The sequence below is a fragment of the Triticum urartu genome, chromosome 6, assembly GCF_003073215.2.
Source record: "Triticum urartu cultivar G1812 chromosome 6, Tu2.1, whole genome shotgun sequence".
Classification (NCBI taxonomy): domain Eukaryota; kingdom Viridiplantae; phylum Streptophyta; class Magnoliopsida; order Poales; family Poaceae; genus Triticum; species Triticum urartu.
The window spans coordinates 308,411,975-308,556,153 of NC_053027.1; positions in this window are offsets into that span (position 1 = coordinate 308,411,975).

A 144,179-nucleotide genomic window follows, 5' to 3' on the forward strand; every position below is an offset into this window, starting at 1 on the left:
AAGCTATACTCTAAAATAAACATGGTGTTCAACACATGTTTTGTTTTGAGGAGTTCAAGCATTCTTCATCTTACATTCAAGTGCAATTCTTTCTATCGTATCCTTCGAGGTGGTGTTATGTCATTCTTGACAATTTATTTTGTGTTTCATGATTCACAAGTTTTCAAGAGTGACATATTTTAAACCCATCATTTTTAATTCGTTCATGAGATATTTTCAACCCAACAATTTCTTTGTTGGTGTTATCTTGGTATAGATTTCACTTAAAGCCTTCCATTGGGAATGTTGCCATTATGGTGCTTATCTATGATCCAATTTCCGCTTCTCATATCGATGAAGGAGTTTTCATCTCTTTGTTGATCTTAATCAATCATTGTTTTGTTAGTGGTCGGTGGTCACCTCATAATTTTGAGATGTTTTCCATAAACCCACAACAAGTTTATCCCTTTCGTTGTGGATTATCCAACAACTCCGTTCAACCCTTCATAAGAGTGCTCTATCAAGTTCAGTTGTGAGAGATGTTGGTTCTCTCATCTCCGTTCTTTTCATTCTATTCTTCGTTCGTTCCGGTGGCATTGTGATGTTTCTCTCTTCGACCCATCTTCTTGTTTTGTCAAGATCATGTTCTTTTCATCTTATCAAGTCTTGCATCTCCTTTCTACTGGAGTGCTGTTCGAATTTGTTCTTCCTTGTTCCTTGCTTATCTCGTTTCAACCAGAGTGGTTTCAATTCCTTCTTGTCCATTGTGCTCGTCATTCATAGCTTTGCAACCTCCAAGGTTCACATGGTGTTCCTTGTTTCTCTTTCTACCAGAGTGCTCTCAACTTCATTCAACGCTGTTGTGTTCTCCTTTAATTTTTCAACCTCTTAAGGTTTGTGGTTTCACTCATTTGTCAAAGAAGCAACTCTGTTTTACCTCTTCCTCTTCAGCTTCTCTCCGGTGCCATCATTAGATCTCGGGTCGAGATCTCTTGTAAGTGGAGGAGTGTTGTGACGCCCCGAGACCGATGCTCTAGTTGCCTTCCATTTATTGTAGTTGCTGTCATGTGTTTATATTGTTTGTTGCATCATCATAATTGTTTTGCATATTTCATTCCTATATGTTTATGCCATGATCATGTTGAGTGCATTGTCATATTGTGCTTCTTGCATCATGTTCATTATTAATTATATTTTACCATCCTTGTCGTTTCCATGATCATCTTGCTTTGTTATATGTTTCATTGTGCCTCTTGCCATTTCATTGTATTGCATCATGGTCATCTTGTGGTTGCATTTCTATGTTCATGTGATATTGTGTGCATTCTAGCTCCCCTCTTGAACAAGTTTGTTTTCCTGGTCCCAATTCACCTGAACACCCAAACCTAGCCGTGCACCATCACCTTCTTCTTCCTCTTCTTTTACTTATTTATGCAAGTGAGTTCTTCCCTGCTTATCGGGGATATACCCCACAGAATGACCCGGCCGGAAGTATGACCCGGCCGGACTTGGCGACTCACTAGTGACCCGCCCTGACTTGGCGACTCACGAAGTGACCCCCCGGATCTCTCCACTCACTGATGACCCGGCTGGGCCTGGTGACTCATTGGTAACCCGGCAGGTGGGTCAAGAGGAACAACAAGACCCGATGGCCCGATAGACGGTTCATGAAAGACCGGCTCGTATTATGGTGGGCCGGCTTAAGATGAAAGGCATAAGGAATATTCTCCTACAAAGGAAGCAAGATTAGGACTCCACTTGTAATAGAGTAATCCTAATCCTAATAGGACTAGTCATGTAAGCCGCCCCTTCAATATATATAAAGAGGGGCAGGGCACCCAAAGAGGGAAGATTGGACAAGTTAGGTTTAGATAGACAAGTCAATACCTCTCGAAATAGAGCACCCCTGTAATCGTGATCATCATCATCAATATCAATGAAGCAGGATGTAGGCTTTTACCTCCACCGTGAGGGGCCGAACCTGGGTAAAAACTGCGCGTCTCACGTCCCACTCAACCCCTCTCAAGCTACCACATAAATGCGTTGGCCTCACGACTAAGTTCGTTCAACAAGGACATCTGCCGTGACAATTCCACGACAGTTGGCGCCCACCGCGGGGCTCGCGCACGGTGGTGTTGTGTTCTTCTTTCAATTTTTCAACCTCTTAAGGTTTGTGGTTTCACTCATTTGTCAAAGAAGCAAATCTATTTTACCTCTTCCTCTTCATCTTCTCTCCGGTGCCATCATTAGATCTTGGGTCGAGATCTCTTGTAAGTGGAGGAGTGTTGTGACGCCCCGAGACCGATGCTCCAGTTTCCTTCCATTTATTGTGGTTGCTGTCGTGTGTTTATATTGTTTGTTGCATCATCATAATTGTTTTGCATATTTGATTCCTACATGTTTAGGCCATCATCATGTTGAGTGCATTGTCATATTGTGCTTCGTGCATCATGTTCATTATTAATTGTATTTTACCATCCTTGTCGTTGCCATGATCATCTTGCTTTGTTATATGTTTCATTGTGCCTCTTGACATTTCATTGTATTACATCATGGTCATCTTGTGGTTGCATTTCTATGTTCATGTGATATTGTGTGCATTCCAACTCCCCTCTTTCACAAGTTTGTTTTCCTGGTCCCAATTCACCTGAACACCCAAACCTAGCCGTGCACCATCACCTTCTTCTTCCTCTTCTTTTACTTATTTATGCAAGTGAGTTCTTCCCTGCCTGTCGGGGATATACCCCACAGAATGACCCGGCCGGACTTGGCGACTCACTGGTGACCCGCCCTGACTTGGCGACTCACTGGTGACCCGCCCTGACTTGGCGACTCACGAAGTGACCCGCCCGGATCTCTCCACTCACTGATGACTCGGCTAGGCCTAGTGACCCCGGCAGGTGGGTCAAGAGGAACAACAAGACCCGATGGCCTGACAGGCGGTTCATGGAAGACCGGCTCGTATTATGGTCTGCCGGCTTAAGATGAAAGGCATAAGGAATATTCTCCTACAAAGGAAGAAAGATTAGGACTCCACTTGTAATAGAGTAATCCCAATCCTAATAGAACTAGTCATGTAAGCCGCCCCTTCAACATATATAAAGAGGGGCAGGGCACCCCAAGAGTGGAGATTGGACAAGTTAGGTTTAGAGAGGCAAGTCAATAGCTCTCGAAATAGAGCACCCGTGTAATCATGATCATCATCATCGATATCAATGAAGCATGATGTAGGATTTTACCTCCATCGTGAGGGGCCGAACCTGGGTAAAAACTGTGCGTCTCTCGTCCCACTCAACTCCTCTCAAGCTACAACATAGATGCGTTGGCCTCACGACTAAGTCCGTTCAACAAGGACATCTGCCGTGACAATTCCACGACAGTTGGCGCCCGCCGTGGGGATCGCGCACGGTGGTGTTGAGTTCTTGGAGGGATCTCTCTTAGGGATCGAGAGATTCACAATTGTTCGGATAAGAAAGACTCAGCTCGGAAGGATCTGCATCAACTTTGAGTTCATCAGTTCAGATTTTACGATCCGTGTGATTCAAGATAAAGAAGAGAAATTTGGGTTGCCTCTATGGGCACCGTCACACGCGACCGTGCGTTCCATCGTAGCCGGATCACTTTCGGCTGCACCGCCGCTAGAAGCCAACTGAAAAAGGGGTTCCATCTGTATGTACAGAGTCGCCGAAACCGTCAACTTGACGTTTTTATCTGAGTCGGCGAGTTGACGCCGCCGTGCACAGAGTCGCCGATACCGTCAAGTGGTCCAAAACCTTTTTTGCTGATTAGACACAGTTTAAATTCCCGAAGGCATCAACTGGTACTGTCATTACTACTCCCCAGCGCAAAAACCAAAAGTGACAAACGGTCATGTGGCGTCTTACCTGCCAAACAAGGGGGAGGCATCGGCTTATGATGGCGCTCCCCGACCCACCCCCGCCCCACTGCAGCGCGTCCGCGCCGGCGCCGGGCGTCGCGGCCATCCACACCTCCCTCGCCTCCGCGGAGTGGTTTATGCCACCCCCACCGCCGCCTGCTAGCGGCCCCGCAGGCGCTGTACTCTCGGCTCAGCCGGTGCTTCTCCTGCGGCCACCCCCTGCTGCTCCGATCCCGGATCCAGATCCAGTTTCGCCGTCGCGCTGACGGGCCTCTGCCGGCGCCTCGCCTGGTTTCATCCCTGACATGCCACAGGAGGAGCTGCGCGCGCCACCACCGCCCGCTGCCTCTGCTGACCCAGTGTAGCCGTTGGTGTCCTTGGGCATTCATGAGGGGGCGCTTCCTTCCGCTGCTGCAGGCATTCAAGTGCGGGAGCATCCTGCTGCCTCTTCGAGCATTCAAGACGTCGCGCCTGGGAGGCTCGCGCTCATCTGCCCTCCAGCTGCTCCCGAGCCTTCATTGCTGGCAGCGGGTACGGGCGCGGGGCGCGTGGAGGAAGTGGCCGGCGGCTGGCAACAGGTTAAATCGCGTCATGGCTCGCGCCGCCCGGCTGTCGCCGACCAAGCTTTCAAGCCGCCCCCCTTCCGGCCTGGCTTAAAGGCCGATGCTGCCGATGCCTTGCTCCAGGCCACAAAGCTGCTTTCTGCCGCGACCCATTCCGGTGCTCCCGTTGCCTGGAAAACGGCCATCGCGCCCGGGGCTGCCGCAACAAGTGGAAACCACTCAGTGCGCTCGCTTGCCTCGTCGTGCCTCTGCCGCTGCCTCGACCCACCCCCGACAACAACCAAGCCGCGTCTCCACGGTTCGGCCCGGGCAGAGGCTGGCCACTCCCCCAAACCGCTCCACCACCGCTGCGGGTCGACCGCAACGCCATGCCCCATTTGGGTGACGCCTCTGCCAGTCCGGCAGAGGACTTTGTCGTTGTGCCGGCGACTCCGGAGATGCAGGCGGAGGTCGAACTGCTGTCGTCCAACGCAGCTGTGGTGTGGCTCGAGGGCGCCAGGGATGATGTCCCTTGCCACACCATTGCCGCTGCGCTCGCCAAGGCCGTCGGCGCTCGCCAAGTAGACGTCACCATCGTCCGGCACTATCCAGAGCAGTACCTCGCCAAGTTCATGCATCAGCATCACTGCACTGAAGCAGTCACCCAAGGCAATTTCCCCCACGGCAGCTTCCAAGTCTTCGTACGTGCCTGGCACCTTGAGGCTCATGCCGACAACGAGGACATGTTGTACCATGTCCGGCTTTGCATCGAGGGCATCCCGCTTCATGGCTGGAACAACTACATCGCTACCTTCATCATCGGCCGTGGATGCTCGCTGGACTACATCGAGCAGCCCTCCCCGCGCAAGGATGACACGCGCTATCTGGCGCTCTGGGCGTGGACGGCGAGCCCAAACGCCATCCCCAAAGTGAAGTGGCTGACTTTGCCCGCTCGTGGTCGCCGTCGCCGGGGCCGCCGTGGGCTGCGCCATCGCGCCCTGATCCACCTGGACCTGCTCAAAGACCACACCAAGGCGCATGACGATGACGACAACCCCCCTCCTCCGGACGTCTCCAAGTTCACCTGGTACCGCCATGTGGTGGACGGGGCGCCAGCTCCTCGTGACCGCCGGGGTGGCCAGGGTGGCCAGAGGCATGACGCGCGCCGCCCTGGCAGACGCGACGACGACGACGACAATGGTGGCCGCCGCGGACGTGGCGATGACCGTCCTCGGGATGGGTGGCGCGACAGGGTGCGGCGCTCGCTCTCACGCAACCCACGTGACCGTCAAAGAGATGACGGACAGGACCGCACCAGGGAGCGCTCTGGTGGTCGCCGACATGCCGGCAACTCCCCTACACCGGTGATGGCGCCGCTGCAAATCGTGGCTGCAGGGGTAGATGCCTCCAACCCTGGCTCGAGGGGACGGAGCCCGGCGCGGTCTCCTCACCCGCACACCAGCCGCCGTCTCTCGCGCGACAATCTCATGCCAACATCGTTGCCAACTTCAGTGCTCCTGCACACCCCCGGCTCCAAGCGCAGCTCTTCGTCTTCGTCTATCGCCGCCAACCTCGGTGCTGCTGCTCGAGCGGCAGTGGCCTTGTGCTCCATGCCTCGACTCGTCGCTCCCCTACCGTCCATGACGCCTGAGCGCCCCCCGGCTTCGATGAGCTGCAGGTCCAGGACAGTTCCTTCCAGGCAAATGAGGGGACCTCGGTGCTGGCTGCTATTCCTGCTTTGTCTTCGGTGGCTGCGGAGGACGACATGGTGGCTACGGAGGACGTGGTGCCTGCACCTCTTGCGCCTCTGTTCCAGCTGTGCGCGCAGGCCATCCTGCCATCGCCTACTCCACGGCTACCAGTGACACGCCGCAAGACCATGGCAGGACTGGACATCTCCAGCAGCGGTGGTGGTCTGACTCTCAGGCGCACCAGTGCTCGGCTTAGGAAGGGGGCACGCAAAGCTGCTCCTGTGGCCAAATCAGTGGAGACCCTTGTGTGCCGAAACTTAGGGATCGTCGAGGATGGACAAGATGTGACTGTGGAGGTTCTCGACAAGCTCGCAAAAACCTTCAAGCATCAGCTCCCAGTGGATGTTTTAGCTGCGCTGCGTGCCCTGTTCAAAGTGGATGATGCCCAGGCGATTGCTGTGGAGAATGCCTTGCTGGATCACGGTGGTGAGGATGCCCTGGACCATGACATGGCTTCATCTGAGGCTGCTGAGGAGGCCTCTCCAGCCTGATGCATCTGACTGATCAGACACCTTGGGTCCTGCCTGTTCTTATGTTAGTTCGTAGTAGCATTTGGGTTGTGCTTTGTAAGCCTTGTATCGCTATTTTGCAAGGCTCGTGTGTGGGAGTGTCATGCATGGTGTTTGTACCATGGTGTAGTGCGTGTGTGTCCCACTTGGTGTTTGTACCAGGGATTTGCGGCTCCAGTGGCTTGCCTGAAGCTAGTTGGATGGCTGGACTACCTATTGTCATCTTACTGTTGCCATTGCTTACTACCTGGGTGCCCCATGTTGCATTAAGCTAGAACAACAGATCAACGTGCTCAGCTGGAATGTGAGGGGTCTAAACAACCCAGACCGAAAAGCCACTGTCCATGAAACGATCGCAACATCGTCATGCCAAATTGCCTGCTTGCAAGAGTCCAAACTCGGCAATGTTGATCAATTCACCGCTGCCTTCCTTGGGGGGAATAGACTTCGCGGTTTCGCGCAACGCCCGGCAGCTGGGACAAGAGGTGGGATCCTCTTGCTCTGGGACGACCTTATCGTTGATGTGCATGACATTGCGATTTCCACTTACTGCCTCTCGGCCATGATCCACAATCAGGGACACCGAGGTCCACTTTAAAATCACAACCGTCTACGGCCCTACTGATTCCTCTTGCAAAGATGTGTTCTTTGCGGAGCTCATCGATCAAAAACCACCATGTGGGGTGAAATGGTTGGCGCTTGGTGACTTCAATCAAATTTACCGGGCACGTGACAAAAACAAGAGAAATGTTAACTGTAGCCGCATAAACCGTTTCCGGGCAACTCTTCAAAATTGTGAGCTGCAAGAGATTCACCTACAGAATAGGCGTTTCATATGGAGTAACGAGAGGATGAACCCGACGTTGTGCAAGTTGGACTCCTTCTTTTGCAACGCCGAGTGGGATCTCCAATTCAGCACTCACATCCTCCATGCCCTGTCATCCTCGCTTTCGGACCATTGCCCTCTACTCCTTGCCGATGTGAGGGGGCCTAGAAGGCCCCGTGCTTTTAAGTTTGAAATTTTTTGGGCATCTATGCTGGGCTTCACTGAGATTGTTCACAATGCTTGGAACGAGCAAACGGACCACGTCGAGCCATGCCAAGTGCTCCACCATAAACTCAAGGCGACTGGCCTTCGGCTCGCTGCATGGAGTAGGGGCCTTTTTTCAAAGGCTAAGATTCATCTTCATGCAGCCCTGCTTGTCGTTCTCCATCTTGACTTGGCTCAAGAAGAGCGGACACTCTCCCCTGATGAGAGAGACCTCAGAGCAAAACTTAAAAGAAGGGTCATATGTCTTTCGGTGCTCGAGAGATCACGGAAGAAACAATGTGCGAGAATGTCAAACCTGAAGGAGGGAGATGCAAATACAAAATTCTTTCACCGCCGTATTAACGCTAGGAGAAGAAAGAACCACATCTACAGGATCCACCACAATCAGGGGTGGGTCACTGACCACAATGCAAAGGAGGAAGTAATATTTGAGCACTTCTCTGAGGTGATGGGAAGAGGGCCCCCAAGAGCAAGGGACCAAAATTGGGAGGAACTACAGTTAGAGACCCACGAGTTGGGTGATCTTGCAGACCCAATCTCCGAGGAGGAGGTTAAGGCGGCTATCAATGATATGCACAACGACAAGGCTCCTGGCCCCGATGGCTTCACCGGTATCTTCTTCAAGAAATGTTGGAATATCATCAAGGGTGATATCATGCGGGTTATTCATCTCTTCGAGAACCTTCACGATTCCAATCTCCATTGGCTAAATTCTGCAAATGTCGTGCTGCTGCCCAAAAAAGAAGGTGCGGAGGGGATCTCGGACTACCGACCTATTAGCCTCATCCATGCGATTGCGAAGATCATTGCCAAAATTCTCGCAAACCACCTTCGTCCACTCATGGTCTCTATTGTCTCCAACGCCCAAAGTGCCTTCATAAAAGGGAGAAGTATCCATGACAACTTTATGCATGTTAGGAACCTTGCGTGCCGGTTGCACAAAAACAAAACACCCTCGCTTCTCTTCAAGTTGGACATCCGCAAGGCTTTTGATTCCGTGAAATGGGAGTACCTAATTGAACTCCTACAAAGAAATGGTTTTCCCAGCAAGTTCAGAAACTGGATCGTCGCGCTTCTTGTCACATCTTCATCCCGTATCCTCCTGAATGGGGTGCTTGGCACTCCTATCCACCATGGAAAGGGGTTGCGACAAGGGGACCCGATGTCGCCCCTCCGATAACCTTGCTGGCATTTTGGACTGTTTTGGAGATGCCACCGGTCTGTCCACCAACTTCCACAAAAGCTCGGTCGTTCCGATTCGATGTCGCCACCTCAACCTTGAGCCCATCCTTCAAAATCTACCTGCAAAAAGAGCATCCTTTCCCATGAAATATTTGGGTCTTTCGCTTTCGGTTTGGAAATTAAAGAAAGTAGACTTCCAGTTCCTCGAAGATAAGGTGGCGGCCAAACTTATTCCATGGGACGGCAACAACATCACCGCTATTGGTCGCACCACCTTGGTAAAGTCTGTGCTATCCTCCTTGTTGGTTTACTTCATCACATCTATCCACGTCCCGCTGAGCACCCTTCATAACACAAGCAAGTTACAACGCGCTTTTCTATGGTCTGGCTAAGACAAAACCTCTGGAGCAAAATGCAAGGTCAATTGGGACTTAGTTTGCCGCCCTTACGAGCGTGGAGGCCTCGGCGTGCTAAACACCATCAAATTCGCGCGCGCACTGCGCTTGCGTTGGATATGGTTTGAGTGGACGGTGCCATCCAAAATGTGGGTGGGCTTGGGAAACCCATGTGATGAAGAGGATTACAATTTTTTCTATGCCTCCACCGTTATCACCGTTGGGAATGGGGCTAAAACACCCTTCTAGGATGCGCCTTGGGTTCATGGCCGCAAACCGAAGGATATTGCGCCACTCATCCATGATGCATCCACAAGGAAAAACTGGAAGGTCAAGGAAGCACTCAACGAGGGCGCATGGATCTCCAAAATCAAGATGTCTATCACCTTCACGATGGCTCACATCCACCAATTTGTGGAGCTTTGGATGCTCATTTCAGAATTCCACCTAGAGGAGCATGCGGAGGACGAGATCTCTTGGAAGCACACTACGGATGGTCAATACTCGGCGGCGTCTGCTTACTCAGCGCAATTCTTCGGAACCTTCTACTCTTCCATGGATCACACGGTGTGGAAAGCCTGGGCACCGCCTAAGGTGAAGTTCTTCGCGTGGCTTGCCATCCAGGACCGGATTTGGACCGCTGATCGCCTAGCACGCCGGGGATGGCCGAATTGCCATCTTTGCCCCCTCTGCAAACGGGAGCCGGAGTCTGGACTACACCTCTTCGTCAAGTGTCGTTTCACCCTTCGCCTTTGGAATTTGGTCAACGGGTGGCTAAACCTCGACAACCTTGACACTTCGACATGGCACCTTCAGGACTCCATTAAGGATTGGTGGGTGAGCCAATCGAGTTTGTGCACTCCCAACAGGAAAGCCATGGCATCCCTCACCATGCTCATTGGATGGACCATTTGGAATGAGAGGAACGCACGCATTTTCCGCAACAAGAGCATGCCACCCCCAATTCTGCTAAGCAACATCAAGAGTGAAGCCCTCACCTGGGTCACCGCCGGGGCTAAGAAGCTAGGTACTATAATACCGGGAGAGTAACACCACTTTGTATTTGTTGGGCTCGTGTAAAAACTCTATTCTCTCTTAATTAATATATGAGGCAAATCTTTTGCCTTGGTTCGAAAAAAAAGTGACAAACAGCGGGGGCTATTCCACCACATCAAGCATCAAACCCCATGGTTTCAATACTGGTGTACCTTTGACTAGTACATCACCTGAAGCAAAATAAGTTTTTTCTTTTGTCAAACTCTGATTGCTACATGCATGCAAGGAGTCTACCAGGAAGTTAATTCAAGAATTAAAGATGGAAAGGCTACTACGTGGGTTCACACGTGATCCGAGGCAAGCTATCAGCACGCAAGTCCTGTAGACCTTGGTTGATGTGGATCCAATAAAAAAATACAGAGCGATCGACACACGATCTAGAGGAAAAAGCGGACGTGGACTCTTCCAAACCAACCACGACTCGGAAGTGGCAGCGGTCTCCGCCGCTATGCAACTACCTCATGCTGCTCTGTTTTGGCCTTGGCCCATCCTGCCGGTGTCCTCCAGGCCACTGCTCCGCCTTGAGCCACCGCACCACTCTTGAGCCGCCCGGACTCGCGGCCCCGGACCGTTTCACTCGCCACACCCGGCCTCTTGACCTGCCTCCGTTGTCCGTGCCTGGAACCGCCTCCGCTGTTACCAGGACACCGCCCTCCGTGGCTGTAACCGCGCCTCACTAGCTGTCCGCCTCCGACGTACGGCCTTGCAGCCGCTGCTCACCTCCGCGGGTGCGGTCTCAAGACGCCGTCGCCGAGTCACCATCACGGCCGAATTGAATCGCCGCCTCTCAAATCACCTCTGCTGGCTCTGGCCACTACTGCTGCAAAAGCCTCGACCATGACCCGGCTACCTACAACACTTGCCGGTCTTCATGTTTTCCACCAAGTTTCTCAACAACCTTTGGTCGGGTTTGCTACGACCGCATCTTGGCGTTTGATATCATATCCAAATTTTTGGAGTGGCAGTGTTAGCTGAAGATTGCCGGTGTTGCTGTGTTGTGGGTTTAGGTACCCGTTGCTGATATCTAGCCCGCCTAACTCCGTGAATCGTCACTTTCGCCGCGGCTGAGCGCCGACCCGGCTACCTACCCACCTGCAGGATGCTCCCTTGCTGCGAACTGGCCCTATTTCCTCCCATGCGCTTGTACAAATTGGAGAACAGAAAATAAAAGTAGCACTGGCAGTGATGACAACCCGATGGCAGTTTTCCCCTGTAGATTACAAAGGTTCGACAGTTTATAGTCCAGCATATATGGACACGGGTGGTGGTGCAAACAATGATACTGTGCCAGGCTATAGCCAAAATTGTCAGGGCTTATGCTCGACGAAAAGGGACGTCATACAGATGTATGGTCACATGGAAATCATCTAGCATCTAAATATATCAGGTGATATCTATCTAAATTTATTTTATTAATACATATTGTTTTCATCAAAGAACAATTACTTGGTCGATGATATTTTTTTTCAGGACTATTATCCCTTACAAAAAGGTGTCGCAAAAGGGGCATGAGAAAATATTATTTTTGCACCAGTGCTCATCCTGCGCAAGTTGCCACCCCCGTTACATCAACACACACAATTGACTCATTGTCCATGCCCATGGCCGACTTGCCTACGTCCGTGCCGTTTGCAACACCGCGACCGATTTTCGCAGCCACACTGGTTTACAACACCGCAGACAACTCACTCGTCCGCCCCCGCGGCCGATTCTCGCCCGCGCCGGCTTACAACGCCGCGGCCGACTCATCTGTCCGTGCCGCCTCTGATATTACGGTCGTCTTTACCGTCCATCTCTCGCGGCCTGGTCTACATCAACACACCGGGCCGCGCCTGTCTGCATGAGCTGTTTATTGAGTATAAAGCCAGTCACTGCTCGGGTAGCCCGGTTTTCTTCCAGCAACTCTGGAGCAAATTATCAGATATTATCAGCCCCCGTCTGCACTGGATGGCTCAAAAGTCGTTGCTACTGAAGTTTGTTTAACACCAACAACTAGCTGGCATGAACCGCTGGCCTGATTACTCACACAAATCATACGGGATCGGTTATAACCCGCCATGGACGACCTCAACCTTCCGTGGACTCACATCGCGTTATCAACGCTAAAGATATACAATGAGTGTTGAGAAGATCATCAACCCACCACTTTGCATCCATCTTCAACATATTACAGCGTTCCGCTGTTCAGCTATATACCGGTTTATATCACGATCAAATATGAAGAATCTCAAGCCAACTCTTTGACTCGTCTTAAGACTCGGGGGCTAATGATGACATGACTCAACAAATGTTGCCAATTTTCAGCAAAATTCAAGAACTCCGGGTCATTGGAGGGAAAAATAACCCGGCCCTGGAGGCTACTATCCTATTGGTGAAAAATTTGAAGGCTATCAGAAAATTTCCGCCTTAAAAAAAGTGATTGGCAATCATAAAGTTCTGGCTCAATAGAAGAATTCCGGGTTATCAGGAAAGATTCCGGTTCAAAATCCGGTTCAAGGGAAAATCTGTCTCCCACAAAGTTCCGAAGCTCTCAATATCCGGTTTAAAATTCCGGCTCAAGAAGAATATTATCTCTCACAAAGTTCGAGTTCTCAGAAGAAATTAAAGGGACCAAAGAGAGTCTGTTGCAAAAGCACAACTCAAACATAGGTGCCCCTTGAGCACAGCTCAAAATATCACCAGGGGGATTTTTTGTTCTAAAGAACAATGAGTTCATAACCTTGTGATAGGCTATTAAAGCTAGGCTTGGAAGCCAGGTGTCTTCACCTAAAAACCCGGGTTATCCTGCCTGTATGCTAGCTACTTCTCCATCAGGTAATCCTGATTGACCCATCAAACTCTTAACAGTCATATTTGAACTTGTTAAGGTTAAAATGATGGATATCATGAGAGAGCACGGTTTTACGGATAGCAAGGAGAAGCTCAGGCTATAAAGCCGCCTTCCTTGGAACTTGGATAAATCGGCCTGTGATGTCTGATAGCAACTCTGACCCCACGTACTCCTGACAAGTCTATCTTTCAATAAGAACTGAACTTGTCCGGATTAAAATGTCGATTGGGTATTGTGAGTGCCCACTCATGGAAAGCACGTACCTTCCAGTGGCTAATGTTTGTTTCATTGAAGAAGATATTTTGGCTTGGCGGCCTATGAAAGCCTTGGATTTTTTCTGTTGTTGTTTGATTTGAATATATTTTTGAAAATTTTCTCTCTTGATGAAACCTGGCTGAGAGCCATTAAGGTTTATAAAGCCTTCTGAGTTGTATATGATAATATCCGGTGTTTATTAACCCCTTCTGGTTTTGACTATAAGTCGCCAGTATGAGTGAAAAATCCGATGTTTATTAACCCGGCCTGGCTTTGGACTATAAGTCACCAATATATGATGATAAATTATCTGGTGTTTATTAACCCGGCCTGGCTTTGGACTATAAGTCGCTAGTATATATTTGGATTGCACCATTGGAATCATGCGCTTATAAATCATTGGGTATATTATTCAAATCTTTAATAGCCAACATGGCTGGATTTTTATTATGGTTATCAATAACCAGTATTATGATTGAGGTTTTCAAAGTCGCTTCAGCGCAATGGATATTATTTTATCAATGGATATGATTTATTCTACAATGAAAGGAATAGTCCCGAGTCGTTGCAAGCTTACGACCCGACACTTGGGGGCTACATTATTCAAGTTGAGATTACATCAAATATGCAAGTCCCATGTCACTGCCAACATGCACCATGGCACTTGGGGGATAATGCAAAGTCATTTTTGCTCATCTTATTGAAGACCCGACTCATCACATTGTAATGAGCCGGCCCTTGGGGACTACCAATTGCTCTTGTCAACAATTCAAGGTACACAAATCTTAAATTCATTCTATTGAAAGGTTTACTACTCAGTTGGAAGAGTACAAACCTCTTAACCTTATGGACATGCGTTCGAGCCCCATGGAGAGGATTACATCATATGATATTATTTTCTATGAAGTATATATAAAGTCCCAACTTAGTATTATCTTACTGAGCCGACCCTTGGGGGCTACACATTGCTGCTCAAGTCTACATCTACAAAGTCCCTCCTCATTATTGCATAATGACCCGGCCCTTGGGGGCTACACCGGTTGAAGTTTTTGTGAGCATAAGACAATTACAAATCCCAGGTTGCTGCAAGCATGACAACCCGACACTTGGGGGCTACATATGTGGAATATTTAGTTTTTACTAGTGACTGAGATGAACAACATGAATTTCTTCAAAGTGGTAATATTTATATTGAAGCAAGTCTTAAGTGATCACTTTGTTATGCTCAAGACTTGGGGGCTACATGTAATCTGGATATAAGGGAGGAATACCTTCCAATTTTCAGTTTTAAGCAAACTAGATTGACCTGGCGTCACCAACAATCATGACTCGGTGTCACCAATAACTATGACCCGGCGTCGGCAACAATTATGACCCGGTGCTATCAATATTTACAAACCGGATATTTTGGCAATGATAAACTGGCAAGTTCTACATCTTCAAGCCGGCTGAAAATCAGCAATGACAGCAAATTGATTATGAAGGTTGCCTATTGACCCAGACTTTCTAGAAGAAGGAAATGACAAGGACTTCGGGATAATCAGGTGGCGGTTTACGAGAATTTTTAACCCGGAGCACAACCTGTCAAATTTGTTGTTATGTTTATTTTGCAGGATAAGTTTAACATGGATAAATCCAAATTAAACTAGGGGCTAATGTTAGGGATATACCCCGCAGATTGACCCGACCGGAAGTATGACCCGGCCGGACTTGGCGACTCACTGGTGACCCGCCCTGACTTGGCGACTCACGAAGTGACCCGCCCGAATCTCTCCACTCACTGATGACCCGGATGGGCCTGGTGACTCATTGGCAACCCGACAGGTGGGTCAAAAGGAACAACAAGATCCAATGGCCTGACAGGCGGATCATGGAAGACCGGCTCATATTATGGTGGGCCGGCTTAAGATGAAAGGCATAAGGAATATTCTCCTACAAAGGAACCAAGATTAGGACTCCACTTGTAATAGAGTAATCCTAATCCTAATAGGACTAGTCATGTAAGCTGCCCCTTCAACATATATAAGGAGGGGACGGGCACCCCAAGAGGGGAGATTGGACAAGTTAGGTTTAGACAGACAAGTCAGTAGCTCTCGAAATAGAGCACCCCTGTGATCGTGATCATCATCATCAATATCAATGAAGCAGGATGTAGGCTTTTACCTCCACCGCGAGGGGCCGAACCTGGGTAAAAACTGCGCGTCTCTCGTCCCACTCAACCCCTCTCAAGCTACCACATAGATGCGTTGGCCTCACGACTAAGTCCGTTCAACAAGGACATCTGCCATGACAATTCCACGACACTACCCCCATTAATGTTCATTCTTTTTCCTGATGTTAGTGCTCCATGCCTACACCCTCTCTGCCAATTTTCAAATCATTTGGAAATGTTTTGGTTGGACTTTCAATTTATTCAAGTATGAATTATTTTCAAACTTGCTTGAATTTTCAGTCTCTAAAAATTCCCAAAGCATTTTATTTAAAATTTGCATAAATCAAGTATCTCAGATATATATGCATCTCATCCTACTTTGCCAAACTCTCTATGCTTTTCTCTTTGTTTTTCGGCCTGAAGAAATAAGAAAGAGAAAAGAAATATGAGAGAGAGAAGCCCAGCGCAGCCTACTTGGCAAGTCCAAGCCCACAATGCCACACCCTACCTCACTTACCCATTCAGGCAGCTCACCAAATAGTAGCCACGTCGACCATGCCCTTGATTTGACGGACGGGACAACCCCACTTACGCCTTATATAGCACCCCAAGCCTAGCACTAGGTCTCCCCTCTCCATTCTGTCCTTCTCCCCTCCTTGCCGCCGCCAGGTGAGGCCTCTCCATGCCAAGCCATCGCCTTCTTCTTCCTCTTCTTTTACTTATTTATGCAAGTGAGTTCTTCCCTGCTTATCGGGGATATACCCCACAGAATGACCCGGCCGGAAGTATGACCCGGCCAGACTTGGCGACTCACTAGTGACCCGCCCTGACTTGGCGACTCACGAAGTGACCCCCCGGATCTCTCCACTCACTGATGACCCGGCTGGGCCTGGTGACTCATTGGTAACCCGGCAGGTGGGTCAAGAGGAACAACAAGACCCGATGGCCCGATAGACGGTTCATGAAAGACCGGCTCGTATTATGGTGGGCCGGCTTAAGATGAAAGGCATAAGGAATATTCTCCTACAAAGAAAGCAAGATTAGGACTCCACTTGTAATAGAGTAATCCTAATCCTAATAGGACTAGTCATGTAAGCCACCCCTTCAACATATATAAAGAGGGGCAGGGCGCCCCAAGAGGGGAGATTGGACAAGTTAGGTTTAGATAGACAAGTCAATAGCTCTCGAAATAGAGCACCCCTGTAATCGTGATCATCATCAATATCAATGAAGCAGGATGTAGGCTTTTACCTCCACCGTGAGGGGCCGAACCTGGGTAAAAACTGCGCGTCTCACGTCCCACTCAACCCCTCTCAAGCTACCACATAGATGCGTTGGCCTCATGACTAAGTCCGTTCAACAAGGACATCTGCCGTGACAATTCCACGACAGTTGGAGCCCATTGAGGGGCTCGCGCACGGTGGTGTTGAGTTCTTGGAGGGATCTCTCTTAGGGATCGAGATATTCACAATTGTTCGGATAAGAAAGATTCAGCTCGGAAGGATCTGCATCAACTTTGAGTTCATCAGTTCAGATTTTGCGATCCGTGTGGTTCAAGATAAAGAAGAGAAATTTGGGTTGCCTCTATGGGCACCATCACACGCGACCTGCGATCCATCATAGCCAGATCACTTACGGATGCACCGCCGCTAGAAGCCAACTGAAAAAGGGGCTCCATCTGTATGTACAGAGTCGCCGAAACCGTCAACTTGACGTTTTCGTCTGAGTCGGCGAGTTGACGTCGCCGCGTACAGAGTGGCTGAAACCGTCAAGTGGTCCAAAACCTTTTTTGCTGATTAGAAACAGTTTAAATTCCCGAAGCCATCAACTGGTACTATCATTACTACTCCCCAGCGCAAAAACTAAAAGCGACAAACGGCGGGGCTATTCCACCACATCAAGCATCAAACCCCATGGTTTCAATACTGGTGTACCTTTGACTAGTACATCACCTGAAGCAAAAATCAGTTTATTCTCTTGTCATACTCTGATTGCTACATGCATGCAAGGAGTTTACCAGGAAGTTAATTCAAGAATTAAAGATGGAAAGGCTACTACGTGGGTTTACACGTGATCCGAGGCAAGCTATCAGCACGCAAGTCCTGCGGACCTTGGTTGATGCGGATCCAATAAAAAAATACAAAGCGATCGACACACGTTCCAGAGGAAAAAGCGGATGTGGACTCTTCCAAACCAACCATGACTCGAAAGTGGCAGCGGTCCCCGCCGCTACGGAACTGCCTCATGCTGCTCCGTTTGGCCTTGGCCCATCCTGCCGGTGTCCTCCAGGCCACTGCTCCGCCTTGAGCCGCCGCGCCGCTCTCGAGCCGCCCAGACTCGCGGCCCCGGACCGTCTCATTCGCCACAGCCGACCTCCTGACCCGCCTCCGTCATCCGCGCCTGGAACCGCCTCCGCTGTCACCAGGACACCGCCCTCCGTGCCTGTAACTGCGCCTCACTAGCTGTCCTCCTCCGACATACGGCCTTGCAGCCGCTGCTCACCTCCGCGGGTGCGGTCTCAAGACGCCGTCGCCGAGTCACCATCACGGCCGAATTGAATCACCGCCTCTCAAATCACCTCTGCCGGCTCTGGCACTACTGCTGCAAAAGCCTCGACCATGACCCGGCTACCTACACCACTTGCCGGTCTTCACGTTTTCCACCAAGTTTCTCAACAACCTTTGGTCGAGTCTGCTACGACCGCATCTTGGCGTTTGATATCATATCCAAATTTTTGGAGTGGCAGTGTTAGCTGAAGATTGCCGGTGTTGCAGTGTTCTGGGTTTAGGTACCCGTTGCTGATGTCTAGGCCGCCTAACTCCGTGAGGCGTCAGTTCCGCCGCGGCTGAGCGCCGACCCGGCTACCTACCCACCTGCAGGATGCTCCCTTGCTACGAACTGGCCCTGTTTCCTCTCGTGCGCTTGTACTAATTGGAGAACAATGAAGAAAAGCCACACTGGCAGTGGTGACAACCCGGTGGCAGTTTTCCCCTGTAGATTACAAAGGTTTGACAGTTTATAGTCCAACATATATGGACACGGGTGGTGGTGCAAACAATGATACTATGCCAGGCTACCAGCCAAAATTGTCAGGGCTTATGCTTGACGAAAAGGGACGTCATACAGATGTATGGTCACATGGAAATCATCTAGCATCTAAATATATCAGGTGATATCTATTTAAATTTATTTTATTAATACATATTGTTTTCATCAAAGAACAATTACTTCGTCGATGATATTTTTTTGCAGGACCATTATCCCTTACAAAAAAGTGTCGCAAAAGGGGCATGAGAAAATATTATTTTTGCACCAGCGCTCATCCTGCGCAAGTTGCCACCCCCGTTGCATCAACACACACAATTGACTCATTGTCCGTGCCCATGGCCGACTTACCTGCGTCCGTGCCATTTCCAACACCGCGGCCGATTTTCGCAGCCACACCGGTTTACAACACCGCACACAACTCACCCGTCCGCCCCCGCGGCCGATTCTCGCCCACGCCGGCTTACAACACCGCGCTCGACTCATCTATCCGTGCCGCCTCTGATATTACGATCATCCTTACCATCCGTCTCTCGCGGCCTGGTCTACATCAACACACCGGGCCGCACCTGTCTACATGAGCTGTTTATTGAGTATAAAGCTAGTCACTGCTCGGGTAGCCCGGTTTTCTTCCAACAACTCTGGAGCAAATTATCATATATTATTAGCTGCCATCTCCACTGGATGGCTCAAAAGTCACTGCTACTGAAGTTTGTTTAACATCAACAACTAGCTGGCATGAACCGCTGGCCGGATTACTGACACAAATCATACAGGATCAGTTATAACCCGCCATGGACGACCTGAACCTTCCCTGGACTCACATCGCGTTATCAACGCTAAAGATATACAATGAGTGTTGCGAAGATCATCAACTCGCCACTTTGCATCCATCTTCAACATATTACAGCGTTCCGCTGTTCAGCTATATGCCGGTTTATATCACGATCAAATATGAAGAATCTCAAGCGAACTCTTTGACTCATTTTAAGACTCGGGGGCTAATGATGACATGACTCAACAAATGTTGGCAGTTTTCAACAAAATTCAAGAACTCCGGGCCATTGGATGGAAAAATAACTCGGCCCTGGAGGCTACTGCCCTATTGGTGAAAATTTGAAGGCCGTCTGATATGGCCAGTCCTAGCTCCAGTCATATTAACGTTGCACTTGTTCAAGAGATTGTTGCTGTGCATGAAGAAATAGTGCATGCTTCCTATCATATGTTTGACATGGACCAGGAGGCGCATGCATATGATGGTAGCACATACACGTGCAAGTATGAGGGCAAAGAATTATCTGGTACAGTACATACATCAGATTTAGGTCTTGTTTGGAATTCCATTAAAATAGGAGATGAGATGGATTCGTTTGAGTTGCCGAGGCCGCCGGAGTTAAAACTTGATTTGGTTAGGAGAAGTAATAATTTCAAAAGGGATTTACTTTCCTGCTACCAAGTACGCATGCATGCATTATTACGTGGGAAGAGTTACATGTGCGTGCATGCAAGGAAGGATTCACATGTTTGGTCAAGGTGTGCATCAATTTCATTGTCTCTTCTGGTTGCCACGCTCAAAACAAATCCATGTTGTACACGTACAAGTGTCAAGTTTCCTTGGGATCTACTACTTCTCACGTTCAAGGCCACCAGAACCGGAGGTGCACACCGGTATGTTTGGATGGTGGAGATTATTTTCCCTGAGACAAATCGGATGGGGGCCACCAGAGATATTTGTTTTATTTATTTTGTAATGATTACCTGCTAAAATAAAGTACGTAATTAGTTTTGCTCTTTTAGATGTTTGGTCCAGAGTTAGAGATAGCGTGAGATTTTCTTCGGTAAACTTATTACGCAAGTTTAAGTCAGCTAGCTATACTATAAATAGTTATGCTACGGTCATAGTAAAAGCAGGTTATTTTGAGATGAATTAGACACGTGTGTGTTTTTTCGGCCGCCGGCCATTATCGAGTTTTGAGAAATCTTGTCAAAAGTCTCTACTGGCGTGTGAGTTCCTGTGACGCGACGCATAGGAGATTACAAGCTGAACCTATACGGTTCGTCCACATTATTCCTTCAGATCAAGGGGTTGGCGTGTTGTTTTCGTGGGATTTGCGAACATCTTCCTAAACCCGCGACTTGTTCTTGCTGCGATGGATGTTTGTGCCGTGAAAGATCGGTCCAACAACGGATCGACCCTCGCCTCGTGGTTCACTCCACATCACCATCAGAAAATTTCCGGCTTAAAAAAAGGTGATTGGCAATCATAAAGTTCCGGCTCAACAGAAGAATTCTGGGTTATCAGGAAAGATTCTGGTTCAAAATCCGGTTCAAGGGAAAATCTGTCTCCCACAAAGTTCTGAAGCTCTCAATATCCGGTTTAAAATTCTGGCTCAAGAAGAATATTATCTCTCGCAAAGTTTGAGTTCTCAGAAGAAATTAAAGGGACCAAAGAGAGTCTGTTGCAAAATCACAACTCAAACATAGGTGCCCCTTGAGCACAGCTCAAAATATCACCAGGGGGCTTTTTTGTTCTAAAGAACAATGAGTTCATAACCTTGTGATAGGCTATAAAAGCCAGGCTTGGAAGCCAGGTGTCTTCACCTAAATACCCGGGTTATCCTGCCTGTATGCCAGCTACTTCTCCATCAGGTAATCCTGATTGACCCCTCGAACTCTTAACAATCATATTTGAACTTGTTAAGGTTAAAACGATGGATATCATGAGAGAGCACGGTTTTACGGATATCAAGGAGAAGCTCAGGCTATAATGCCGCCTTCCTTGGAACTTGGATAAATCGTCCTGTGATGTTTGATAGCGACTCTGACCTCGCGTACTCCTGACAAGTCTATCTTTCAATAAGAACCGAACTTGTTTGGGTTAAAATGTCGATTGGGTATTGTGAGTGCCGGCTCACGGAAAGCGCGTACCTTCCAGTGGCTAATGCTTGTTTCATTGAAGAAGATATTTTGGCTTGGCGGCCTATGAAAGCCTTGGATTTTTTCTGTTGTTGTTTGATTTGAATATCTTTTTGAAAATTTTCTCTCTTGATAAAACTTGGCTGAGAGCCATTAAGGTTTATAAAGCCTTCTGAGTTTTATATGATAATATCCGGTGTTTATTAACACCGTCTGGTTTTGACTATAAGTCGCCAGTATGAGTGAAAAATCTGGTGTTTATTAACCCGGCCTGGCTTTGGACTATAAGTCGCCAGTATATGATCATAAATTATTCGGTGTTTATTAACCCGACCTGGCTTTGGACTATAAGTCGCTAGTATATATTTGGATTGCACCATTGGAATCATGCGCTTGTAAATCATTGGGTATATTATTCAAATCTTTAATAGCCAACATGGCTGGATTTTTATTATGGTTATCAATAACCAGTATTATGATTGAGGTTTTCAAAGTCGCTTCAGCGCAATGGATATTATTTTATCAATGGATATGCTTTATTCTACAATGGAAGGAATAGTCTCGAGTCGCTGCAGGCTTACGACCCGACACTTGGGGGCTACATTATTCAAGTTGAGATTACATCAAATATGCAAGTCCCATGTCACTGCCAGCATGCACCATGACACTTGGGGGCTAATGCAAAGTCATTTTTGCTCATCTTATTGAAGACCCGACTCATCACATTGTAATGAGCCAGCCCTTGGGAACTACCAATTGCTCCTGTCAACAATTCAAGGTACACAAATCTTAAATTCATTATATTGAAAGGTTTACTACTCAGTTGGAAGAGTACAAACCTCAATGGACATGGGTTCGAGCCCCATGGAGAGGATTACATCATATGATATTATTTTCAATGAAGTATATATAAAGTCCCAGCTCAGTATTATCTTACTAAGCCGGCCCTTGGGGGCTACACATTGCCGCTCAAGTCTACATCTACAAAGTCCCTCCTCATTATTGCATAATGACCCGGCCCTTGGGGGCTACACCGGTTGAAGTTTTTGTGAGCATAAGACAATTACAACTCCCAGGTTGCTGTAAGCATGACAACTCGGCACTTGGGGGCTACATATGTGGAATATTCAGTTTTTACTAGTGACTGACATGAACAACATGAATTTCTTCAAAGTGGCTATATTTATATTGAAGCAAGTCTTAAGTCATCACTTTGTTCTGCTCAAGACTTGGGGGCTACATGTAATATGGATATAAGGGAGGAATATCTTCCAATTTTTAGTTTTAAGCAAACCAGATTGACCTAGCGTCACCAACAATCATGACTCGGTGTCACCAATAACTATGACCCGACGTCGGTAACAATTATGACCCGGTGCTATCAATATTTACAAACCGGATATTTTGGCAATGATAAACCGGCAAGTTCTAGAACTTCAAGCCGGCTGAAAATCAGCAATGACAGCAGATTGATTATGAAGCTTGCCTATTGACCCGGACTTTCTTGAAGATGGAACTGACAAGGACTTCGGGATGATCAGGTGGCGGTTTACGAGAATTTTTAACCCGGAGCACAACCTGTCAAATTTGTTCTTATGTTTATTTTGCAGGATAAGTTTAACATGGATAAATCCAAATTAAACTAGGGGCTAATGTCGGGGATATACCCCGCAGAATGACCCAACCGGAAGTATGACCCGGTCGGACTTGGTGACTCACTGGTGACCCGCCCTGACTTGGCGACTCACGAAGTGACCCGCCCGGATCTCTCCACTCACTGATGACCCGGATGGGCCTGGTGACTCATTGGTAACCCGGCAGGTGGGTCAATAGGAACAACAAGACCCGATGGCCCGACAGGCGGTTCATGGAAGACCGGCTCGTATTATGGTGGGCCGGCTTAAGATGAAAGGCATAAGGAATATTCTCCTACAAAGGAAGCAAGATTAGGACTCCACTTGTAATAGAGTAATCCTAATCCTAATAGGACTAGTCATGTAAGCCGCCCCTTCAACATATATAAGGAGGGGAAGGGCACCCCAAGAGAGGAGATTGGACAAGTTAGGTTTAGACAGACAAGTCAATAGCTCTCGAAATAGAGCACCCCTGTAATCATGATCATCATCATCAATATCAATGAAGCAGGATGTAGGCTTTTACCTCCACCGTGAGGGGCCGAACCTGGGTAAAAACTGCGTGTCTCTCGTCCCACTCAACCTGTCGGAGTAATGGGCCACGGGTAGGCCAACCCGGGTCCCATAACCTTTCAAGACATCGGGGCAGGCTGCGCCCCTCAAGACCCCAGGACAAAAAGCCACCTCCTGAGGAGTCGACGGCAAGGCGGCCGACTGCCCGCTCACGGCCGAGTCCCAGGGACGACTTCCAGAGAAGCCGGCTTTGGGGAGTCGGCCTGTGACTCCAACAAACCCCATGACCTCATCAAAGGGGACGAGGCAGGGGCGTGGCTACAGCAAAGCCCACCCCACCCCTCACCAAGGGCAGGCATGGCCACGACACGCCGTACCTCGGAAGATCTCCGTGCGGCGTGGCACTGTTGCCATGCCGGCCCTGATATCAGCACCGCAGGGCCGAATCCTGCACCCACGACGGCTGGTCTGTACGGCCTGGAGGCAGCAGGCCCCACCAGTCAGTGAGACCTCGGGAGACGGCAGGAGAACCACCAGTCGGACCTGTCGGGAGTCGGCCCGGGGGAGTCGGCCGAGCCCTCCCCCCGGGCCCACGCGCCATTAATCCAGATGTGATGGGGAGAGGCAACAGTGATCGCCCGCCGGGCGGCGGGGCTGTTGCCATGACCTCATAATCAAGCCCGCGTCATCAGAAGCACGACTACAGTAAGCAGCAGCCGGCAAGACCCGCCAGCGGCGGACGCGGGCTGTCGGCTCCGTACCCGGCCAGTCGGCGGGCCCTAGCGGTCAGCAGAGAAGACGGAGGCTAGAGACACTGACGGCTGGGCCCGCGCCCAGCCGGATTACCATTGTACCCCTGGGGGGTAGGCCTATATAAACCCCCAGGGCACCCATGCAAAGGGTTGGGATCCATTAGCTCTAGACCAGATCATATAGAAGGGAGAGAGCTAGCCTTGCCCTCTCCTACCACCAGAAAACAGCTCAAGGAGCAACCGTGTAAACACTTTGGCCATAGTGATCATGGGGAGACCCCGCAGAGCAGCAGTAGGGGTATTATCTCCCCGGAGAGCCCCGAAGCTGGGTAAGATTCACCGGCGTGCATGTCTTTGCCTCATCCCATTTCTAGGCACCGGCGACGTTCTACTCGCCCCCACCATGATAAGCCATCCGTTGGCATATGTCGCACCAAACCCCCGACATTTGGCGCCCACCGATAATTCTTACACTATGGACTTAGATGATTTTACCACTGCATGCAAACTTCCATAATGGGGTAGTATAAGGGATCCTCGCAAATCTGAATTTAGAGATTTTCTTGCTAGCATAACTGTGGAAGAATCTAGATATATTACACAAGCTACCATAGGGAGCATTCACTTTCCTGCTATACATTATTTTGCTCTCTTCATAGGTATATGCATCAATGGTAAAGATGAGGCATGTCACATGTGTGTCCCCGATCTCAGTATTCTTAGGAGTGCTGTGTTAGGAGACCAATCTTATAATTTGGGAGTCATTGTTGCACGTAGGTTGCATCTTAATAGATTTAATGGAGATTTCTTTGGAGGAATTTATGCAACCCGCATAGATAATTTTCTTGGTGTAGCCATACGCGAAGATGATATTGAATTACCACCTGCTTACCTAGACTTTAATGCTATGGTTCACCACCAGTTTGTTGAGAGGAATGAATCACCTCTCCAGTATCGACTAATCTTTGACAGACGCTATGCTGTCCATATTACTCTCCCAGCTCCTGCCTTCTTTGATCACCAGGCAAAAGGAAGATATACTATTACCAGAGAGGAGGTAGATGAGTATGAGAGGAGAGCGAGGCCGCTCGTCGCCACACTGCAGCTCAGCTGGCGATAGCCGCTGCATCTCAGTACGGCCCCAACTATTATTATGGATATCCGCCAGGCCAGCCGTGGCCATAGACCAACTTAGGCCAAAAGCCTAAGCTTGGGGGAGTACATATTTCCCACCGACATTACATTTATGTTCACACACTCATTGCTAGATGTCGGTGCTCATAATTTTTCATTGTATCATCCATGCTAGTTTATTTTCCTTTTTATGCTTTCTTCTTGTGTGTTTTATAAACCTAAAGAAAAACCAAAAAAATAGTTGTAGCTTTTATTTAGTTTAATTTCCATGCTTGTAGTAGTAATTAAAAAGAAAATCCAAAAATATTTCATGTTCTTCTTTTGCTTGTTGGGAGCTTTCCCGTGTAAATAGTTTTATTTCTTTTCTTTGGGGGTCGATAGGAGAAGACCATGATTAAATTGTTGAAGTGGCTCTTATATGCATAAATGTTGATCTGACAAAAGAGCCCATATTGCGTTGTCTTCTCCTGTTTATTGAATGCTTGCAGATTCTAGCTTAGTCCAATGCACGTGCACTATTATTATTCACACTATTCGGTCGTGCAAGTGAAAGGAAATTATGATGATATATGATGGACTGGCTGAGATGAGAAAAGCTGGTATGAACTCGACCTCTTTTGTTTTTGTAAATATAATTAGTTCATCATTCCTGATTCAGCCTATTATGAATAAACATGTTTGCAATGACAACTGGAGATCATAGTTTCTTGTGCCATGCTTGATTAGTTATGAGTTATAATGGTTTACCTTGCGTGCCAACATGCTATTGAAATGGTTATGATGTGGTATGATAAGGTGGTATCCTCCTCTGAATGATTTAAGTGACTTGACTTGGCGCATGTTCACGCATGTAGTTGAAACAAAATCAACATAGCCTTCACGATATTTATGTTCATGGTGGATTATATCCTACTCATGCTTGCATTCGGTGTTGATTAATTTTAATGCATGTTCATGACGGTTGTCGCTCTCTAGCTGGTCGCTTCCCAGTCTTTTGCTAGCCTTCACCTGTACTAAGCGGGAATACTGCTTATGCATCCAATCACTTAAACCCCAAAGTTATTCCACATGAGTCCACCATACCTACCTATATACACATGAGTCCACCATACCTACCTATATACAGTATCTACTTGCCCTTCCATGTAAATTTGTATGTGCCAAGCTCTAAACCTTCAAATAAATATCCTATTTTGTATGCTCGAATAGCTCATGTATCAACTAGGGCTGTCTGTATCTTCCATGTTAGGCGGGTTATTCTCAAGAGGAGTGGACTCCGCTCGTCACTCACGAGATAAATGGCTGGTCACCGGGATGCCCAGTCCCATGCTTTATGCAAACTAAATCAAAATAATTGCAAACAAAACTCCCCCTGGGACTCTTGTTAGTTGGAGGCACTCGTTGTTTCGAGCAAGCCATGGATTGATGCTTGTTGGTGGAAGGGGGAGTATAAACTTTACCATTCTGTTTCGGAACCACCTATAATGTGTGTAGCATGGAAGATATCGCCATCTCTTGGTTGTTATGTTGACAATGAAAGTATACCGCTCGAAATATTATTCACCTCTATTTCAAAACTGAGCTCTGGCACCTCTACAAATCCCTGCTTCCCTCTGCGAAGGGCCTATTTATTTACTTTTATGCTGAGTCATCATCATCTTATTAAAAAGCACCAGCTGGAGAGCACCGCTGTCATTTGCATTCATTATTGTTAGTTTACATTGAGTATGACTTGACTGGATCTCTTTTACCATGAATTACAATGTATAGTCAGTCCTTGGTCTTTAAAGGTGCTCTGCATTTATGTTTTGCGGTCTTAGAAAGGGCTAGCGAGATGCCACCTTGTTATAATCATATTATGCTTGTTTTGAGAAAGTGTTGTCATCTGAGATTTATTATTGTGGCTCGCTAGTTGATTATGCTATTGATATGAGTAAACTTGAGACCTATGCATTATTGTGAATGTGGTTAGTTATAATCTTTGCTGAAAACTTGAATGCGGGCTTTACATATTTACAACAACAAGAGCAAACAAAGTTCGTAAAAGTTTTTCTTTATCACTTTCAGTTTGTCAACTGAATTTCTTGAGGACAAGAAAAGGTTTAAGCTTGTGGGAGGTGATACGTCTCCAACGTATCTACTTTTCCAAACACTTTTGCCCTTGTTTTGGACTCTAACTTGCATGATTTGAATGGAACAAACCCGGACTGACACTGTTTTCAGCAGAATTACCATGGTGTTATTTATGTGCAGAAACAAATGTTCTCGGAATGACATGAAACTTCATGGAGCCACTTTTCAGAAAATAAGAAAAATACCTGCAAAAGATGAAGGCCAGGGGGCCCACAACCTCTCCACGAGGGTGGGGGGCGCACCCCTACCTCATGGGCCCCCTGTTGCCTCTCCGACTCCAACTCCATATATTGTGTTTCGGGGATAAAAAAATCAGAGAGAAGAAATCATCGCATTTTACGATACGGAGCCGCCGCCAAGCCCTAAAACCTCTCGGGAGGGCTGATCTGGAGTCCGTTCGGGGCTCCGGAGAGGGGAATTCGTCACCATCATCATCATCAACTATCCTCCATCACCAATTTCATGATGCTCACCATCGCGCGTGAGTAATTTCATCGTAGGCTTGCTGGACGGTAATGGGTTGGATGGGATCTATCATGTAATCGAGTTAATTTTGTTAGGGTTTGATCCCTAGTATCCATTATGTTCTGAGATTGATGTTGCTATGACTGTGCTATTCTTAATGCTTGTCACTAGGGCCCAAGTGCCATGATTTCAGATCTGAACCTATTATGTTTTCATCAATATATGAGCGTTCTTGATCCTATCTTGCAAGTCCATAGTCACCTATTATGTGTTATGATCCGTTAACCCCGTAGTGACAATAATCGGGATACTTACCGGTGATGACCATGGTTTGAGGAGTTCATGTATTCACTATGTGTTAATGCTTTGTTCCGGTTCTCTATTAAAAGGAGGCCTTAATATCCCTTAGTTTCCATAAGGACCCCGCTGCCACGGGAGGGTAGGACAAAAGATGTCATGCAAGTTCTTTTCCATAAGCACGTATGACTATATTCGGAATACATGCCTACGTTATATCAATGAACTAGAGCTAGTTGTGTTTCACCCTAGGTTATGACTGTTACATGATGAACCGCATCCGGCATAATTCTCCATCACTGATCCATTGCCTACGAGCTTTCCATACATTGTTCTTCGCTTATTTACTTTCACGTTGCTATTGCTATCATCACTACAAAAGACCAAAAACATTGCTTTTACTACTGTTACCTTTTGCTACTATTACCACTACTATCATATTACTTTGCTACTAAATACTTTGCTGCAGATATTAAGTTTCTAGGTGTGGTTGAATTGACAACTCAGCTGCTAATACTTGTGTCGGCGTTCTGGGAACGGGGGTCCCCAGACTTGCCTGCCCGCGGCCTGCGGCGTGGCTCAAACGGGGCCCGGCACGGCCCATCTTCACCAACACAAGACTCAAGACCCTCGCGAGGGGCCAAGCCTCGCGGGGCGGACGACGTGTTGCTTCCTTAGGCGCGACCTCGTCAGACTGGCTCACGAGGAGGCAGAGAAATCAAGGCGGGATACCTCGCGAGGTGCCCGTGACGCAAGCCATGACGACTCAGGGCGCCAGGCGGGTGCCAGCCCACGCAGCGTCCTCCTTTCCTCTTTGGTGCAAAGGGAGCAAGCGCAGCCACGGAGTACCGAGGTATCAGGCAAAGGTTGCCATTTCGGTGCAACGAGACCAAGACCAGGAGGACTACGAGACGGAGGTCACCGTGGAGCCCAAGACGGCGTCATCACGAGAGCTTTGCGTAGGCGAAGACTACTTTTGTCAGGATAGCTGATACTTGCTGTCCCCCTTCAAATTAGCCCGCCATTGTTGGCTCCCTTCTCGCTCAATATTTGGGAAGAGGACCAGGGCCTCTATAAATAGGACCAGCCGCCCACAGAGCAAGGGGTTGGAAAAAAGGAAGGGGAGGCTCGATAGAGAGGTTGGAAGCATATATATATATATATATATATATATAGAGAGAGAGAGAGAGAGAGAGAGAGAAAGGTGGCTGAACTCCTCCCAGCAGTTCATTGCCCCAGCCAAGAGCAGACCCTCGTGAGGCTATTTTTCCTTGTATTGTTCATCATCATCAGCCCCAAGAGGCAATCCACCCACCACACACTGGAATAGGGTATTACACCACAACGGTGGCCCGAACCAGTATAAACCTTGTGTCTCTTGCGTAGTTCTTTCAGTAGTTAGGGTCCTTGTGAGACGGAGAGGTAGAAGACGTAATCTTCGCGCGCACCCCAGAGTTTGAACCTTAAGGGTCTGTCGGAACCCGAAATCCGACATTTGGCGCGCCAGGTAGGGGTGCGTCGGTATTCGTCTTCCACCGCTCCGTTCTCCTCCGACCATCGCGCTCATGTCTGACGCTCGACGAGCCCGCGCGGAGCACCGGGCCGCCCCCGAGCTCGTCCGCGCCGCAGGGGGCTCTCCTGCGCTGTCCCATCGCGCTACACCAACACCCCCGGTTGTCGCGGCCCTCCTGGGCGGCTCGCAGGCGCCGCCCACAAGTCACCACGTCAAGCCGTTCGTCCGCCGGGTCAGCGCCGCTTCCACGCGGCAGGGGGCTCCCCTGGATCAGGCGGTGCCCGAGACCGGCCTGACCTTCAGCTCGGAGGACCACCCCTCCAACTCGGCCTGCTCGGGCGCGCTCCCCATGTTGTGCACCCCCACCATCTTCCAGGTGGCCGTCACCAGAACCCTGGTTGACGGCGGCGCGGGCCTCAGCGTGCTCTCGGTCGAGGCCTTCAACCTCCTCCGCATACCCGTGGAACGGCTGCAACCCAGCCGGCCCTTCTCGGGCGTTGGGGGCAAGTCCTCCAGTTCCTTGGGGCAGATCCGGCTCCCAGTGACCTTCGGCACCTACGACAACTTCTGCACGGAGCTGGTTGACTTCGACATCGCCCCCATCGGCCTCCCCTACAACGCCATCCTCGGCTACCCAGCGCTGGCCCAATTCATGGTCGCGACGCACCCGGTGTACAACCTCATGAAGATGCCCGGGAGCAGCGGTGTCCTCACTATGCACGGAGACACCGGGGATGCGCTGCGGGCGCTCAAGCTCGCCTTCAAGACGGCGGCGTCGGCACAGCCCACCGACTTGGAGACCCCCGGGCCCAAGGGGGCTGCACCCGCCAAGAAGAAGCAGTTGTTCACCCAAGACAAGGCAGAAACCAAGCAGATACCCGTCGATGAGGACGGATCCACCGACGCCACTTTCACCATAGGCGCCCACCTCAAACCCAAGCAGGAGCAGGCCCTGGTCGGGTTCCTGCGCGCAAACAAGAAGGTATTCGCTTAGGAGCCGGACTAGTTGGCAGGGATCCCCAGGAGTGTAATCGAGCATCACCTCAACGTGTGCCCCAACGTGCGCCCTGTGAAGCAGAAGGCCAGGCGGCAGTCCACAGAAAAGCAGGCCTTCGTCGTCCAAGAGACCCGCAAATTAGAAGCCGCTGGGGTCATCCGCGAGGTCTGATACCCAGATTGGTTGGCAAACCCTGTCGTTGTGCCAAAGAAGGGAGGGAAGGAGTGTATGTGTGTCGACTTCACCAACCTCAACAAAGCATGCCCGCAAGATCCGTTCCCGCTCCCCCACATCGACCAGATCGTCGATTCCACTGCGGATGCGACCTGTTATGCTTCCTGGATGCCTTCTCCGGGTATCACCAGATCAAGATGGCGGTAGAAGACGTCGAGAAGACAGCCTTCCTAACCCCGTGTGGGGTATACTGCTACACGTGCATGCCATTCGGGCTGCGTTACGCAGGGGCGACCTTTCAGCGGCTGATGCACATCACCTTGGGCCCGCAGCTCAGGAAGAATGTTGAAGCTTACGTCGATGACATTGTGGTAAAGTCTCGGGAGGCCGGGACCTTGATACAGGACTTGGAGGAAACCTTCGCGAGCCTCAACACAGTGAACCTACGGCTCAACCTAGAGAAGTGTGTGTTCGGAGTCCCCTCGGGCAAGCTCTTGGGTTTCCTCGTGTCGCACCGTGGCATCGAGGCTAACCCAGAGAAGGTCAAGGCGGTGGAAGACATGAGCCCGCCAAAGACTTTCAAAGAAATGCAGAAGCTCACGGGGCGCGTGACCGTGCTAGGGCACTTCATCTCCAAGTTGGGAGAACGAGCCCTGCCCTTCTTCCAGCTAATGAAGAAAAAGGGGCCCTTCGAGTGGACTGAAGAGGCCGACCAAGCATTCCAGGATCTCAAGAGATACCTGACCAGCCCATCGGTCATGGTGGCTCCGCGCCCTCAGGAGCCCCTGGTGCTTTACCTCGCCGCCACTCCCTACTCCGCCAACGCAGCCTTGGTGGCAGTCAGAGAGGAGCGCCGAATCAAAACCACGGCAGCAGCCCGGGACAAGGCAGAGTAGAGACAAGGAAGGTCAATAGAAACTGCCACCATGGCTGAGGAGGATCAGCCGCCGTAGAGGGGCGCACCAGAGGCGGAAGAGGCCCCTCTTCCAGATGGCCAGTCTCAGGAGGCCTCATTGCCTCAAGAGGCGCCACGGTCTCCGGAAGGAGCCACCAGCACTGACGCACTGCGCCTCATTGAGCACCCAGTGTACTTCATCAGCACAGTGCTGCGGGATGCAAGAGCACGGTACCCCATGCCTCAGAAACTCCTCTTCGCGCTACTGGTGGCTTCGCGCAAGCTGCGGCACTATTTTCAGGGTCACCCCATCAAGGTCGTCTCGTCATACCCCCTGGAGAGAGTGCTCAGGAGCCCTAATTCAGCTGGAAGGGTCGCTGAGTGGAACATAGAACTGCAAGCATTTCAGCTCGAATTCAGCACGACCAGGGTCATCAAGGGAGCAGCGTTGGCGGATTTTGTGGCAGAGTGGACGGAGGCGCCAGGCATCAAGGCCGATGAGGATCGGTCCCTATCCCCGGGAAGCGAGGCGCCAGAAGGCTGGGTCACGTACTTCGATGGGGCATTCTCCAGGCATGGCGCTGGAGCTGGGGCGGTGCTTATATCACCCACACAGGACAAGCTCAATTATGCCGTGCAACTCTGCTTCCAGCAAGGCGAAAAGGTCTCCAACAACATAGCGGAGTATGAAGGTTTAATAGCGGGCTTGAAGGCCGCGGCCGCCCTGGGAGTGAAATGCCTCACCATCAAGAGCGATTCGCAGCTCCTTGTCAATTTCTCCAACAAGGTGTACGAGCCGAAGGATGAGCACATGGAAGCCTATCTTGCGGAAGTCCCCAGGATGGAGAGGCAATTCTGGGGGTTGGAGTTGCAGCATGTGCCCCGTGGCACCAATCAGGAGGCCGACGACATCGCCAAACATGCGTCCAGACGGTTACCCCAGGAGCCTGGCGTTTTCGAGGAGCGGCTCTTCAAGCCCTCAGCTCTGCCGTCATTATCAAACACGGCTCAGCCCTGGGAGGAGCTCCCCCAACCACCTGCCTCGGGAGCTCCGACCTGTGGCCCGGCCTCAGGAGCGCGCCTGCTCCTGACGATGGAGCCTCAGGAGGGATGTTGGATCACGGAGCTCCGGAGCTACTTAACGCAAGGGACCTTGTCGGAGAAGGAGGAGGAAGCGGAGCAAGTGGCATGCCAGGCCACGACATACTGCATCAAAGACGGAGAGCTCTACCGGAAGTGACCAAACGGTGTATCCCTGCGCTACATCTCCAGGGAGCAAGGGAAGGAACTACTGGAAGATATACATGGCGGGGACTGCGGACATCATTCATCATCGCGGACCCTCATCGGCAAGGCGTTCCGCAGTGGGTTTTATTGGCCCACCGTGCTCAACAACGCCATGGAACTAGTGAAAGCTTGTGAAGCCTGCCAGTTCCACGCCAAGCAGATCCACCAGCCAGCAGTAGGCTTGCAGACTATCCCCCTTTCGTGGCCATTCGCAGTCTGGGGGCTGGACATCTTGGGCCCATTTCCTCGGGCGCCAGGGGGCTACCGCTACCTCTACGTCGCCGTGGATAAATTCACCAAGTGGGCTGAAGTAGAGGCTGTCCGCACCATTCCCGCGGGTTCCGCGATCAAGTTCATCAAGGGCATCGTGAGCCAGTTTGGGGTGCCGAATCGCATCATCACGGACAACGGTTCGCAGTTCACCAGTAACCTCTTCAAAACATACTGTGCTAACCTTGGAATGCAGATATGCTACGCCTCAGTGGCGCACCCCCGAAGCAACGGCTAGGCCGAGCGAGCCAATGCGGAGGTCCTGAGGGGCCTCAAGACCAGGACGTTCAAGAAGAAGCTGGAGGCCTGTGGCAGAGGTTGGTACGACGAGCTTCAGTCCGTGCTGTGGTCCATCCGCACCACCGTGACCAAACCGACTGGAGAGACCCCGTTCTTCCTGGTCTACGGAGCGGAAGCGGTCCTCCCTCACGAGGTCAGACGTCGCTCCGTGCGGGTCCTGGTGTTCGACGAGGCGCAGCAGGACGCCATGCGGGGGATGGACCTCGTGCTGGGGGAGGAACGTCGCCGAGAAGCCGCGCTGCGAGCGGTGAGGTACCAGCAAGCGCTGCGGCGATATCACTTCCGCAACATCCGTCACAGGACTCTCGAGGTAGGAGACCTCGTGCTCAGGCGGGTTCTCTCCAGGGAGGGACTGCACAAGCTCTCTCCCATGTGGGAGGGCCCGTTCAAGGTTGTTCATGTTTCCAGGCCCGGCTCCGCGCACTTGGAGACTCAGGAGGGAGTGCCGGTCCAGAATGCATGGAACATCCAGCACCTCCGGAGGTTCTACCCTTGAAAAGGCCCAGGGCCTGTGAAGCAAGGCGAGTGCCTGTGAAGCTATCGCGTTTTGGAAAAGGCCCAGAGCCTGTGAAGAAGGCGAACACCTGTGAAGATCATCCTCTTTGGAAAAGGCCCAGAGCCTGTGAAGAAGGAGAACGCCTGTGAAGATCATCCTTTTTGGAAAAGGCCCGGAGCCTGTGAAGAAGGCGAATGCCTGTGAAGCTCGTTTCCCCTAAGAAGAAAGGCCCGGAGCCTGTGAAGAAGGCCAACGCCTGTGAAGCTCGCCGCCCGTGACACTCTCACGTAATAATGAGTGGGGCTGTACACGCCCCGGAGTCTCAGGAGCGCCGGCCTCAGGCCCTGGGGCTCCCTCCCACGCCCAGTGGCAGCACTTAGCTCCGCGCTGGTGAGAAGACGTCGAAGACTAGATTAGGTGCCGGACGCGGCTTTTTCATTTGCTTTCCGTAGTTGGATTGTTTGTTCGCATTTGAAGTTTTATTGAAGTTGTTGCCATGTTTGGCTTGCGATTCTTCGGCTTTTCACTCTCCTGCCTCGATTTCTTTTGCGCAAGGCCTCGCGTGGGGGGGGGCAGTTGAGCGCCCTCGCGAGCGTTCCTATCCTAGTCATTCAAAGAGTTCGCGACCTGGGCCCCTTACAGGAGCACCCCTCCAGTCCGTGCCCCACGGGCACCACGACACAAACAAAGGGCCTGGGTCGGTCGCCCCCCTCACGGCCGGGGTCGGGAACTATCCACGCTCGGGCACATAGCCGGAAGGAACGGTAATGAAAGCAAAACGATGATTAATAGCGATAACCCAAACACGCCCCCGCGAGGCTCCGCACTATTGTCTTTGTTACACAGGAAAAAGGGAAAAGGAAGAACAAATCCGGCGTGACTCGCCTCACACCGGCCCGCGGGGAAGGCCCGGGCTGCCTCCGGAGCTCAGGCGGACTCCCTCTCGCGCTTCACCAGGGCGCGGCGGCGTGCGGACACGTTGCCACCCCCCAAGCAGACACGACGGCGTGGAGGCTGATCGCGGCAACCGCTAGAGGAGTCGCCGCCTGAAGAAGAACCGGAGAAGCTTGAGGAACCCCGAACGCCGCCAGCCGCGCGAGCGCTGCTCCCTCCATCATCACCGGAGATGGGTTCCCGGCCGCGGTCGTCACCCTCGGGGCAACACCCTGCGCGGCGACCATCTTCCCCGAACACCCTGACGTAGAGGGTGGCGTCGCCGTCGAACTTGAAGTGTAGGGTGCACCGACGGCTCAGGCCACGCGCACGGGCAAACGTCTGCCAACCTCGGGCCAGGGACAGGCTCCCGGCCACGGAGACCTCCAGGGAGACCCATGAGGCCCAGCTGCAGCAGCCGTCGGCCTAGAGCCAGAGGCCGCCCAGGAGCTCGTCGAGGAGGAAGCGAGGAAGCGGTAGACGGGTGTTAGTCGGCTCCGCCGACCACACGACGAACTCCGACAGCGCTTCAGAAGCACGAACGCACGGCCTGGGGGGACGCGCAGCCGAAGTGCGCCCCCCGGCTGCAACAATCCGCCCGTCGCCGTGCTAAAGATCGCCTCCACGGCCGCGGGGAGCCACCATGGTGGCCACAGGATGCTTGCGAGGGCGCCCTCGGCCGTGCTTGGGTGGGGGAGAGGCAGGCTCAACCCGGCAAGCCTTCCCCTTCTCGGCGGCCGGGAACCTCCTCGACGGGGCCATGAAGAAAAGGAGAAGCAAGGGGGGGATGAATTGAAAGGGCGCGCGCCGGCCCGTACTTATGGCTGGCGATGGCCAACCAACGGCCCCCACGATCGCAGGTAATTATGACCCGCTTTGCATGCAGGGACTTGTCCAATCCGTGCAGTTACCAAGGCGCCATGGGGAAGTGGAGACGCCCACGTCCAATCAACCGCCACGCGACGCCCAAGGCCGCAGGCTATTAGGGCCTGCGGCGCTTCGCCCTTGCCCTTTCGCCTCTTAGCACGGCCAAGTCCGGACGCGCCTTGGGCCCGGGGCTACTGTCGGCGTTCTGGGAACGGGGGTCCCCAGACTTGCCTGCCCGCGCAGCGTCCTCCTTTCCTCTTTGGTGCAAAGGGAGCAAGCGCAGCCGCGGAGTACCGAGGCATCAGGCAAAGGTTGCCATTTCGGTGCAACGAGACCAAGACCAGGAGGACTACGAGATGGAGGTCACCGTGGAGCCCAAGACGGCGTCATCACCAGAGCTTTGCGCAGGCGAAGACTACTTTTGTCAGGATAGCTGATACTTGTTGTCCCCCTTCAAATTAGCCCGCCATTGTTGGCTCCCTTCCCGCTCAATATTTGGGAAGAGGACCAGGGCCTCTATAAATAGGACCAGCCGCCCACAGAGCAAGGGGTTGGAAAAAAGGAAGGGGAGGCTCGATAGAGAGGTTGGAAGCATATATATATATATATATATATATATATAGAGAGAGAGAGAGAGAGAGAGAGAGAGAGAGAAAGGTGGCTGAACTCCTCTCAGCAGTTCATTGCCCCAGCCAAGAGCAGACCCTCGCGAGGCTGTTCTTCCTTGTATTGTTCATCATCATCAGCCCCAAGAGGCAATCCACCCACCACACACTGGAGTAGGGTATTACACCACAACGGTGGCCCGAACCAGTATAAACCTTGTGTCTCTTGCGCAGTTCTTTCAGTAGTTAGGGTCCTTGTGAGACGGAGAGGTAGAAGACGTAATCTTCACGCGCACCCAAGAGTTTGAACCTTAAGGGTCTGCCAGAACCCGAAATCCGACAACTTGAGAGTATTCTTTGGCTCCCCTTGTGTCGAATCAATAAATTTGGGTTGAATACTTTACCCTCGAAAACTGTTGCGATCCCCTATACTTGTGGGTTACCATGGAGCGGGAGGCTAAAGAGAAAACGGTTTGAAGAATTGACCGGGCAGGGACGTGATGTCGTGCTACAAAATTTGTCAGCAGATTGGACTCGTGAAATATTATACTCTCTGTGCTTGTGTGTGGTATTTGTTTTGCAGAGCCGTACACATTTTCTGTGGATTGCTACCTCTTGAGCATGCATTGGTTTTCCCTTGAAGAGGAAAGGGTGATGCAGCAAAGTAGGGTAACTATTTCCCTCAGTTTTTGAGAACCGAGGTATCAATCCAGTAGGAGACTACATGCAAGTCTCCTAGTACCTGCACAACCAAACAAGAACCTTGCAACCAACGCGATAAAGGGGTTCTCAATCCCTTCACGGCCACTTACGAGAGTGAGATCTGATAGAGATAATATTATAATTTTTTTGGTATTTTTGTGATATAGATTGGAAAATAAAGATTGCAAAATAAACGGTGACAAAATGGCTAGTTCATGGGAAACTAATATGATGTAAAGTTGACCCGGGGGCCATAGGTTTCACTAGTGGCTTCTCTCAAGATAGCATGTATTACGGTGGGTGAACAAATTACTGCCGAGCAATTGATAGAAAAGCGCATAGTTATGATAATCTAAGGCAATGATCATGAATATAGGCATGATGTCCATGACAAGTAGACCGAAACGATTCTGCATCTACTACTATTACTCCACACATCGACCGCTATCCAGCATGCATCTAGAGTATTAAGTTCATATATAAGGAACAACAAGTGGTCCCCTTCAACATATATAAGGAGGGGAAGGGCATCCCAAGAGGGGAGATTGGACAAGTTAGGTTTAGACAGACAAGTCAATAGCTCTCGAAATAGAGCACCCCTGTAATCATGATCATCATCATCAATATCAATGAAGCAGGATGTAGGCTTTTACCTCCACCGTGAGGGGCCGAACCTGGGTAAAAACAGCGCGTCTCTCGTCCCACTCAACCCATGTCAAGCTACCACATAGATGCGTTGGCCTCACGATGAAGTCCATTCAACAAGGACATCTGCCGTGACAATTCCACGACACTGCCCCCATTAATGTCCATTCTTTTCCTGATGCTAGTGCTCCATGCCTACACCCTCTCTGCCAATTTTCAAATCATTTGGAAATGTTTTGGTTGGACTTTCAATTTATTCAAGTATGAATTATTTTCAAACTTGCTTGAATTTTCAGTCTCTAAAAATTCCCATAGCATTTTATTTAAAATTTGCATAAATCAAGGATCTCAGATATATATGTATCTCATCCTACTTTGCCAAACTCTCTGTGCTTTTCTCTTTGTTTTTCTGCCTGAAGAAATAAGAAAGAGAAAAGAAATATGAGAGAGAGAAGCCCAGCGCAGCCTACTTGGCAAGTCCAAGCCCACAGCGCCACAGCCTACTTCACTTACCCATTCAGGAAGCTCACCAACGCCGATCCTCCTCTGTTCTTCTTCTTCCTGTTGTACAGCATCGCATCAACAGTAGCCACGTCGACCATGCCCTTGCTTTGGCGGCCGGGACAACCCCACTTCTGCCTTATATAGCACCCCAAGCCTAGCCCTGGGTCTCCCCTCTCCATTCTGTCCTTCTCCCCTCCTTGCCGCCGCCAAGTGAGGCCTCTCCATGCCAAGCCGTCGCCATGGCCGAGGAAAGCTTAAGCTCGTTCCCGGCCTGTACACCTCCGTCATCTACGTTGCTGCCACGGGGAGAGAACCGCCGCCCTCTTCTTCGTCTCCTTCATCCACACTTGCATCCACGAGCCCCGGATCAACCTCCCCGACGACCTCTTCTTCCCCTACGTCTTCTTATGCTTCACAGACTAAGCACCACTGCCAAGATCAGCGCATCTTCCCGCCGTCTCCGGTCGCTGTCGACCTTGTACAACTCCAGCAGCACCCCCACAGTGATGCTCCGCTCATTCTCCCATTTTTCCTACTCCGTTCCATACGCAGTAGACTCCGCCCTTCGCGAACAGGAGCTCCGGCCACCATGACCTGCCATGGTAGCGAGCGGAAGCTCGTGCCTTTAGCTCCTCTGATCGGAACCTTGCGCACGACAGCCGCAACCTCACCAGTTTCCGAATGCACGCACACCAGCAGCTCTCGCGCGCAATCAGAACCTCGCCCGTCGCCTTGCAGCCGTCCTATGCATCGCCATGGTCGCCGCCATGGCCACAAGGTCGACCTCCCGCAAGCCCCACCTGTCCATCCACACACACAGCAAGCGTGCGCCCCAACCAAGTTCCCCTTGCCTTTCCGCACCCCGCCATCGCTTTGCATCCACTGTCCCCGCTGCCTCACTTGCCAGCGTCAACACCAAGCTTCAGCGTGCAACCATGCCTCTAGTTCACATCATCAGCAGCAGCGCATTGGCTGTGGCCACAGAGCTGTACCCAGGCGACCAGGGATCAAATCCCCACAGGCACAACCTTTTTACACAAATTTTGGTTCACCCAGATCCCTTGTTCTTGTTCATGTTGAGCCTAGCCCCTCTTTTATCACCAACACGCCTTGTCCTAGTGGTCTCGAGAGTTGGCTTCGATACAGCAAGTCCCTTTTTCAAGTCCCAGGCACCCCTATTTTTGCTTTGTTTCCTTTCATTTTGCACACTCACACACAACCACTTGGGCCTGGTCATCTCATGGGCCGCTGCACTGTGCTACAATCCGGTCCGTGCATATTTTTCCCAAGTCTGTGTATTTTAGCATTCTTCCAATGCATTCTTATTTACTGAAATGCCACTGTTTTGCATTGTTAATAACTAAATATGCATGCATCCAAATTAAACAAACTATATATCCAAAATGCTTAGAATTTGGAATAGTCTCACAATCTGCAACTTTCATCCATGTTTAAAATATTTAAACTGGCTGTTTGCATTATTTTGCATGAATGACATGTTAAAATGGTTTATTTCATAACTTAATAACCATAGCTCCGAATTGAATAAACTATATATGTAACTTGTCTAGAAAAATGCATAGATTAACTTGGTTGTTTACCATGTTGTTTGCTTTTTTCCGGATATGCCTTATTAAACCGGACATGCATCATACTTGATTGTGCATCATGCCATGTTCATGTGATGGTTGTTTACCATGTTGTTTGCTTCTTTCCGGTGTTGCTTCTTCTTGTTAGTTCTGGTAACGTTGCGATTGTGAGGATCCATTCAACTACGATGGTTCGTCTACTTCATGGATTCGATCTTCTTCCTAGCGGGATTTCAGGCAAGATGACTGTCACCTTAGATCTCACTACTATCTTTGCTATGCTAGTTGTATCGATACTATCGCTATGTCGCGCTACCTACCACTTGTTTCTCAAGCCTCCCAAATTGCCATGATAGCCTCTAACCTTTTCACCCTTCCTAGCAAACAGTTGTTTGGCTATGTTACCGCTTTTCTCAGCCCCTCTTATAACATTTCTAGTTGTAGGTGCAGTTGCAGGTTGTTCCATGTTGGGACATAGATATCACGGGATATCACAATATCTCCTATTTAATTAATGCATATATATACTTGGTAAAGGGTGAAAGGCTCGGCCTTATGCCTGGTGCTTTGTTCCACTCTTGCCGCCCTAGTTTCCGTCATACCGATGTTATGTCCCTTGATTTTGCGTCCCTAACACAGTGAGGGTTTATGGGCTCCTCTTGACAGTTCGCTTTGAATAAAACTCTTCCAGCAAGGCCCAACATTGGTTTTAACATTTGCCATAATAATACTTGAACCTAATAATTAATTTGCATAGGGCGTCATGAACCCGAGGATTTTCTACATACAGGGGGCCAGTGCTGATGGTGTTGGTCCCAAACTAGAGCACTGTGCGGGGCCGCCCCTTGGCAACTTGGGGTATGTTCGCACTTGTACGCGTAGCTCATCCGTCGTGGCCTGTGTAACACCCAGGATGTAACTTGCCACATTTGTAACTCCGACTCTTACCATTTTCGTCTTTTTGTTATGAGATTCCCTTGGTGGTTTGGTTTTGTCTTTCGTTTTGCATTTTGTTCATGTCATGCATTTCATATTGTGACGCCCCCGATTCAATCGTACACTAATCATACACGCAAACGTGTACGATCAAGATCAGGGACTCACGGGAAGATATCACAACACAACTCTACAAATAAAATAAGTCATACGATCATCATATTACAAGCCAGGGGTCTCGAGGGCTCGAATACAAGAGCTCGATCATGGACGAGTCAGCGGAAGCAACAATATCTGTGTACAGACATAAGTTAAACAAGTTTGCCTTAAGAAGGCTAGCACAAACAGGGATACAAATCGAAAGAGGCGCATGCCTCCTGCCTGGGATCCTCCTAAACTACTCCTGGTCGTCGTCAGCGGCCTACACGTAGTAGTAGGCACCTCCTGAGTAGTAGTAGTCGTCATCGACAGTGGCGTCTGGCTCCTGGACTCCAACGTCTGGTCGCAACAATCGGGTATAGGAAGGGGGAAAAGGTGGAGCAAAGCAACCGTGAATACTCATCCAAAGTACTCGCAAGCAAGGAGCTACACTACATATGTATGCATTGGTATCAAATGGAAAAAGAGGTAACATATGTGGACTGAACTGTAGAATGCCGGAATAAGAGGGGGATAGCTAGTCCTATCGAAAACTACGCTTCTGGCAGCCTGCATCTTGTAGCATGTAGAAGAGAGTAGATGGTAAGTTAACCAAGTATCATCGCATAACATAATCCTAACAGATGGTCCTCCCCTCGTCGCCCTGTGAGAGAGCGATCACCGGTTGTATCTGGCACTTGGAAGGGTGTGTTTTATTAAGTATCCGGTTCTAGTTGTCATAAGGTCAAGGTACAACTCCAAGTCATCCTGTTACCGAAGATCACGGCTATTCGAATAGATTAACGCCCCTGCAGGGGTGCACCACATTTCCCAACACGCTCGATCCCCTTTGTCCGGACACACTTTCCTGGGTCATGCCCGGCCTCGGAAGATCAACACGTCGCAACCCTACCTAGACACAACAGAGAGGTCAGCACGTCGGTCTAAATCCTATGGCGCAGGGGTCTGGGCCCATCGCCCATTGCACACCTAGACATTGCGAGGGCGGCTGGAGAGCAGACCTAGCAACCTCCATTACAAAGGAAGTTGCGTTACACAGTCCAACCCGGCGCGCGCCGCTTAGTCGCTGACGTCATGAAGGCTTCGGTTGATACCACGACGTCGAGTGCCCATAACTGTTCCCGCGCATTTGGTTTGTGCGTATAGGCTAGTGGCCAGACTCAGATCAAATACCAAGATCTCGTCAAGCGTGTTATGTTGCACGGACGCCGACCAGGGCCAGGCCCACCTCTCTCCTAGGTGGTCTCAACCTGCCCTGTCGCTCCGCCTCAAAGTAACAGTCGGGGGCCGTCGGGAACCCAGGCCGACCACTACCTGGGTGGAACCACCTGGCCCTTCAACCCCGATCATCGGAATAATTTGCGGGTACTCAACGAGCCGACCCGACTTTAGTCACCACCTGAATAGTATGTATATATGTAAGTATATACCCATGATCACCTCCCGAGTGAACACGGCCCGATAGTATAGCATGGCAGACGGACTAGAATGTAGGGCCACTGATGAAGTACTAGCAACCTATGCTAAGCATTTACGATTGCAGGTAAGGTATCAATAACTGTAGCAACAAGGGCAGGCTATGCATCAGGATAGGATTAACAGAAAGCAGTAACATGCTACATTACTCTAATGGAAGCAAGGGCGGGGGGGGGGGGGTTTGCCAGGTTGCTCTGGCAAGAGAGAGGGGTCGTCAACACCGTAGTCATACTGGGTAGCAGCGACATCGGTCTCGGTGTCTAGCGAGAGAAGAGGGGGAAGAAACAATAAATATAATGCAAACAAATGCATGACGATGCATGACATGACAAAGCGTGATGCTAGGTGTGCCCTAACGCGGTATGAGGTGATACCGGTGAAGGAGGGAAACATCCGGGAAAATATCCCAGGTGTTTTGCGTTTTTGGACAAATGAATCGGAGGGGAAAGTTGCATGTTCGCTATGCTAGGGATGCATGGCGGACGAAGGGCTGCGTATCCAGATTCGTCTCATCGTTCTGAGCAACTTTCATGTAGAAAACATTTTCATCCGAGCTACGGTTAATTTTCTATGCTTTTCTAAAGTTTTAATCATTTTCTGGAATTAATATTATTTCGAAATAAAAGAATAAAATGCTATGGGTACACATAGAGTGTCCCCAGAGAGGTGCATATGTGGCTGACAGCGGGACCAGTTGATTGGGTCAACTGCCTAGTCAGCAGAGGCTGACTCGTGGGCCAGTCAAAGTCAACAACCCAGTCAGCGTTGACTGTTGACCTGGTCAACCTGTCAAGTGGGTCCCACATGTCATAGGCCGGACATTTAATTAACCGTCTAACAGTTGATTAGCAGGTTAATTAAGTTTAATTAACCTAGATTAATTAAGGTAATTAATTAATTAATTTGTTTTTTAATCCTTTTTTCGTTTTGGGGCTGGGCCCGTTCGGTTAGTGGCCCAAGGCCATTGCGGGCATGCGGGCGCCAGCGGTGTGGGGCCAAACCTGACCGGGGAGGCGAGGCGAGGCCACCGGGGCACTGTGCCGCTTGGCCGGCGCGTGGCCGCGGCGGGCGCGGCAGCGGGGCGGCGCCAGCGCCGGTGTGACGGAGCGGGCACTATGGAGGGAAGGACGCAGTCGACGCGCGTAGGTATAGGGGAGCAGAGGGCGAGTAGCAGCTGCTGCAGTAGGCGGGACGAGGCCATGGGCGGCTGCGGGTGCGTGCGGTGGGGCTGTGGGCGTGGTGGTCGAGGCGACGAGCGAGCGGGCACGCGCGACCTTGGGCACGGCGAGCGCCAGTAGAGGCGGGTCACGGTGGATGCGGCGAGCAGGGGTGAGGGCACGGCAGTGCCGGCACGGGGCGGCGATGGTGCTGGGTAACAACGGTGGAGGTGGTGGCGGGGGCCGCACGGGCGGAGCCAGTTGCTGGCTTGCGCGTGCTGGGCGGTAGTGAGCTCCACGGGAGGAGCCGGGAGCAGGGCCGGCCGGTCGACATGTGGGCGCGGTGTGTAGCGATGCGCGCGCGGCAGTGTAGTGCACAACGAGGAGGGGAAAGAGGAGGTTGGAGCTCACGACGGAGCTGTAGGGGTCTGGCAACAGGCTCGTGGAGGAGTCGGGGAGGTCCGACGATGCGGCACCGGCGATGAAGAGGACGACGCGCAAGGAAGGTGGCAACGGTGAGCGCCGGCGGTGTCAGGGACGGCACCGACGACAGGGACGTGCGGCAAGGGCGGAACGCGCGAAGGATGGCGGGGCGCCGGTGGTAGGAGGCGGGGGCGCAGAGGGGGGGGAGAAGGAAGAGACGAGGGGGGATCGTGGTGGGGTGGGGGTGGGTAGTGGGAGTCGTGGGCTAGGGTTACGGGGGGGTGGTGGTTAGTAGGCAGCGGTGGTTCGGCCGGCCTAGCGGCCAGATGGGCCAAGAGGCCCTGGGGATTTCTCTTTTTACTATTTTTGTGTGTTTTCTTTTTTATTTCAACTCTATGCTACTTTTAAATGGACCACCAAATGACTTCTGTAAAATAAGCAACCTGCCACATAATCTAAATTGCATTAATTGGCACTGCCACAAAAGTTTTGAACCTCATTTGAAAAATATGATTTTTGGTTTGAAATTAATTGTGACGGAAGGGGGCTGTTAAGTCATTCAAAAATAGCTATGGCCATTTTGGAGTCCTAAATAATGTTGGTTTTATTTTTACAATAGTTTTGGGAATTCTTGTAATATTATGAACATTTTGTTCTACTGCTAGAAGAAATAATTTATTTGCCTTTATTTTAAAATTTGAATTTGGCTTTGATTTATTAAGGGGCAACTAGGCTTAGTCAAACCTGATTACATGGCACAATTAGTGGGAGATGACTGTAGCTTAATTATCCGGGCGTCACAATTCTCCTCCACCACAAGAAATCTCGTCCTGAGATTTAGGAGGTGGAGTAAGGGGAAAGATTTAGTTACGAAATTTTGATGAATCTTTTCGATCTTGGCTGCTCTTCTTGAAGAGGCCGACCCATAGCGTTGATGTCTTCATTCCTATGCATCAATGCATCATGATGAAGTTGTCATCCTTTCTTTGGGGCCTTCATCGTACTTACGAATAGGTAAGGGCAGCTTGGCAACGATAGAATGCTAAGGGGGATGCGATAGAATGCTAAGAGGGTATTCATCCAGGGTTAACCCATGAATGAACATACGAGTAACCCTCGAGTTGGAACTCAGAAAAAGCATCGAGAGAAATAATAATAAGCATGAGAATTTTCAAGCGGGTAGGCAAACGTTCGATGCCTATAACGGAGTGTGAGAGGGGTTCAGAGCAATGGAATATGTATGACGGCTAAAACTAGAATAGATCATCTCAAGGAAGGTGGCTCGTGAACTACTTATGAAGCCAAACGCGAGGAGTATCTTTGGCAACAGGGGTATACATAAGAGTCAGGTTTCGATCCTGTGTAACTGTGGGTTATGGGCCCACCATGTGGGTTAAAAGTAGGAAGGGCGATGACGTCTTGCCCGATCATGTAAGCAAGGCAGGTCATAGGATGGCCTATCATTTATGTCGGCAACAACATCGGTACCAAGGGCGAGGGACGAAGAGAACCATTTTCCTGTTCGTTGACGAGGCAGACCAATAGGTAAAGTTCTCGTCCATCGGTGGTTACCGGAATGTCATCAACAATAGTAACAGGGTCTTACTAACAAAGTTGTACACCGAGGTGTTTACATAAGCAGGACAATATTACTGCTTAGATCATATAGATCACAAGAAGGTTTAAACAAACCAATGGAAAGGAAAAGTGATTATCATGTTTAAACAGAACAATGGAAAGGAAAATGTGTTTAAACACATATTTCAAGGGTATATCCTTCCCAAGGACAAGCAGAGCATGATATCCATGACATGATATAATGTAGAAAACTCTTTAGTTAAGGTGAGAGAAATTTCATGACATTACCCATACAATGGTGTTTGGATAATTGAGCAAGAAACATTTAGCATTGGGCTTCAAACGTTCTTGTTAAAAATTGGAGTACCACCGACATGCTTCAATATAGCATATGGTTTCAATCAAAGGTTGGACTCTGGATACACAAGGATTCATCAGGGATAACTTATAGAGTAAGTCTTACAATGTCCTCATGGAAGAATGGATAACTTTGCTAAAAAGGAAACTATAACAATAGGCCCTTCGGCTAGGTGTGCTAGGCATGACATCAGCTTACCGGTATATAAGGACCAATGTTATAACTCTTGGAAATATGTCCCAACCATCATATCTGACTGAGATTCAGATCTAATTGGTGTCGGGATACCTCAGACTCATGATGCCTGAGAAGGAAGTGGTGCAACACAATTTGACGGGATGGAGTTGCAAGATTCTCGGGAAATGAACTATGGAAGCAAGTTTCGAATCATGAGTTCATCATTTAACCAAGGAGAGGACGAGGAGATGGCTGATGAACTCAGCAACAATTCATTGGGATTTCCAAAAGATGGATTTCCACAATTATGTGAACAAGGAGATAACATTAGTCGGATCAAATGATATAATGAGGTATGCTCGAGGAAAACACACACTATTAAACATTGGTTGAAAAGCACACCTGAGATATGGGCTTAGGTAGTACGATCAATGTTAGAACGGTGATTCGATAACCGATGGTCTAAGAGTGAAATATCGACCATTAGCTTCAAAGCAATAGGGTTGCTAGAAGTTTTGAAGTCACACATCATAGTTCAATTGTTGGTTTTCCGGTTAAAACAACACGGGGACCAAGGAATGAACGGATATGGCAAGAGGTATCACCTGTATCAAGAACTCTCAAGAGGTGGTGAAATTCCGATAAAATTCTTGACCTGGTAATATTCCAAGGTAAAGAAGAACAAACGCTGGATAGCAAGGAACTCAAGGTATAACAGAAAACATGAACAAATTTGTGTTGGAGGGGGGGGCAATAAAGTTGCAGATGATAACACAAATCATCGAGGGGCAAGGAGAGTATTTCTCATCAAGAATTCGATAGATATCTCGGAAGAACCCATAATGTTGATGGTGATCCTGACACCTTTGTCGAGAGATTCCATGAAGATGTAATCGATCGATGATGACACCAAGTCAAAGGAATGATGAAGCGATAAGTTATTGGAACCAAGGGTATGACACAAACTCGAAATCAAGCTCTCTATTTTAGGGCGAAATGATATGATGAGGAAGATCGACGTAAGGTTAGCTCAACGTCAAAAATTGTGCTCCGGAAAGAAGGACCAGGTAGCACAGTTAAAATCATCATGACAATGATACAGCCAAACAGGCTAGAAAGGGATTGAAAGATTATTAAAATCGTAAGCAATGAAAATTATTTAAGAGTTATTGAATTGGAGTGCGGAATCGATTGAGCTATCGGTGTCCTCGAGTGAATAATAACTCAGAACCCGAGGGAAATCTGAAATGGGTGAGAAGCAATACTAGATGAAGACTCATAGGAAGCAACACATGTCTTAGATATTCTCGAGATACTGGAGGGTATCACTCGAAGGAAAATTGTCATAGGGGTTGCGGATATGTATTGATCCGCAGAAGACAAGTGTTTTATCTTGCTTGAGAAATGGGAACAAGTAGAAAATATGGTCGGAACCACGATTGCAAAGGATCAACTCACAGACACCAGATGATATTATATCAAGGGAACAATTATTATTACAAGAAGCTTCCATGATAGGATCTACATCGTTTCCATGGGCATGAACACAAAGTCCAAGGTTGACTCCCACTTCTCCAATGCATAACCTTTCATTCACTTCTCGCGTTTGATGAAGTTGCTGTTGGGGAACGTAGCATAAATTCAAAATTTTCCTACGTGTCACCAAGATCTATCTATGGAGTCATCTAGCAACGAGGGAGGAGTGGATCTACATACCCTTGTAGATCTCTAAGCGGAAGCGTTCAAGAGAACGGGGTTGATGGAGTCGTACTCGTCGTGATCCAAATCACCGATGATCCTAGTGCCGAACGGACGGCACCTCCGCGTTCAACACACGTACAGCCCGACGATGTCTCCCACGTCTTGATCCAGCAAGGAGAGAGGGAGAGGTTGAGGAAGACTCCATCCAACAGCAGCACAACGGCGTGGTGGTGGTGGAGGAGTGTGGCAATCCTGTAGGGCTTCGCCAAGCACCACGGGATATGAGGAGAAAGAGAGGGAGGGCTGCACCAACGAGAGAGATCAAATCGCGTGTATTGGGCAGCCCCTAGGCCTCATATATATAGGGGAAGGGGAGGAGGGTGCGCCCCCTCTAGGGTTCCCACCCCTAGAGGGGCGGCAGCCCTAGATGGGTCTTGGGGTGGCGGCCAAGAGGGGGAGAGGGGGGGCGCCCCCTAGGGTGGGCCTTAGGGCCCATCTAAGCCTAGGGTTTCCCCTTCTCCTCCTTTGCTGCGCCTTGGGCCTTGTGGGAGGCGCACCAGCCCACTCAGGGGCTGGTCCCTCACCACTCTTGGCCCACGCAAGCCTCCGGGACTGGTGGCCCCACTTGGTGGACCCCCGGGACCCTCCCGGTGGTCCCGGTACGTTACCGATAAACCCCGAAACTTTTCCGGTGACCAAAACAGGACTTCCCATATATAAATCTTTACCTCCGGACCATTCCGGAACTCCTCGTGACGTCCGGGATCTCATCCGGGACTTCGAACAACATTCGGTAACCACATACAAACTTCCTTTATAACCCTAGCGTCATCGAACCTTAAGTGTGTAGACCCTACGGGTTCGGGAGACATGCAGACATGACCGAGACGTTCTCCTGTCAATAACCAATAGCGGGATCTGGATACCCATGTTGTCTCCCACATGTTCCACGATGATCTCATCAGATGAACCACGATGTCAAGGACTTAATCAATCCCGTATACAATTCCCTTTGTCTAGCGGTACGATACTTGCCCGAGATTCGATCGTCGGTATCCCGATACCTTGTTCAATCTCGTTACCGACAAGTCTCTTTACTTGTTCCGTAACACATCATCCCGTGATCAACTCCTTGATCACATTGTGCACATTATGATGATGTCCTACCGAGTGGGCCCAGAGACACCTCTCCGTCACACGGAGTGACAAATCCCAGTCTCGATTCGTGCCAACCCAACAAACACTTTCGGAGATACCCGTAGTGTACCTTTATAGCCACCCAGTTACATTGTGACGTTTGGCACACCCAAAGCACTCCTACGGTATCCGGGAGTTGCACAATCTCATGGTCTAAGGAAATGATACTTGACATTAGAAAAGCTTTAGCATACGAACTACACGATCTAGTGCTATGCTTAGTATTGGGTCTTGTCCATCACATCATTCTCCTAATGATGTGATCCCGTTATCAATGACATCCAATGTCCATGGCCAGGAAACCGTAACCATCTATTGATCAACGAGCTAGTCAACTAGAGGCTTACTAGGGACATGGTGTTGTCTATGTATCCACACATGTATCTGAGTTTCCTATCAATACAATTCTAGCATGGATAATAAACGATTATCATGAACAAGGAAATATAATAATAATCAATTTATTATTGCCTCTAGGGCATATTTCCAATAGTCTCCCACTTTCACTAGAGTCAATAATCTAGTTCACATTGTCATGTGATTAACACTCACAGGTCACATTGCCATGTGACCAACATCCAAAGAGTTTACTAGTGTCACTAAACTAGTTCACATCATCATGTGATTAAGACTCAATGAGTTCTGGGTTTGATCATGTTATGCTTGTGAGAGATGTTATAGTCAACGGGTCTGAATCTTTCAGATCCGTATGTACTTCGCAAATCTCTATGTCATCTTGTAGATGCAGCTACTACGCTATATTTGGAGCCATTTCAAATAACTGTTCCTCATGGAGCTATTCTAAGTTGTTGCTCCATTATACGTATCCGGTATCTATACTCAGAGCTATCCGGATAGGTGTTAAGCTTGCATCGATGTAACTCTTTACGTCGAACTCTTTATCACCTCCATAATCGAGAAAATTCCTTAGTCCACTAGTTACTAAGGATAACTTTGACCGCTGTCCTGTGATCCATTCTTAGATCACTCTTGTACCCCTTGACTGACTCATGGCAAGGCACATTTCAGGTGCGGTACACAGCATAGCATACTGTAGAGCCTATGTCTTAAGCATAGGGGACGACCTTCGTCCTTTCTCTCTTTTCTTCTGTGGTCGAGCTTTAAGTCTTAACTTCATACCTTACAACTCAGGCAAGAACTCCTTCTTTGACTGATCCATCTTAAACACCTTCAAGATCATGTCAAGGTATGTGCTCATTTGAAAGTACCATTAAGCGTTTTGATCTATCCTTATAGATCTTGATGCTCAACGTTCAAGTAGCTTAATCCAGGCTTTCCATTGAAAAATACTTTCCAAATAACCCTATATGCTTTCCAGAAATTCTACGTCATTTCTGATCAACAATATGTCAACATATACTTATCAGAAATTCTATAGATACAAGTTTCTCATAAACTTTGTATAAACCCAAAATCTTTGATCATCATCAAAGCATACATTCCAACTCCGAGATGCTTACTCCAGTCCTCAGAAGGATTGCTGGAGCTTTGCATACTTATTAGCATCTTTCAGGATTGACAGAATCTTCCGGTTGTATCACATACAACCTTTCCTCAAGAAAATCGTCGAGGAAACAATGTTTGACATCCTATCTGCAAGATGTCATAAATAATGCAGTAATCGCTAATATAATTCCAACAGACTCTTAGCATCGCTACGAGTGAGAAACTCTCATCGTAGTCAACTCCTTGAACTTGTTGGAAAACATCTTATCGACAAGTCGAGCTTTCTTAATGGTGATATTTACCATCATTGTCCGTCTTCCTTTTAAAATCCATCTGTACTCAACATCCTCACGACCATCGAGCTATTCTGTCAAAGTCTACACTTTGTTTCCATACATGGATGCTCTCTCGGATTTTATGGCCTCGAGCCATTTATCGGAATCCGGGCCCACCATCGCTTCTCCATAGCTCGTAGGTTCATTGTTGTCTAGCAACATGACTTCCAAGACAGGATCACGTACCACTCTGAAGTAGTACGCATCCTTGACATCCCACGAGGTTTGGTAGTGACTTGATCTGAAGTTTCATGATCACTATCATAAGCTTCCACTTCAATTGGTGTAGGTGCCACAGGAACAACTTCCTATGCCCTGCCACACTAGTTGAAGTGACGGTTCAATAACCTCATCAAGTCTCCACCATCCTCCCACTCAATTCTTTCAAGAGAAACTTTTCCTCGAGAAAGGACCCGATTCTAGAAACAATCCCTTATTGCTTTCGAATCTGAGACAGGAGGTATACCCAACTGTTTTGGGTGTCCTATGAAGATGCATTTATCCGCTTTTGGGTTCGAGCTTATCAGCCTGAAACTTTTTCACATAAGCGTCACAGCCCCAAACTTTTAAGAAATGACAGCTTAGGTTTTCTCTAAACCATAGTTCATATGGTGTCATCTCATCGGAATTACGTGGTGCCCTATTTAAAGTGAATGTGGTTGTCTTTAATGCCTAACCCATAAACTATCGTGGTAATTCGATAAGAGACATCATGGTATGCATCATATCCAATAGGGTGCAGTTATGATGTTCGGACACACCATCACACTATGGTGTTCCAGGCTATATTAGTTGTGAAACAATTTCCACAATGTCTTAATTCTGTGCCAAACTAGTAATTCAGATATTCATCTCTATGATCATATCATAGATCATCTATCCTCTTGTCACGGCGATCTTTCAACTTCACCCTGAAATTACTTGAACCTTTCAATAATTCAGACACGTGATTCATCAAGTAAATATACTCAGCATCTACTCAAATCATCTGTGAAGTAAGAACATAACGATATCCACTACATGCCTCAACACTCATTGGATTGCACACATCAAAATGTATTACTTCCAACAAGTTGCTTTCTAGTTCCATTTTACTGAAAACAAGGCTTTCAGTCATCTTGCCCATGTGGTACGATTTGCATGTCTCAAGTGATTCAAAATCAAGTGAGTCCAAATGATCCATCTGTATAGAGTTTCTTCATGCATATCTACCAACAAACATGGTTCGCATGTCTCAATCCTTTCAAAAATGAGTGAGTCCAAAGATCCATCAACATGGAGCTTCTTCATGCGTTTTATACCAATATGACTCAAATTAATGTGCCACATTTGTGTGGTACTATCATTACTATCTTTTGGCATGAACATGTGTATCACTACGATCGAGATTCAATAAACCATTCATTTTAGGTGCAAGACCATTGAAGGTATTATTCAAATAAATAGAGTAACCATTATTCTCCTTAAATGAATAACCGTATTGCGATAGACATAATCCAATCATGTCTATGCTCAACGCAAACACCAAATAACAATTATTTAGGTTTAACACCAATCTCGATGGTAGAGGGAGCATGCGATGCTTGATCATATCAACACTGGAAACACTTCCAACACATATCGTCAGCTCACCTTTAGCTAGTCTCCGTTTATTCCATAGCTTTTATTTCGAGTTACTAACACTTAGCAACCGAACCGGTATCTAATACCCTGATGCTACTAGGAGTACTAGTAAAGTACACATTAACACAATGTATATCCAATATACTTCTATCGACCTTGCCAGCCTTCTCATCTACCAAGTATCTAGGGTAATTCTGCTCCAGTGGCTGTTCCCCTTATTACAAAAGCACTTAGTCTCGGGTTTGGGTTCAGCCTTGGTTTTCTTCACTAGAGCAGCAGCTGAATTTCCGTTTCATGAAGTATCCCTTCGTGCCCTTGCCCTTCTTGAAACTAGTGGTTTCACCAACCATCAACAATTGATGCTCCTTCTTGATTTCTACTTTTGTGGTGTCAAACATCGCGAATATCTCAAGGATCATCATATAGGCCCCTGATATATTATAGTTCATCACGAAGCTCTAGCAGCTTGGTGGTAATGACTTCGGAGAAACATCACTATCTTATCTGGGAGATCAACTCCCACTCGATTCAAATGATTGTTGTATTCAGACAATCTGTGCACAAGCTCAACAATTAAGCTTTTCTCCCTTAGTTTGCAGGCTAAGAAAATCATCGAAGGTCTTATACCTCTTGACGTGGGCACGAGCCTGAAATCTCAATTTCAGCCCTCAAAACATCTCATATGTTTTGTGACGTTTCAAAACCATCTTCGGTGCCTCAATTCTAAACCGTTTAACTGAACTATCACGTAGTTATCAAAAATGTGTATGTCAGATGTTCGCAACATCCTCAGACAATGTTCGAGGTTCAGCACATTGAGCGGTGCATTAAGGACATAAGCCTTCTATGAAGCAATGAGGACAATCCTCAGTTTACGGACCTAGTCCGCATAATTGCTACTATCAACTTTCAACTAAATTTTATCTAGGAACATATCTAAACAGTAGAACTGAAGCGCGAGCTACGACATAATTTGCGAAGACCTTTTTACTATGTTCAGGATAATTAAGTTCATCTTATGAACTCCCACTCAGATAGACATCCCTCTAGTCATCTAAGTGATTACATGATCCGGGTCAACTAGGCCGTGTCCGATCATCACGTGAGACGGACTAGTCATCATCAGTGAACATCTTCATGTTGATCGTATCTGCCATACGACTCATGCTCGACCTTTCGGTCTTCTGTGTTCTGAGGCCATGTCTGTACACATGCTAGGCTCGTCAAGTCAACCTGAGTGTTTCGCGTGTGTAAATCTGTCTTACACCCGTTGTATGTGAACGTAAGAATCTAACACCCGATCATCACGTGGTGCTTCGAAACACGAACTATCGCAACGGTGCACAGTTAGGGGGAACACTTTCTTGAAATTTTAACGAGGGATCATCTTATTCACTACCGTCGTTCTAAGCAAATAAGATGTATAAACATGATAAACATCACATGCAATCAAATAGTGACATGATATGGCCAATATCATATTGCTCCTTTTGATCTCCATCTTCGGGGCTCCATGATCATCATCGTCACCGGCATGACACCATGATCTCCATCGTCGTGTCTTCATGAAGTTGTCATGTCATCTATTACTTCTACTACTATGGCTAACGCTTTAGCAATAAAGTAAAGTAATTACATGACGTTTATATTGACACGCAGGTCATAAATAAATAAAGACAACTCCTATGGCTCCTGCCGGTTGTCATACTCATCGACATGCAAGTCGCGATTCCTATTACAAGAACATGATCAATCTCATACATCACATATATCATTCATCACATCCTTTTGGCCATATCACATCACATAGCATACCCTGCAAAAACAAGTTAGACGTCCTCTAATTGTTGTTTGCATGTTTTACGTGGCTGCTATGGGTTTCTAGCAAGAACGTTTCTTACCTACGCAAAACCACAACGTGATATGCCAATTGCTATTTACCCTTCATAAGGACCCTTTTCATCGAATCCGTTCCGACTAAACTGGGAGAGACAGACACCCGCCAGCCACCTTATGCAACTAGTGATGTCAGTCGGTGGAACCGGTCTCACTTAAGTGTACGTGTAAGGTTGGTCCGGGCCGCTTCATCCCACGATGCCGTCGAAAACAAGATTGGACTAGTAACGGTAAGCATATTGAACAATATCAACGCCCACAACTACTTTGTGTTCTACTCGTGCATAGAATCTACGCAATAGACCTAGCTCATGATGCCACTGTTGGGGAACGTAGCATAAATTCAAAATTTTCCTACGTGTCACCAAGATCTATCTATGGAGTCATCTAGCAACTAGGGATGAGTGGATCTACATACCCTTGTAGATCGCTAAGCGGAAGCGTTCAAGAGAACGGTGATGGAGTCGTACTCGTCGTGATCCAAATCACCGATGATCCTAGTGTCGAACGGACGGCACCTCCGCGTTCAACACACGTACAACCCGATGATGTCTCCCACGCCTTGATCCAGCAAGGAGAGAGGGAGAGGTTGAGGAAGACTCCATCCAGCAGCAGCACAACGGCGTGGTGGTGGTGGAGGAGTGTGGCAATCCTGTAGGGCTACGCCAAGCACCACGGGATATGAGGAGAAAGAGAGGGAGGGCTGCACCAACGAGAGAGATCAAATCGCGTGTATTGGGCAGCCCCTAGGCCTCATATATATAGGGGAAGGGGAGGAGGGTGTGCCCCCTCTAGGGTTCCCACCCCTAGAGGGGCGGCAGCCCTAGATGGGTCTTGGGGTGGCGGCCAAGAGGGGGAGAGGGGGGCGCCCCCTAGGGTGGGCCTTAGGGCCCATCTAAGCCTAAGGTTTCCCCTTCTCCTCCTTTGCTGTGCCTTGGGCCTTGTGGGAGGCGCACCAGCTCACTCAGGGGCTGGTACCTCACCACTCTTGGCCCACGCAAGCCTCCGGGACTGGTGGCCCCACTTGGTGGACCCCCGGGACCCTCCTGGTGGTCCCGGTACGTTACCGATAAACCCCGAAATTTTTCCGGTGACCAAAACAGGACTTCCCATATATAAATCTTTACCTCCGGACCATTCCGGAACTCCTCGTAACATCCAGGTTCTCATCCGGGACTTCGAACAACATTCGGTAACCACATACAAACTTCCTTTATAACCCTAGCGTCATCGAACCTTAAGTGTGTAGACCCTACGGGTTCGGGAGACATGCAGACATGACCGAGACGTTCTCCGGTCAATAACCAACAGCGGGATCTGGATACCGATGTTGGCTCACACATGTTCCACGAAGATCTCATCGGATGAACCATGATGTCAAGGACTTAATCAATCCCGTATACAATTCCCTTTGTCTAGCGGTACGATACTTGCCCGAGATTCGATCGTTGGTATCCCGATACCTTGTTCAATCTCGTTACCGGCAAGTCTCTTTACTCGTTCCGTAACACATCATCCCATGATCAACTCCTTGATCACATTGTGCACATTATGATGATGTCCTACCGAGTGGGCCCAGAGACACCTCTCCGTCACACGGAGTGACAAATCCCAGTCTCGATTCGTGCCAACCCAACAAACACTTTCGGAGATACCCGTAGTGTACCTTTATAGCCACCCAGTTACGTTGTGACGTTTGGCACACCCAAAGCACTCCTACGGTATCCGGGAGTTGCACAATCTCATGGTCTAAGGAAATGATACTTGACATTAGAAAAGCTTTAGCATACGAACTACACGATCTAGTGCTATGCTTAGTATTGGGTCTTGTCCATCACATCATTCTCCTAATGATGTGATCCCGTTATCAATGACATCCAATGTCCATGGCCAGGAAACCGTAACCATCTATTCATCAACGAGCTAATCAACTAGAGGCTTACTAGGGACATGGTGTTGTCTATGTATCCACACATGTATCTGAGTTTCCTATCAATACAATTCTAGCATGGATAATAAACGATTGTCATGAACAAGGAAATATAATAATAATCAATTTATTATTGCCTCTAGGGCATATTTCCAACAGTTGCAAAGCTGAAATTTTATCTAGCAAAAATACCAGAAGAGTATGACTCGTGAAAACTTTCGAGTTCACACATATTAAGGAAGGCATAGGTTCAACCCATCGGGGCATCATGGAAACATAAACCACAAGCTTCAATAGTAAATATCACCAACTCGAAAGTAGAGCATGGTTGGCCAATCAAGGAATAGGATTTACCAATGGCATTATGTATGAGGGAAAGAACTTCCAAAGTGATTGAATATGAAGGACGTTGTCGGATAAAATACAACAATGGGTCTGATGGTCCACAAGGGATCTGATGTGAGCATCGGTACCCAACCAGAGGGAGAAAGAATGCAAGGAGATCAGTTTATAGAAACAACCGACTAACTCAAGGCTCAAATGCAAAGGAATTATGAATTCCAAGACAGGGTTCAGAAGCAAAGCTCTGATCAGGGAAGGATAAGTAGAATAGCCTTAGAGGTACAATCGACGGAAATTTGATTGGTTGAGATCCAACTCATGTTTAAAATGCGTCTGAGCCAGAAGGATGAATTCTAGGAACTAGTTGAGGATCGCGTGCATTCACAACATATTCTATCAATGGGTTCAAAATGATAGTGGCAAGGGATGCCAATAAGATTGCTATACTTATGGAATTAACCATAATGCAAAGCAAGCAAGAATTTCAAGGGCAATAAGCTGCTGAGGATTTTTGGAAGATTGAATAGTATTTCGAAGACTTTGGTGAAACACATGAACAACTGGGGAGAAACCAATCCTCGTTGTGTGTGTGAGGATAAATTTATAGGTGTATTCAGGTGACAAGGAACTGCAAGGCAGTAGGCACAAGGATTCTCGGAACAACAACAAGTATTTCGGGGTATCTTGTAATAACAAGATCAACAGGGGATGATTGAATGAATGGAAAGTGTATGTGGTTATCCATAGGGTTTATCGATGGAATGGAATTGCAAAAGCGATGGCACAAAGTCTCGGGAGAACATCTGAGAGTATTGTTAGAATCTTCTGTTGAAGCAGTCGATCGCTCGGACCGAGGGGGTTCTCCGGGAGAAAGTATTTATGAGAACCTAGAGTTAGAGTTAGTAAAATCATTTAACCCGAATAGAAGAGAGATCAGAATCCCAGAGTAAGGATCGAGGAGTAAAAGATCCTAGTACCACCCAAATGGCGACGTGGGCCCGTAAGACACACATCCATGTTAGTAAAAAGTTTTGTAATGTCTAGACGCGACTTCGGGCAAGGAGTGTGGAAGGGGGATTCCTACAGGCAGTCGGCTCTGATACCAACTTGTGACGCCCCCGATTCAATCGTACACTAATCATACACGCAAACGTGTACGATCAAGATCAGGGACTCACGGGAAGATATCACAACACAACTCTGCAAATAAAATAAGTCATACAAGCATCATATTACAAGCCAGGGGCCTCGAGGGCTCGAATACAAGAGCTCGATCATGGACGAGTCAGCGGAAGCTAAAATATCTGTGTACATACATAAGTTAAACAAGTTTGCCTTAAGAAGGCTAGCACAAACATGGGTACAAATCGAAAGAGGCGCAGGCCTCCTGCCTGGGATACTCCTAAACTACTCCTGGTCGTCGTCACCGGCCTGCACGTAGTAGTAGGCACCTCCCGAGTAGTAGCAGTCGTCATCGACAGTGGTGTCTGGCTCCTGGACTCCAACGTCTGGTCGCAACAATCGGGTATAGGAAGGGGGAAAAGGGGGAGCAAAGCAACCGTGAGTACTCATCCAAAGTACTCGCAAGCAAGGAGCTACACTACATATGTATGCGTTGGTATCAAATGGAAAAGGGGTAACATATGTGGACTGAACTGCAGAATGCCGGAATAAGAGGGGGATAGCTAGTCCTATCGAAGACTACGCTTCTGGTAGCCTCCATCTTGCAGCATGTAGAAGAGAGTAGATGGTAAGTTAACTAAGTATCATCGCATAGCATAATCCTAACCGATGGTCCTCCCCTCGTCGCCCTGTGAGAGAGCGATCACCGGTTGTATCTGGCACTTGGAAGGGTGTGTTTTATTAAGTATCCGGTTCTAGTTGTCACAAGGTCAAGGTACAACTCCAAGTCGCCCTGATACCGAAGATCACGGCTATTCGAATAGATTAACTTCCCTGCAGGGGTGCACCACATTTCCCAACACGCTCGATCCCCTTTGTCCGAACACACTTTCTTGGGTCATGCCCGGCCTCGGAAGATCAACACGTCGCAGCCCTACCTAGGCACAACAGAGAGGTCAGCACGCCGGTCTATGTCCTATTGCGCAGGGGTCTGGGCCCATCGCCCATTGCACACCTGCACGTTGCGAGGGCGGTCGGAGAGCAGGCCTAGCAACCTCCATTGCAAAGGAAGTTGCGTTACGCGGTCCAACCCGGCGCGCGCCGCTCAGTCGCTGACGTCACGAATGCTTCGGCTGATACCACGACGTCGAGTGCCCATAACTGGTCTCGCGTAGTTGGTTAGTGCGTATAGACCAGTGGCTAGACTCAGATCAAATAGCAAGATCTCGTTAAGCGTGTTATGTTGCACGGACGCTCACCAGGGCCAGGCCCACCTCTCTCGTAGGTGGTCTCAACCTGCCATGTCGCTCCACCTCAAAGTTACAGTCGGGGGCCGTAGGGAACCCAGGCCCACCACTACCTGGGTGGAACCACCTGCCCCTTCAGCCCCCATCATCGGAATCATTTGCGGGTACTCAATGAGCCGACCCGACTTTAGTCACCACCTAAATAGTATGTATATATGTAAGTATATACCCGTGATGTGACGTCCGAGACCGTTGTGCCAGGTGTCTTCGAGTTATTCGCTGCTGTTGCCTTGTCTTTTGCTTGTGTGTTGCATCTATCCATGTCATCATGTGCATTGCATCATCATGTTTTTCAAAACTTGCATTAGTCCGGGTCTCCCAGTTCCTTCCGTTGTCCGTTCTGAGCCCACACACACTTGCACGCGCCCGCGGCATGTCCGAAATATTATTTTATAAGTGGCCGGAAGATGTTCTCGGAGTGGGATGAAAGTTGGCGTGTGGTCTTATTTTAGTGTAGGTAGACCGCCTGTCAAGTTTCGTCGCATTCGGAGTCCGTTTGTTAGCCCAACCATTAAACATATAGCGGCATTATAGTCGGTCTTCTCGTCGGACGTTTTCGGTCTCCGAAAACTATTGCCGGGCTTTCCCTCTCTTTCCTCCCTAGACCGTCTACACCGTCCACTACCTACTGCCAGGCCCAATCTAACCTCTCTCGTCAGCCCGCGGCCCCTCCTCGCACGCGTGTCCGAAAGCTGTCCCGGACCTGACCCAGACAGTCGTCACCATTGGATTCGGATCATCCCCAAACATCTACAAAATATCTCTGCTTTATTAATTGGACTCCCTAAGCTATTTTTCCGTCCCTCCGATTATGATCGGAGGGACGAGATAGCCCCTAAACCTAGTCCCCTACTATATAAACCGACCTAACCCTAAAATCTCGGACGGCTGTCCCATCCATCCAATCCCTCCTCTGCCGCCAGTCTCTTGCATCTACATCAGGATCCTCCCAGATCCATCTCCCTCCAACCAGCCACAACCGCCACCTTCTCCTCGATCCAAATCATCTCCGACCACCTTCCTCGTTTTCCGCTGCCGCCCAACCACAGCCAGCCACAGCCAGATCCGATCCATCCACTTGTCCGAGGAGATAGCAGCCGCTTCGCTCGCGCCCGAGCTCCTTCTGCCGACGCCCTCCGCCACTCAGGATGCAGCCGTCGCCCCGGGAGCATCTCTGGACACCTCCCAAACACCAAATCCGGCCCTCTCCGACGCCTCCTCGCAGGATCCAGTCGTCTCCGTCTCCTTGAACCTCGCACCCACCGCGTCTGTCATCTGCAGGAGCTAGGGTCGCCGCCTCCTTTAGTTCGCCATGGACGCCCAGCTCGAACTCCCCGTCCCCGGCCTCCTCGCCATGGCTTCTGCCCTTCTGCTGAACCTCGCGCCTGCCACAGCCGCTACATCGCCTCTGCATCGAGCGCCGCTCAACCCCGCGTTGACCCGTCGCCCCACCAAGTCCATGGAACCGCCTTGCCTGCTGCTTCTGCTGCTTCTTGCATCGCAGCCGCGCCAAGGCCTTGCATCCCCGTCTCTAGATCGCTGCTGTGCCCCGTTTTCGACCCGATCTAGCCGAGATGGGTCCGGCCTACGTCGGATCCCGGCGTCCCCAGCTTACCTGCTGCGTCGCCAAGACCTCCTCGCCGGCCTCTCCTGCTTATGTGTGCGGGGACGACGACCAGTGCCAGTCTCGCTCCTTCCTCTGTTCGAGAGGAGGGGACTGCAGTCGCGACGGCCTTTGTTGACCGCGCCCCTACGTCTGGGCCACTTCCCACGAGCCGGCACAGCCAGCATCCGCCAGGCCGGCCTGCCTCTACCCCCTCTGTAGACGGGCCAAGGCCCATGGGTGAGCACCCGAGCCCCCTGTACATTTGGGCCAGCCAGATTCGGCCTGCTCATTTTTTCTGTTGGCAGCGAATTATTAATTTCTCAGAGCATTGCATATTTACAGAACTGCCCCTAAGTTAAACTACTAATAACTTTTGAACCATGCATCCAAATAAAACATGTCATATATGTAACATGACTAGAAGTTGATCTAGTTTCACAATATCCAACTTTCATGCATGTTAAAAATGTTTAAATTGCTATTTGTTTAAATTTGTTCAAATGCCATGTTAAAATGCTTTAATTCATACTAATTAACCGTAGCTCGGTTTTAAATAATCTTTATATGTAAATGGGGTAGAAAAATGCCTAGTTTAACATGGTGGTTTTACTTTGCATGTTTAACCACTCTAAAATATGGTTTAGGGTTTTTCCAGACTTGTTGTTTGTTGTTCTGGCCTCATTTAAACTTGCCCAGATAGGTAGTTTTTCATATGCTTCACCTCTTGCCATGTTTAACAACATTTAATATTGTTGGGTACCTAAACGAGAGATAACTAAATAAATCGGTGGTGTTTTGTCAATATGCAACTCGTTGCATATTGACCTCCACTTAACTTGTAGTGTTGCTTGTGCATTTTGCCATGCCATGCCTCATTAAACCGGACATGCATCATACTTGATTGTGCATCATGCCATGATTATGTGATGGTTGTTTACTATGTTGTTTGCTTCTTTCCGGTGTTGCTTCTTCGGGTTAGTTCCGATAACGTCGCGTTTGTGAGGATTCGTTCGACTACGTCCGGTTGTCTTCTTCATGGACTCGTTCGTCTTCCTTGCGGGATTTCAGGCAAGATGACCATACCCTCGAAATCACTTCTATCTTTGCTTGCTAGTTTTTTGCTCTATTGCTATGCCGCGATACCTACCACTTGCTATATCATGCCTCCCATATTGCCATGTCAAGCCTCTAACCCACCTTTCCTAACAAACCGTTGTTTGGCTATGTTACCGCTTTTGCTCAGCCCCTCTTATAGCGTTGTTAGTTGCAGGTGAAGCTGAAGTTTGTTCCATGCTAGAACATGGATATTATTGGGATATCATTACTATCTCTTATTTAATTAATGCATCTATATACTTGGTAAAGGGTGGAAGGCTCGGCCTTATGCCTGGTGTTTTGTTCCACTCTTGCCGTCCTAGTTTCCGTCATACCAGTGTTATGTTCCTTGATTTTGTGTTCCTTACGCGGTTGGGTGTTATGGGAACCCCTTGACAGTTCGCTTTGAATAAAACTCCTCCAGCAAGGCCCAACCTTGGTTTTACCATTTGCCACCTAAGCCTATTTCCCCTGGGTTCTGCAGACTCAAGGGTCATCTTTATTTTAAACCCCCGGCCAGTGCTCCTCCGAGTGTTGGTCCAAACTGGGCGATGTCCGGCGCCCCCTGGGCAACCAGGGACTATGCCAACCTGACATCTTGCCCATCCGGTGTGCCCTGAGAACGAGATACGTGCGACTCCTATCGGGATTTTTTGTCACATCGGGTGGCTTTGCTGGTCTTGTTTTACCATTGTCGAAATGTCTTGTAACCGGGATTCCGGGACTGATCGGGTCTTCCCGGGAGAAGTAATATCCTTCGTTGACCGTGAGAGCTTGTGATGGGATATGTTGGGACACCCCTGCAGGGTTTTGAACTTTTGAAAGCTATGCCCGCGGTTATGGGCAAATGGTAATTTGTTAATGTCCGGTTGTAGAGAACTTCACACTTCACTTAATTAAAATGAATCAACCGCGTGTGTAGCTGTGATGGTCTCTTTTCGGCGGAGTCTGGGAAGAGAACACAGTCTCATGTTATGTTTGAACGTAAGTAGCTTGAGGATCACTTCTTGATCATTATTAGCTTCTCGACCGTGCTTTGCTTCTCTTCTCGCTCTCTTTTGCGTAAGTTAGCCACCATATATGCTAGTGCTTGCTGCAGCTCCACCTCACTACCCTTTCCTACCTTTAAGCTTAAATAGTCTTGATCGCGAGGGTGTGAGATTGCTGATTCCCTGTGACTCACAGATACTTCCAAAACAGATGCATGTGCCGATGATGCCAGTGCAGGGGACGCTACCGAAGTCAAGTGGGAGTTCGACGAGGATTCGGGACGTTACTATGTGTCTTTTTCGGATGATCAGTAGAGGAGCCCAGTTGGGGCGATCGGGGATATAGCATTTGGGGTTGTCTTTTATTTATGTTGGTTCCGTAGTCGGACCTTGATTGTATTCTGGATGATGTATGCTATTTTAATGTTTTGTTTGAAGTGGCGATTTTAAGCCAACTCTTTATCCCGTTCTTATTCAGTACATGGGATGTGCAAAGATTACCCCTCTTGCGACATGCCTACCATGCGGTTATGCCTCTAAGTCATGCTCCGACACGTGGGAGATACAACTGCATCGTGGGTATTACAAGTTGGTATCAGAGCCATCCCCGACTTAGGAGCCCCCTGCTTGATCGAATTGCTAACATTGTTGAGTCTAGAAGAAAATGTTTTGAGTCTTAGGATTATATATATCGGAGACTAGGATTCTTTTTACTCCTCAGTCCCTTCGTCGCTCTGGTGAGGCCTCCTGACGTAGAGTTTTGACTCTTCTCTCCTCAAATTTCACAAAAAAAATTTAGGATCACGCGGGTATCTGGGAATCATTCCGATGATTTTGTGATGAGAATAGTGTTCTTGGTGCCTCCTGACATGTAGGGGTTGTGGAAGTGTCCCAGGGAGTTGAGCTCCGAGGTGTTGTCGTCACAATTTTATCGTTGCAGTTCTGGAATACCTGAGTTTCACCGACATCGAAAATCTCTCTTATGCAGTTGTTGGTGAGATAACCTCGACGCCACCAGTACTGGGGCGGGAGTTCGGGAGTATTGCCATAACTCGTATAATGGATGCTTTTCGAAGGTTGAGGTACATGATTTCCGAAAGTTTCTTGGTTATGTGTTGAAGGATGTATACAGCTGAATGTAGGGATTGTTAGTTTGGGTGAGATATTATGCTTCCCCTGTATCCCTAACACCTGATTGCATAACCAGAAAGTCTCGGGAGTTTATAAGTGGGAATTCAAGTATTTCCTAGGATATCTTTTCGACAGATGAATGATATGAGATTGGGGTTCGACGTCTAGTGGTCCGCCTATCCACGGTTGGTTTTACAGTGGTCTCGTTGTGTCTTAAAGAGTCCTTAGCTATGCTGACTCGGGGACACTTTGTATGTCATGTGCACTGCCTTGTACATGATGGTGCTGTACGATCGAGACCGTGTGGGCCCCACCACGAAAACTTCGGACAAAATCTCTATCATATGTTTGTTTCGGCTTATTTTGCAAGCAAATCCTTTGTTTTGTTTTGGTTTGTGGTATTCGAGTTGCTTCAATGTCAAGTGTTGATTCCATACCTTCCCTAAGCATATTTCTATGTGGATGCTAATCCTTCTTGATCATCAAGGTTCTATTTTCAATTCTTTTCCAACCAACGTGCTCTTTTTCAAGTGGATCCGATCATTTCAACATTCGCAAGATCAATTCTCAGTTCTTTGCAACGATGTTTGCTTCATCCGTCCCAAGTTGTCTTTGGTTTCCCACCCTCCCACCCTCTTTCTTCAAGGACTAAGATTTCTTAATCAAGTATCCGTCTTATGGATGTGAAGTATCTTCATTTTTTTCAATCAATGTTCTTATCCGGTGATTCTCAGAGGATTCTAACGGAGCTTCAAGTTCATCATTCTTCATTTTTTTCTCCGGTGGATTCAAGTCAAGCTTTGTTGATCATATTCTCTTCCTCGTTTCAAATGTCTTCTCATGCTAGTGCACCTCTTAATCATTCCCCGCTTGCTATTCAATTGTTCTGGAGTGCTGAAGATATCTCAAAGATTCGTATTTCCACTCTGCATTCGTTCAAGCTCTTTCGAGGTTGTAATATCATTCAAGCAATTTAATTTAAGCAGTGCAATCTCTCTTCCAAGTAATAGTTCAACGGTGTATATTTTCAGTGGGCCCTAACCCACAGGTCTTTTCCCAGGATCTTACCCAACTCTTCTAATTTTATCGGAGCTATTCTCAAATCTTTCAAAGTTCGACATAAGAATGAATTATCATCAGTCAAATGGTTTATCCAAGATCTTATAATTCTTTTAATCATTGGCTCAACCTCTTCGCTTTTCATTCTCCCGGAGTATCTCAACAATTCATGGTGGTGTTTCTCATCGTCATTCTCAACATTTGAAGACCGAAGAAGAGTTTTTCCTCCAAATCTTGGTCCGTTCTCTCGAAGATGTGTAGTTCAAGCTTGATGCCATCTTCTCATAATTGTTTTGATTGTGAGTATTCTTTTCACCTATCCAGAGCATTTCATGAGTTGTTTTCATTTCTTTCCTCCGAAGGCCATCTTTTCAAATATTATTCATTCCAGCTTTTAGCTCTCGTTCTCCAAATCTTACCGGTGCATCGCTCAAGTATTCTCTAATCAGTTCATGATCTCTTCATTTCACTTGTATCTAAATTCCCTCAAGTATCTTCATTCGTTTTTTCCAATTCTACCTGGTGATTTGTGCCTTTGCTACTCTCTTTTTCAATCCTTATGGTGGTTTGGTTCAAGATTTCTCTTCCTTCGTTATCGTATCAACTCTTTCGTTCTTTCAAATCCTACCGACGATTCGTTGAAGACTTTCTCAAGTTGACGCTATGTCTATCTTAATCCTTCTACAAGAATAAGTAGTATGCCAAATCCATTGCTCGTCATCAATTTAATTGGTGAAGGATAAACATATAGTTAATCTTATTCTTGTTTCCTTGAGGTGATTCAATTCTTTTCTTCCGGATTTCATTCGTGATATCAATTTTTCGGTGCTAAGTTGTTCATCTTTTGTTTCCGAAGCTCCAAGCTATTTCAATGATATCATTTCGAAGCTCCATCTAAATCATTGCAAGGCTTCACCTCATGTTTTCAACTCTCTCTTTCCTTTTGATCATTCTTTTATTACCGGAGTTCTCACGATGGCTCAACTTGCTAGTTCGTCAAGGATTCCTTTCATTCTTCTTTCGTTCTTTAAGATTTCTCTTGAAGTTATGATCCGCCAAGCTGTACTCTCAATTAAACATGGTGTTCAACACATGTATTGTTTTGAGGAGTTCAAACATTCTTCATCTAGCATTTTGAAGTGCAATTCTTTCTACCTTATCTTTTGAGATGGTGTTATGTCACTCTTGACAATTTCCCTTCGTGTTCCATGATTCACAAGTTATCAACAATCAGGTAGTTTAAATCCATTAATCTCTTCATTGGAGTTATCTTGGGTTATATTTCACCTAAAGCTTTCCCTAAGGATTGTTGCTATTTATGGTGCTTATAAATGACCCAAATTCTTAATTTATCCTCCCGGTGAAATAAGTTTGTCATCTCCTTGTTCATATCAATCCAATCTGTCGTTTTCCGTTAGTGGCAGAATTTCATCTCAAGATTTCGAGATGTTTTCCATAAGCTCACAACAAGCTTACTCTTTTCGTTGTTGGTTTCCAACACCTCCATTATAACCTTCTTGGAAGAGTGCTTTCCCAACTCATTTGTGGTAGAAGTTGTCATTTTTGTTCTTCGTTCTTTTGTTCCGACGATCTACCTTGTATTCCTTCATCCGGAGGCATTGTGATGTTGCTGTTTCCTCTCATCATCTCGAATGGTGAGGATCGTGTTCTTTTCATGCTTATCCATTTAACTGGAGTGTCGTGTCCTTCATTCTAGTTCTCTCATCTTATCAAGTTTTGCCTCCCTTCTCATTCGGAGTGCTGCCCAAATTATATCATTCTTATTCCTTCTCTATCTTGTTTAACCGGAGTGTTGTGTCTATCATTCCTCTTCTAACCGGACTCTCATCCAAGTACTTTCATTTTGCCAAGCTCATATTCTTTACCTTCCATTTCCAACCGGAGTGTTGTCGTCATTGATCCTTATCGTTCCTTGTACATCTCGTTTCAACCGGAGTGCTTGCACGCACTTCTTGTCCATTGTAACCCTTTCATATGTCTTTCAACCTACAAGGTTCTAGTAAGGTTCCTTGTTCCTCTTTTCTTATGTCTTTCAACTTTGTTCAACTTCGTTGCATTCCTTCTTTCAATTTGTTCAACCTCTCAAGGTTCGTGGTTTCACTCGTTTGTCAAAGAAGCAACTTAGTTTTACCTCTTCCCCTTCCTCTTTCGTTTCCCTCCGATGCCATCCTAGATCTTGGGACGAGATCCTATCGTAGTGGTGGAGTGTTGTGCCGCCCGAGACCATTGCGCCAGGTGTCTTCGAGTTATTCGCTGCTGTTGCCTTGTCTTTTGCTTGTGTGTTGCATCTTGCCATGTCATCATGTGCATTGCATCATCATGTTTTTCAAAACTTTCATTAGTCCGGTTCTCCCAGTTCCTTTTGTCCGTTCTGAGCCCAGACACACTTGCACGCGCCCGCGGCATGTCCGAAATATTATTTTATAAGTGGCTGGAAGATGTTCTTGGAGTGGGATGAAAGTTGGCGTGCGGTCTTATTTTAGTGTAGGTAGACCACCTATCAAGTTTCGTCGCATTCGGAGTTCGTTTGTTAGCCCAACCATTAAACATATAGCGGCATTATAGCTGGTCTTCTCGTCGGACGTTTTCGGTCTCCGAAAACTGTTGCCGGGCTTTCCCTCTCTTTCCTCCCTAGACCGTCTACACCGTCCACTACCTACCGCCAGGCCCAATCTAACCTCTCTCGTCAGCCCGCGGCCCCTCCTCGCGCGCGCGTCTGAAAGCTGTCCCGGACCCGACCCGGGCAGTCGTCACCGTTGGATTTGGATCATCCCCAAACATCTACAAAATATCTGCGTTTTATTAATTGGACTCCCTAAGCTATTTTTTCTATCCGTCCGATTACGATCGGAGGGACGAGATAGCCCCTAAACCTAGTCCCCTACTATATAAAACAACCTAACCCTAAAATTTCGGACGGCTGTCCCATCCATAAAATCCCTCCTCTGCCGCCAGTCTCTCGCATCTACATCGGGATCCTCCTAGATCCATCTCCCTCCAACCAGCCACAGCCGCCACCTTCTCCTCGATCCAAATCATCTCCGACCACCTTCCTTGTTTTCCGCTACCGCCCAACCACAGCCAGCCACAGCCAGATCCGATCCATCCACTTGTCCGAGGAGACAACAGCCGCACCGCTCGCGCCCAAGCTCCTCCTACCGACGCCCTCCGCCACCCAGGATGCAGCCGCCGCCCCGGGAGCATCTCTGGATGCCTCCCGAACACCAAATCCGGCCCTCTCAGACGCCTCCTCGCAGGATCCGGTCGTCTCCGTCTCGTTGAACCTTGCGCCCGCCGTGTCTGTCATCTGCAGGAGCCAGGGTCGTCGCCTCCTTCAGTTCGCCATGGACACCCAGCTCGAACTCCTCGTCCCCGGCCTCCTCACCATGGCTGCTGCCCTTCTGCCGAACCTCGCGCCTGCCACAGCCGCTGCATCGCCTCTGCATCGAGCGCCGCTCGACCCCGCGTTGACCCGTCGCCCCGCCAAGTCCATGGAACCGCTTTGCCTGCTGCTTCTACTGCTTCCTGCATCGCAGCCGCGCCAAGGCCTTGCATCCCCGTCTCCAGATCGCCGCCGCGCCCCGTTTTCGACCCGATCTGGCCGAGATGGGTCCGGCCTGCATCAGATCCCGGCGTCCCCAGCTTACCCGCTGTGCCACCAAGACCTCCTCGCCGGCCTCTCCTGCTTCTGTGTGCAGGGACGACGACCAGTGCCAGTCCAAATCCTGCCTCTGGTCGAGAGGAGGGGACTGCAGTCGCGACGGCCTTCGTTGACCGCGCCCTCGCGTCTGGACCACTTCCCATGAGCCGGCCCAGCCAGCATCCGCCAGGCCGGCCTGCCTCTACCCCCTCTGTAGACGGGCCAAGGCCCATGGGTGAGCACCCGAGCGCCCTGCACATTTGGGCCGGCCAGATTCGGCCTGCTTGTTTTTTTCTGTTGGCAGCGAATTATTAATTTCTCAGAGGATTGCATATTTACAGAACTACCCCTATGTTAAACTGCTAATAACTTTTGAACCGTGCATCCAAATAAAACATGTCATATATGTAACATGACTAGAATTTGATCTAGTTTCACAATATCCAACTTTCATGGATGTTAAAAATATTTAAATTGCAGTTTGTTTAAATTTGTTCAAATGCCATGTTAAAATGCTTTAATTCATAACTAATTAACTGTAGCTCGGTTTTAAATAATCTTTATATGTAAATGGGGTAGAAAAATGCCTAGTTTAACATGCTGGTTTTACTTTGCGTGTTTAACCACTCTAAAACATGGTTTAGGGCAGAACAGTACCAAACCTAAAATATGCACATGAGGATTTTTCCGGACTTGTTGTTTGTTGTTCCGGCCTCATTTAAACTTGCCTAGATAGGTAGTTTTTCATATGCTTCACCTATTGCCATGTTTAACAACATTTAATATTGTTGGGTACCTAAACGAGAGAGAACTAAATAAGTCGGCGGTGTTTTGTCAATATGCAACTCGTTGCATATTGACCTCCACTTAACTTGTGTTGCTTGTGCATTTTGCCATGCCATGCCTCATTAAACCGGACATGCATCATACTTGATTGTGCATCATGGCATGATTATGTAATGGTTGTTTACTATATTTTTTGCTTCTTTCCGGTGTTGCTTCTTCGGGTTAGTTCCGATAACGTCGCGTTTGTGAGGATTCGTTCGACTACGTCCGGTTGTCTTCTTCATGGACTCGTTCTTCTTCCTTGCGGGATTTCAGGCATAATGACCATACCCTCGAAATCACTTCTATCTTTGGTTGCTAGTTGTTTGCTCTATTGCTATGCCACGATTCCTACCACTTGCTATATCACGCCTCCCATATTGCCATGTCAAGCCTCTAACCCACCTTTCCTAGCAAACCGTTGTTTGGCTATGTTACCGCTTTTGCTCAGCCCCTCTTATAGCGTTGTTATTTGTAGGTGAAGCTAAAGTTTGTTCCATGTTGGAACATGGATATTATTGGGAAATCATTACTATCTCTTATTTAATTAATGCATCTATATACTTGGTAAAGGGTGGAAGGCTCGGCCTTATGCCTGGTGTTTTGTTCCACTCTTGCCGTCCTAGTTTCCGTCATACCGGTGTTATGTTCCTTGATTTTGCGTTCCTTACGCGGTTGGGTGTTATGGGAACCCCTTGACAGTTTGCTTTGAATAAAACTCCTCTAGCAAGGCCCAACCTTGGTTTTACCATTTGCCACCTAAGCCTTTTTCCCTTGGGTTCTGCAGACTCAAGGGTCATCTTTATTTTAAACTCCTGGTCCAGTGCTCCTCCGAGTGTTGGTCCAAACTGGGCAATGTCTGGCGCCCCCTGGGCAACCAGGGTCTATGCCAACCCGACGTCTTGCCCATTCGGTGTGCCCTAAGAATGAGATACATGCGACTCCTATCAGGATTTGTCGGCACATCGGGTGGCTTTGCTGGTCTTGTTTTACCATTGTCGAAATGTCTTGTAACCGGGATTCCGAGACTGATCGGGTCTTCCCGGGAGAAGGAATATCCTTCGTTGACCGTGAGAGCTTGTGATGGGCGAAGTTGGGACACCCCTGCAGGGTTTTGAACTTTCGAAAGCCGTGCCCGTGGTTATGGGCAGATGGGAATTTGTTAATGTCCGGTTGTAGAGAACTTGACACTTAACTTAATTAAAATGAATCAACCACGTGTGTAGCCGTGATGGTCTCTTTTCGGTGGAGTCCGGGAAGAGAACACGGTCTCATGTTATGCTTGAACGTAAGTAGTTTTAGGATCACTTCTTGATCATTATTAGCTTCTTGACCATGCTTTGCTTCTCTTCTCGCTCTCTTTTGCGTAAGTTAGCCACCATATATGCTAGTGCTTACTGCAGCTCCACCTCACTACCCTTTCCTACCTTTAAGCTTAAATAGTCTTGATTGCGAGGGTGTGAGATTGCTGAGTCCCCGTGACTCACAGATACTTCGAAAATAGATGCAGCTGCTGACGATGCCAGTGCAGGGGATGCTACCAAACTCAAGTGGGAGTTCGACGAGGATTCGGGGCGTTACTACGTGTCTTTTTTGGATGATCAGTAGAGGAGCCCAGTTGGGGAGATCGGGGATCTAACATTTGGGGTTGTCTTTTTTATGTTGGTTCCGTAGTCGGACCTTGATTGTATTCTGGATGATGTATGCTATTTTAATGTATTGTGTGAAGTGGCGATTGTAAGACAACTCTTTATCCCATTCTTATTCAGTACATAGGATGTGCAAAGATTACCCCTCTTGCAGACATGCCTACTATGCGGTTATGCCTCTAAGTCATGCTCCAACACGTGGGAGATATAGCCGCATCATGGGTGTTACACATGATCACCTCCCGAGTGAACACGGCCCGATAGTATAGCATGGTAAACGGACTAGAATGTAGGGCCACTGATGAAGTACTAGCAACCTATGCCAAGCATGTAGGATTGCAGGTAAGGTATCAATAACTGTGTCGGCGTTCTGGGAATGGGAGTCCCCAGACTTGCCTGCCTGCGGCCTGCGGCGTGGCTCAAAGGGGGGCCCAGCACGGCCCATCTTCACCAACACAAACTCAAGACCCTCGCGAGGGGCCAAGCCTCGCGGGGCGGATGATGCGGAGCTTCCTCAGGCACGGCCTCGTCAGGCTGGCTCACGAGGAGGCGGAGAGATCAAGGCGGGGTACCTCGCGAGGTGCCCGTGACGCAAGCCATGACGACTCAGGGCGCTAGGCGGGTGCCATCTCGCGCAGCGTCCTCCTTTCCTCTTTGGTGCAAAGGGGGCAAGCGCAGCCGCGGAGTACCGAGGCATCAGGCAAAGGTTGCCATTTCGGTGCAACGAGACCAAGACCAAGAGGACTACGAGACGGAGGTCACCATGGGGCCCAAGACGGCGTCATCACCAGAGCTTTGTGCAGGCGAAGACTACTTTTGTCAGGATAGCTGATACTTGTTGTCCCCTTTCAAATTAGCCCGCCATTGTTGGCTCCCTTCCCGCTCAATATTTGGGAAGAGGACCAGGGCCTCTATACATAGGACCGGCCACCCATGTAGCAAAGGGTTCGGCTCAGTCTCCTCAAATGGGTTGACCAGTTGGAAAGAGGGAGAGAGAGAGAAAGGTGGTTGAACTCCTCCCAGCAGTTCATCGCCCCAGCCAAGAACAGACCCTCGCGAGGCTGTTCTCCCTTGTATTGTTCATCATCATCAGCCCAAGAGGCAATCCACACACCACACACTGGAGTAGGGTATTACACCACAACGGTGGCCCGAACCAGTATAAACCCTATGTCCCTTGTGTTGTTCTTTTTATAGCTTTGATCCCAACTCGGCGGAGGGGTGCAGGTAGGTAGGAGGCGAAATCTCCACGCGCACCCCAGTGTTCGAACCTCAAGGGTCTGCCGGAACCCGAAATCTGACATTTGGCATGCCAGGTAGGGGTGCTGTCGGATTTTGGGTTCCGGCAGACCCTTAAGGTTTGAACTCTGGGGTGCGCGCAAAGATTACGTCTTCTACCTCTCCGTCTCGCAAGGATCTAGACTACTGAAAGAACTCCACAAGGGACACAAGGTTTATACTGGTTCGGGCCACCGTTGTGGTGTAATACCCTACTCCAGTGTGTGGTGGGTGGATTGCCTCTTGGGGCTGATGATGATGAACAATACAAGGAAGAACAGCCTCGCGAGGGTCTGCTATTGGCTGGGGCTATGAACTGCTGGGAGGAGTTCAGCCACCTTTCTCTCCCTCTCTCTCTCTATGCTTCCAACCTCTCTATCGAGCCTCCCCTTCCTTTTTTCCAACCCCTTGCTCTGTGGGCGGCTGGTTCTATTTATAGAGGCCCTGGTCCTCTTCCCAAATATTGAGCGGGAAGGGAGCCAACAATGGCGGGCTAATTTGAAGGGGGACAGCAAGTATCAGCTATCCTGACAAAAGTAGTCTTCGCCTGCACAAAGCTCTGGTGATGACGCCGTCTTGGGCTCCACGGTGACCTCCGTCTCGTAGTCCTCATGGTCTTGGTCTCGTTGCACCGAAATGGCAACCTTTGCCTGATGCCTCGGTACTCCGCGGCTGCGCTTGCTCCCTTTGCACCAAAGAGGAAAGGAGGACGCCGCACGGGCTGGCACCCGCCTGGCGCCCTGAGTCGTCATGGCTTGTGTCACGGGCACCTCGCGAGGTACCCCGCCTTGATTTCTCCGCCTCCTCGTGAGCCAGCCTGATGAGGCCGCGCCTGAGGAAGCTCCACGTCGTCTGCCCCGAGCGGCTTGGCCCCTCACGAGGGTCTTGAGTCTTGTGTTGATGAAGATGGGCCGTGCCGGGCCCCCTTTGAGCCACGCCGCAGGCCGCAGGCAGGCAAGTCTGGGGACCCCCGTTCCCAGAACGCCGACAGTAGCCCCCGGGCCCAAGGCGCGTCCGGACTTGGCCGTGCTGAGAGGTGAAAGGGCATGGGCGAAGCGCCGCTGGCCCTAACAGCCTGCGGCCTTGGGCGCCGCGTGGCGGTTGATTGGACGTGGGTGGCACTATTCCCCCACGCCCCCTTATTCTGCGCCCTGCTAGGCGGACTTGTAGTTGTACACAGCCGCTCCCCTTCCTGTTGCTCGAGCGTCCCCTGTTCTTCCTCCCCTCGAACGCCAGCTCCTGCTTGCAATCCAATCTCGAATCTTCCCCCTCCTTCCCATCGCCATGGCTCCGACGAAGATGGAGAGAGAGAAGAAACCCATGCCTCCATCTTGTGTGCCACCATCGGTGGCCCCCGCCATTGGCCGGTCGACCATACTCGATCGAGAGTGCCTGGGCAAGGTCAGCTTGGCTCTGGCCACCATCTTCAATGAGTGCAGGAGGACAACGTCCTGGCCCGCGCCCCACTTCTCCATCGACAGGATAGCTACCGAGGTCCCATGTTTTGACGACGCCCTGTGGGCGGGTCTGGTTCCCCCCTTTTCCGATTTCTTCAATGTCGTGCTCTCCCATTATCAGATCCACATGATGCACCTAAGTCCTGAGTCCATCACCCTCCTTTCGGTCTTCGCCTTCGTTTGCGAAGCCATGGTGGGCATCCCTCCATCGGTTGCCTTGCTGCACCACTTCTTCTAGCTGCATCTTGTCGACCCTACCCAATGCTGGGCGTGCGTGAGCTTCGCTGCCGAGCCTGGGACTGGGGCCTCTAGGATCGACTTCAAGCTCCCCCTGCCCGCGGTTGGGTTCCGCGAGCGGTGGCTGTATGTGGACGCAGGGGTGCCTAGCCCCCTGCTATCGGAGCTGGCCTCTCCTGCGGTCCCCAATTCAGGTTGGGGCCAGGAGACGCTCGAGAGCCCCCGGCTCGTCTTCGTCTGGCGCCGCTTCGTGCTCTTGAGGTCGCTTGGCGTGACAGCGCCCAAGGTGGTGTAGGAGTTTCTGTTATGCCGTGTTGCTCCCCTTCAGCGCCACTCTCGCCGGATGTGGGCCTTCCGTGGGCGCGAGGATAACATGAGGCTCCAGGAAGAGGACCTGGCTCCTGAGGTGCTAAAGACGACGCTCTTGACCTTGGCCGGGGACCCCAACCCCCGCAGCATCCGACAGGAAGGGGCCTTGCTATATCTCTGCCAGAGCAGGGTCGACTTCGTGAAGTAGATGCCCATCTTTGATGAGTGGGGGCTGCGTCCCGCCGGCCTCCAGGGACCTCGTGAGAATCCAGTGGTGGTGACTGCCCTTCCAATCGGCCAAGGCGACTCCTCCTCAAGTGGCGGAGCAGGGAGGCATGCGGTGCCGGAGGCCGAGGGGGCTCCCGATGAGGTGACAGCGCCAGGTGGTGCTCTCAAGGGGACAACTCCTGGGACCCGTGCCGCTAAGGCTGAGGGTGGCAAGCAGCCGCTCCCAGTGCCCGGGGCTGAGGCCTCTGAGGCCCCAGCTGCGTCTTCTGGCGAGGTGATTGGCGGCACGCGCCAGGCAGGCGCCCCTGACGCGGATCGCTTCAATGCTCCATCTTCGTCGCAGGTTGACCCTTGCGCTCTTCTCTTGGGCCGCTTCCGCGTGGACTTTGAGGCCCTCCAGAGGAAAAGGGAGGCCCTGGGTGATGACTTCCCTTGTCGCATGCTGAAGCGCAGGAAGTACTTCGCCACTGACGAGTAAGTCTTCTCCCTTTCTGGTTCTTGATCCTCTTGTTGCTTTCACTGATCCTTGCTCCGCAGGCCCCTTCCGGCCGAGCTCGCGGAAGTAGCCGAGGTGCCGCCTCCTTTGGCTTCGCCCCCTCTACCATCCTCAAGTGCTCCGAGCAGCTCTGCCCTTGTGGTGAGGGCGATCGAAATGGTGGACCTTCCCGAGGTGCACCGCGGCCCTTCATTCCCCCCGATTTTCCTTCGCGGGCCCTCTTGAGGCATAGCCAGCCTGCCGTGGGCTTCTCATCTGGTCGCGGACTGCGACTGGTTGAAGCGCCCCCTGCGCCCTTCATCTGGAGATGGGCTGGCTCCAGGCTGGGCTTCTGGTGCGGCGCGCCCGGCCGTCGCAAGGGTGTCAGCCCCCAGCCCCCTGCCCGGAGGGGGAACGATGATTCGTGGCCCCCAACGCTTGCTTGGGGATGACGATGGTGTGGAAGACATGCTCGAGCGCGCCCGGGAGCACCGCGCTCGCCGCCAAGGGTTCCTTCGAAGGGCGACTGACGCGGTGAACCTGCTTGGGGAGGAGCTTGCTGACGAAGACACGCGCCTGGAGGCCGAGGGCCTGCGCCTAGCTGCAGGGAGGCGCGAGCTGGAGGCCGCCATCGTCCTCGCGCATCGTCAGCATGATCTTGTCGATGAAGAGGCGAAGGCATCGCTAGAGGCCTCTCGGGTGGCCCGATCCCAGGCTGCCGAGGAGGCCCGGAGAGCTGACCGACGGCGAGAGGCGGTGGAGGAGCAGGCTCGGGAGCTCCTGGCCTGGTGCCACTCACTGGAGGAGCAAGTGGAGCTGCACGAGTCGGCCCTTGCGTCGATGCGGGTGGCCTCTGGCGACCAAGCTGAGCTCCAGAAGTGTGAAGAAGCGTTGACACTGGAAGCTGCCGAACGCACCCGCGAGTACGAGTGGCTGGAGACGAGGGAGCGCTTGGTGACGCAGGCGGAGGACGATGTCACCGCACGGGAAGCTCGTGTCCTAGAAGAGGTCGGACGTCGGGTGGCGATGGCGCGCCAAGACCTCGAGCGCGAGTTCGAGGGGGCCTTGAGGGTCAAGCGGGAGGAGGCGACGCGGCTGGCCGACACCTCCCAGGCCGCCCTTGAGGTAGCGCAAGGGGAGTTAGCCGCCTCCCAGGCCGAGATGCTCCGTCTTCGCCAGCGGGTGGAGGAGGCTGAGGGCGTCGCGTGCCAGAACACAGATGAGATATGCCAGTGGCAGGTCCTCGAGCACGTGCACGGCCCCATGCTCGCCCCGCTCCGAGAGAGAGCTAGCGCAGCCTTGGGCAACATCTGTGAGGTGGCTGTTGGCGAGCCGCACACAGCCAACTATGCTGGGAACCTTTAGTTCTTCACCGCCGTGGTGACGCAGCTGGAGGCGCGGTCGGCCAGGGCCGTCAGGTTGGTGGAAGAGAGGAGCCGCGCCCTACTCGGGCGTGTCTTTTCCCGTGTCTTCAGTCATCTCCTGAACATGGATTCCCACTTCGATTTTGACGCCGTCATCGCCCCAGTTCCCCAGGCCGTCCGAGGCGATCTGGCGCATTGGGTGGAAGACAACGTGGACGCCCTTGTCAGGGCCTTCGCTTCGGACGATGACGACGTGATCGTGGCTGCTGACGAGGGCGGTGCGGAGAACGGCCTTGACGCCGCTGGTGGTGAGGCAGACAACGATGGCGAGTTCGGCGATGCCAGCGACAGCTCGGGAGGTGCTTCCGAGGATGCATTGGGGGATTGGTCCGACTGAGTGTGTATCGCTCCTGTCTTTTTTACCCTGCACGAATAGAACGCAGGTTTTTGAGCTGATGGCTGTGAGAGCATTTTGGGAGGGGAAGGCCCTCATGTAAAACCTGTGTTCATCGTATTGGTAGTTGTCATATTGCACGATCGCCCGCGCCTGGTGGTTGGCTGGTTTTCCTTTGTTTCGCGCAAGCCCCGAAGCAGCCTGTGGGAGGGCGTGACGTCTTGGGTGTTCTTTAGTTGAATCCGTAGGATATGAGAGTGTCGCCGGCGGGGAGCTTCACAGGCGTTGGCCTTTTTCACAGGCTCCGGGCCTTTTCCCAAATGCGACGGCTTCATAGGCATTTGCCTTCTTCACAGGCCCTGGGCCTTTTCCTGAACCCGACAGCTTCACAGGCATTCGCCTTCTTCATAGGCTCTGGGCCTTTTCCTGAACGCGACAACTTCACATGCATTTGCCTTCTTCACAGGCTCTGGGCCTTTTCCTGAACGCGACAGCTTCACAGGCGTTTGCCTTCTTCACAGGCTCTGGGCCTTTTCCAAAACGCAATAGCTTCACAGGCACTCGTCTTGCTTCACAGGCTCTGGGCCTTTTCCAAAACGCAATAGCTTCACAGGCACTCGCCTTGCTTCGCAGGCTCTGGGCCTTTTCCAAAACGCAATAGCTTCACAGGCACTCGCCTTGCTTCACAGGCTCTAGGCCTTTTCCAAAACGCAATAGCTTCACAGGCACTCGCCTTGCTTCACAGGCTCTGGGCCTTTTCCAAACAGGACAACCTCCGCAGGCACCCGAAAGTCCTCCCGAGAGGGAGCAACAATGGCAGTTTGGGTTGCGCACAAGCCAGGCCTGACCCGATTCGCGAGGGGCTCGCGAGGGGAGGCAGCTCTGGCGAAGCGGTAACCAGAACGCGAGAAATGGCTCGAACGAGAATAATCACCCCTTCCCCGAACACACGCAAATCTCAAATTCGAATCCAACTTAAATCCAGCGGGGGAAAAGATACAACCAAAGGGAAAGGCAATGAAAGCAGACAAAAGGCCACGTCCGGCACCTAATCTAGTCTTGGACGTCTTCTCACCAGCGCGGAGCTAAGTGCTGTCCACTGGGCGTGGGAGGGTGCCCCAGGGCCTGAGGCCGGCACCCCTGAGACTCCGGGGCGTGTACAGCTCCACTCATTATTACGTGAGAGTGTCACGGGGCGGCGAGCTTCACAGGCACCGGGCCTTCTTCACAGGTACTGGCCTTGCTTCATATCGCCAGACGAGGGCCCCGCCTTGCGCCACACTCTAGTGCCACCAGCAACGACCGGAACCCAGGACGCCGCCCGATGGGGTAGAGCGGTCGCCAGTGGTTCCCCCGAGGACCACGGGTCCTCCGCCAGGAGCAGGCCCTGAGGCACCTCCCCAGCAGAGGGCCTACCTCCTAAGAACACCTTGCTCCGAACGCCGCGGTGGTGACGTCGGATCTCGGCCCCTCTCCTGCAGCCCCCTGCGCCCTCCTCCCGAGGGGTAGGAGACTGTGGGAGCGGGGTAGCTGCTTGCTGCGGCGACCTGCACCTCCTGCGATCCATGGTTAGCGTATACCTGCTCCTGAAGAATCAGCGGTGCCCGATAATCGTTGCCTCCAGCGTGGCCAGTGGGACTGTTCCGGGGCTCCTGGAAAGGCTCGGCCTCTAGTGCCTCGTCCCCCCAGCTTGGGCTGAGGAGCGAGCCTTGTCCGTTCTCGTGGGGGTGTCCTTGGTCTATCATGAGGGGCACGTATTCCTCCGGCGCTGTCATCCCGAAAGCCACGCTGTAATGCCCCGCATGCCACGCGGTCCCGCCTGTCACGCCCACTGCGGGGTGGCAGCGCGGCCGCCCACTGGGGCCGTGGGTCGCGTTGAGTCCTTCTTCTTCGCGGGCCGGGGGCGGGGGCAGCGCCACCACCAGTCCGGTGCTGACAGCTTCGCTGGCGTCGGAGTAGACTTGGAGCCCGCGGGCGCGCGCGGAGCCCCGCGCGGGTCGCCCTGGGCTTGAGATGGGAGCTGGGTGGAGAAGGGTTGAGCCCCCAAGGCGGCGAAGCCCAGGAGCTCCGCCACTCGCTCCAGCAGCACGTCGTGGCCGCCCTCCAGCAGTCTGCACCGCAGCAGCTCTCGGGCCACTGTGAGCGCGGCCCTCGAGTTCGCCTACTCCCGGCGGGTGTACGGTGTCGTGGTCACGGCGTGATTGGAGGCCCTTGCTGCCGACCGTGCCTGCCGTGGTGTAAGAGTTGTCGAAGTCTGTCCGCGTCGCCCGCGGCCCGCAGCGCCCTGCGGACCGCGAGCTGCCTGGGGCACGGGGTCACCCGAGGCGAGCGGTTCCGCGCAGGCGGGCCACGCAGCCCATGGGTCAGGGTTTCCCTCCTGGTCGCCGGGCATGGTGATGACGACGCGACGGGGCACGGAGCGGTGGAAGACGAATTCCGGCGCACCCATACCTGGCGCGCCAAGTGTCGGATTTCGGGTTCTGGCAGACCCTTAAGGTTCAAACTCTGGGGTGCGTGCGAAGATTACGTCTTCTACCTCTCCGTCTCGCAAGGATCTAGACTACTGAAAGAACTGCACAAGGGACACAAGGTTTATACTGGTTCGGGCCACCGTTGTGGTGTAATACCCTACTCCAGTGTGTGGTCGGTGGATTGCCTCTTGGGGCTGATGATGATGAACAATACAAGGAAGAACAGCCTCGCGAGGGTCTGCTCTTGGCTGGGGCTATGAACTGTTGGGAGGAGTTCAGCCACCTTTCTCTCTCTCTCTCTCTATGCTTCCAACCTCTCTATCGATCCTCCCCTTCCTTTTTTCCAACCCCTTGCTCTGTGGGCGGTTGGTCCTACTTATAGAGGCCCTGGTCCTCTTCCCAAATATTGAGCGGGAAGGGAGCCAACAATGGCGGGCTAATTTGAAGGGGGACAGCAAGTATCAGCTATCCTGACAAAAGTAGTCTTCGCCTGCACAAAGCTCTGGTGATGACGCCGTCTTGGGCTCCACGGTGACCTCCATCTCGTAGTCCTCCTGGTCTTGGTCTCGTTGCACCGAAATGGTAACCTTTGCCTGATGCCTCGGTACTCCGCGGCTGCGCTTGCTCCCTTTGCACCAAAGAGGAAAGGAGGACGCTACGCGGGCTGGCACCCACCTGGCACCCTGAGTCGTCATGGCTTGCGTCACGGGCATCTCGCGAGGTACCCCGCCTTGATTTCTCCGCCTCCTCGTGAGCCAGCCTGACGAGGCCGTGCCTGAGGAAGCTCCACGTCATCCGCCCCTCGAGGCTTGGCCCCTCGCGAGGGTCTTGAGTCTTGTGTTGATGAAGATGGGCTGTGCCGGGCCCCCTTTGAGCCACGTCGCAGGTCGCAGGCAGGCAAGTCTGGGGACCCCCGTTCCCAGAACGCCGACAGGTGCGCCGGAATTCGTCTTCCACTGCTTCGTGCCCCGTCGCGTCGTCATCACCATGCCCGGCCACTAGGAGGGCAACCCAGACCCATGGGCTGCGTGTCCCGCCCGCGCAGAACCGCTCGCCTCGAGCGACCCCGTGCCCCAGGCAGCTCGCAGTCCGCAGGGCGCTGCGGGCCGCGGGCGACGCGGACAGGCTTCGACAACTCTTACACCGCGGCAGGCGCGGCCGGCAGCAATGGCCTCCAATCACGCCGCGACCACGACACCGTACACCCGCCGGGAGCAGGCGAACTCGAGAGCCGCACTCACGGTGGCCCGAGAGCTGCTACAGTGCAGACTGCTGGAGGGCGGCCACGACGTGCTGCTTGAGCGGGTGGCAGAGCTCCTGGGCTTCACCGCCTCGGGGGCTCACCCCTTCTCCACCCAGCTCCCATCTCAAGCCCAGGGCGACCCACGCGGGGGCCCCGCGCGCGCCCGCGGGCTCCAAGGCTACTCTGACGCCAGCGAAGCTGTCAGCGCCGGACCGGCGGCGGCGCTACCGCCGCCCCCGGTCCGTGAAGAAGAAGGACTCAACGCGACCCGTGGCCCCAGTGGGCGGCCGTGCTGCCACCCCACGGTGGGCGCGTCAGGCAGGACCGCATGGCATGCGGGGCATTACGGCGTGGCATTCGGGATGACGGCGCCGGAGGAATACGTGCCCCTCATGATGGACCAAGGACACCCTCACGAGAACAGACAAGGCTCGCTCCTCAGCCCAAGCTGGGGGGACGAGGCACTAGAAGCTGAGCCTTTCCAGGAGCCCCAGGACGGTCCTACTGGCCACGCTGGAGGCAACGATTATCGGGTACCGCTAATTCTTCAGGAGCAGGTATACGCTAACCATGGATCGCAGGAGGTGCAGGTCGCCGCAGCGAGCAGCTGCCCCGCTCCCACAGTCTCCTACCTCTCGGGAGGAGGGCGCAGGGGGCTGCAGGAGAGAGGCAGGGATCCGACATCGCCCCCGCGGCGTTCGGAGCAAGGCGTTCTCAGGAGGTAGGCCCTCCGATAGGGAGGTGCCCCAGGGCCTGCCCCTGGCGGAGGACCCGTGCTCGTCGGGGGAACCGCTGGCGACCGCTCTACCCCATCGGGCGGTGTCCTGGTTTCCGGTCGTTGCTGATGGCACTAGAGTGTGGCGCAAGGCGGGGCCCTCATCTGGCGATATGAAGCAAGGCCAGTACCTGTGAAGAAGGCCCAGTGCCTGTGAAGCTCGCCGCCCCATGACACTCTCACGTAATAATGAGTGGGGCTGTACACGCCCCGGAGTCTCAGGGGTGCCGGCCTCAGGCCCTGGGGCTCCCTCCCACGCCTAGTGGCAGCACTTAGCTCCGCGCTGGTGAGAAGACGTCCAAGACTAGACTAGGTGCCGGACGCGGTCTTTTGTTTGCTTTTGTTGCTCTTCCCTTTGGTTGCCGCTTTCCCCCGCTGGATTCAAGTTGGTTTCGAATTTGAGATTTGCGTGTGTTCGGGGAAGGGGTACTTAGTCTCGTTTGAGCAATTTCTCGCGTTTCAGTTACCGCTTCGCCTCAGCTGCCTCCCCTCGTGAGCCCCTCACGAGCCGGGTCAGGCCTAGCTTGCGCGCAGCCCAGACTTCCGCCGCCGCGTCCTCTCAGGAGGGCGTCTTACTGCAGGTCCAACGGATTCAATCGGGAAACACTCCGGGCTCCATAGCCTCCTGCGGGCTGCCCCAGGGCCAGCACGGGACAAAGGTAAATTAGCCGACCAGCGCGTTGCTTAAGCCAACCACTTGGCGCGGGCGCATGGGCAATGTAGCTCCTACTGATACGATAAACACAAGTTTTACATGAGGGGCTCCCCCTCCAAAATGCTCTCACAGCTATCAGGCCAAAACCTGAGTTCTATTCATACAGGGTAAGCAGGAACGATGCACAATCAGTCGGATGAATCTCCCAATGCGTCCTCAGGAGCGCCATCGGGGCCGTTGCTGGCATCGCTGAACTCGCCACCGCCGCCCGCGTTGCCACCAGCGGCGTCAGGGCCGCCCGTCACGCCGCCCTCGTCGTCCGCCACGATCGCGTCGTCGTTGTCCGAGGCGAAGGCCCTGATAAGAGCCTCCACATGGTCTTCCACCCAATGCGCGAGCTCACCTCGGATGGCCTGGGGGGCTGGGGCGATGGCGGCGTCGAAATCGAAGTGGGGATCCATGCTCCGGAGATGGCTGAAGACACGAGAAAAGGCGCGCTTGAGCAGGGCGCGGCTCCTCTCCTCCACCAACCTGTCAGCCCTGATCGACCGCGCCTCCAGCTGCGTCACCATGTCAGTAAAGAATTGAAGATTGCCCGCGTAGTTAACCGCATGCGGCTCGCCGACGGTCTCCTCGCAGATGTTGCCCAAGGCCGCGTTGGCCCTCTCCCGGAGCATGGTCAGCATGGGGCCGTGCTCATGCTCCAGGAGCCGCCGCTGACGTATCTCGTCCGCGTTCTGGCGCGCGACAGCCTCAGCCTCCTCCACCCGCTGGCGAAGAAGGAGCACCTCAGCCTGGGAGGTGGTTAGCCCACCTTGCGCCACCTCAAGGGCGGCCCGGGAAGCATCGGCCCGCCGCGTCACCTCCTCCAGCTTGGCCCTCAGGGTAGCTGTCCTGCCTTCGGCTTCGGCCCGGATCAACCCCAGCTTCTCCTCGAACTCGTGCTCGAGGTTCAAATGCGCCATCGCCACCCAACGTCCGACCTCCTCCAGGACACGGGCTTCCTGTGCAGCGACATCATCCTCCGCCCGCGTCACCAAGCACTCCCTCGTCTCCAGACGCTCGTACTCGCGGCCACGTTCGGCGGCTTCCAGCGTCAGCGCCTCCTCACACTTCTGGAGCTCCGCCGAGTCGCCGGAGGCCACCCTCGTCGACGCGAGGGCTACCTCGCGCAGCTCCACCTGCTCCTCTAGCGAGTGGCACCAGGTCTGGAGCTCCCGAGCCCGCTCCTCTGCAGCCGTCCGCCGCCGATCAGCCTCCCGAGCTTCCTCCGCAGCCCGAGACCGGGCCTCCCGAGAGGCCACCAACGACGCCTTGGCCTCTGCTTCATCAAGGTCGCGCTGACTGCGCGCAAGGGCGATGGCGCCCTCTAGCTCGCGCCTCTCTGCAGCCAGGCACAGGCCCTCAGCCTCAAGGCGCGCGTCTTCATCAGCAAGCTCCACACCAAGCAGGCTCACTGCGTCAGTCGCCCTTCGAGGGAATCCTTGGCGGAGAGCGCGACGCTCCCGAGCGCGCTCAAGCACGTCTTCCACACCATCATCTGCCCCAAGCAAGCGCCGGGGGCTGCAGGTCAGCGCTCCCCCTCCGGGCTGGGGGCTGGGGGCTGGCACCCTCACGACGGCCGGGCAGACTGCGTCAGAAGCCCTGCCTGGGCCAGCCCGACCTCAGGAGGAGAGCGCAGGAAGCGCCTCAGCCAATCGCAGTCCACGACCAAGCGAGAAGCCCATGGCAGGTTGGCTATGCCACGAGAAGGCTCGTGAAGGAGGATCGCGAGGTGCGCGGGACCACGATACGCCTTGGGATGGTTTGCCTCTTCGATCGCCCTCGCCACAAGGGCTCCGCTGCTTGGGGCGCTCGAGGACGGTGGAGAGGGCAAAGCCAAAGGGGACGGCTCCTCAGCCGTCTCAGCAAGCTCGGCTGGAAGGGGCCTGCGGAGCAAGGGTCAATAAGAGCAACGGGAGGATCAGGAGCAGGGAAAGGAGAAGGCTTACTCATCAGTGGCGAAGTACTTTCTGCGCTTCAGCAGGCGACAAGGGTAACCGTCGCCCAGGGCCTCCCTTCTCTTCCGGAGAGCCCCAAAGTCCACGCGGAAGCGGCCTAAGAGTCGGGCGCAGGGATCGACCTGCGACGAAGATGGAGCATCAAGACGATCAGCGTCAGGGGCGCCTGCCTGATGTGCGCCGCCAATCGCCTCCCCAAGAGAAGCAGCTGGAGCCTCAGGGGCCCCAGTCGCAGGCGCAGAGGGCAGCTATTTGTCACCCTCAGCCTCAGCGGTACGGTCCCCGATAACTGCTTCCTCATGAGCCTCGCCCGATGCCGTCACCACGCCGGGAGCCCCCTCGGCCTCTGGCGCCTCGTACCTCCCTGCTCCGCCACTCGAGGACGAGTCGCCTTGGCCGACTGGAAGGGCAGTCACCACCACTGGATTCTCGCGAGACCCCTGAAGGCCGGCGGGGCGCAGCCCCCACTCATCAAAGGCAGGCATCTGCTTCACAAAGTCGACCCTGCTCTGGCGGAGGTACAGCAAGGCCCCTTCCTGCCGGATGCTGCCGGGGTTGGGGTCCCCAGCTAGGGTCAAGAGCGCCGTCTTCAGCACCTCAGGAGCCAGGTCCTCTTCCTGGAGCCTCATACTATCCTCGCGCCCACGGAAGGCCCACATCTGGCAGAGTGGCGTTCAAGAGGAGCAACGCGGCATAGCAGGAACTCCTTCACCACCTTGGGTGCTGTCACGCCAAGCGACCTTAAGAGCGCGAAGCGGCGCCAGACGAAGACGAGCCGGGGGCTCTCAAGCGCCACCTGGCCCTAGCCCGAATTGGGAACAACAGGCGAAGTCGGCTCCGTTAGCAGGGGCTGGGCACCCCTGCGTCCACATACAGCCACCGCTCGCGGAACCCAACCGCGGGCAGGGGGAGCTTGAAGTCAATCCCAGAGGCGGCAGTCTCTGGCGCGGCAACGAAGCTTACGCACGCCCAGCATTGGGTAGGGTCGACAAGATGCAGCGAGAAGAAGTGGCGCAGCAAGGCAACCGAAGGAGGGATGCCCACCATGGCTTCGCAGACGAAGGCAATGATCGAAAGGAGGGTGATGGATCCAGGACTCAGATGCAGCATGTGGATCTGATAGTGGGAGAGCACGGCATTGAAGAAATCAGAAAAGGGGGGAACCAGACCTGCCCACAGGGCGTCGGCGAAATATGGGACCTCGGTAACTATCCTGCCGATGGCGAAGTGGGACGCGGGCCAGGCCGTCGTTCTCCCGCATTCATTGAAGATGGTGGCCAGAGCCAAGCTGACCTTACCCAAACCCTCGGCGGGGGCTTCCAACGGCGGCGGGAGAGGCGGAGACACGGGATTCTTCCATCTTCCCTTCTTCGTCGGGGCCATGGTGATAGGAAAGGGGGGGGAAGGATTTGAGATTGAATTGAAAACAGAAACAAGGCCGGGAAGGACGGGAAGCGCTCGAGCGATAAAAGGGGAACGGCTGTGTACGACTACGGGTCCGCCTAGCAAGGCGCAATATAAGGAGGGCGTGGGGGAATAATGCCGCCCACGTCCAATCAACTATTGCACGGCGCCTAAGGCCGCAGGCTGTTAGGGCCGCGGCGCTTCGCTCTTGCCCTTCCGCCTCCCTGCACGGCCAAGTCCGGGCGCGCCTTCGGCCCGGGGGCTACTGTCGGCGTTCTGGGAACGGGGGTCCCCAGATTTGCCTGCCCGCGGCCTGCGGCGTGGCTCAAAGGGGGGCCCAGCACGACCCTTCTTCACCAACACAAACTCAAGACCCTCGCGAGGGGCCAAGCCTCGCGGGGCGGACGACGCGGAGCTTCCTCAGGCACGGCCTCGTCAGGCTGGCTCACGAGGAGGCGCAGAGATCAAGGCGGGGTACCTCGCGAGGTGCCCGTGATGCAAGCCATGATGACTCAGGGCGCCAGGCGGGTGCCAGCCCGCGCAGCATCGTCCTTTCCACTTTGGTGCAAAGGGGGCAAGCGCAGCCGCGAAGTACCGAGGCATCAGGCAAAGGTTGCCATTTCGGTGCAACGAGACCAAGACCAGGAGGACTACGAGACGGAGGTTACCATGGGGCCCAAGACGGCGTCATCACCAGAGCTTTGCGCAGGCGAAGACTACTTTTGTCAGGATAGCTGATACTTGCTGTCCCCTTTCAAATTAGCCCGCCATTGTTGGCTCCCTTCCCGCTCAATATTTGGGAAGAGGACCAGGGCCTCTATAAATAGGACCAGCCACCCACGTAGCAAAGGGTTCGACTCAGTCTCCTCAAAAGGGTCGACCAGTTGGAAAGAGGGAGAGAGAGAGAAAGGTGTCTGAACTCCTCCCAGCAGTTCATCGCCCCAGCCAAGAACAGACCCTCGCGAGGCTGTTCTCCCTTATATTGTTCATCATCATCAGCCCAAGAGGCAATCCACACACCACACACTGGAGTAAGGTATTACACCACAACGGTGGCCCGAACCAGTATAAACCCTGTGTCCCTTGTGTTGTTCTTTTCATAGCTTTGATCCCAGCTCGGCGGAGGGATGCAGGTAGGTAGGAGGCGAAATCTCCACGCGCACCCCAGTGTTCGAACCTCAAGGGTCTGCGGAACCCGAAATCAAACATTCAGGAGCTCCAAGCTATTTCAATGATATCATTTCAAAGCTCCATCTAAATCATTGCAAGGCTTCACCTCGTGTTTTCAACTCTCTCTTTCCTTTTGATCATTCTTTTATTACCGGAGTTCTCACGATGGCTCAACTTGCTAGTTCGTCAAGGATTCCTTTCATTCTTCTTTCGTTCTTTAAGATTTCTCTTGAAGTTATGATCCGCCAAGCTGTACTCTCAATTAAACATGGTGTTCAACACATGTATTGTTTTGAGGAGTTCAAACATTCTTCATCTTGCATTTCGAAGTGCAATTCTTTCTACCTTATCTTTTGAGATGGTGTTATGTCACTCTTGACAATTTCCCTTCGTGTTCCATGATTCACAAGTTATCAACAATCAGGTAGTTTAAATCCATTAATCTCTTCATTGGAGTTATCTTGGGTTATATTTCACCTAAAGCTTTCCCTAAGGATTGTTGCTATTTATGGTGCTTATAAATGACCCAAATTCTTAATTTATCCTCCCGGTGAAATAAGTTTGTCATCTCCTTGTTCATATCAATCCAATCTGTCGTTTTCCATTAGTGGCAGAATTTGATCTCAAGATTTTGAGATGTTTTCCATAAGCCCACAACAAGCTTACTCTTTTCGTTGTTGGTTTCCAACACCTCCATTATAACCTTCTTGGAACAGTGCTTTCCCAACTCATTTGTGGTAGAAGTTGTCATTTTTGTTCTTCGTTCTTTTGTTCCGACGATCTACCTTCTATTCCTTCATCCGGAGGCATTGTGATGTTGCTCTTTCCTCTCATCATCTCGAATGGTGAGGATCGTGTTCTTTTCATGCTTATCCATTTAACCGGAGTGTCGTGTCCTTCATTCTAGTTCTCTCATCTTATCAAGTTTTGCCTCCCTTCTCAGTCGGAGTGCTACCCAAATTATATCATTCTTATTCCTTCTCTATCTTGTTTAACCGGAGTGTTGTGTCTATCATTCCTCTTCTAACCGGACTCTCATCCATGTACTTTCATTTTGCCAAGATCATATTCTTTACCTTCCATTTCCGACCGGAGTGTTGTCGTCATTGATCCTTATCGTTCCTTGTACATCTTGTTTCAACCGGAGTGCATGCACGCACTTCTTGTCGATTGTAACCCTTTCATATGTCTTTCAACCTACAAGGTTCTAGTAAGGTTCCTTGTTCCTCTTTTCTTATGTCTTTCAACTTTGTTCACCTTCGTTGCATTCCTTCTTTCAATTTGATCAACATCTCAAGGTTCGTGGTTTCACTCGTTTGTCAAAGAAGCAACTTAGTTTTACCTCTTCCCCTTCCTCTTTCGTTTCCCTCCGGTGCCATCCTACATCTTGGGACGAGATCCTCTCGTAGTGGTGGAGTGTTGTGCCGCCCGAGACCGTTGCGCCAGGTGTCTTCGAGTTATTCGCTGCTGTTGCCTTGTATTTTGCTTTTGTTTTGCATCTTGCCATGTCATCATGTGCATTGCATCATCATGTTTTTCAAAACTTTCATTAGTCCGGTTCTCCCAGTTCCTTCCGTTGTCCGTTCTGAGCCCAGACACACTTGCACACGCCCGCGGCATGTCCGAAATATTATTTTATAAGTGGCTGGAAGATGTTCTCGGAGTGGGATGAAAGTTGGCGTGCGGTCTTATTTTAGTGTAGGTAGACCGCCTATCAAGTTTCGTCGCATTCGGAGTCCGTTTGTTAGCCCAACCATTAAACATATAGCGGCATTATAGCTGGTCTTCTCATCGGACGTTTTCGGTCTCCGAAAACTGTTGCCGGGCTTTCCCTCTCTTTCCTCCCTAGACCGTCTACACCGTCCACTACCTACCGCCAGGCCCAATCTAACCTCTCTCGTCAGCCCGCGGCCCCTCCTCGCACGCGCGTCTGAAAGCTGTCCCGGACCCGACCCGGGCAGTCGTCACCGTTGGATTTGGATCATCCCCAAACATCTACAAAATATCTGCGTTTTATTAATTGGACTCCCTAAGCTATTTTTTCTGTCCACCTGATTACGATTGGAGGGACGAGATAGCCCCTAAACCTAGTCCCCTACTATATAAACCAACCTAACCCTAAAATTTCGGACGGCTGTCCCATCCATAAAATCCCTCCTCTGCCGCCAGTCTCTCGCATCTACATCGGGATCCTCCCAGATCCATCTCCCTCCAACCAGCCACAGCTGCCACCTTCTCCTCGATCCAAATCATCTCCGACCACCTTCCTTGTTTTCCGCTGCCGCCCAACCACAGCCAGCCATAGCCAGATCCGATCCATCCACTTGTCCGAGGAGACAACAGCCGCACCGCTCGCGCCCAAGCTCCTCCTGCCGACGCCCTCCGCCACCCAGGATGTAGCCGCCGCCCCGGGAGCATCTCTGGATGCCTCCCTGTCGGTGTCACAACCGGCGGATCTCAGGTAGGGGGTCCCGAACTATGCGTCTAGGCCGGATGGTAACAGGAGGCTGGGAACACGATGTTTTACCCAGGTTTGGGCCCTCTTGATGGACGTAAAATCCTACGTCCTGCTTGATTAATATTGATGATATGGGTAGTACAAGAGTAGATCTACCACGAGATCAAGGAGGCTAAACCCTAGAAGCTAGCCTATGGTATGATTGTTGTATATGGAGTTGATTGCCTACGGACTACAACCCTTCGGTTTATATAGACACCGGATAGGGTTAGGGTTACATAGAGTCAGTTACAATGGTAGGAGATCTTGAATATCCGCATCGCCAAACTTGCCTTCCACGCCAAGGAAAGTCCCATCCGGACACGAGACGAAGTCTTCAATTTTGTATCTTCATAGTCCAGGAGTCCGGCTGAAGGTATAGTCCGGCTACCCGAACACCCCCTAATCCAGGACTCCCTCAGTAGCCCCCGAACCAGGCTTCAATGACGATGAGTCCGGTGCGCAGATTGTTCGGCATTGCAAGGCGGGTTCTTCTCCAAATCCTGTGTACCTGTAGGAATAATGTCTGACTTTTTGTAATGTAGTGCTCCTCGGCTCCCACGCCCAATAATGGCCGTCTTCCACGTGTCAAACGAATGCGAAAAGCCAGGGCGTTTTTACATCCACACCCCTAGCCGTATAAACGAGCTGCCTGTTTAACAGGATGGGGATTTAGGTCCAAACCACATCTTCTCCTCTCCGCGAGTTATCATCAGAGCGCTTCCAGCAAAGGTCCATTCCAACATGACCAGCCGTCGCAGCTCCTCCCCTCGCCCCTCCGGTCCCAAACCCGGGGACTGGGAGAGTTGCACCATCCCGCATAGCCAGTTAGTATCGCTTCAGGCCAAGGGATTTCTCCCTCAGGCATACATGGTCCCGGTCCGAGCCGGTCTCGCCACCTACAATGGCGGAAAACAAGCAGAGAGCACCCCCAATCCTTCTAAAGGAGAGTGGGTGTGCCTCGTCCCCTATCTAATAAGGGGACTGGGGTTTCCAATTCAGCCATTTCTCCGCGGGCTTTTGGAGTTCTACGGCCTCCAGCTGCACAATCTCACGCCCGCCTCCGTATTACATATTGCGGGTTTCGTCGCCCTTTGCAAGCTATTTTTAGGCGTTGAGGCTCATTTTGCGCTGTGGAAGAGGTTATTCTGCCTGGTGCCCCGTTCTCGAGAGGGGTCTATATACCAAGTGGGCGGAGCCTAAGTATGGCGCATCGTCGGGACCGGATACCTATCTGGAACCCCAAAGAAGGCGCCCGAGGACTGGCCTTCGGAATGGTTTTACATAGACGACGTCCCGCTATCGGACCCTATCCAGGTCGGTCTCCCTGAGTTCAACAGTGCTCCATTGAAGAAACGCTTGAGCTGGCGTCTGCGGAGCTCTCAGAGAGAAAGCGATAGAGACGTCCTTTACCTGATGGGCCGGATAAGACTGTTGGCTCATTCCGGACTAACCATGATTGGAGTCATGGCCGCATGCATTATGCGGGGGGTGCAGCCACTTCAATATAGAGGCCACCCCATGTGGGATTTCAACGGGGAGGATGACGCCACCTGTTACGGTCGTAAGGGGCCGGCCTCAGCTGCCGCTCTAGTAAAGATCTTATCCTCTTTGTATAAGGGAGAAAAGGAGGAATTCCTCCGCGTCAACCCGTAGGCCGGATTTACTATGTACGATCCTCCAAGTTGGGTAAGTGAACAACTGCGCTTGCCCGTTTGTTTTATACTCCCACGGTTAGATATGTAGTCTAACGACTTCAATGCAGGAACTGCGACAGGTGGTAAAGGATATAAACAGCCGCCCTCCACAGCCCGAGGACCCAGAACGGTCCCTCGATCCGGACTCCGAAGAGGATCCGGACATATCGGTGGAGCTTATCGACGGGGTGTTCCATCAGCTAAGCAAGGACAATACCTTGGTAGCCATCATGGCTGATTACCCAGGGTTAATCCCGGCCTCCCAGGTGACAGAAACCGGAGTCTCATTCCCTTGAGAGAGATTCCACTCTCACGTATTCCGGTGTTTCTGACGATAACCGTCTTTTGCAGGGGAGATTTCCAAGGCAGGAGGCCGAACCTACAGCGACTAGCCAACGAGGGGCCGTAGGGCCCTGTGGGGCAAAAAGGAATGTAGTCCGGACTGAGATGCCGACGCAAAGGTATAGCGCACCCTCTGTTTCCCTGATGTTATTCTGTGAGGGCATATTAATGTTCGTGCTATCTTCAGAACGAAGATACCTCGCCGGACTACATCCGGAGAGGTTGCCAATCGCGCCTCCACCGGCCAGGCACCTACGTTTGGCCAGGAAGCGGAGGCGAGCACAAGGCGCGCACCGGACGCTCCTCCGACAGAGGATGCGGACAGGCTGTCTGCCACAAATTCTGAAGTGGAGAGTGCCATGAACCACAGGCGTCGCCGGACAGTTCTATGCGACACTTGTTTCTCCCAAGAGGCTTTAGATGTCTTTAATTCGAGAGATGCGTAGCTCCGTGCCGCTCAAAATGGTTTAGCCAGAGCCACGGAGCAGTATGTAAAAGACATACGGGTAAGAAAGTTTCGATCAAATATATATATACCAGTAGCCCCCGAGACTTGAAACAGTTAGAGAAACTGATTTAAGGATCATTTAATATGCAGGTTCTTACAAAGAAGAATACTGTACTGTCCCAGGAGCTGGAAAAGTGCAAGGCCCAACTAGAGGCCGCACTAGCCACAGCAGGGGAGCCCAAAGAGACCCCCTCAGGTAAGATACACTTCGAAAGATTAGTATTGTGCGGTGTGGGTGCAAATCTGACAAATCATGTTGCAGATGGCGCTGGACTCGATCCGGAAAAGCAACAACTCTTACGCCGGCTAAAGGCGAGTGAGAGTACATTGACAAAGGTGAGGCAAGAGAAGAATGATCTTCAGGATGCCAACACCCGACTGGACGTCGAACTTAAAGATGTTCGTGGCCAGCTGTCGGACTCCACGAAGGAGAATCAGCGGCTTCGACGCGGCATATTTAGTAAGTGCTTGAACGAACTTTGAAAAAAGAGTTCGGCGAGGAAGTCGACTAACAGAGTAATGTCTGTAGGTATGCTCACATGTCGTCCTGTAGAGGAGATGCCCGGTTCTACGGGTGACCTTCTTCCCGAACTCATGCAACTGCACGAGCGAATTTGGCAGGCGATGCGAGGCGTTGCCCAAGCCTTATGGCCTGCCCACTCCATGCCCGGGGGCCTTGGAGAGCTTGCGGAGAAGCTGAAGGGAGCTCGGCGGCGCTTCCGGTTGTGGAAGATATCGGCCTGCCGACAAGGCGCTAGGGAGGCCTGGGCCATGGTGAAGACCCGTTTTACGAAGTCTGACCCAAACCACATGGCCAAGGTCGGACCAGTGGGGCCTGACGGGAAGGAGATCCCTATAAGCTTAGTATACGGCCAAGTAGAGTTAGCCGCGAAGTATTCCCAGCAGGACTGTAAATTAGACAGCCTGTTAGATGGTATAGAAGAGGAATACAATCAGTCAGAATGATTATGTAATTTCGAATTGACATGTGTAATGCCTTCTAGCCGGATTGTAGATCGTTTGTCGTCGCCGACCTTTTCGCTTCAACCTCGGGACCTGACGGTCCGGAGTGTGTCCGAATACCATAGAGGTTATATAAGAACCGGGGTATGCGTGGAGACCAGGCGTAGGGGTCATTAGTGCTTTATCAGACAAGTGCCCAACTAGTTATGTTATATTACATGGTTAGTAAGAAACATCTTCCAGAGAGAATAGTTCCGTTAAGGGTTCCTTTCGCTGGGAGGCATGCCCTAAAGTGCATGTCTGGACTGCGTGAAAAGACGCAGAAAAAGCATATGGGGGCGCATAAAATGAGTAAAAAGATCATCTTTTATTTCACCGACCGAATATTCTCTTAAGAACGCTAGCTTTCGGCTTCACCCAGTCTGAGGTACACATCCGGCTGACCCGGCAGTAACAATCGCAGAGGTGCTCCCTTTACTGCCTAGCCGAACAATCGGGAACGTAGGGGTAAGCACAGGAGCCAGGCAACCCAGCTTGGCCAAAACTTAAGTCATATCGATGCATATAATGGTGAAGAAAAAGGTACATGCGGAAGTTTGACGCATGTCTTGGGCGTGAAGCCCATATAAATAAGCTTCTGTTAAAGAAGCCCCCAGTTTTAATGAGCGCGAGTGGCGCGTCACTAGATGGGCCTTTAAGGGCTATAAAAGAAAAGAGGGGAAGGAGAGAAATGTAAAAACAAAATGCAACAAATGGACAGAGGAAGGAGACGAACACAGAGTCCGGCGCTAGGCATAGAATCTTCGGAGACGGGTGGCGTTCCACGGGTTCGGCTCGAGTCGGTTATCCGACGCATCTCGCAGGCGGTACGCCCCACCAGTCAGGACTTGGTCGATTATGAATGGACCTTCCCACTTGGGCTTGAGTTTGTCCTTTTTCTTATCCGGCAGGTGTAGAACTAGTTCGCCAACATTGTAATTTTTGGCCCGTACTTCTCTGCTTTGATATCTTCGGGCCTGCTGTTGATAAAATGCGGAACGGGATTTTGCCACGTCACGCTCCTCCTCCAAGGCATCCAAGTTGTCCTGCCGATCGAGCTCGGCTTCTCTTTCTTCATACATGTGCACTCTAGGTAAGTCATGAATTATGTCGCAGGGCAGAACTGCCTCTACGCCATACACCATAAAAATGGTGTGTATCCGGTGGTGCGATTTGGCGTGGTCCGCAGCCCCCATAGCACGAAGTCGAGCTCCTCTACCCAGTGCATGTTAGATTCCTTGAGGGACCGCACCAGTCTGGGTTTAATGCCGCTCATGATAAGACCATTTGCGCGTTCGACCTGGCCGTTGGTTTGTGGGTGATAGACGGAAGCATAATCGAGCTTGATGCCCATGTTTTTGCACCAGAGTTTTACCTCGCCGGCGGTAAAGTTTGTACCGTTATCGGTTATGATGCTGTGGGGGACGCCATAACGGTGTACAACCCCGGATATGAAGTCTATCACAGGTCCGGATTCGGCCGTTTTAACAGGCTTGGCTTCTATCCATTTGGTGAACTTATCCACCATGACCAGTAAGTATTTTTTCCTATCGGTCCCACCTTTAAGGGGTCCGACCATGTCAAGCCCCAGACCGCAAAAGGCCAGGTGATGGGTATAGTTTGGAGTGCGGTGGGTGGCATATGGCTTTGGTTGGCAAAAAGTTGGAAACCAGCGCATCATTGGACTAGGTCCTAAGCGTCTGCCCGGGCCGTCGGCCAATAAAGGCCTGTACGGAAAGCCTTGCTAACAAGGGACCGAGCAGCGGCGTGGTGACCACCGAGTCCGGCATGAATTTCAGCCAGAAGGTTCCGCCCTTACTCTTCGGAGATGCACCTTTGAAGGACTCCGGTAGTGCTTTTCTTATAAAGCTCTCCCTCATGGACTCTATAGGCTTTAGATCGCCGCACTATGCAGCGGGCCTCGTTTTGGTCCTCCGGGAGTTCCTGCCTAGTAAGGTAGGCTAGGAATGGTTCTGTCCACGGGGCGATAACCGCCATTATTATGTGGGCTGAAGGTGTAATTTCATTGGCAGAGCCTCCAATTGTGTCAGATTGTTTGGCGTCAAGTGGTGCGGCTGGGTCCGGGCTGTTATTTGCGGGTTCCCCCTCCCATGCTATGGATGGCTTGAACAATCTTTCCAAAAACATGTTCGGGGGGACTGCATCGCGTTTTGCTCCGATGCGTGCCAGGACGTCCGCTGCTTGATTGTTTTCTTAGGCTATACGGTGAAACTCCAGCCCTTCGAACCGAGCTGACATTTTTAGGACGGCGTTGCGGTAAGCTGCCATTTTGGGTCCTTGGCGTCAAAGTCTCCATTTATTTGGGATATCGCGAGGTTTGAATCCCCGCGTACCTCTAGGCGCTGGATACCCATGGATACTGCTATCTGGAGACCATGTAGGAGGGCCTCATATTCGGCTGCATTGTTGGAATCCGTGTACATGATCTGGAGCACATATTGGACTGTGTCTCCTGTGGGGGACGTCGGGACGACGCCAGCCCCCAGTCCGGCCAACATTTTGGAGCCGTTGAAATGCATAATCCAGTTTGAATATGTGCCGTACTCTTTAGGGAGCTCGGCCTCCATTCATTCTGCGACGAAGTCGGCCAAAACTTACGATTTAATAGCTCGCCGTGGCTTATAGGTTATATCGAACGGGAGAAGCTCAATGGACCATTTTGCAATCCGACCCGTTGCATCGCGGTTGTTGATAATATCGTTTAGTGGCACTTCCGAGGCTACTGTTATGGAACACTCTTGAAAGTAGTGTCGTAGATTCTGGGATGCCATGAATACCGCGTATGCAATCTTTTGATAATGCAGGTACCGTGATTTGCATGGAGTGAGGACAGTGGACACGTAGTAGACCGGCCTTTGAAGGGGGAATTTGTGTCCGTCCGTTTCCCGCTCGACAACGAGCACTGCGCTGACAACTTGGTGTGTTGCTGCAATGTACAATAACATTGGTTCGCCGGTGATTGGCGCGGCCAGGACTGGGTTTGTTGCCAATATAGCTTTTATTTCATCAAGTCCGGCCGTGGCGGCATCCGTCCACTCGAAGTGTTCAATGCGCCGAAGGAGGCGATAAAGGGGTAGTGCCTTTTCTCCCAAGCGGGAGATGAAGCGGCTTAAAGCCGCCACACACCCGGTTAATTTTTGTATTTGTTTAAGGTCCTTTGGGACATCCAATTGTGACAAAGCTCGGATCTTGGCTGGGTTTGCTTCAATTTCTCTACCGGATACAATGAATCCCAACAGCTTTCCGGCTGGAACGCCGAAGACGCATTTTTCCGGGTTGAGCTTGATGTCATATTGTCGGAGGTTATCGAATGTAAGCCTCAAGTCGTTTACTAGGGATTCGACATGTCTTGATTTGATGACCACATCATCCACATACGCCTCCACTGTTTTGCCGATCTGGTTTGCCAGACATGTCTGGATCATGCGCTGATATGTTGCGCCGGTGTTTTTTAGCCCGAAGGGCATTGTGTTGAAGCAGAATGGGCCGTATGGTGTGATGAATGCTGTTGCAGCTTGGTCTGATTCTGCCATCTTGATTTGATGTTAACCGGAGTATGCGTCGAGGAAACACAACAAATCGTGTCCTGTGGTGGCATCGATAATTTGATCGATGCACGGGAGGGGGAAGGGATCCTTTGGGCAAGCCTTGTTAAGGTGTTTAAAGTCGACACACAGGCGCCAGGATTTGTCCTTCTTTGGTACCATCACCAGGTTTGCTAGCCAGTCCAGATGTTTTATGTCTCTGATGAATCCGGCCTCCAATAGCTTGGCTAGCTCCTCTCCCATAGCCTGTCTCTTGGGTTCGGAAAAACACTGAAGGGCTTGTTTGACAGGTTTAAATCCTTTTAGGATATTTAAGCTGTGTTCGGCCAGCCTGCGTGGGATCCCTGGCATGTGTGAAGGGTGCCAGGCGAAGATGTCCCAGTTCTCTCGTAGGAACTCTCGTAGTGCGGCGTCTGCATCAGGGTTCAGTCGTGCCCCGATTGAAGCTGTTTTATTGGGGTCCGTTGGATGGACCTGGAATTTGACTATTTCGTCGGCTGGCTTGAAGGATGTGGATTTGGATCTCTTATCAAGTATCACATCATCCCTGTTAACCGTGGAGCGCAGCGCAGTCAGTTCCTCGGCCACTAAGGCTTCGGATAGCGCCTCAAGGGCTAATGCGGCCGTCTTGTTTTCGGTGCGGAGTGCTATGTCCGGATCACTAGCTAGAGTGATAATTCCGTTCGGCCCGGGCATCTTAAGCTTCATGTACCCGTAATGGGGTATTGCTTGGAAGATTGTGAATGCTTCCCGCCCTAGTAAAGCGTGATATCCGCTCTTAAACGGGGCCACCTGAAACGTGACTTCTTCGGACCTGTAATTATCCGGCGTGCCGAACACCACATCTAGTGTGATTTTTCCTGTGCAGCGTGCTTCCCGACTGGGGATTATTCCTCTAAAGGTTGTGCTGCTTTGCTCGATGCGGTTCCAGTCTATTTCCATTTTTTGAAGGGTTTACTCATAAATGAGGTTCAGTCCGCTGCCTCCATCCATGAGCACCTTGGTGAGGCGAAAGCCGTCCACTATGGGACTGAGGACCAATGCGGCTGGTGCTCGGGCTGTTCGGAATCTAGGTTCATCACTTGCGTTGAAGGTAATAGTAGTGTCGCTCCATGGATTTATTGTTGCAACTTGATAGACATCGGCGAGGCTGCGGAGTGTTCTTTTTCGCATATTGTTTGATGCAAAAGTCTCGAAGACTGTGAGAACAGTACTGGTTTCCTCGGGCTGGCTTTCTGCGGCCTCCAGAATTAAGAGGTCCTCGCCAATTTTGGCCACCTGCCGGAGTATCCAACATGCTCTAAGGCTGTGAGTTGGTGTGGCGTCCTCTGTACTGTGAATTCTACAGGGTCCATCAAGCCACCTTTCTAGTACGGTTCCATGCCCTGTAGAGGGTTTTGGCTTTTTGGTGTTTATCCCGGGTGTCCTATGATGATGCACCCTCTTAGTTCGGACGGGATTACTATTCAAGGCTGGATTATCCCAAAATTTTATTTCGGTTTTCCAGGCGCTTTCCATCGCACAGTATTTTTGTACTATGGACGCCAAGTCAGCGAAGCGTGTAATATCACGACGACCTACAGCGTTGAGGATTCCCTCGTCCATGCAATTACTGCAGAAAATTGAGATTGCGTCTCCCTCGCGGCAATCCTTTATCCTGTTCATAACCAGGAGGAATCTGGCCCAGTAATGATGTACTGTTTCCTCGGGCCTCTGCCTGATTTGGGAGAGATCGCTTATGTTCGGGTGGGCGGGTGTCGTTGAATCTGAAACCTCAGCCAATCCAAGATTCGGAGGCCGAAGAGTTTCCAAACTCTGAAGTTCGGATTTTTGGATGTTGTCCAACGAATCTAGCCCGTTGCCTGATCCTAAGCACAGGTCTTGAGTTACATCCTCCTCTCCGCGGGTATCTGGCTTGGAGGAGTTGGGAATTCAGACGTAGCTAGTCCTTAAAATAGATGAAGGGTCGCTGCACTGCGCCTCTACCATGGCAACCTGGTGGGTGACTTGGGGAGAGTTAATTTCTCTTAGATCGGGTTTAAGCCCAACCTGGTCGTAATCCGTAGCGACCCCCAGGGCGGCGATGCGATCCAAGAGCTCGTTTACAGAAGAGAGCTCCATTGGATCTAGCTGCTCGACGAGCTCCGAGCTGACGTGTAGGTTTCTTTTGATGACCCGAGAGGTCACCGTCGGCGCAACAGCCGAACAGGCGGTCATGAGGAAACCACCTAGCCGGAGGGTTTGGTCGACAGCCAAGGCTCCCTTAGCAACCGCGCCGTCTTTAAAGATGGGAGGAGGCATCCTTCCTGATTGTGATGGCATAGAGGAACTCTCAATGAAAGCACCAATGTCGGTGTCAAAACTGGCGGATCTCAGGTAGGGGGTCCCGAACTGTGCGTCTAGGCCGGATGGTAACAGGAGGCTGGGAACACGATGTTTTACCCAGGTTCGGGCCCTCTTGATGGAGGTAAAACCCTACGTCTTGCTTGATTAATATTGATGATATGGGTAGTACAAGAGTAGATCTACCACGAGATCAAGGAGGCTAAACCCTAGAAGCTAGCCTATGGTATGATTGTTGTATATGGAGTTGATTGCCTACGGACTAAAACCCTCCAGTTTATATAGACACCGGATAGGGTTAGGGTTACATAGAGTCGGTTACAATGGTAGGAGATCTTGAATATCCGCATCGCCAAACTTGCCTTCCACGCCAAGGAAAGTCCCATCCGGACACGGGATGAAGTCTTCAATCTTGTATCTTCATAGTCCACGAGTCTGGCTGAAGGTATAGTCCGACTACCCGAACACCCCCTAATCCAGGACTCCCTCACTCCCGAACACCAAATCCGTCCCTCTCAGACGCCTCCTCGCAGGATCCGGTCGTCTCTGTCTCGTTGAACCTCGCGCCCGCCGTGTCTGTCATCTGCAGGAGCGAGGGTCGTCGCCTCCTTTAGTTCGCCATGGACGCCCAGCTCGAACTCCTCGTCCCCGGCCTCCTCACCATGGCTGCTGCCCTTCTGCTGAACCTCGCGCCTGCCACAGCCGCTGCATCGCCTCTGCATCGAGCGTCGCTCGACCCCGCGTTGACCCGTCGCCCCGCCAAGTCCATGGAACCGCTTTGCCTGCTGCTTCTACTACTTCCTGCATTGCAGCCTCGCCAAGGCCTTGCATCCCCGTCTCCAGATCACCGCCGCGCCCCGTTTTCGACCCGATCTGGCCGAGATGGGTCTGGCCTGGATCAGATCCCGGCGTCCCTAGCTTACCCGCTGCGCCGCCAAGACCTCCTCGCCGGCCTCTCCTGCTTCTGTGTGCGGGGACGATGACCAGCGCCAGTCCCACTCCTGCCTCTGTTCGAGAGGAGGGAACTGCAGTCGCGACGGCCTTCGTTGACCGCGCCCTCGCGTCTGGACCACTTCCCGTGAGCTGGCCCAGCCAGCATCCGCCAGGCCGGCCTGCCTCTACCCCCTCTGTAGACGGGCCAAGGCCCATGGGTGAGCACCCGAGCCCCCTGCACACTTGGGCCGGCCAGATTCGGCCTGCTCGTTTTTTTTCTGTTGGCAGCGAATTATTAATTTCTCAGAGCATTGCATATTTACAGAACTACCCCTATGTTAAACTACTAATAACTTTTGAACCGTGCATCCAAATAAAACATGTCATATATGTAACACGACTAGAATTTGATCTAGTTTCACAATATCCAACTTTCATGCATGTTAAAAATATTTAAATTGCAGTTTGTTTAAATTTGTTCAAATGCCATGTTAAAATGCTTTAATTCATAACTAATTAACTGTAGCTCGGTTTTAAATAATCTTTATATGTAAATGGGGTAGAAAAATGCCTAGTTTAACATGCTGGTTTTACTTTGCGTGTTTAACCACTCTAAAACATGGTTTAGGGCAGAACAGTACCAAACCTAAAATATGCACATGAGGATTTTTCCGGACTTGTTGTTTGTTGTTCCGGCCTCATTTAAACTTGCCTAGATAGGTAGTTTTTCATATGCTTCACCTCTTGCCATGTTTAACAACATTTAATATTGTTGGGTACCTAAACAAGAGAGAACTAAATAAGTCGGTGGTGTTTTGTCAATATGCAAGTCATTGCATATTGACCTCCACTTAACTTGTGTTGCTTGTGCATTTTGCCATGCCATGCCTCATTAAACCGGAGATGCATCATACTTGATTGTGCATCATGCCATGATTATGTAATGGTTGTTTACTATGTTTTTTTGCTTCTTTCCGGTGTTTCTTCTTCGGGTTAGTTCCGATAACGCCGCGTTTGTGAGGATTCGTTCGACTACGTCCGGTTGTCTACTTCATGGACTCGTTCTTCTTCCTTGCGGGATTTCAGGCAAGATGACCATATCCTCGAAATCACTTCTATCTTTGCTTGCTAGTTGTTTGCTCTATTGCTATGCCACGATACCTACCACTTGCTATATCACGCCTCCCATATTGCCATGTCAAGCCTCTAACCCACCTTTCCAAGCAAACCATTTTTTGGCTATGTTACCGCTTTTGCTCAGCCCCTCTTATAGCGTTGTTAGTTGCAGGTGAAGCTAAAGTTTGTTCCATGTTGGAACATGGATATTATTGGGAAATCATTACTATCTCTTATTTAATTAATGCATCTATATACTTGGTAAAGGGTGGAAGGCTCGGCCTTATGCCTAGTGTTTTGTTCCACTCTTGCCGTCCTAGTTTCCGTCATACCGGTGTTATGTTCCTTGATTTTGCGTTCCTTACGCGGTTGGGTGTTATGGGAACCCCTTGAGAGTTCGCTTTGAATAAAACTCCTCCAGCAAGGCCCAACCTTGGTTTTACCATTTGCCACCTAAGCCTTTTTCCCTTGGGTTCTGCAGACTCAAGGGTCATCTTTATTTGAAACCCCCGGGCCAGTGCTCCTCCGAGTGTTGGTCCAAACTGGGCGATGTCCGGCGCCCCCTGGGCAACCAGGGTCTATGCCAACCCGACGTCTTGCCCATCCGGTGTGCCCTAAGAACGAGATACGTGTGACTTCTATCGGGATTTGTCGGCACATCGGGTGGCTTTGCTGGTCTTGTTTTACCATTGTCGAAATGTCTTGTAACCGGGATTCTGAGACTGATCGGGTCTTCCCGGGAGAAGGAATATCCTTCGTTGACCGTGAGAGCTTGTGATGGGCTAAGTTGCGACACCCCTGTAGGGTTTTGAACTTTCGAAAGCTGTGCCTGAGGTTATGGGTAGATGGGAATTTGTTAATGTCCGGTTGTAGAGAACTTGACACTTAACTTAATTAAAATGAATCAACCGCGTGTGTAGCCGTGATGGTCTCTTTTCGGCGGAGTCCGGGAAGAGAACACGGTCTCGTGTTATGCTTGAACGTAAGTAGTTGTAGGATCACTTCTTGATCATTATTAGCTTCTTGACCATGCTTTGCTTCTCTTCTCGTTCTCTTTTGCGTAAGTTAGCCACCATATATGCTAGTGCTTACTGCAGCTCCACCTCACTACCCTTTCCTACCTTTAAGCTTAAATAGTCTTGATTGCGAGGGTGTGAGATTGCTGAGTCCCCGTGACTCACAGATACTTCGAAAACAGATGCAGCTGCCGATGATGCCAGTGCAGGGGATGCTACCGAACTCAAGTGGGAGTTCGACGAGGATTCGGGACGTTACTACGTGTCTTTTTTGGATGATCAGTAGAGGAGCCCAGTTGGGGAGATCGGGGATCTAGCATTTGGTTCCGTAGTCGGACCTTGATTGTATTCTGGATGATGTATGCTATTTTAATGTATTGTGTGAAGTGGCGATTGTAAGACACCTCTTTATCCCATTCTTATTCAGTACATGGGATGTGCAAAGATTACCCCTCTTGCGACATGCCTACCATGCGGTTATGCCTCTAAGTCATGCTCCGACACGTGGGAGATATAGCCGCATCATGGGTGTTAAACGTGATCACCTCCCGAGTGAACACGGCCCGATAGTATAGCATGGTAAATGGACTAGAATGTAGGGCCACTGATGAAGTACTAGCAACCTATGCTAAGCATGTAGGATTGCAGGTAAGGTATCAATAACTGTAACAACAATGACATGCTATGCATCAAGATAGGATTAACGGAAAGAAGTAACATGATACACTACTCTAATGCAAGCAGTATAGAGGAGAGTAGGCGATATCTGGTGATCAAGGGGGGGGGCTTGCCTGGTTGCTCTGGCAAGAGAGAGGGGTCGTCAACACCGTAGTCGTACTGGGTAGCAGCGGCGTCGGTCTCGGTGTCTAGCGAGAGATGAGGGGGAAGAAACAATAATATAATGCAAACAAATGCATGAGATGCATGACATGACAAAGCGTGATGCTAGGTGTGCCCTAACGCAGTATGAGGTGATACCGGCGAAGGAGGGAAATATCCGGGAAAATACCCCGATGTTTCGCGTTTTATGACAGATGAATCAGAGGGGAAAGTTGCGTGTGTGCTATGCTAGGGATGCGCGGCAGACGAACAGGCTGCATATCCAGATCCGTCTCGTCGTTCTGAGCAACTTTCATGTAGAAAAAACATTTTCATCCGAACTACGGTTAATTTTCTATGCTTTTCTAAAGTTTTAATCATTTCCTGGAATTAATATTATTTCAAAATAAAATAATAAAATGCTATGGGTACACAGAGAGTGTCCCTAGAGAGGTGCATATGTGGCTGACAGCGGGACCAGTTGACTGGGTCAACTGCCCAGTCAGCAAAGGCTGACTTGTGGGCCAGTCAAAGTCAACAGCCCAGTCAACATTGACCGTTGACCTGGTCAACCTGTCAAGTGGGCCCCACATGTCATAGGCCGGACGTTTAATTAACAGTCTAACAGTTGATTAGCAGGTTAATTAAGTTTAATTAACCTAGATTAATTAAGTTAATTTATTTATTTGTTTTTAATCCTTTTTTTGGTTTTGAGGCCGGGCGCATTCGTTTAGTGGCCCAAGGCCATTGCGGGCATGCGGGCGCCAGCGGTGTGGGGCCGAACCCGACCGGGGAGGCGAGGCGAGGCCACCGGGGCGCTGTGCCGCTTGGCCGGCGTGTGGCCGCGGCGGGCGCGGCAGCAGGGCGGCGCCAGCGCCGGCGTGACGGAGCAGGCACTAAGGAGGGAAGGACGCGGTAGACGCGCGTAGGCGCAGGGGAGCGGAGGGCGAGTAGCAGCTGCTGCAGTAGGCGGGACGAGGCCATGGGCGGCTATGGGTGCGTGCGGTGGGGCTGTGGGCGTGGTGGTCGAGGCAACGAGCGAGTGGGCACGCGCGACCTTGGGCACGGCGAGCGCCAGCAGAGGCGGGTCACGGTGGATGCGGCGAGCAGGGGTGAGGGCGCGGCAGCGCAGACACGGGGCGGTGATGGTGCTGGGTAACAGCGGTGGAGGTAGTGGCGAGGGCTGCACGGGCGGAGCCGGTTGCTGGCTTGCACGCGCAGGGCGGTAGTGAGCTCCACGGGAGGAGCCGGGAGCAGGCCCGGCCGGTCAACGTGTGGGCACGACGTGCAGCGATGTGCGCGCGGCAGGGCAGTGCACAACGAGGAGGGGGAAAGAGGAGGTTGGATGTCAGGACGCCGATTCTAAGTCACACCGATCTAGACTGTAACACCTCATATCACTTTGCGGCCTCACGCACGGTATTCCCACGGGTTTCGCCTTACCATGGCCCGGGACTGTTTACGCCTTTTGGCTCACGTATATGATAGTGTCGCTAGCATCCATATGACACAGAACCCGGGCCGACGTGACTAGTCGTGAACCCAAAGTGGCGCTAACTTACGGGGATAGGCATACATGAATCAACATCGAGCATGTCGGTCAATAGCGTGTGAATCCGTGCTGTAGCACTGGGCTAACAGGACTCCGGGAACCCGGGCTGTAGCAGGCTAGGCAGGACTCCGGATGTCACCGCATGACATTTCCGCGAAGGGACAGACACAGGAACGAAGTGAATCACACGCCGGCCAGTCAAGTGCTCCGAAGCAGTAGTGCTGGGCTAGCAGGACTCCGGTGAACCGGGCTGTAGCGGACTACTATGGCTCATGGAAGCACAAGACTACATTTCCCCATAAGAGAGGCTACCAAGGATAAACAACTAGGTTGTCGGATCCCACACATACCAAGCATTTCAATCATACACACAATATGCTCAATATGTGCAATACAACATGGCATCACAACAAGACTCTACGACTCAGAGTAATTATTCATTAGGCTCCGAGGAGCGAGATTTTACAAACATGGGTTTCATGACCCAACATTCAGAGCATACAAGTCAAAGCACACGCGGAAGCTTAACATGTCTGAGTACAGGCATCTACAAATGAAAAAGGATGAGAAGCCTGACTATCTACCAGACCCTCCCAAGGGTACAAGATCGTAGCTGAGGTAACAAGCTAAATGTCGCAGTCCACGTGGAACTACTAGCGATACTGAAATCTCTCTAGAAAACATAAAATAAGCAAATGTGAGTACAAATGTACCCAGCAAGACTTACATCAGAACTAACTACATATGCATCGGTATCAACAAAGGGGGTGGTGGAGTTTAACTGCGGCAAGCCAGCTCTGACTCAGTGGCTAAGCCGAACTACGACTAAGAGTAACTCTTTTGAGGTGGCGCACACGAGTCCACATATTCACCATACCAATACACCACTATGGATCCGCTCCCGTCTCCCTGCGAGAACGCCATCCATAACACTCACGCTTGTCTTGCGAGTTTTAGAGTATCCACTTTCACTTGTCTATGAACTATGCAAGGGGTCCAAGTTTCCATATCTGAGGAATCTGGCTATTCGAATAGATGATGATAACCCTGCAGGGGTGTACTTCTTCACACACGCACTCGCCACTTACCACCATGTACACATCATGTATCTCGGCAACCTTCAAGCGGAAGCCTGGCCAGGGAGTCGGCCACGACCTGACTAACCAACAAGTCTCTAGTCCAGGTTTATCACCTATTCGGGTTCCATCCACAAGGAGATCCGTCCGGGGTGTCGCTCACGGCCCCAAACGATGTGAGTAGGGTTCCCAAGCCCACCATCCGGGTGCCACTTGGTACACCGTGCCACTGTGCCTAGTCTATCCCAAGCCCACCTGTACCGGGTGGCACTTAGTGGACTACTGGCACTACCTACAAACACCAGAAACTAGTTGCAACTCCTGGATAGAGATCAGGTTGGTTAATAAGTCGAGAGAGGTTGGAGCGCCCGGAGCCCAATGTGTGGTAGTAACTGTTCCTGGATCACAAACACAGAACTCAGTTACTGAGGACGGCTGCAATGAGACAACCCACCATGTACTCCTACATGGCCTCTCACCGCTACCTTTAACAAATCGTGTTCACACACTTAGCTCACACACAATAGGACATGTTCATCACCATTCTAATACATCCCCGATGAATCAGACCTGACTCAACTCTAAGCAGTAGCAGGCATGACAAACATGCATGAATGAGTAGGCACATCAGGGCTCAAACAACTCCTACTCATGCTAGTGGGTTTCATCTATTTACTGTGGCAATGACATGTCATGCAGAGGAAAGGGGTTCAACTACCGCAACATGTAACAGTTGAATCGTTGTTGTCCTAATGCAGTAAAAGAGAGCAGGAGCGAGAGAGTGGGATTGTATCGGAATGGACAAGGGGGTTTTGCTTGCCTAGCACTTCTGAAGATATCATTGGGTCTTCATCACTGTCAACGATCACAGCTTCTGTACAACGTCTATCGAGAGGGGACAACCACCGGCAACATAGAAGGAACACAATCAATGCAATGCACAACATGATGCATGATAATGACATGGCAATATGTTGTTAATTGAGCTAATGCAACTGGCAACGGAATTAAATGAAGTTGGTTTGAACCCAAAGTTCAAATTCAAACTCCACATGTGGTTATTTAAATACCATTCATTTGATTTGTCCTAAACAGTGGCCTTAAGTTGTTCTAACATGCATGAAAATGGTAAAGATGGATAGATTGGATTTTTTTGATAATTTTTCATATATAATTTATTTCATTGGGAGTTATGGTTTATTTTCTATGAATTTTAGAAGTTTTCGACATTTTTGGAATTTCCTGGATTTATCTCTAAATAAAAAAATCCAGTTAACTGCATTATGACGTCATCACTGCATCAGCATGGCGTCAGCAGGTCAACCGAGTCAAATCTGACGTGCGGGTCCTACATATCAGCGTAATAGTGGCAAATTGGGCTTAATTATTTCCTAACCAAAACATTAGTGGGACTGGGACCCTCTGTCAGTGGCTCAGTGGTGCGGTTAGGGCTAATTAAGCACGCCACGTCGGCACGGTCGGGGTTGACCGCCGGCGACCATTGACCACGGCGGAGGCTTGCCGGAAACACTGCTCTGGCAGTATTTCGATGCACCGAGGGCACCAGGAGATGCCCCTTTCTCGCCCCCATCCAACGGACCAAGCTAGAGGGCGCGGGGTGGCCAGAATCTCACCGGCGTTGAGGTTTGGCGGCGGCAGAGCCACGGGCATTGATGAGAACGACACCATAGAGCATGGGAGGAGGAACTATGGTGGTGTTCGTCTCCTGGGAGGGTGCGAGGCTCGTTGGCGGGCCCGGACGCGGGTTGCAGCAGCTCTAGCCGCGGCGGTGCCATGGCCAGCGGTGGCGAGCTGGGGAGCTTGCGGAAACGACAACTAGAGGACGTGAGAGAGGGGTTTCGTTCCCGAGCTCACCACGGTTCGGGTGGAGTCAAAGAAGAGGCCGGGGAAGCGCTGTGGCCGGCAAATCGACGACGGCGGGGACGAAGCAGAGGCGGCAATGGGAACGATGGGGGTGACGTTCTGCTGCTCCCTGCCTTGTGTGCGTCGACGAGAGAGGGTAGCGCGGGATGGTGGAGGTCTGGGATGGCGGTGGCGCTTGGGGATGACGGCGGCCACGCGAGCGAAGCATGGCGGCGACGGGCTCCTCTCGGTGAGCACAGAAACGAGAGGGGGAGGGGCTAGAGCGAGGGAGAATTGAGAGGGGGGCTCGAGCGTCTCGAGGCACGGGGTCAGGGAGGAGGACGAGCCTCCAGCGCGAAGCAGGAGGTGGCCAGGGCAGCATCGGCGCTCGCCACGCACCTGTTTGTCCTCCTGGCACAGGAGGAAGAAGATACGCGAGCCCCTGGTGGGCTGGGCCAGCAGTGCCATGCTAGGTGGCTGCACGGTTGTTGGGCCGCAGGTAACACAGGTAGTCTCTCTCTCTCTCTCTCTCTCTCTCTCTTTTATTCCTATTTTCTATTTTCTGCTGTTGCTTTTGATTTAGTAAAAATACTAAACCACTTCGTAAAATCTTGAAAATAATTTTAGGCACCTTTGAAATATCTCCCAACAGCCCTCAAGTACTTTCAGGATTATTTGGACAATTAAAAATATTTATAAGATTTAAATGTCCAAATTCAAATACTTATGGATTAATTCAAAAATCCAAAGTGTCCTAGAAAAATGTGCACCATTTTTGGCAGAGATTCTAGACCAATTCAAAAATGATGAACTTTTGTGAAGGGCATTTTGGGTTCTTTGAAATATTTTCTTTCAGTTGAGCCTGGTATTTTTAGGGTGCGTGCTGGGGTTTGTTGATCCCCATTTCAAGTTTAAAGAAAATTTAAACATGATGCATCAGTGAAGCTAGTCCAAGTGCAAATGCTAACTAGGGTTGTGACAACTCACCCCCACTGAACTAGAATCTCGTCCCGAGATTCAAGACATGAGGTAAGAAGACAGAGGGGACACAAAGTTAACACGATCTTCATGATCCAACTGCGCTCATCGTTGATATTGATTCATTGCTCCAAATTGATCTTGACATCTTTGCGTTCAAGATCTTCATCCAACACGATGACAGAAATAAACTCTACAGGATTCGATCTTCTCGAAGATCGAGCACTCAAGATCAACTCATGAAGTGAGACGTAAGAACACCTCTTGAGTTGAGACACAAAGCACATATCAGAAGCAATGAAAAGAAGCAGATTACAAGGGTTCAATTTGGTAGGAAACAATTCCACGCTGGAGTAGGATGGTGTATGGTTTCAAAGTAGCGAGGAGATTGATTGCCATGATTCCAAACGGGACACCTTAGGGGAGGTGACTCGTAAAATTATTACCTCAAGTGGCAAAAAGAATTACTTTTGATCCATAGATCATTGAAACTCTTCATTCAGCCTGAGGCAAATCACAATTGATCATTTGAAAGAATTCGAGAGGATGGCATACTCAGTTTGGAAAGGAAACTACGATTATGGAACAACTCGGCAAATGGAAGGCACATTCCAGTTGATACCAAGGATATAACCTAGTGACTGAGCGTGCTCTCAAGAACTTGAGCATTTCCATATTCATTAGGGTCTTACCAACATCCATGCCGAGGATTCTGACGACACATCATACTACCATGATGAATAGTGATGGACGATGCAGATGCAAAGGAAGGCAACACCTTCTTAGATTTTTGCCTTAGCAATGCCAAGGAAACCAAATCTGGATGATCGACCGAGAGACATTTAGGACTCCGCTTCTAATGTTCTCCTTCATGTTCTAGCTACCACGGTCATGCTTAAAAGCATCAACATGGCCATCAAGTAAAGGTCGGACTTCGTGAGCACAAAATCCATAAGGAACAACTTCTAGAATAAGTCATGTGAAATCCTCATGGGAAGTGACCAAATAGCTTAATCCAGATACTACAATAATGGTGCTTCTAGCTAGGTGCGTCCACTTCACTGGAACATATATCATAGTTCTTGCAAGAATTTCCAACCATCATATCTGCCTGTGATTCAGATCTGGTTGGTAAAAGGATATTTCAGACAACATGTCTGGAAAAGAAAGTTTGCAACACAAATTGATGAGATGACGTTGCGAGATTCTCGGGAAATGAACTACGGTAGCATGCTCCAAAACATGAGCTGGTTCTACTAAACACATGTGAACACGCTGTCCCAGACAAGCATGACCACGTAGTACTCTTACAATGAAACACTACCGAGTTCAGGTTGGGAACCATCATCAAGGATAATGAAGTCCTAACATAAGTCATGATCCTTAAGAAGGAACTTCTTCTCCTTGAACAAATCAATCAGTGGCTTCGTGTGCTAGGGATACATACAAAATGAGGATGATTAGTCTATCAAACCATAGAATACTTCGCACATGCATGACTAACTTGGGGTGATTCCAGAGGAAGCAAAACAAACTTTCTCAAATTCATGGCGGCAACTTGCACCTAATGCACATGAACTTGGAGAAAGTCACTTTTTACACCGAACATATGCTTCATGAGCTAGCATGAAGAAATGCTTTCAAAGTTTCCAACACTAGCTTAATGTTCAACACGAATCATGGGCAAGATGAAAATATTGCCGATGGGCTCAACAGCAGGTCATCCAAATTTCCATGAAGATGGAATTCCACAACTATGTGAACAAAGCGATAGCATTGGTCAAACCCAAAGAATATAATGGTGTATGCTCGATGAATCAACCTCGAGTAAGAGAACATTACGAACATCATTGGTTCTGATTTGATTTGAGGATAGCCTACTCCCAAATCAAAGTTTGGACAACACAATAGATCCAACAACTGATCACGAGGACCAATTGATGAAGATATCATCTTTCTTCAACACACACATACACAGAAAAGATATCCATTAACACGAACTAAGTCAGACAAGCTTTATCTTCCAACTATCCAAGTTGTTGTTTAGCTTAACCAACTAGCTCAGGATATCCAACACAACTTCTTGGGAAAGAGTGGTTTATTGGTAAACCAACTTGATCACAAACTCACCATATCGGTCAGGGAATGACCTCGTGATACTTCCGTGAAGATATCCGGAAAATCACGAACCACCGATATGACTCTAAGCTCGAGAACAATCTTGCTTTTCAGGGGAAGACGATATGATTGAAAGAGTGAGGGATTGACACAATCCCAACTCATGGATCGAAGAGTGCACCAGAAATAAGGACTAGGTAGCACGATCAATCTTAGGATGATGATTTAATAATCAACACTCTAAGAATGAGAATATTGTCCATTTACTACAAAGAAACAAGTTGCTCGGAGTATTGATTTCACACATCACAATTCACTTGTCGGCATTTTGGTTATAGCAACACGGGACCAAGGAATGAATAATGATGGCAAGAAGTATCACTGCGTCAAGAATTCATAAGAGGTGGTGCAATTCTCATGAAATTCTTGAAATGAAGATGGTAACACTCCAAGGTAGAACAGAGTAAAAGCTGGATTGGCATTTTGATCCATGGCATACAACTACTTTGACCCAATACTAGAAATGGATAAGGTACTGGAGTTTGTTTCTCCTAGTCATTCCAGAATAGAATGGCTTGACACACCACAAGAATATGTGGTATCGATGAGCATGAATGCACAACTATTCCTGACTATCAAGTGATAGACTAGGGTCGGAATACAGCTGAGGAGGGTCAACTCAAGGAGCATATAACCTTCTGAGTTGTGCATTCATAGATTAGTATGTCGAACCAAGTTCAACATATTTCTTCCAGATAATCCATGCAGAAAGGTAGGACTGGCAGAGTCACATCATAGAATCGAGAGCTCGTCAAGAGCACTCTGGTTGTGATCTTTCGGTTCAACGAGGAACTTCTGCCATGAATGGTTCATGGTATTTGGAAGAATGATATACCACGGACCTTGAGGACTATCGCAAAGGTTACTAATATCCTAAAGGAACTAGCAACACTATCAACATGAGGTAAGTAGGGTGAATTTTGGGCTCAAAACCTAGGAGTAGAATACCTACTACTAGGTAGCATCACGGGATGCTTTCGGGAATGACAGCAAGATTCATCACACTGGGAACACAAAACATGGCTAGATTACTAGGTGACTCCCTAAAACACCTAGGGTCATAATAATAGCTCCAACAGATATGTCGAGGTAGTGGAGTACCTCAACTCAGCAATTAGTGTGGTTAATCTGGCCAAAAGAACAACAAACCAAAGGGAAAGGATTTTGCAAATGCATCAGATGGTTTAGAAACCTGGGATGACTCGAACAACATAACGACTGTAAATGCTCAAAATGATTTGAGACATCGTGCAAAATGGTGGCATAACCACTCAACATCACAATAACAAGGTTCTGAGGCCAGCTATGAACATATGGAAGTAGTAGGAACTGAACTGAGGCTTGAACTCATCAATCCTAGGCAACTATGGTTTAGTAACACGTCATCCTGAGAGATAGAAGAGAAGCCTAGTTCTTAACCCCCGTAGAAGAGAAGATGATGACTCAGATTAGAAGGCCATAGGGTAAAGGAGTAAAAAGAGCCTTACGTTCCCTTCCACAATCAATTCCCTTACATAACTAAAGCATTTCTAGACACGAATTCGACCAGCTTGGCTTGGTAATCCTACAGGCAGTGAGGCTCTGATACCAAAGCTGTCAGGACCCCGATTCTAAGTCACACCGATCTACCCTATAACACCTCATATCACTTTGCAGCCTCACGCACGGTATTCCCACGGGTGTCACCTTACCATGGCCCGGGACCGTTTGCGCCTTTTGGCTCACGTATATGATAGTGTCGCTAGCATCCATATGAGAGAGAACCCGGGCCGACATGACTAGTCGTGAACCCAAAGTGGCGCTAACTTATGGGGACAGGCATAGATGAATCAACATCGAGCATGTCGGTCAGCAGCGTGTGAATCCGGGCTGTAGCACTGGGCTAACAGGACTCCGAGGAACCCAGGCTGTAGCAGGCTAGGCAGGACTCCGGATGTCACCGCGTGACATTTCCCCGAAGGGACAGACACAGGAACGAAGTGAATCACACACCGGCCAGTCAAGTGCTCCGAAGAAGTAGTGCTGGGCTAGCAGGACTCCGGTGAACCGGGCTGTAGCGGACTACTATGGCTCATGGAAGCACAAGACTACATTTCCCCATAAGAGAGGCTACCAAGGATAAACAACTAGGTTGTCGAATCCCACACATACCAAGCATTTCAATCATACACACAATATGCTCAATATGTGCAATACAACATGGCATCACAACAAGACTCTACGACTCAGAGTAATTATTCATTACGCTTCAAGGAGCGAGATTTTACAAACATGGGTCTCATGACCCAACATTCAGAGTATACAAGTCAAAGCACATGCGGAAGCTTAACATGTCTGAGTATAGGCATGTACAAATGAAAAAGGCTGAGAAGCCTGACTATCTACCAGACCCTCCCAAGGGTACAAGATCGTAGCTGAGGTAACAAGCTAAATGTTGAAGTCCATGTGGAACTACTAGCGAGATTGAAATCTCTCTGCAAAACATAAAATAAGCAAATGTGAGTACAAATGTACCCAGCAAGACTTACATTAGAACTAACTACATATGCATCGGTATCAACAAAGGGGGTGGTGGAGTTTAACTGCGGCAAGCCAGCTTTGACTCAGTGGCTAAACCGAACTACGACTGAGAGTAACTCTTTTGAGGTGGCGCACACGAGTCCACATATTCACCATACCAATACACCACTATGGATCCGCTCCCGTCTCCCTGCGAGAACGCCATCCATAACACTCACGCTTATCTTGCGAGTTTTAGAGTATCCATTTTCACTTGTCTATGAACTATGCAAGGGGTCCAAGTTTCCATATCCGAGGAATCTGGCTATTCGAATAGATGATGATAACCCTGCAGGGGTGTACTTCTTCACACATGCTCTCGCCACTTACCACCATGTACACATCGTGTATCTCGGCAACCTTCAAGCGGAAGCCTGGCCAGGGAGTCGGCCATGACCTGACTAACCAACAAGTCTCTAGTCCAGGTTTATCGCCTATTCGGGTTCCATCCGCAAGGAGATCCGTCCGGGGTGTCGCTCACGGCCCCAAACGATGTGAGCAGGGTTCCCAAGCCCACCATCCGGGTGCCACTTGGTACACCGTGCCACTATGCCTAGTCTGTCCCAAGCCCACCTGTACCGGGTGCCACTTAGTAGACTACTAGCACTACCTACAAACACCAGAAACTAGTTGCAACTCCTGGACAGAGATCAGGTTGGTTAACAAGTCGAGAGAGCTTTGAGCGCCCGGAGCCCAATGTGTGGTAGTAACTGTTCATGGATCACAAACACAGAACTCAGTTCCTGAGGACGGCTGCAATGAGACAACCCACCATGTACTCCTACATGGCCTCTCACCGCTACCTTTACCAAATCGTGTTCACACACTTAGTCACACACAATAGAACATGTTCATCACCATTCTAATACATCCCCGATGAATCAGACCTGACTCAACTCTAAGTAGTAGCAGGCATGACAAACAAGCATGAATGAGTAGGCACATCAGGGCTCAAACAACTCCTACTCATGCTAGTGGGTTTCATTTACTGTGGCAATGAAATGTCATGCATAGGAAAGGGGTTCAGCTACCGCAGCATGTAACAGTTGAATCGTTGTTGTCCAAATGCAGTAAAAGAGAGCAGGAGCGAGAGAGTGGGATTCTATCGGAATGGACAAGGGGGTTTTGCTTGCCTGGCACTTCTGAAGATATCATTGGGTGTTCATCAGTGTCAACGATCACAACGTCGGTACAACGTCTATCGAGAGGGGACAACCACCGGCAACAGAGAAGGAACACAATCAATGCAATGCACAACATGATGCATGATAATGACATGGCAATATGTTGTTAATTTAGCTAATGCAACTAGCAACAGAATTAAATGAAGTTGGTTTGAACCCAAAGTTCAAATTCAAACTGCACATGTGGTTATTTAAATACCAATCATTTGATTTGTCCTAAACAGTGGCCTTAAGTCGTTCTAACATGCATGAAAATGGTACAGATGGATAGATTGGATTTTTATGATAATTTTTCATATATAATTTATTTCATTTGGAGTTACGATTTAATTTCTATGAATTTTAGCAGTTTTCGACATTTTTGGAATTTCCTGGATTTATCTCTAAATAAAAAAAATCCAGTTAACTACATTATGACGTCATCACTGCATCAGCATGGCGTCAGCAGGTCAACCGAGTCAAATCTGACGTGCGGGTCCTACATATTAGCGTAACAGTGGCAAATTGGGCTTGATTATTTCCTAACCAAAACATTAGTGGGACTGGGACCCTCTGTCAGTGGCTCAGTGGTGCGGTTAGGGCTAATTAAGCACGCCACGTCGGCACGGCCGGGGTTGACCGCCGGCGACCATTGACCACGGCGGAGGCTCGCCGGAAACACTGCTCCGGCAGTATTTCGATGCACCGAGGGCACCAGGAGATGCCCCTTTCTCGCCCCCATCCAACGGACCAAGCTAGAGGGCGCGGGGTGGCCGGAATCTCACCGGCGTTGAGGTTTGGCGGCGGCAGAGCCACGGGCATTGATGAGAACGACGCCACAGAGCATGGGAGGAGGAATTGTGGTGGTGTTCGTCTCCTGGGAGGGTGCGAGGCTCGTTGGCGGGCCCGGACGCGGGTTGCAGCAGCTCTAGCCGCGGCGGCGCCATGGCCAGTGGTGGCGAGCTCGGGAGCTTGCGGAAACGGCGACTAGAGGACATGCGAGGCCGGGGTGAGAGAGGGGTTTCGTTCCCGAGCTCACCACGGTTCGGGTGGAGTCGAAGAAGAGGCCGGGGAAGCGTTGTAGCCGGCAAATCTATGATGGCGGGGACGAAGCAGAGGCGGCGATGGGAACGATAGGGGTGACGTTTTTCTGCTCCCTGCCTTGTGTGCGTCGATGAGAGAGGGTAGCATGGGATGGTGGAGCTCTGGGACGGCGGTGGCACTTGGGGACGACGGCGGCCACGCGAGCGAAGCACGGCGGCGACGGGCTCCTCTCGGTGAGCACAGAAAGGAGAGGAGGAGGGTCTAGAGCGAGGGAGAAGTGAGAGGGGGGCTCGGGCGTCTCCAGTCACGGGGCAGGGAGGAGGACAAGCCTCCAGCGCGAAGCAGGAGGTGGCCAGGGCAGCATCGGCGCTCGCCACACACCTGTTTGTCCTCCTGGCAGAGGAGGAAGAAGATACGCGAGCCCCTGGTGGGCTGGGCCAGCAGTGCCAGGCCAGGTGGCTGCACGGTTGTTGGGCCGCAGGTAACACAGGTAGTCTCTCTCTCTCTCTCTCTCTTTTATTTCTGTTTTCTGTTTTCTATTTTCTGCTGTTGTTTTTGATTTAGTAAAAATACTAAACCACTTGGTAAAATCTTGAAAATAATTTTAGGCACCTTTGAAATATCTCCCAACAGCCCTCAAGTACTTTCAGGATTATTTGGGCAATTAAAAATATTTATAAGATTTAAATGTCCAAATTCAAATACTTATGGATTAATTCAAAAATACAAAGTGTCCTAGAAAAATGTGCACCATTTTTGGCAGAGGTTCTAGACCAATTCAAAAATGATGAACTTTTGTGAAGGGCATTTTGGGTTCTTTGAAATATTTTCTTTCAGTTGATCCTGGTATTTTTAGGGTGGGTGTTGGGGTTTGTTGATCCCCATTTCAAGTGTAAAGAAAATTTAAACATGATGCATCACTGAAGCTAGTCCAAGTGCAAATGCTAACTAGGGTTGTGACATTGGAGCTCAGAGTGGAGCTGTAGGGGTCTGGCAACGGGCTCGTTGAGGAGTCGGGGAGGTCCGACAATGCGGCACCAGCGACGAAGAGGACGACGCGCAAGGACGGTGGCGACGGTGAGTGCCGGCGGTGTCAGGGACGACACCGATGACAGGGACGTGCGGCAGGGGCAGAACGCGCGAAGGATGGTGGGGCGCCGGTGGTAGGAGGCGGGGGCGCAGGATGGCGGTGCTTGGGGCACGGCGCGCTCACGCGGAGTTGGGCGTGCGCCCCCCGATCCAAATCGGGGGGGGGGGGGGTGGAAGAGCCGAGGGGGGGATCATGGGGGGGGGGGCAGTGGGAGTCGTGGGCTAGGGTTACGGGGCGAGTGGTGGTTAGTAGGCAGCGGTGGCTGGGCCGGCCTAGCGGCCAGATGGGACAAGAGGCCCTTGGGGTTTCTCTTTTTTACTATTTTTGTGTGTTTTCTTTTTTTATTTCAACTGTGTGCTACTTTTAAATGGACCACCAAATGACTTTTGTAAAATAAGCAACCTGCTACATAATCTAAATTGCATTAATTGGCACTGCCACAAAAGTTTTGAACCTCATTTGAAAAATATGATTTTTGGTTTGAAATTAATTGTGACGGAAGGGGGCTGTTAAGTCATTCAAAAATAGCTATGGCCATTTTGGAGTCCTAAATAATGTTGGTTTTATTTTTACAATAGTTTTGGGAATTCTTGTAATGTTATGAACATTTTGTGCTACTGCTAGAAGAAATAATTTATTTGCCTTTATTTTAAAATTTGAATTTGGCTTTGATTTATTAAGGGGCAACTAGGCTTAGTGAAACCTATTGACATGGCACCATTAGTGGGAGATCACTGTAGCTTAATTATCCGGGCGTCACACATATCATGTCATCATGTGCATCGCATTTGCATTTGTGTTCGTCTCATGCATCCAATCACTTTCTTCGTTGTCCGTTTCGCAATCCGACACTCCCACATGCGCCGACACACCCTTCTTGTCTTGTTTCGTGAGTGGGAGTAAAACATTCTCCGAATGGGCCGAGATTTGACAAGTGGCCTTGGTACACCACCGGTAGACCGCTTGTCAAATTTTGTTCCATTTGGAGGCCGTTTGATGCCCGAACAGTTAACCGGGTAACTGCAAAAGCCCCTTGTGTGTTGTAGCCCAACATCCCTCCAAAACAGCCCAATAACCCATCTAAACCATCTCCATGTTCTCCGCCGTCGGATCATGATCGTGTGGGCGAAAACCGCACCCCATTTGGACATTCCTACCTCCCTCTACCTATAAATATGTGCATCTCCCCCGAAATCCGGGTCCAAACCCTAAAATCCCCCTCCCCCGCCGCCAGACACGTCCGGATCCCATCGGACAAAAAAATCGCCGCCACCCCGTAGCCAACCGGGATGCGCCATGTGGCATCCCGGCCACCTCGCGCGCTGCCGGCCCGCCAAGCCTGCGGCCAGCCCCCGGAGCCCGAGTCGTTGCCCGACTCCTCCCGCGCGCGCCCGGCTGTCCCCGCCGCCTTGCGCCGCCATCCGCCACCGCCTTGCGCCGCCGGCTCCGTGAGCGCCTCTGCCGCCGCGCGCCACCGTGTGTTGTGCCGCCGCCGCCCTCCAGATCCGGTCGCCCCTCGCCGGATACGGCCACCACACCCCTCCCCGGCGACTCTCCGAGCTCCGGCCAACACCCTCCACCTCTCCGACTTCATCTCCGGCGAACATCTCCAGTGAACCTCGAGATCCACGCCGGAATCCTAGATCTGTCTCAGAGGTGATAATTTTCATGAAGTCCCGAATCTGTGTTATTTTTATGCCCTGTTCAACATGTCGTATCTCGGTGACCGTGGCTCCAAATCATGCATATGATATGTCAAATTGTTCGTCTCGTTGAGCTCTTCACGTTAGAAGCATTTACATGCATGTTAACATCCATTATGATGCCATTTTCGTTGTTGCAAGAGTGCTATAAAATTTTAGCTGCTGTTTCTTATCAGATCATGGTGATTTGTCACTTTTGTTGCATTTGATGTGTGCATTCTATGAGCATAAGGTCTACATGTGTATTGAACAACATCATGCCATCTTTACAGAGGTGCAAGCCTTGTATTTTTTTAATCTATGTGGTGACTAAAACAAGCATGCAAACTAGGCTCCGTGATGTTGCTGTTTTCAGGGACTTAGGATTTTGCTAAGTCTTTTTCCTGCTGTTATTTTGATGCATGTAAACTTGATGCTACGTTGAGATCCTTGCTTATTTTGGGATACTTAAGTGAGGATGTTTTGAACATGTGGTTATGCTCTATCCATTCATGCCCCTGGTTGTAATTATGGAGTTCTCTAGCATGTTAATTGCTTGCTCTACTTTTGCTATAAAATGTTCCTGGCAGATTGTTAACATGTTAATCAATATTGGCATGGTTGTTTCTGTAAGTGCATCTAGTGCCTCTTAGTGATTTTGGTGTATTGAAGACTTATAGGTTAAGGGACTAATGTGTTTTTGAGTGTACACAGGTCTATAAGTCTATGAGGAGTTTGATATTTACAGATAAAGTCGACCCCTAAAAATAAAGTTCTTCAACTGAAGACTTTGGATTTCTGAAGACTTTGAAAGTGAAGAAATTGGTGCAATCCTGAAGACTTGGTATTCATTCGAGGAACATGAAGCGTGAAGACTTTTTTTTCGTAGTTTCATTTTCTCTTTCTTGAGTCATAGGAAACACCGTACTATTAAAGGGGGTCGAGGAAATACTAAGGAAAAATTTCCATGTGATGCTCAACTCAAAATCCTACACCTACCAATCCCTTCGAGTGAAGCCATTAGAAAGCTCATACATTTCAGTCATATTCTTCAGTGACAGGGACAAAGTTCTTCTGGTCTCTGAGGAATTTGTTCTGACTGAGGAGTTAGGAATTGCCAGTGCGGATTTCCTACACAGTGAGGAAAATGATAGCCCTAAGGAATTTGATACTCAAATTTCCAACCGTTGATGTGCCTTGTGCCAGCTATCCCAAAATATCTACCCACCTAACAGTAATATCATTGAAGGGCATTTATGTCTTATCATGTCGTGCTGCTCCCTAGGATATAAATAGCCACCCCCTACAACCACTAGCTGGTTGGCTGCTCTGAGAGAAACTGACACTTGTCATTTGAGAGCATCCCATCCTTCGAGCACTTTGAGCGAAAATCATCAAGTGAGGAAAACCCAAACCCAAACACCTACAAACCCAAAGTGATTGAGCATCACTAAAGAGATTGATCCTGCGTGGATCCGACACTTGTTACCTTTGAAGACTGTGCTCCTTCCAGACGGTTAGGCATCAAGGTCTAGAGCATCCAAGAGGAATTGTGGATCGCCGAGTGACCAAGTCTGTGAAGGTTAGGAAGTCACCTGAAGACTTACCACGAGTGATTGGGCGAGGTCTGTGTGACCTTAGCTCAAGGAGAATATGGTGAGGACTGTGTGTCCTCAGGTTTAAATACCTAGCCGTTCCAACCAAACGTACAACTGAGACAGCAGTTGGAACTGGTCTACCAAATCATTGTCTTCACCAAGCTCACTGGTTCTATTTCCTCAACTCTTTCATTTCCTCATATCTGTGTTGAGTGCTTGTTCGTATCTGTGTTTGAAGACTTTGACTGGAGACTTTCTCAATTTCCTCAGTTCAATTTCTCCAGTCTGTTTGTCTTCATCCTTTGTTATCCTGTGTTTAAGCTTTCTGTACTCTGTGCTTGTTTTCATTTCATCATGATGACTATGCTTGTGCTTTGTTATGTTTACTTTTGAGTATTTATTCCGCTGCTAGTAGTTCTTCGCTAAGGAATTTCCTCACCTGCAAATTCCTCAGTGAAGAATTCATAAAAATCGCCTATTCACCCCCCTCTAGTCGATATAACGCACTTTCAATTAGTATCAGAGCAAGGTACTCCCTTGTTCTGTGTGATTTTGGTTTAACCACCTGGAGTTTTAGTTAGGTCGACCACAGGAATGAAGATTGTGTCATACCCCATCTTTGACCATCACGAGTATCCCAAGTGGAAGTCCATGATGAAGAAGCGCCTCATGGCGATGAACAACGAGCTGTGGCCCGTCACTGAGATTGGTCTGACCGATCTATGCAAGATGGCGGAAGCTGATGACATTCGCAAGTACACTCTTCTCGACCTCACGACGAAGGATGTCATCTGCTCCTGTCTGTCTCAAAATCAGTTTAGGAATATCATGCATCTCGATCATGCGAAGCTTATCTGGGACCGTCTCTCTGAGGTCTATGAAGGTCATCGAACCCATCATGATCCTTGGTTTGAGGACTTCAAGGAATCTCTCAAAGTGATGACATTCGAATCAGAATCATCATCTTCTGCATCATGCCTTATGGCAAAAGAGGCTAATGTAACTGAATGCTATCTATCTGAATCCAGTGATGATGAATCTGGTGATGAATTTGGACCCATCTATGTCAAACTTGCTTCCCTTGCCACTAAACAGCAAAGAGCTTTGGAAAAAGTTCAATACATGCTAAATAAGAGTGATGATATGTTGGGAGAAGAAATGGATCAGTCCAAAGCTTTGGCTGAGAGTCTTCAAAGGCTTCAGTCTAAGTTTGACACCCTTCAAGGTCATCATAACACTCTCTTATCTGATCATGAGAATCTTTCATATGAATTTCTTCAAAGAAAGCAAGATCTTGAAAAGCTAAGAGTGAGTTATGAAGATCTTCAGAAGGAGCGTGATTCATTATTTGCTCAACAAATCAACACTTCTCAGGAAGAATTTGTTCCTCCATGCTTGAAGTGCATTGAACGTGAATCTGCTAATTCTTCACCTAAATGTTCAAATACTGCTAATGTTTAAAATTCTTCACCTGCCTTTGCTTTCACTAATTCCTCATCTGAGGACATTGCTAGTATCACTGAAGATGCAGGGCTGAAGGAATTGTACATGACAGGCATGTACAAAAGCCTCAAAGGTCATCAGACTCTTTGTGATGTGCTTAAAATGCAGATCCTCAACAGGAACCCTAGGAAAGAGGGTATTGCCTTTGAGAGGAAACTCAATTCTGATGGTACATATTGGAAGCCTGAGCAGTACCCCAAAACCTCATGGGTTGCTGCAAAGGGACCTCCAGTTGATCCATCTAACTTATCTGGCTTTGCATGTGAATCTCCTCATTCTGATGATGAGTCATTTGACTCCAACTATAAACTGTTCAAAAATCAGAATGGTGAAATATTTGCTAGATATGTTGGCACTAACTATAGGAACGGTCCTCCTATGAAGGAAATCTGGGTTCCCAAAAGGTGCCTTGAAAGTCTTCAGGTGAATGTCCTCAGGACACTACCTGTGAAGAATAGGAACCCCAGATCAAATTCTTCATATGGACCAAATTCCTCAAAAGGATCAAAGTCCTCATATGAATATCATCGTGCTAACAACTCTGTTTCACAGGGAAGAGCTAAGGGCTATGAATATGAGCATTATTCTTCTAATCATTATGTTCATAAGTCCTTGAAGAATTTCTCTGCTTATTCATATGCTTATCCTAACCCCTCTTATGTGAAACGAAATGGGTTGGTGTCTATGCCACCTTTCTCATATGGAGCTCGCAGAGTGATGAACTCTTTGCCACCCCTTCAGATGTGGGTGGTGAAGAAAAGGAACTAATCTCTTCTGCAGGATCAGGTCTCCAGACGTACGTAATCGTCTGAAGAATTTGATGGAGACCTGAGTGTGCCTGAAAGGACGCAGGCTAATAATGAAGAAATGAACTTTCATTTCTCACGTCCTCATACTGCTTTATCTGTTCTCATGCTTGATGAAATTGATCTGATGAATTGATGTCATATTCTTCACTGATGAAGTATATGAGTTCGTAAGTTGCACTAATTCATCTGCAGGATGATCAATCCAAATCCACCGAGTGGGTCCTCGATAGTGGATGTACAAATCACATGAATGGTGACAAGAATCTATTGATGGATGCCCCCTTATCACCATCACATCTGAAGCATATCATCTTCGCTGACAAAGGGAAAAGTCAGGTATTGGGTCTAGGTAAGGTTGCGATCACAAAGGATCGACACATGGACAAAGTCATGCTTGTCGAGTCCTTAGGATACAACCTCATGTCTGTCTCAATGCTTTGCGATCTTGATATGGTTGTTGTCTTTGGCAAGTACCATTGTGTTGTGCTTATGGAAGCTGACAATTCCAAAGTCTTTGAAGGCTTTAGGAGAGGAGACTTGTATATTGTTGATTTCTCTTCAGTACCACAACTAGCCGTGTGTTTACTTGCAAAAGCTTCAGAAGGATGGCTCTGGCATCGACGACTTGGTCATGCAGGCATGATGAATGTGCACACACTTGCGAAGAAGAAGCATGTCATTGGCATTGAGAATGTCAAATTCCTCAAGGATCACTTATGCGTAGCCTGTGAAGCTGGAAAGATGACCAAGGCCAAGCATCCAGTGAAGACAATCATGACTACCACTCGACCATTTGAATTGCTTCATATGGATCTTTTTGGCCCTAATCATTATTCTGCTGTTACAAATGATGCATCTCTATATGGCTTTATTATTGTTGATGATTACTCTCGTTACACATGGGTACACATTGTCACTTACAAACATGAAGTGCAGGAAGTCTTCAAACGATTTTCCTCGAGGGCTTCAACCAACTTTGGTGTGAAGATCAAGCACATCAGAAGTGACAATGGAACTGAGTTCAAGAATTCTGGTCTTGATGACTATCTTGATGAACTTGGTATCACTCATGAGTTATCTGCTCCTTATACTCAGCAGAATGGCGTCGTGGAGTGCAAGAACAGAACTCTTGTTGAGATGGCTTGCACTATGCTTGATGAATACAAGACACCTCGTCGTTTATGGATTGATGCAATTGATACTGCGTGCCACATCATCAACAGAGTATATCTTCACAAATTCTTCAAAAAGACTGCCTATGAACTCCTCACTGACAAGAAACCCAATGTAAGTTATTTCAAAGTCTTCGGTGCTAAATGTTGGATTAGAGATCCTCATCACAACTCAAAATTTGCACCGAAAGCACATGAAGGTTTCATGCTTGGTTATGGAAAGGACTCGCACACCTATAGAGTCTTCAACAACGTTCTTCACAAGGTTGTTGAAACTGTAGATGTGCGGTTCGATGAAACTAATGGCTCGCAAAGAGAGCACCTACCTTCTATGATAGATGAACCAACACCTGACGAAACTATCAAGTTTAAGGCTACTGAGGATGTCATTCCTACTGAAGAATCTGCTGAAGAATTCATTCCAGAACATGAAGAACGTCGAGCTAATGCACCTGAAGAAAATACTGAAGAAAATGGTGCTGAAGAAAATGCTGATCAAATTCCTCAACGACAACCAGCTCATCCTCACATTGCAAAAGAAGTGCAAGTTGAAAATCTCATCAATGACATTAAAGCACCAGGTCCTCTCACACGCTCAAAAGCTTCACATTTATCTAACTTTTGTGGGCACTATGCTTTTGTCTCTATCACAGAGCCCACTAAGGTAGATGAAGAATTTCTGGAGCCTGAGTGGATTCAGGCCATGCAAGAAGAATTACATCAGTTTGAGCTCAACAACGTCTGGGAAATGGTCAAACGTCTAGATCCTCGCAAGCACAATATCATTGGCACAAAATGGATCTATCGCAACAAGCAAGACGAAAACAGCCTTGTGGTAAGGAATAAGGCACGACTTGTAGCTCAAGGCTACACACAGGTTGAAGGAATTGATTTCAATGAAACTTTTGCACCTATTGCTAGACTTGAGGCTATTCGCATATTACTTGCTTATGCTAACCATCATGATATCACTCTATATCAAATGGATGTGAAATGTGCATTCCTTAATGGTAAGCGTGAGGAAGAAGTATATGATGCTCAACCCCCAGGTTTTGAAGATCCAAAGCATCCTGACAAAGACTTTAGACTCAATAAGGCCCTCTATGGCCTCAAGCAGGCCCCACGGGCGTGGTATGATACTTTGAAGGAATTCCTTATGAAGAAAGGCTTCAAACCCGGTTCATTCGGCCCTACTCTTTTCACTAAATCTTATGATGGTGAATTGTTTGTGTGCTAGATATATGTTGATGATATTATCTTTGGCTGTACTAACCAACATTATAATGATGAATTTGCCTATATGATGAGTGAAGAATATCAAATGTCTATGATGGGAGAATTGAAATTCTTCTTAGGTCTTCAAATTCGTCAACAACGCAATGGCATATTCATATCTCAGGAGAAATACCTCAAGGATGTACTGAGGAAATTCAGCATGCAAGATTGCAAAGGCGTCAAAATTCCTATGCCCACAAATGGCCATCTGTGCACTGATGAAAATGGTATCGACTTCGATCATAAGGTATACCGCTCCATGATTGGTTCTTTATTGTACTTATGTGCATCTAGGCCAGATATTATGCTTAGTGTTTGCATGTGTGCCCGATTTCAAGCTACACCGAAGGAATCACACCATAAGGCTGTGAAGCATATTCTTCGATATCTAGCTCACACACCAACAGTTGGATTATGGTACCCCAAGGGATCGGCTTTTGATCTCATTGGATATTCTGACTCTGACTATGCTGGTGATCGTGTGGACCGCAAGTCAACATCTGGTACATGTCATTTCCCCGGATGATCTTTGGTCTATTGGTCCTCGAAGAAACAGAATTGCGTATCACTATCTACTGCTGAATTGAGTACATTGCCGCTGGTTCTTGCTGTGCTCAATTTATATGGATGAAGCAAACTCTCAAGGACTACGGCGTCAACATGAAGAATGTGCCTCTCTACTTTGACAATGAGAGTGCCATCAAGATTGCTCATAACCCAGTTCAGCACTCGAAGACAAAGCACATTCAGATTCGTCATCATTTTCTTCGTGATCTCATGTTGAAGGGCGACATTTCTATTGAGCATGTGAAGACTGAAGAACAGCTAGCCGATATATGCACAAAGCCCTTGGATGAGAAGAGATTTAGCAAGTTGCGGTGTGAGCTAAATATCTTAGAATCTTCGAATGTTCTTTGAAAAGGACACTCATCCTAACACTTATGCAAAATTGATGACTTAGATGTGCAACACATGAAGAAACATTTTTCTTCAAATCAATGAATAATAACACTCTAAGTGTGAAGAAATTAATGAAGAATTTGATTCTCAGAACCCTACGACAATTGTATGCGGTGTCCGAAATCAACATTCTTATACGGTGGGTCACGCCACCACCAAAAAGTTGAAAATCCTCAATCTGAGTTTTTTTGTGTTGAAATTCCTCAGTTGTTCAAATTCTTCAACTTTGCATTGTCTTCACTGTTTCCGTCATTTTTCTTCATTGGCTATATATATATATATATGAGTTCATGTCCTGTGCAGCATTCACTTATGGCTATTTCTTCAAGTTGGTTTTTCTACTAAGTGAATGTGATCGGACCCTTCCCCCTCTATGCTATACTCAACCCAATATGTTCACAAATTCTTCATGTGCGTTCTATTTGAAACTCATTCAAAATCTTCACTGTGTCCTTGTCAGCTGAAGAAATTGCGAACGGAACTTTAAAACCTATCTTATCTAAATTTTCGGCTTTGCCGCTCAAACCGTTCCGCATCCCACGATATACTTATCCATTCACCCACGATCGCACACGATCTGCACCTCTCAGTACATGGGTGAGACATGTCAAGCGAATGAGAAGGGTCAGGGGCACGTTCGTCCAAATTCTTCGGGCGAACAGTTTTTCACCATGGCTATAAATACTCCCCTTCCCCTTCCTCACTTCCTTTACTCCGCTCGACCTCTCTCCAGCTCGAGCTTCTCAAACCCTAGAGACGCCGCTACATCATCATCGCCGGTGAGGAAAAGCTTCACTGCCTCGACCTCATCGCCATCTTACTCGCGCCAGCCGCGGAAATCTTCACTCCGCCGCCGCCATAGCTGTCTTCCTCCGCCAAATTAGGGCGTGGAAGATCTGCACTGACGAACTTCACATCTCCACATTCCAGTTCGTCGTGTTCTTTGTCCAGGGTAAGTAAAAGTTACTTTTACTGCTCTCTTCGATTCAAATGTTTTCTACAAAATCCTCAAAGGTGTTTTTCTTCATACCTTCACACACTAAAACACCTCACATGTCATCTGTTCTTGATTCGTTTCTCTAAGCTATGTTTTTCTTCAAGATTCCTCAAATGTGTGGATTTTCGATCTATACATCTCTGGAACCTAAGACAAAGAACGCTTAGTGAAATTCTTTGACTCATCTTGTGAAATTCCTCAAACTTTTTCTTTATAAAGAACCTTCTAAGAACGCATATGACCTCTCCAAATTCCTCGCAACTATACTCTGTTCACAGGTACTCATGTCAGCTGCTGAATCCCTAGGTTCTCATCAACTTAACTCATTTGCAGCGTTCCTCGAAGAAAAGTTGCATACCTCTCCAGAGAATTCAATTGTTCAAATTCCTCAACTGAAGAAAATGGTTGATGGTAAGAAGCCACAGAAAGGAGGAAAGAGGCCCGAGGTCAATACTGCTTTTGAGATCCCCGATGACATATACAAGGACTATTGCACTCCTGATGAGGCCAAGTTTGGCAAGGAGGACAAAAATCAGCGCAAGGTGAGCATTCAAAGAATAGAGAGGAGATGGGCAAGAGAGTGGAGGGAGTACAGGTATGCTACTCCCAAGTACATGAAGAAATTTGCACTAAATCCTCCATGCCCAAGACCTCCGTTGGCACATGGCCAAATAGCTGATCCCACCAGCCTCAAGCGCGGTGAGGATTATCCTGACGAATGGGCCAGGCGCCAGGCCAAGTTGGCCAAACAAGCAAAAGATGAAGTGAGGAAATTCAATGAAGACTCTACTGCCGCTGCTGCTGTTGAGGCCTCTATAAAGCCGACGAAGGCCATGCCAAAGAAGCCTGCTCACAAGCCTAGTGCTTCACCAGCAATGCCCTCATGGCCAAGTTCCTCAGCTATGCCCTCACGACCAGATTCCTCAAAGCCCTCACGGCCAATTTCTCATGCTACTCCTGGTTCTACAAAATCCTCAGCTCCTCCGCCGAAGTCTTCGGCTGCTCCGACCAAATCCTCACCACTTGTGCATCTCACCACGTGCCAAAGGACCACAGGTATATCTATTGCCTCAGGAGGCTCTGCAAGTTCCTCAGCTGCTCCAACTTCCTCAGCTGCTCCCACTCTTCTGAAGAAGAAGACCACTGCTGGACGAGGTCCTCGACCAAGTCCTCACAAGAAACAAGTTGCTTTTTCAAGTGCCCTCTGATGATGATGAAGCTGATGATGAAGAACTTGCTGAAATCATCAGGGACAGGAAACTCAGGGCCGCTAGAGCCAAAGGCAGTCACGTGCCATTAATGTTGGATCCAAGGTTGATCCTAGACTTCATTGACTTATGGCACAAGGACCGCAAAACACCTCTGCCCGACCTGAACCTCACTCCTGGTCAAAGTCATGTACTGACTCACTTCATTGATGAAGAGAAATGGAAATTTGAACAGGGAATGAGGGTGAAGAAAGCACAGTACAAGAAAGAGCGCTTTCTGAAGCAAAATGTTCTGAAGCTTTCACCTGAAGAACTTGTTGCTCTTCAATCTGAAATCAAGAAACTGAGTGATGAATTTGATCGCTATTATGCCGACTGGCTAGGAGCCAAAGTCAGATTTGTAAAGATAACTGAACAGTTCACTTGCAAGGTTGCAGCCCCAAAGCAACAGGAAATTCCTCAGGCTGAAGCATCTGCTCAGCCAACTGAAGAAAATGCCAGCACCGCTGATGACTATCAGGCTGCTGAAGAAAATGTGAGTTCCAGGGCTGATGACTACATTCCAGCCGCTGAAGAAATTGCTAGGGCATCCACTAGTGGTGCGCCTGAAGAAAATGAAAGAGTCAGGGCAACTTCATCAGTTGCACCTAAAGAAATTCAACCCAATTCCTCTGCTCCTCCTGCACCCATACCAACTCCTATCCTTCCATCTGCATCAGATGTGAAGAAGACCAAGGCTGCAGAGCATGCAGCAGTGAAGAAAAGGAAGGCATCAACTTCATCAGATTCTTCAACTCAGAAGAAGATGAAGCCATTGACTAGCTCGTTTGCAAATCCAATTGATGTTGTTCCTATCTCAACCATGCCATCAAAGGACCTTGTTCCTTTTGAGGAAGAATATGTGATTCCAAGTGAATCTGCTGAACAGAATCCCTCTGCTGCTTCGTCAGAACAGATGGATGAAGAAATTGAAGTGGATACAATCCCTTCAACACCAGTTGTCTCCTCGCCTATGCCTCTGTTTACTGCTGAAGAGGCCGGCGTTGAAGAAATGGGAGATGACAATGTGGACATTGACTGGCACTCCTCACCCCAAGCCAAAGGATCCATTCTCAAAGAAGCAGAAATTCAAGGCTGATGATTTCTTCGCGAGCACATATTCTTCACTAACTACAATCCTTATGACTCTGCCTCGTCTAAGGAGGAAGCGTTTCTGGACTGCAAGCCAGGCCAACTTCTATTCTTCACTGCTTTTCAACAAAGACAAAATCTTCTACCATGAGCATATTACTCACGAGGACATGGAATCATTACCTTGCTTCTCTCCTGTGCTTAGTGCTCTTCATGATGCAAGCCTCCTCGACTTTTGCACTGACATCATTGATTGGAATGAAGACCTTATTCTTCAGTTCTACGCTACATTGCATATCACAGGTGATCCCGAAGATATCAACACCTGGGTCTTGGACTGGATGACCGAAAATACTCACTATAAGGCACCGGCCTCTGAATTGCTTCACGCACTACCCATCAGTCCACCCAGTGAAGGAGCTCACTGCCTGTATCATGAACCAGAACTCACAGCTCATTACATGCAAGTGTTAATGAAGCCTTTGAAGCCCGGTCAAGCCCCAAGAACCAAATTCCTCGTGAAGGATTTACTTTATGTACCCATAACCGTCTATCGCATTCTGACGAGGACAATGAGTCCCATCAAAGGCCATGACTCATCTGATGAGGAAATAGTTGGCATCATGAAGAATCTTCTATTCAACATTATTCATAGCATTCCTATCAACTATCACTTTTTCTTCATGAGGACTCTGGCAAATGCTACACTTTCTCCGTTTGAGTTGAAACCTCATGCACCTTGGATCATGAGATTCCTCAGGACAAGGTCTTCACTCAACTTCAAGGCTGATTTTCAGAATCACCTTAGCTATCTGCCCCCCATTGAAGTCCTCAAGCAGGCTTTTACTTCAACTGATGAAAAGGGCAAGGCTCATGCAGTCCTTCATGAAGGCATTCGTCCATTGGATGGTCAATTTCGCAAAGCTGCATCTTATTCCACCAATGATGACTCTGCCACACATGACTCTGCTGCCAATGCACCCAAGTCTACTCCTCAAGCCACTTCTCCTCGTGTGATGACTGACTGCGAGCTTCTGCTTAGTCTTCACCAGAAGGTGGATCGAAACCATAAATGAGTTAAGCGTCAGTTTGGTTCATTTCTTCACAATATGACTGCTACACACAATGCAGTGAAGAAAAACCATTACTAACTCCATGAAGTCTTCGGTCGCACCTGGGCTATTCTATGACATCTGTATGGTGAAGAAGATTTGAAGAAAATGGGTCTCAAGGAAGATTTTGACTGGTCTGCACCTCCATCGAAGAAATTCAAGAAGGTCAAGGTTCCTTCTTTGGTGTCTAGCTCATATTCTTCATCACGCGATACCGACGAGTACGAAGACTTGGACGACACTACGGCAGGCCCTTCAACGACAAACGATCCCAACAATGCTGGCGCTCCTTCATCAACTTGATATTCTTCAGGGGCGTTAGTCCTTATTTTCGATCCTTTTGGTAATTCGATAATAAAGGGGGAGAAATTTGAGTTAGTCTTCAAGCGGTTCTATCTTATATGGGCGTTTTTTTTGTGCTAAGTTACAACTCTCGTTCTTCTGAAACTTTATTGGATCGAGTTGTAAACTTAAACCCGACGGTGCTTTGATACTTTTGATGCGTTTTTCTGCATGCTTATTCCTCATATATGTTAATGCACGCATGCTGTATTACATCAGTCACCATATTTCATCATGCATTTCAAATTCTTCATATTATGTCGAATGCGTGTATGAATTACAAGATATAGGGGGAGATCTCCATGATTCTACTCTTCAAGTGTGCAATGCTTCGAAAGCAAATTCCTCATCATGCACATCTTCAGGGGGAGTTCATCTATATCTTGCAATCAAATTCCTCAATATCAGTATTTATACTTCATATGTTTATCCCTGTTGAAAACTTAACCTATATTTTCATCAATCACCAAAAGGGGGAGATTGTAAGTGCATCTAGTGCCCCTTAGTGATTTTGGTGTATTGAAGACTTATAGGTTAAGGGACTAATGTGTTTTTGAGTGTACACAGGTCTATAAGTCTATGAGGAATTTGATATTTACAGAGAAAGTCGACCCCTAAAAATGAAGTTCTTCAACTGAAGACTTTGGATATCTGAAGACTTTGAAAGTGAAGAAATTGGTGCAATCCTGAAGACTTGGTATTCATTCGAGGAACATGAAGCGTGAAGACTTTTGTTTTCGTAGTTTCATTTTCTCTTTCTTGAGTTATAGGAAACACCGTACTGTTAAAGGGGGTTGAGGAAATACTAAGGAAAAATTTCCATGTGATGCTCAACTCAAAATCCTACACCTACCAATCCCTTCGAGTGAAGCCATTAGAAAGCTCATACATTTCAGTCATATTCTTCAGTGACAGGGACAAAGTTCTTCTGGTCCCTGAGGAATTTGTTTTGACTGAGGAGTTAGGAATTGCCAGTGCGGATTGCCTACACAGTGAGGAAAATGATAGCCCTAAGGAATTTGATACTCAAATTTCCAACCGTTGCTGTGCCTTGTGCTAGCTATCCCAAAATATCTACCGACCTAACGGTCATATCATTGAAGGGCATTTATGTCTTATCATGTCGGGCTGCTCCCTAGGCTATAAATAGCCACCCCCTACAACCACTAGCTGGTTGGCTGCTCTGAGAGAAACTGACACTTGTCATTTGAGAGCATCCCATCCTCCAAGGACTTTGAGCGAAAATCATCAAGTGAGGAAAACCCAAACCCAAACACCTACAAACCCCAAGTGATTGAGCATCACTGAAGAGATTGGTCCTGCGTGGATCTGACACTTGTTACCTTTGAAGACTATGCTTCTTCCAGACGGTTAGGCATCAAGGTCTAGAGCATCCAAGAGGAATTGTGGATCGCCGAGTGACCAAGTCTGTGAAGGTTAGGAAGTCACCTGAAGACTTACCATGAGTGATTCGGCGAGGTCTATGTGACCTTAGCTCAAGGAGAATATGGTGAGGACTGTGTGTCCTCAGGTTTAAATACCTAGCCGCTCCAACCAGACGTACAACTGAGACAGCAGTTGGAACTGGTCTACCAAATCATTGTCTTCACCAAGCTCACTGGTTCTATTTCCTCAACTCTTTCATTTCCTCATATCTGTGTTGAGTGCTTGTTCATATCTGTGTTTGAAGACTTTGACTAGAGACTTTCTCAATTTCCTCTGTTCAATTTCTTTAGTCTGTTTGTCTTCATCCTTTGTTATCCTGTGTTTACGCTTTCTGTACTCTGTGCTTGTTTTCATTTCATCATGATGACTATGCTTGTGCTTTGTTATGTTTACTTTTGAGTATTTATTCCGCTGCTAGTAGTTCTTCGCTAAGGAATTTCCTCACCTGCAAATTCCTCAATGAAGAATTCATAAAAATCGCCTATTCACCCCCCTCTAGTCGATATAACGCACTTTCAATTTGTATCAGAGCAAGGTACTCCCTTGTTCTGTGTGATTTTGGTTTAACCACCTGGAGTTTTAGTTAGGTCGACCACAAGAATGAAGATTGTGTCATGCCCCATCTTTGACCGTCACGAGTATCCCAAGTGGAAGGCCATGATGAAGAAGCGCCTCATGGCGATGAACAAGGAGCAGTGGCCCATCACTGAGATTGATCTGACCAATCTGTGCAAGATGGCGTTAGCTGATGACATTCGCAAGTACACTCTTCTCAACCTCACGGCGAAGGATGTCAATTGCTCCTATCTGTCTCAAAATCAGTTCAGGAATATCATGCATCTCGATCATGCGAAGCTTATCTGGGACCGTCTCTCTGAGGTCTATGAAGGTCATCGAACCCGTCATGATCCTTGGTTTGAGGACTTCAAGGAATCTCTCAAAGCGATGACATTCGAATCAGAATCATCATCTTCTGCATCATGCCTTATGGCAAAAGAGGCTAGGGTAACTGAATGCTATCTATCTAAATCCAGTGATGATGAATCTGGTGATGAATTTGGACCCAACTATGTCAAACTTGCTTCCCTTGCCACTAAACAGCAAAGAGCTTTGTAAAAAGTTCATTACACGCTAAATAAGAGTGATGATATGTTGGGAGAAGAAATGGATCAGTCCAAAGCTTTGGCTGAGAGTCTTCAAAGGCTTTAGTCTAAGTTCGACACCCTTCAAGGTCATCATAACACTCTCTTATCTGATCATGAGAAGCTTTCATATGAATTTCTTCAAAGAAAGCAAGATCTTGAAAAGCTAAGAGTGAGTTATGAAGATCTTCAGAAGGAGCGCGATTCATTACTTGCTCAACAAATCAACACTTCTCAGGAAGAATTTGTTCCTCCATGCTTAAAGTGCATTGAACGTGAATCTACTAATTCTTCACCTGAATGTTCAAATACTGCTAATGTTTCAAATTCTTCTCCTGCCTCTGCTTTCACTAATTCCTCATCTGAGGACATTTCTAGTATCACTGAAGATGCAGGGCTGAAGGAATTGTACATGACAGGCATGTACAAAAGCCTCAAAGGGCATCAGACTCTTTGTGATGTGCTTAAGAAGCAGATCCTCAACAGGAACCCTAGGAAAGAGGGTATTGCCTTTGAGAGGAAACTCAATGCTGATGGTACATATTGGAAGCCTGAGCAGTACCCCAAAACCTCATGGGTTGCTACAAATGGACCTCCAGTTGATCCATCTAACTTATCTGGCTTTGCATGTGAATCTCCTCATTCTGATGATGAGTCATTTGACTCCAACTATAAACTGTTCGAAAATCAGAATGGTGAAATATTTGCTAGATATGTTGGAACTAACTGCAGGAACGGTCCTCCTATGAAGAAAATCTGGGTTCCCAAAAGGTGCCTTGAAAGTCTTTAGGTGAATGTCCTCAGGACACCACCTGTGAAGAATAGGAACCCTAGATCAAATTCTTCATATGGACCAAATTCCTCAAAAGGATCAAAGTCCTCATATGAATATCATCGTGCTAACAACTCTGTTTCGCAGGGAAGAGCTAAGGGCTATGAATATGAGCATTATTCTTCTAATCATTATGTTCATAAGTCCTCGAAGAATTTCTCTGCTTATTCATATGCTTATCCTAACCCCTCTTATGTGAAACGAAATGGGTTGGCATCTATACCACCTTTCTCATATGGAGCTCGCAGAGTGATGAACTCTTTGCCACCCCTTCAGATGTGGGTGGTGAAGAAAAGGAACTAATCTCTTCTGCAGGGTCAGGTCTCCAGACGTACGTAATCGTCTGAAGAATTTGCTGGAGACCTGAGTGTGCCTGAAAGGACGCAGGCTAATCATGAAGAAATGAACTTTCATTTCTCACGTCCTCATACTGCTTTATCTGTTCTCATGCTTGATGAAATTGATCTGATGAATTGATGTCATATTCTTCACTGATGAAGTATATGAGTTCGTAAGTTGCACTAATTCATCTGCAGGATGATCCTTGTTTTGTTTGCCATTTGCAAACCGTGCATCCGTTTTCGGTGATCTTTATATCGATTTCAACTGAAATCACCTCACCTTTCTAGTGGAATACTTGGTTTGCCAAGTTGATGCCTTGATCATTCTTTCCCTTCCGGAGCACGTATATGCATTGCATATCATGCCATGTATTGCATCATGTTGCTTGTGCATTGCACCATGATTGATTGTTGTTCCATTGCTTGTATTCTTGCCTTGGGTAGAGCCTGGAGATGAGTACGTGAACGAGGAACCTGTTGAGTACGCTAACGAGGATTAAGCTTTTGACAACTCCGAGAACTTTGCACGCAAGATGACCATACCCTTGAAATCATTTCTATCTTTGCTTTGCTAGTTGTTCATTCTATCTCTATGTAGCCCTACCTACCACTTGTTATATCATGCCTCCCATATTGCCATGTCAAGCCTCTAACCCACCTTCCTAGCAAACCATTGTTTGGCTATGTGATACGTCTCCAACATATCTATAATTTTTGATTGTTCCATGCTATATTATATTCTGTTTTGGACATTATTGGGCTTTATTATACACTTTTATATTATTTTGGGACTAACCTATTAACCAGAGGCCCAACCCAGAATTACTGTTTTTTGCCTATTTCAGAGTTTCGCAGAAAAAGAATATCAAACGGAGTCCAAATGGAATGAAACCTTCGGGAACGTGATTTTCGAAATGAACATGATCCAGAGGACTTGGACCCTATGTCAAGACATCAACCAGGAGGCCACGAGGTAGGGGGGCATGCCCTCCACCCTCGTGGGCCCCCTGTTGCTCCACCGACGTACTCCTTCCTCCTATATATACCTACGTACCCGCAAACTACTAGATACGGAGCCAAAACCCTAATTCCACTGCCGTAACTTTCTGTATCCACGAGATCCCATCTTGGGGCCTTTTTTGGAGCTCCGCCAGAGGGGGCATCGATCACGGAGGGCTTCTACATCAACACCATAGCCCCTCCGATGAAGTGTGAGTAGTTTACCTCAGACCTTCCGGTCCATAGTTATTAGCTAGATGGCTTCTTCTCTATTCTTGGATCTCAATACAAAGTTCTCCCCCTCTCTTGTGGAGATCTATTCGATGTAATCTTCTTTTGCAGTGTGTTTGTTGAGACCGATGAATTGTGGGTTTATGATCAAGTTTATCTATGAACAATATTTGAATCTTCTCTGAATTCTTTTATGTATGATTGGTTATCTTTGCATGTCTCTTCGAATTATCAGTTTGGTTTGGCCTACTAGATTGATCTTTCTTGCAATGGGAGAAGTGCATAGCTTTGGGTTCAATCTTGCGGTGTCCTTTCACAGTGACAGTAGGGGCAGCAAGGCAAATATTGTATTGTTGCCATCGAGGATAACAAGATGGGGTTTATATCATATTGCATGAGTTTATCCCTCTACATCATGTCATCTTGCTTAAAGTGTTACTCTGTTCTCTTGAACTTAATAATCTAGATGCATGTTGGATAGCGGTCGATGTGTGGAGTAATAGTAGTAGATGTAGGTAGGAGTCGATCTACTTTGTCCCGGACGTGATGCCTATATACATGATCATACCTAGATATTCTCATAACTATGCTCAATTCTGTCAATTGCTCAACAGTAATTTGTTTACCCACCGTGAATACTTATGCTCTTGAGAGAAGCCACTAGTGAAACCTATGGCCCCCGGGTCTATTTTCCATCATATTAATCTTCCAACACTTAGTTATTTTTATTGCCTTTTATTTTACTTTGCATCTTTATCATCAAAAAATACCAAAAATATTATCTTATCATTTCTATCAGATCTCACTCTCGTAAGTGATCATGTAGGGATTGACAACCCCTTATCGCATTGGTTATAAGGATTTATTTGTTTGTGTAGGTGCGAGGGACTCGTGCGTGGCCTCCTATTGGATTGATACCTTGGTTCTCAAAAACTGAGGGAAATACTTACGCTACTTTGCTGCATCACCCTTTCCTCTTCAAGGGAAAACCAACGCAGTGCTCAAGAGGTAGCAAGAAGGATTTCTGGCGCCGTTGCTGGGGAGGTCTACGCAAAAGTCAACACACCAAGTACCCATCACAAACCCTTATCTCCTACATTACATTATATGCCATTTGCCTCTCGTTTTCCTCTCCCCCACTTCACCCTTGCCGTTTTATTCGCCTTCTCTCTCTCCATCCTCCCTCTCTTTCTCTATTTGCCTCTTTTTTGCTCGTCTCTTATTTGCTCGTGTGTTGGATTGCTTGCTTGTCACGATGTCTCAAGATAATACTAAATTGCGTGACTTCACCAATACCAACAACAATGATTTCCTTAGCACTCCGATTGCTCCTCTTACCGATACTGAATCTTGTGAAATCAATGCTGCTTTGTTGAATCTTGTCATGAAAGATCAATTCGCCGGCCTTCGTAGTGAAGATGACGCTACCCATCTAAATAGCTTCGTTGATTTGTGTGATATGCAAAAGAAGAAAGATGTGGATAATGATATTGTTAAATTGAAGCTATTTCCTTTTTCGCTTAGAGATCGTGCTAAAGCTTGGTTTTTGTCTTTGCCTAAAAATAGTATTGATTCTTGGAATAAGTGCGAAGATGCTTTTATCTCTAAGTATTTTCCTCCCGCTAAGATCATCTATCTTAGAAACGATATTATGAATTTTAAGCAACTTGATCATGAACATGTTCCACAAGCTTGGGAGAGGATGAAATTAATGATACGTAATTGCCCTACACATGGCTTGAATTTGTGGATGATTATACAAAATTTTTATGCCGTATTGAATTTTGCTTCTAGAAATCTTTTAGATTCGGCCGCGGGAGGCACTTTTATGGAAATCACCTTAGGAGAAGCTACTAAACTCCTAGATAATATTATGGTTAATTATTCTCAATGGCACACTGAAAGATCTACTAATAAGAAAGTGCATGCGATAGAAGAAATTAATGTTTTGAGTGGAAAGATGGATGAACTTATGAAATTATTTGTTAATAAAAGTGTTTATTCTGATCCTAATGATATGCATTTGTCTACTTTGATTGAGAATAATAATGAATCTATGGATGTGAATTTTATTGGTAGGAATAATTTTGGTAACAACGTGTATAGAGGAAACTTTAATCCTAGGCCGTATCCTAGTAAGTACTCTAATAATTATGGTAATTCCTACAACAAATCTTACTTAAATTTTAATAAGATGCCCTCTCATTTTGAAACTAATATTAAAGAATTTATTACTTCGCAAAAGAATTTCAATGCTTTGATTGAAGAAAAATTGCTTAAGATTGATGAGTTGGCTAGGAACGTTGATAGAATTTCTCTTGATGTTGATTCTTTGAAACTTAGATCTAATCCACCTAAGCATGATATAAATGAGTCTCTCAAAGCCATGAGAATTTCCATTGATGAGTGCAAAGAAAGAGCCGCTAGGATGCGTGCTAAGAAAGATTGCTTTATAAAAGTGCGTTCTTCTAGTTTCTATGATAATAAAGATGAAGATCTAAAAGTTATTTATGTGTCCCCTATTAAATCTTTGTTTTGCAATATGAATCTTGATAATGATGGGACTGAATATGATCCACCTTTACCTAGACAGCATTCCAAGAATTCGGATTCTTTAGATCTTGATGCTAAAATTGTTAAAAGTGGGATTGAAGAAGTCAAAACTTTAAATATTAATGAACCCACTATTTTGGATTTCAAGGAATTTAATTATGATAATTGATTTTTGATATATTGTATTTCCTTGGTCCAATCCATGCTAAATTCTCCTCATGCTTATAGTCAAAATAAAGCTTTTGCTAAACATATCGTTGATGCTTTGATGCCATCTTATGAAGAAAAAACTTGAGTTGGAAGTTTCTATCCCTAGAAAACTTTATGAGTGGGAACCTACTATTAAAATTAAAAATTAAAGCTCATGAATTCTATGCTTTGTGTGATTTGGGTGCTAGTGTTTCCATGATTCCAACTTTGTGTGATTTGCTAGGTTTCCGTGATTTTGATGATTGCTCTTTGAACTTGCACCTTGCGGATTCCACCATTAAGAAACCTATGGGAATAATTAATGATGTTATTATTGTTGCAAATAGGAACTATGTGCCCATAGATTTTATTGTTCTTGATATCGATTGCAATCCTTCATGTCCTATTATTCTTGGTAGACCTTTCCTTAGAACGATTGGTGCAATTATTGATATGATGGAAGGGAATATTAGATTCCAATTTCCGTTAAGGAAAGTCATGGAACACTTACCTAGAAAGAAAATTAAATTACCTTATGAATCTATTATGAGAGCCACTTATGGATTGCCTACCAAAGATGGCAATACCTAGATCTATCCTTGCTATTTATGCCTAGCTAGGGGCGTTAAACGATAGCGCTTGTTGGGAGGCAACCCAATTTTATTTTCATTCCTTGCTTTTTGCTCCTGTTTAGTAATAAATAATTTATCTATCCTCTGTTTTGGTTGTGTTTTTTGTGTTTAATTAGTGTTTGTGCCAAGTAGAACTGTTGGGAAGACTTGGGGAAAGTCTTTTTAATCTTGCTGTAAAAAACATAAACTTTAGCGCTCACGAGAATTGCTGCCATTTTTATTTGGAAAGTGCTATTTAGTTAATTTTTGTAAAGATGATTATTAGATAAATTCCTCAGGCCGAGAAATTTATTTTAGAATTTTTGGGGTTCCAGATCTTGCGTTAGCTGCAGATTACTACAGACTGTTCTGTTTTTGACAGATTCTGTTTTTCGTGTGTTGTTTGCTTATTTTGATGAATCTATGGCTAGTAAAATAGTTTATAAACCATAGAGAAGTTGGAATACAGTAGATTTAACACAAATATAAATAAATAATGAGTTCATTACAGTACCTTGAAGTGGTGTTTTGTTTTCTTTCGCTAACGGAGCTCACGAGATTTTCTACTTTAAGTTTTGTGTTGTGAAGTTTTCAAGTTTTGGGTGAAAGATTTGATGGATTATGGAACAAGGAGTGGCAAGAGCCTAAGCTTGGGGATGCCCATGGCACCCCAAGATAATCTAAGGACACCTAAAAGCCAAAGCTTGGGGATGCCCCGGAAGGCATCCCCTCTTTCATCTACTTCCATTGGTAACTTGGAGCTATATTTTTATTCACCACATGATATGTGTTTTGCTTGGAGCGTCTTGTATGATTTGAGTCTTTGCTTTTTAGTTTACCACAATCATCCTTGCTGCACACACCTTTTGAGAGAGACACACATGATTCAGAAATTATTAGAATACTCTATGTGCTTCAATTATATCTTTTGAGTTATATAGTTTTTGCTCTAGTGCTTCACTTATATCTTTTAGAGCACGTCGGTGGATTTGTCTTATAGAAACTATTATTCTCTCATGCTTCACTTAGATTATTTTGAGAGTCTTAAATAGCATGGTAATTTACTTAAATAATCCTAATATGCTAGGTATTCAAGACTAGTAAAAACCTTCTTATGAGTGTGTTGAATACTAAGAGAAGTTTGATGCTTGATGATTGTTTTGAGACACGGAGGTAGTGATATCAAAGTTGTACTAGTTGAGTAGTTGTGAATTTTAAAAATACTTGTGTTGAAGTTTGCAAGTCCCGTAGCATGCACGTATGCTAAACGTTATGTAACAAATTTGAAACATGAGGTGTTCTTTGATTGTCCTCCTTATGAGTGGTGGTCGGGGACGAGCGATGGTCTTTTCCTACCAATCTATCCCCCTAGGAGCATGCGCGTAGTGCTTTGTTTTTGATGACTTGTAGATTTTTGAAATAAGTATATTAGTTCTTTATGACTAATGTTGAGTCCATGGATTATACGCACTCTCATCTTTCCATCATTGCTAGCCTCTTCGGTACCGTGCATTGCCCTTTCTCACATTGAGAGTTAGTGCAAACTTCACCGGTGCATCCAAACCCCGTGATATGATACACTCTTTCACACATAAACCTCCTTATATCTTCCTCAAAACAGCCACCATACCTACCTATTATGGCATTCCCATAGCCATTTCAAGATATATTGCCATGCAACTTTCCACCGTTCCGTTTATCATGTCACGTTCATCATTGTCATATTGCTTTGCATGATCATGTAGTTGACATAGTATTTTTGGCAAAGCCACCATTCATAATCCTATCATACATGTCACTCTTGGTTCATTGCATATCCTGGTACACCACCGGAGGCATTCATATAGAGTCATACTTTGTTCTAGTATCAAGTTGTAATCATTGAGTTGTAAATAAATAGAAGTGTGATGATCATCATTTTCTAGAGCATTGTCCCAAGTGAGGAAAAATAAAATAATAAAAAAGGGAGAAAGGCCATAAAAAAGAGAAGGCCCAAAAAAATGAGAGAAAAATAGAGAAGGGACAATGCTACTATCCTTTGCCACACTTGTGCTTCAAAGTAGCACCATAATCTTCATGATAGAGAGTCTTTTGTTTTGTCACTTTCATATACTAATGGGAACTTTTCATTATAGAACTTGGCTTGTATATTCCAACAATGGGCTTCCTCAAATGCCCTAGGTCTTTGTGAGCAAGCAAGTTGGATGCACACCGACTTAGTTTTTTTGTTGAGCTTTCATATATTTATAGCTCTAGTGCATCCATTGCATGGCAATCCCTACTCCTTGCATTAATATCAATTGATGGGCATCTCCATAGCTCATTGATTAGCCTCATTGATGTGAGACTTTCTCCCTTTTTTGTCTTCTCCACATAAACCCCATCATTATATTCTATTCCACCCATAGTATTATATCCATGGCTCACGCTCATGTATTGCGTGAAGGTTGAAAAAGTTTGAGATTACTAAAGTATGAAACAATTGCTTGGCTTGTCATCGGGGTTGTGCATGATGAGAGCATTCTTGTGTGACGAAAATGGAGCATGACTAAACTATATGATTTTGTAGGGATGAACTTTCTTTGGCCATGTTATTTTGAGAGGACATAATTGCTTAGTTAGTATGCTTGAAGTATTATTATTTTTATGTCAATATTGAACTTTTATCTTGAATCTTTCGGATCTGAATATTCATGCCACAATTAAGAAGAATTACATTGAAATTATGCCAAGTAGCATTCCACATCAAAAATTCTGTTTTTATCATTTACCTACTCGAGGACAAGCAGGAATTAAGCTTGGGGATGCTTGATACGTCTCCAACGTATCTATAGTTTTTTATTGTTCCATGCTATATTATATTCTGTTTTGGACATTATTGGGCTTTATTATACACTTTTATATTATTTTTGGGACTAACCTATTAACCGGAGGCCCAGCCCAGAATTGCTATTTTTTGCCTATTCCAGAGTTTCGTAGAAAAAGAATATCAAACGGAATGAAACCTACGGGAACGTGATTTTCAGAATGAACGTCATCTAGAGGACTTGGACCCTATGTCAAGACATCAACCAGGAGGCCATGAGGTAGGGGGGCACGCCCTCCACCCTCGTGGGCCCCTGTTGCTCCACCAACGTACTCCTTCCTCCTATATATACCTACGTACCCGCAAACTACCAGATACGGAGCCAAAACCCTAATTCCATCGCCCTAACTTTCTGTATCCACGAGATCCCATCTTGGGGCCTTTTCCGGAGCTCCGCTGGAGGGGGCATCGATCATGGAGGGTTTCTACATCAACACCATAGCCCCTCTGATGAAGTGTGAGTAGTTTACCTCAGACCTTCGGGTCCATAGTTATTAGCTAGATGGCTTCTTCTCTCTTTTTGTATCTCAATACAAAGTTCTCCCCCTCTCTTGTGGAGATCTATTCGATGTAATCTTCTTTTGCGGTGTGTTTGTTGAGACCGATGAATTGTGGTTTTATGATCAAGTTTATCTATGAACAATATTTGAATCTTCTCTGAATTCTTTTATGTATGATTGGTTATCTTTGCAAGTCTCTTCAAATTATCAGTTTGGTTTGGCCTACTAGATTGATCTTCCTTGCAATGGGAGAAGTGCTTAGCTTTGGGTTCAATCTTGCGGTGTCCTTTCCCAGTGATAGTAGGGGCAGCAAGGCACGTATTGTATTGTTGCCATCGAGGATAAAAAGATGGGGTTTATGTCATATTGCATGAGTTTATCCCTCTACATCATGTCATCTTGCTTAAAGCGTTACTCTGTTCTCTTGAACTTAATACTCTAGATGCATGCTCGATAGCGGTCGATGTGTGGAGTAATAGTAGTAGATGCAGGCAGGAGTCGGTCTACTTGTCTTGGACGTGATGCCTATATACATGATCATACCTAGATATTCTCATCACTATGCTCAATTCTGTCAATTGCTCAACAGTAATTTGTTTACCCACCGTGAATAGTTATGCTCTAGAGAGAAGCCACTAGTGAAACCTATGGCCCCCGGGTCTATTTTCCATCATATTAATCTTCCAACACTTGTTATTTTTCTTGCCTTTTATTTTACTTTGCATCTTTATCATAAAAATACAAAAAATATTATCTTATCATATCTATCAGATCTCACTCTCGTAAGTGACAGTGTAGGGATTGACAACCCCTTATCGCGTTGGTTGCGAGGATTTATTTTTTTGTGTAGGTGCGAGGGACTTGTGCGTAACCACCTACTGTATTGATACCTTGGTTCTCAAAAACTGAGGGAAATACTTACGCTACTTTGCTGCATCACCATTTCCTCTTCAAGGGAAAACCAACGCAGTGCTCAAGAGGTAGCACTATGTTACCGCTTTTTCTCAGCCCCTCTTATATCATTGCTAGTTGCTGGTGAAGTTGAAGTTTGTTCCATGTTGGAACATGGATATTGTTGGGATATCATTATTATCTCTTATTTATTTAATGCATCACTTGGTAAAGGGTGGAAGGCTCCGCCTTTTGCCTGGTGTTTTGTTCCCCTCTTGCCGCCTTAGTTTCCGTCATACCGGTGTTATGTTCCTTGATTTTGCGTTCCTTACGCGGTTGGGTGTTATGGGAACCCATTGACAGTTCGCTTTGAATAAAACTCCTCCAGCAAGGCCCAACGTTGGTTTTACCATTTGCATACCTACCACCATATACCTTTCCCTTGGGTTCTGCAGACTCAAGGGTCATCTTTATTTTAAACCCCCCAGGGCCAGTGCTCCTCTGAGTGTTGGTCCGAACCGGGTAGCCCGCGAGGCCACATTGGGGCAACTTGAGGGCTGGTTTTACTCGTAGCTTGACCTATCCGGTGTGCCCTAAGAACAAGATACGTGCGACTCCTATCGGGATTTGTCGGCACATCAGGCGGCTTTGTTGGTCTTCTTCTACCATTGTAACCATGATTCCGAGACTGATCGGGTCTTCCCGGGAGAAGGAATTTCCTTCGTTGACCGTGAGATCTTGTGATGGGCTAAGTTGGGACACCTCTGCAGGGTATAAACTTTCGAGAGCCGTGCCCGCAGTTATGTGGAAGATGGGAATTTGTTAATATCCGGTCTTGACACATGACTTAATTAAAATGAATCAACCGCGTGTGTTGCCGTGATGGTATCTTTTCGGCGGAGTCCGGGAAGTGAACACGGTCTTGTGTTATAATTGAATGTATGTAGCTTCAGGATCACTTCTTGATCATTTCTAGCTTCTCGACTGTTGCGTTGCTTCTCTTCTCGCTCTGCTTTGCGTATGTTAGCCACCATATATGCTTAGTGCTTGCTGCAGCTCCACCTCACTACCTTCTCCTACCCACAAGCTTAAATAGTCTTGATCTTGCGGGTGTGAGATTGCTGAGTCCTCGTGACTCACGGATACTTCCAAACAAATGCAGGTGCCGAGGATACCAGTGCAGGTGATGCTACCGAACTCAAGTGGGAGTTCGATGAGGATTTGGGTCGTTACTACGTTTTGTTTCCTAATGATCAGTAGTGGAGCCCAGTTGGGACGATCGGGGATCTAGCATTTGGGGTTTACCTTCCTTTTTATTCAGATTTGACCGTAGTCGGTCTTTGAGTGTATGTGGATGATGTATGAATTATTTATGTATTGTGTGAAGTGGAGATTGTAAGCCAACTCTTTATCCCTTTCTTATTTAGTACATGGGATTGAGTGAAGATTACCCCTCTTGCGATAAAACTACCATGCGGCTATGCCTCTAAGTCGTGCCCCGACACGTGGGAGATATAGGCGCATTGTGGGTGTTACAGCCTGA